The 144,179-nt window shown below is 38.2% G+C and overlaps 2 protein-coding genes across 2 annotated transcripts; one reads left to right on the forward strand and one right to left on the reverse strand.

Annotated features, from left to right (window-relative positions):
- Nucleotides 1-1,912: 1,912 nt before the first annotated feature.
- On the reverse strand, nt 1,913-58,027 carry ADGRA3 (adhesion G protein-coupled receptor A3; the record flags this gene model as incomplete). The annotated part of the gene is made up of 19 exons (XM_084266814.1): nt 1,913-3,485; nt 3,686-3,781; nt 5,830-5,975; nt 7,609-7,732; nt 8,268-8,392; nt 12,066-12,274; nt 12,405-12,618; nt 13,683-13,886; nt 14,140-14,301; nt 16,983-17,132; nt 19,900-20,101; nt 26,646-26,810; nt 27,772-27,985; nt 29,511-29,671; nt 31,248-31,319; nt 32,242-32,313; nt 33,496-33,567; nt 40,244-40,315; nt 57,759-58,027. 19 exons carry the CDS (start codon nt 58,025-58,027, stop codon nt 2,243-2,245), a joined length of 3,972 nt encoding a protein of 1,323 aa, XP_084122940.1. The 3' UTR covers nt 1,913-2,242.
- A 6,275-nt stretch (nt 58,028-64,302) lies between these two features.
- On the forward strand, nt 64,303-98,087 carry LOC311193814 (cytosolic beta-glucosidase-like; the record flags this gene model as incomplete). Its single annotated transcript, XM_084266755.1, is given in 6 exon segments — nt 64,303-64,404; nt 88,408-88,480; nt 92,619-92,846; nt 97,812-97,860; nt 97,862-97,979; nt 97,983-98,087. Coding segments are annotated over 6 exon segments (675 nt in total).
- Nucleotides 98,088-144,179: the final 46,092 nt, after the last annotated feature.

A 144,179-nucleotide genomic window follows, 5' to 3' on the forward strand; every position in this document is an offset into this window, starting at 1 on the left:
CTTATGCCTCCTGGCTGCAATTCAGTTTTCATTCAATCCATCACTAAATCACAGGTGACAGACCTGCAGCCTCTGGAAAGGAAGAGGAGCAAGTCGCCAGTTCCGACTTGGGGTCCAAAATGTATTTCTGCCACCAAGAGGAACCCCTGCCTTACACCACCCACCCACCCACAGTAGTGGGTATTGCAGTACCAAAGTAGTGAACTAAGATGCTTAAATACCTTGCAAAGTATCTTAAAATGTAAATAATTTATACATGTTTGGACATTTGGTTTAAATGCTTTCCTTCGGCAGTACCTGTGTATGCCAGATACATGTATTTTTGAGTGCCCACCCACACAGTAACTGTACAGTCAGTTATGAGCTAAAAGCTGCCAGTGGAATAGAAAAGCAATGAAAACCGAGTCTTGTATTTGTCAAAACGTTGCTTTAAGAATTTGTAAGTGACAACTACTCACAAGAAGCAAAACCACAACCCAAATCCTAACACCACTGTCCTACTGGAGAAGTTTGTGTGATGCACCCAAGATCAGGTCAGACTATCCAACCAAGTAACAGAGGGTACTGCAAGCCTAGCAAGCACCAATTAAACATACCTGAGCGATCCTCCCATCGTCAGTTATTTAACACAACTGTTGGAGTACTGAGAACATTAGGCTTGTATGTGTATTTAGATACACTTACCTGAAATACTCAACTGGGACAAGTGGGGTTCAGGTAACCGAGCAGCTGGGTATAGCCAGCCCAATTCTATTTGTTGCTTAAAAGCCATGGTGATGCCAGCACAAGAGCATGCACAACCAGATTTTGCTATTAAATACCCAGGGCTTTAGCACAACTGGTATCAGCACCAGAAACAGATAAAGCCCCAAGCATATACTCTACAGCTACAGCCTCAGATTTGTCACAGCAGCAGGATGACACAAAACCTGATCTTGTTTACATAGATGTGTTAACAAGTATAGAACACCATACTCATAATTGACAATCTATTCTATAATATTTCCTTTTACATAAAATATTTTGACCTTGGTTCTGATTTTTGTCATTACACCACAATTAAATTGGAGTTCAACTAAAATGTTAGTTGTTCAAGGTTTACATTATCATTAAAGATTCCATGTTTTAGCTACTTCTACCCCAGGAATTCACAGGCTTTTTAAAAGCAATAACCTTCTTAATATCCTTCTACTGCTGAAACCTTTTTCTTTTTGAACACAGACACTGTACAGGTTATTAGAGAAGATTATTCTGCAAATTCTCACACACAGGTAAGTAAAGTGAACTCAACAACTGAAAACACTCTCTCAAGAGGCAGTGTCCACAGTGACCCTGAGCCAAAAGATCCCCCCTGCAGGCTGATCTTGCTCTTAACTGATTATCCTGTTCCCACCTATCAAAACACCTGTGCTGTTGTTCTTCCACACTATTACAAATGAATGAGCTTTCACAGGTGACCTTTGCAAATCAGGAGCTATTGTCTGTGAACATTCAAAACCTTCCCAATTCTAATCATTAAAACAGATTTTAAAAGACCACCCTGAGTCAAGCAAAATAGAGTGTTACCCAGAAACATTACCAAGTAATCTAAAACTGTGCATTAAAATAAGCCACAGCCACCTGACGATGTAACTGTTACGCTGCAAGTACAAAATAATGACTTCAGAGCAAACAAGTTGCCTATGTGCTAAAAACCTCTTTAAAACATCGGTTCTTCATTTCAAACCAGTTCTAGGCCTTATGCAAATAGCTCAGTTATTTGCACTGTCTACTTCGGACACCAAGTATTTTCTGTATAACTGAAACTCACAGGTTTTAGATATTGAAGTAGGAAAATCAGGATGACGTTCAGTACAGTCATCTTTAAAGAAGAAAACCCAACAACAAAGCACTGCGACATCGGGCTGCTGGGGAAAATAGTATTTATTATACATTTAAATACAAATTTGAAATGTGCTGTGGACACATCTGCAGGGCTACAGGTAAAAAGTAAAAATGTACAAAGTTATGTTCTGCACCTCTCAAAACTGACACTTCAAAATTAATTCACAAGTTACCAAAAGTTCATCTGTGTAAGAACAGCAAAGATAAAAATGCGTACAATCTTTAGTTTGGCAGATTATCTTTGTTCCCTCCCTGCATAAAGTACCTAAAGTTTGTAAACAGTCTTTAGAAGTGTTAATAGCTTTAAGGAATGTGTAATCACAGTCCATATGGATTTGTCCCACAATGAATTATAATGCTACACAGTAGTTTCGTGTTTCCACAACCCAGTTCTAATATTACCAGTACTGTCAGCAGTGAGCAAAGGCCCTTCCTGTCCACTGCCTTTAAGTGGTCCGTTCTGAACAGCTAAATTTAAGCCATACGATTTTTGTTGGTTTTCCAGTTCCACCGCTATCGGCTTCCTTAGAATATCTTTTTTGTTGTTGGCAGCTATTGTTTTTTCTGTATTTCTGCTGCTTTTCGGCAGCGTGCTGCAAGCATCACTGCTGTCTTGCTGGGACTGGTTATACTGGCGCTCTCTATATGCCAAATAGGCTCTCCGGCTCCTGGAATGCCCTTCGCTGTTGCTTGGTCGGCTTTTCGGCAAGCCGTTCTGCACGCTCCCTTCCACGCTGGTGGGAACATCGTAGGCGTATTCCCTCAGCACCGCAAGCCTGCTGGCACGGTGTCCCTTGCTTCGGTTCTTATGGTGCCGACTTGGGTGTCCGTTTGTCCGAAACTGCACCTCTAAGGGAGCTACATGCATTTTGATATCATTATCCACCGAATGTTCCGTGAGGCTGTTGTCAAGCTGCGGACCTGTGTTCAGTGGCAGAGAAGTAGGGTGGCACTGCGCTGCTGCCGCTTGCAAGTTAGTCAGTTTACAGCCTTGAGAAGAATTTTTCAAGCTCGAGGCGCTTTTATTCGTGCACGAAGACTCTGCGCTGCTGTTGGTGCACTTAGGGGCCTCTCCGTTGGTTCCACTGGAACTGGAGGGCTGAACATTTACTTGCACGGAATACGTACTCCTTCCAGGGCAGCAAGTTGTTATCCAAGCATGCCGAACATCCTCCCTGTTAATGCAGTGGTGAACCATAAGAAAGGCGCTGAGGCTTAAACACGTTGCCCCAAAAAAGCAGCTGAAGATCAGGTCCATGGGATAATACAGGGAAACAGACAGAGCTCCAAAGATCCACAGCGCGACGTACAAAAGCAAGGTGAGGCCCACTCCCAGCAGCTGTGCTTGAAAACTGTGCTCGTTCTCCAAAGCAGACGTGGAAACTAGTGACACCGACAATGAATCTTGATGAGACAGTTCCCCGTGTTCGTTGGTGGCCAGACGCTGCTGCTCCTCAATGGGTTCCTTCAGTTCATACTTGCGTTCAGGGTGACGTTTTAGTTGTATGAATATGCTGAGAAAATACATACAGTTTATGAAAATTATAAAGCTGGCTGGTCCATAAAATGCTCCTAAGCTGGGTTCCCAACTCATCCAGCAACTGGAAAAAAACAAACAAACCAAAGAATCCAAATTAGTGTCTTCTCACAAGTCACTTATGCTCTATCAGTTCATAATGATACTCTAAAACAGTCTTGGCTGTGTTACATGTTCTGAAAACATCAGAACTAATTGCAAAGAAGCCTAGAAAAGCAAACCCATGGAATATTATAACACAGCTCTCAGTTGTATGGTACTTACTAAGGAGCATGAGGTCTGCTGCCATAGTTTCGGATGTTTGCTGCTGCTGTTATTCCACAAACTATGATAGGGATCCCTCCACCAATAAGGTAGAACCTAAAGAGTAAAGCCAGTGTATCAGTTAATGGCGATGGATTTTATTCAGTGACCATGAAGGAAACAACTGCTTTCCAGGGTTCTGGAAATATGCAAGTTCTTGAAGAAAACAATTAGGGTGAATCACATCTGGGCTTTGACAGTATCATTTTTTACCCTAAGATTTCCTCATTGCAACTTTCTTACTCCTGTTGAGCCACGTCTCTCTTACAGCTGCTCACCTCCCTCACAGGCACCAAACAAAGGAATAGGTGGTTAGAAGTAAGAAACAAAAGCTGGCAGTCAAAAGTTGTGAACTAATGGAAGAGAACATGGGAACTTAGGAGGAACATAGTAAATAGTATGTCTCATGTTCCAGAGCTGAGCTTGCCTAAGATTATGGACAGAATGTTCAGCAGATCAGCTGGAAGGACTCCTGTTGCTCGGCTTTTTGTGTGGGGAGGGGCCTAAGGGGGTGGTGTTATTTGTCTTTAAAGGGTCCTGTAATTTCATCGGTTGTACCTCCTGCTACCCTCTGGCAGTGTTAATAAAAACTATGCCTTCACAAGGATGAGACATATATTGAGGGCGTATATATATATATATAAAATTTCATTCCAATTTCTGTGAATTCACATTGAATTTAGTAGTGACAGATCAATAATTATTAAAAATCACACAAATTGATGGCATTCTGTCCTGTATCTTATATTAATCCGATCCAAATTCGGATCAGAATGTGCAGTGAAAACTACTACTGTGACATACATGTGGGTAGTTTGCTTTGTCAACAACAGACACCTATTCTGACAGTCCTGCACCTTTCCACCACATTTCACATTATCCACCAGAAGTTACTGCTGTCTCACTTGAGATATAAAATGACAGTCTAAAATAAATTAGGTCTTTCTTGGAAGTCTAGGCACACTAAATAAATCACTTAGTTGACAAATCCTACCAAGATCAAATTCTGTCATTGGTTTATTCTGTACCTCAAAGCAGCGTTCAGAAGCTGGCCAGATAAGACAGATCTTTGTGGCTGATTTTGTTCTACTCAACTTTCACTGCAGAGTTCATGAAAAATAAGCAATGGGGAAAATAAAACCCACGACATAACACATGTTGGAAGGCACACAGTTGGTGATGGGCATGATAGCTTCCAGTGAATACAACAGATTTGCTTTTTCTTAAAAGAAAAATAGTAAAAAAAAAAAAAGTGGTATAAATATTAAATTTCTACTTTCTAGCCTATTGGTTCAGCATTTATCTATGCTTGTGTATAGTACTGCACATTTTAGCTGATATTTCGAAAACTGTTTCTGATTTTCTGCAATATCTGTACTGTAAACTCAAGCTTTCTAAATATTTGCTTATAGCTAATCAAAGTTAATCAACTTCTGCCACCTTGTGGAGAATTCCAGCTTAGCAATTTTAATTAATATCCAGAGGCTCAGAAAGTGACATGAACAGAGTATGGTAACATTTTCTATTAAAAATATTCTGCATAGGGTGAATTTCACAGATTGTTAGATTGACCCATTTCAGAGATTTCAGAACTAAAAAAATCTAAGATTTATGTTTCACAAAACACTATTTCATTCAATAACGAGTGATATATTTTTCATATAATTTGTAAGCAATCTTTGGAAAATGCATTAACTTTATTTGTTTAAATTGCAATGTTTCTTAATTGTGTGATAACACAGTTCTCCATATTCTTTCTTCTGATAATTTAGTGGGACATGTGGGTTATCTACTGTCCTAATCAAAGCACCGGTGGTGATGCTGAAACATCTTAATTTACAAACCAGGAACACAGCATTGGAACAGTGTACATATGCTAACCAAAATCATCCTTCGCCTCATCCTCTTTAAAGTAATGCCGAGGCACAGGAATATTTTCAAGGGACTTTGTGGATCTAGTAAGAAAATCTTCTGTGAAAGACTCTTGAAAAAAAAACAAAACCAAATCAACCAAAAAACCCAGTAACAACCCATTTTATTTTCTGGTCAGAATATAAGTGCAGTAACCTGGGAAATAAAGAGTTGTGGAAAAACAACAGACTCACCTCAGCATTGGTCTGGGTGGAGGAGGTGGCTCATCAGGATCTTGACATCTTTTTGCTTTTTTAGTTACTTGCTTGTAAATGTTACGAGATGTCACTCCCAGCCACAGCACTGTCGCAAGAGTGGAATAATGGAGAATTATCCCAACCTTAAAAAAAAGAAATTAACCCACAAACACTTAATTTTTACCAAGTAAACAATTAATTAATTCTTTTAAACACAACTTGCATAAGGCCTGAATTTCCATAAAGCTCAAGAGAATAAAAACCCCTCTTATTTTACTAGGGCTGTTCTATCCAAGTCATCATGGTTTTCAGAACAGTAATACACGTTGTGCAAACCCATCTTCGTATCAGTTGAGTCTGGAAAGGCTACAGAGCTGCAGCTGCCTCTATGTAGAGGAAAAACTTTGCGGGTCAACATTTCAAAGATTACATATAAGTTGTAAACTTTAGGAAACTTTTAAGAAACACCTTAATTTGAATAATATCTGTAACATAAGACGTTTTGAAACAAGTTAGGGAACGTCAAGCTAATCATATTACAGTAACTACACAGCAGGCAGCAAAATACAGACAGCTAACATTCATCAGTGACTAACACAGTGTGAAAGCGAAAGGATCATACTTCAGATATTTAACCAGCCCAAATATTAATGCAAAGTCAGCCTCACAGACTGACTGGGAACTATTGTGAAGAAAATGGTTGGCTGTCAGATCCTTTTGCACATGCATTATTTTTATAAACTTAAGATCATTTTCTTTTAAGAAGTTCTGGGATTTCCCAAGTCCTCAGTGTTTTGTCAAGGAAAGGCACAATCTGTTTGTCCTGCATTTCCTTACTTCAAGCCAACACAGATAAAGTGACAGCAGGAGGCAGGTTAAATGACAGCACACGTGCATGGAAGAGATGACACTTCAGCTTCTGTTAACATGACTGGAGGTAAGGCTTTTTTTCAAGTTCCAATCACCAGGAAAAGCACAACTCTTTAAAACCCATCCATATCACAGAATTTCTCTAGATGGATTACTGTCTCCAAGGAGGCAAGAACAAAGATTACAATTTGTCATACTATTTCCTCATCTCCAAGATCAGGGACATATTTTATTGCAGCACATTGAACTACTGTAAATTCAAACAAAAAGCATTATGGACTATTATGGTGAGGGATAAGAAACTTTTGTGAGATCGAAGAAAGGAAGTGTTAAAAAAACTTCACTGATACCATTCCAAAGTGGCAACTGTTACTACACTGAAACAGACACAGCCAAATTGCAGAAGCAGAAATCACTATAAAGGAGTCTTAATAAAGCCAGTGATATTTGTTTACAGAAAGTATAAGTTTTTGACTCAAAACACTTCTCTCTCCTTTCCCTTTACGTTCTACTGAGCAAATGGAAATAAATATTTTAACACACATGGAAATCAGTTTTCACATGGTCTGTAAAGGCCCCATACAGGCCTATAAGCAATTTCATAAGTAGTCTCAAAAATAAACAGGTAAAACATTTTTTCCAATGGCATTTTCTGCTGCACTTTTGAAACACTTTTCCAGCTTTTCAGTAACAAACTCATTTTATCTTCATGGCTGAATGAAAATAGAAAAGAAATCTTTTAAGGTTAAAAAAAAAGAGATTGATTTTGTTTGGTCTAAATTTTGTGTTCTGATGAAAATGCCTGTAGAGTATTACTGTTCTGCAGGAGGCAAGGGGAGTGCAGACATATATAGGAGCATTAAATTGGTAATTTTTTTTTTCTCAAGTGTTTGCATGTTTACTTACTGCTTGGCAAATGCTGGCATTGCTGGTCTGAGTTACGCCTCCAATAAACATCGCACACGTCAGGAAAATATGAAAGCTCAGGTTAACTAGCATATGCCAGCTTTTTACACTGATCCTGATCACACTGTTAAAAGAAACAAATTAGACAACATAAAACACAGCTGCATTATTGTCTTTCAGAAACTAGCAAGATACACTTGTGATAAATGAGATATAATTACTGTTAATGATTGTTTGACTACCATGTACTTTGTAATCAAATATAATCTCTGGTCTTCATCACAAGAAATTAAAACACCCTCCTATTAACTAGCTTTATACAACTATTTGGGGCCTGATTCTAAAATTTTAGGCTTCAAGCTTTCACATCAACAGAACTGTAAAAGGCTGAACCGTTTATTAAATTCTACCATCATTCTTGAGTGGTCTCTCCTTTCATCATGTAGCAAAAGCAAAGAATTAAAGAGAGAGATGGCTATGAGAACTAAATTGTCATACTCAAGATGAGACTGAATAGGTACTTGCTTAACTGTTAGTTTGCATCAACAAATTTTATATAAAGAAAACCAAATGCAGATGTACTATACCATGTTCCTATCAAAAAGTGTTCCTAAGCACTATAAAAGTAAAGTTATTAGTCTAGTAATTTTGATTCCTACCTGTGATGGTATATGTAACTGACGATGATCATCAACAGGCACATTAGCAAAACCATGGCAGTGGCATAAATTACTGGATGCAAAAGATCAGCTGGCTGTGTATATAACTCAGCTCCTGTCAAGTCCTGAAAAGAACAACATTATTCCACCTTGTACCTTCATTTCATGAGGGTGGCAGAATGGCAGGGGAAACACAGATGAAACAGCAACTGGAACCTTCTAGATGAAATGGGTTACATCCATCACCTCCTGCTACAAAAACTCGACCCTCCAAGTATTTATTATTTGATGTTCCTGTTTTTCTTCCATAATTGCCTGGTATTCTGGCTGACATTTGTAAATGCAGACTCTCATCTTAAAGAACACTTAAACTTCATATACACTTGAACATACAGAGATGTTAGCAGCTTACAGACACACACCATTTTCTTCTTAGAATATTTATATGCACAACATTTAGAACAACTGTGAGTTCCAGTTACTAATAATTATCTTTTGCGACAACACAACATCACAGGCAGTGCCCTCAGCAAGTCTGCAGGTGATGCTGTAGACTGGGGCTGGACTCATCAACAGAATAGAGAACATTCAGAGGGATGCTGGTGAGATAGAGAAAAGGGCTGAAATTTTGCAGTGGAACAATGTTAAAAGATCTGCATCTGGGATGGAATAACCTCAGACAAGCAAAAATACTGGCTGTGCACTGGACTGGTTAGAAAGCAAACAAAGAACCACTTGAGGGTACTGGTAGGCAAAAGTTGTCCACAAGTCAGCAGTGTAACCTGCAGCCCAAGCCCTGTATTATTAGCAAAACCACAGCAAGAGGGTGAATTGGTTATTTCCTTCTGCTCAGCTCTGAAACCAGCTCTGCAAAACCATCTTCAATTTGAGTCTCCCCAGTACAAGAAAGGCACTGACGTACTGGATGGAGTGAGTCTCTAACAGATCACAGTCAGAGCTGACTAGCAGGCCAACGCACACAATGCCCGAGGCTGAAAAAGAGGCAATTGTTCATCTTTAAAAAGCAAAGGAATATGGCAGAAATCTCACTGTCATATTGAACTACCTACTGGGATGGTATAAAGAAGACTGAACGAAACTCTTCACAGAGCTGAACCATAAAATGATGAAAGGCAGCAGACATTATCAGTAACATTGAAAATTTTGGTTAGATATGAGAAAAAAATTCCGATGAAAGTGGTGACATACTGCCCAGAAGGGCAATGTAATCTCTGTCCTTGGAGATGCTCAAAGCTTGACTGAACATGACCTGAAGCAATACAATCTGACTTTGAAGCTGACTAAACTTCGAGCAGGCAACTGGACCAAATAACACCCACATGTTCCTACCAGACTGTCAATCTATGACTACTGTTTGGCCATAATAAATAGCTGACGACTCAAATAGAATTCAACAGTTCGTTAGGATTGTTCAAGTGTTCTGAATCACCTGTCAAAACATTACTCAAGGAATAAGTGTGAAATGGAACCTTGGACTGTTATAGCGTGGCAATATTTCAAATACCATGTAAGGTGTGACGTTTTCACTTACTAACAAGAATAGCCACAGGAAATAATTCTGTTTGGATGCAGTTAAAATTTACTTGAGCTCCATCTCCAATGGTAATGAACATTGAAAAATCCCTTCAGTCCCTTCCAGAACAAAATAAACCAAGCTTGCTTAACTAAAATCAGTGGGAAAATCTATTAAAAGGAATTTTTCAGATATGACAGACAGATGAAGTTCTTTCACCTATAATTCTGGGTTAATCGCTCTTAAACCTCTGGAGTTGGCAAAGTTAAACGTGCTGGTGGAGAAGAGAACAAATTTGCCATTCACAAAAAAAAGCAGAACATTATGAGGAAGCTTCAGTTCATTCTGAGAAAGTCACAGTGATATACAATCTGTTTTTAAGATTTAAGACAGGTAATCTGATTTCATGGACAGAAGCATTCTTGCATAGAGACTTACAATTAAATTAGAGTCAGCAGTCTCTTCACCACTCCTTCAATTGTTCTTTCATCAGAATGTAAATTTGTTATTCCTAACTAACTCACCAACCTCATCCCAAAATAATGGAATCAGACTGTCAGTTTGATTTTTATGTATTTTGTTTTCTTTGGCACCTGGAAAAAACAGGTTGGGAAAGACCGCAAGATATTATGCCTCAGCCAGCCAGTGTGTCATCTGATTTGAACACTACCCATGGCCTGGTTGATATCCAGCTGGAGATCCCTAGGAACTCACTGCTGTTACAAGCATGAGCAAAAGTACTGTCACACAAGACAGTGAGTATCGAAGAACAGAAACTGTAGGAGAATTCCGGTTGCTCCTTCCAGATTGGTGACAGGTAACAGTATGTCAAACACATTGGTGTGAGCTCCAAGAACAAAGGCTGCAAAAATCACAAGATTTACAATAATATTCTAACATACCTGAGGAAGCTCAGTGTGCCTGGCCTAGCTAGCAAAGGCCTGGACCCAACACTCAGTCAATGGAGTTCTTACTAAATTTTTGGTCAGACCTACTCAAAGGAGTGAGGGGAGCTAATGTTGTTTCTGAGATAAACTGATCCTAACTAATAATTTAGTAAAAAAAGAACAGTAAAATAACAGTAGAGATGACATTAAGAAAACACTGATGCATTTAGAGGCAACTAGCAGAACTATTTCCTCCTAACCACTAGTCATTTACCAGCAGATTGAATATGCTTTGCATTTTTCTTCCTCCAGATGGCAGAAATGTGACCAATTTAAAACATGATCTCTCCTTACATATATACTACACATACAAATGAAGTTTAATTCCATTTTAAAGAATGCTGTTATGTTTTAGGAAAGGATTATGTATTTTTAAAATATCAAAGAAGGGAACCATAGGATTCCAACAGTTTGAAGTGATTTAAACCAGTATCTTCAGCAGTGAAGTGAAACGTTGCTCTCTAAGCTCTTTTTAAAGAGCTCGGCAGGTAAATCTTTATTTTATTTATGTTTAGCTTTTTAGCATTATACTATTTAATTCTCTTAAGGGGGAGCTTTTTGAAAGTTTGGGTTGAAAAACAAAAAATGCAACTTCTCATGCACTGATGATCACAAACAAATCCTCTTTCTTCCAATTACATATATTAACGTACAATTAAATATATTTTTAATTCCATACAGAGCACATTAACTGCAACAAAACCCATATCAAATCTGCACTTAATATTTCTGAAACCTCTTCTTATTTCAGTCAGCTTCCTATTAGCCTACATACTACACATCACTTTTTACTATTTAGCATCTGTGGTGATGACTGACAAGCAGGGTAGCAGTCACCATCTGTAAGAAGGGAAGCTTCACAGGAGAAATTATGAAATGAAGAGCTATAGGAACAAAGAAGAATCCTACTTGATAACTGAAGAGCACTAAAAGAAGGTGTCTCCCTTCTTTAACTATCAATAACACAGAAGAGATTTTTTTTTCCAGTTACCTTTCTTTAAACTGTCCTTATTAGACCACAATTCGTTTAAGCCCATTTGATTAAGTAGCTCATTAAAACAGCTTCCTGTAATTAGTATTTCTCATATGTAAATACTTTTGTGTCTAGTGTAGTCAGCAATTAATTCCACTTTGACAGTTTTCCACACAAACCTCACCTTACATCAACATTTGGATCAACACAAAGCAAAAACTGAAGATGTATTTCTTATGCTTAGTTTCATGTCAAACTAATGTGGAATTGCTCGTTTTCTTTAATGCAAGGGGAAAAAACCCTTTTAAGTTCCAGAAAGAGACACAGATTTGTAGGTGTCATACCATTAAGACAGCGTAGTTGCTGAGGGAGTAGCACTGAATGGTAGTAATATTTTCATCGGACAGAAGAATGCGACAACCATCGGATTTCCATCCCCCTTGTCCATTCAGCAGATCAAAGTCCCACTGAGCTGCAACAGCATCTGCTCCATGCGCAATGCGCCGCAGTGTCACATTGATAGGAGCGTGGTGACTGGCTAGGTTTAAGCCATCTGTTACAAAAGAAATTTATTTGCACATAAATTCCTCAACACATTACATGCTAAAAAGCTTTTATGACAAGGGAGGCAAAAGTGTTTCTTGTTTTTAAAAGATCATTCAAAACGAGTAATAAAAACAAACCTATCTTGGTCAGAATAACTGGCGTTACAACTGTACGACGCTTCCCATCATCAGCCAGATTTGTTGAATTTCCTGTTGCTGGAAACAGCTTTCCATTGCGAAATGCAATAAGCTGAAGCTTGTAGACAGATTCATCTGCTGGTCTGATTTCTCTTTTTTGCTTTTGGGTGAAAAGGGAAGCTGGCAACTGGATAGAAGCCTCTACAATTGTGTTCTAGAAATAAACAGATTTTTATTGTCTTAATAAATTGAAATGCTTTACAGAGATCAAATTAGCAGCTCCTACAACTGGACAGTCTCACAGAGAAATAAATTTAACAAATTATGTACAGTGACAAACCTATTCAATGGTGGTTCTAAGTGATTCATGATATATTAGTTGAATCAGTTTATAAAAAGTGCTAACACTTTTTTTAAAAGAAGAAAAAAAGCTAAGATTCTGTAGTTACATTACTTGTTACAAGAGTAAAATTTAAGTCAGTATCATTAAAGTATCACAACAGCTTTCTGGTTGAGACCACTGGCAGCCAGAAGCAGTAACCAAGACAAGCAAAGAGAAAGGCTGTAATTGTGCATTAGTACCATGCAAAATGAAATGCTCTGTACAAGCAGGATTTGTTATCCTGTACACAAATTATACTCGGGAAAGGAAGCATGCGTGTCATTTCACAGAATTACATGTATATACTTTCAAATATACACTCTGAAGTGACGTGCAAGAAAATTAAATGATAGAAACAAGCAGGTGTGTTGAGGAATGTAACTGAAAGATATTTTTACAGAGCATGAAGCGTTTACATTCGTATATATAGGTGTGTGTGTACATGCACACACACACAAATTAAAGTAACCTTTCAGGTCCATTTTCTACTTCATGCTTTATTACAGCATCACTCTGAACAGAATATTTCAAACATTTATGAAGACTGGTACTATCTGATTTAATACATAATGAAAGTGAAAGTACAGCAAAACAAAGCCAAGTATAATTAGGAACTAGGGAGCATCTAAATTTCCATACTTATGAAAAGGTCTTAAATTGAAGGACACTTTTCAGAGGTTTTAATAAAGAAAACCACACCTACTCATTTAAAATTGTGTCAATTAAAAAAAATTATTCCATAATCAAACTTTATTAGACTTTGTAACTTTAATTAACTCTTGTGACAGTCATTCTGGATCATATGGAAATACTACCTTAACATTAGAAGTTAATAATATTACTTTCATATTTAAGATTCTACAACAAAGTCAGCAAGGAAACAAAAAGCATCCAACCTTTAAGGCCAGACTCGACAGCGTATTTGAAACGTTGCACTTAAAGCTTAATTGCTTGTCTAGGTTTCCATCTGGATCTCTTCTCCCATAATCACTGAGTCCTGTTCGGTCTGATGTAGCCACTTTCTGAAATACGGTGCAGGTCATCCCAGTGAAACCAGTAGCCTTTATTACATAAGCCTCAAGAGCAATATTTGGAGAATACTGTGACAACAAAGAGAAAAAAAAAATATTTATACCCCACAAGAACAACAGGATTCTCTGCTTTAACATAAAAAAACAAAACCCAAACAGAAGACTGTTTATCTGGCAGGGATAAATCTGTTCACAGTGCATCTCTTCTTCCTACAGAAATTGTAGGCATTTCAGATAATGCCAACATCTATTAAGAAAAATAAAAAGCTATTGAAATTCAAGAGCCAGCAAATGTCTTCCAAATAAGTAAATTTATACTTACAGTAGAATAAACTTGAGCTCCATTTGCAAGCCGATACATAGCAATTTTCTGTAGACATTGTACAATTCTAGTGCAAGCTTTGGCTTCCCTTTGTGCCATCCACAGAACACGCTCATCAGCTAACATGATATTACTTGCTATGTCCACCATCACGTCACCAAGCTAACGGGGAAGAGAAATCAGGCTATTTTATATCTTTGAAAGGTTCATCAAGTAGGATCATCATCAGAAAATACAAAGCAAACTGTCAGCACAAGCAGCAAAAGGAAATTGTTTGTTCCTATTTCAATCACAGCTTGTCACTTTGAGATACTGAAATACTTTGACTAAGACATTTATCTCCAATTCAAGAAAAACGTTATGCCAACATAATCTGACTGTTACATTATACTGAGGAAAAATCCCTGAGAAATACAGATATTTCATAAAAAGCAAAGAACGCAACGTTCCATGTTCTACTGTACTCTCATTTAAAAGTAGTGTTTATAATCAACTTTAAACTTAAAATAAATAAAATTAAAAAATAAACCAACAATAGCAGTTTGTTTGTATGGGGGAAGATCATAAGGAAAGAGTAGCACAGGCAATAATTAGCATGGAACCATTCTGCTTCTCTTGCTTTTGCTGTGTCTGCCTTTTCTTTGACTGCCTCCTTGCTTGCCTTCGATTCTGCATGAACTGTTTTAGGTCACAGGTTATACATGAGAGACAGCAAATACCCGTAGGTACCAGAGCTGCTTTCAAACCCCCAATTACATTGTTGTAAGTTTATGCTCACACTCCTTACCCTGTCTTCCGTATGACAGGCAAATACAAACTATAAAGAGAATTCATTTACTCAGGCCACAACTCTGCCAAAATTAATGGCCACCTACACTGACAACATTGACCTATGCTGGGTTTTCACAACAGTAAAAAAACAGTGGCAAATACTGAACTAGAAGTGAAAGAGCATGTATTTTCTAGTTGAATTGGCTGAAATGCAATGCACAGGGCCTAAAATTGTGGACTAGAACTTTCTACATAGAGACAGGGTAGGAAAAACATACAGCATACAGCTTTTCTATTTCTTTTTATAATACTATTAAAAAGTAGTTTGTTGCTCTTTTTTAAAATATTCAGAAATAGAGGCAAGAATGGGCATATAATAATAACTTCTGTTTTAAGAATCTTCTCCTTTAGGGACAGAAGCTACAATCAGAAAACATTCTCAACAGCTAGCACACAGCCTGCCTCAAGCAACATTTGCAGGCCATAGCCCTTTTCATTAAATTCCCAAGAACAAACCAAAGTTAAATTAATTGAAGATGCTTATCATGACTTACTACTACTTGAAAAATGGTAACATGTTTTAGACATCAACAAATACTGGTTTTACAATAAATTATCGGTACTGAGATCCAAAAGTCACAGGACTCAAGTTGTAGTATTTTTTAAAAGTCTGAAACGTGTTTTTCTTGCTTATCAAGGTACAAGCAAGTTTTTCCAACTACATTCTAACTTAAGACAATCTGCTAAGAGCTTTCTGAAGATTTGTCTTCTCATTGTTTCTTCTAACACAGAAAAGCTATTAAATGAAGCTTTTTCTAATTTATAGTATTTTTCAGAATAGCCACTGTAACACAAACTAAAGAACTGACAATAAGATGGTGTAAGTCAATACAGTGTCACAAACAAATTTATAGAGTAGCCTAAGAGAAATAACTCTTATTAATAGCTACTAAAAATTATTAAATGAAATTGCACCCATGTTCCCTGAACATTCCTGGAAATCAAAGTTTACCTTCAAATCCAACTAATTAAGATTAAAAAAAAACATCATCCAAGATAGAAACAACCTATGAATTAAGACTTTTTGTATCATTTATTAGCTTCAACGATGGCAAAGTAATGCCAGATTGTGCCACTCCACAGACAATAAATCACAGCTGAGAAGTGAATATGCTCAAATGTAACAAATCATGCAGCAATCTAAAATGTTTTTCTATTTTCAACTGGGTATAAAACCAGCCATTTAATGAACTGCTTGTATAATTCAAAATACACCAAAAAATAATCTAAGCTATGCTTACAAAAAAGGAGATTTAGTCTCAAAATTCTCCAGGGAATTCTACAAGTAATTTAGAACCAGCATTTATAATTTGGTGAGGGTGGACAGGGAAAATTTGGTTGTTTTTTTTTTTTTTTGCAAGCACATTGAAGCATTGTGGTCTCCAGCTTTCCCAACATGCACTGTACAGTGAGATCAATATAACCTCTGTTCAGCAGTGAAACAGAGAGTTTCTACCCACTGGTGGGACTACTCAACCATTCTCATTTTTCTCCCCAACAACGAGCGTTCTCTAAGATTTTATTTTAATGTCTTGTCTTATATCCTGCAAGATACAGGACTACTGAAAACCTTAGAGATACAGCTCAATACTGAATAAAGACAGCCTACCATAGTGGGAGGGGAGAAGATAAGTCTTGTTTTATTCATTATTGAGAGGATCTCTGAGGCTTTCATTATTTGTATTTTTAGATAAGAACATAGCAATGAAAACCTGTGTGACCCACTCTATATTAAATAAAAACAGACTTACTGTACCTATCTCCCTGCTCCAGTGCTGACCAGAGGTGTTACTCACATTACAGGTCCAGTGAATGCTGGATCATCTCAGCGCGAGTGCAAAGTCTGTGACCATGGGTCAGCAACTTCAGGGACCTACTAAACAAACAAAAACATGGAGTAGAATCTGATAATCCACTAACTCAGTGCCTGCATCTAATGTTCAGAAGGTTTCACTGCTCAGAACACTTAAGGACACACACTTTGATTATCTTTAAAGCGATTATCCAGTTACCTCTTTATACTTTTCAGCAAATCTTCCAAATTTCTCTATCATTTCAGCCACAAAAATAACATCCATCTTATCAGAAAAATTTGCTGCTTCAACAGTGTAAGCCAAGAGCTGTCTTGCTGTAGCCACTGCATTAGTAAGGTTGAGCGGCATCTACACAGAAAACAAAAACATAAGCATTTTGAAGAACTGAGAAATTAAATACAATACTGATGCACCACTTCAGCAACTGATAAATATGCCCTTTGCAAGGAGGACAGCAACTCCCACAGCAGTCACAGTGTTTTAAGTACCCAGGGACTACCACCTTATCTGCTAGCAAAAACATTTCCTACAAGCCAGAGAACCAACATTTGTACCTGCAGCCAGAAACCAGGACTTCTGTTGTCCTAGAGGGCAGTGGTGTTGCACCAAGGAGCAAAAAATGGAGACAGATAGATACTTATTTGCCTTTTAGAGCCTAGGCATGACATCACAAAGCTCCTAAAATATGGCATTTTATAGCAAGTAAAGCCAAAAGAAATTAAAATACATCACTGCTGTAGCACTCACTCTTGATTCTCTAGTTACAGAAGGCATTTGGAATGGAACACACACACAAAAGAGCATTTCTATGACAAAGCTCATACTTCATTTCTAAAATGAACACCATGATGGAAAAACTTTCACTAAACAGTAAACAACATAAACATGTTTGAGATAGTGGGGACCAAAAAAGGGATATTTCACACAGTACAGTGGAAAACTGTGCAAACGTTATCAGTTCATGTTCAGATGTTGTTTATCATTAAAATCCTAACTAGAGATGTTACAACTCTCCACTTTTTGGTGTACAGATATCTAGTCTGCCCTACTGAATTTACAGTGTGCCACATAAGCACAACGATGTCCTTGCCAGTCTTAGCACTTGTAGGTAGATTTGAATGCAACTAGTGGAAGATTATTTATGTTTAAAAACGCAGCAGTAAAATCATGTATTTTGCTACTGATTTTCTGAAGATACCAGTCTGATCCTCATACTTTAAAATTCCTAACTCGAAGTTAGCAACATTCTTCAACAACCTGATAATGGTTGGCTAAACAAAAGCGATTCTAACAGGCTGAAGTTATCTAGGCCTGTAGTACAACAGGCAGGAGTAGCATGGAGCTGTTTCCTTGCGGGAAATGTGAGTTCCAGGTGAGGAAAAAGGAAACTAACAGTATCAAAGCTCTCAGTAAGCAAACACTCTACCTTGCTGTGTCCCACAAAGGGACAACAAAGGGATCGCAGCATCACCTCTCACCTGCTGACCAGTCATTAAGCACCACCACTGCCTCTTTCAGCCACCAAATGTTTTTCTTGTGACCAAGCCATGGCATGCACTGCTAGTGTTAAGAGTGTAAAGCAGTAGAGCACAACCCCTAATTTAACTTGGGCCAGAAGAGGCCAGTCCATTCCCTCTGTCCTCACACCTGCACCCTCTCCATCTTTCTTACACCAGTGCTCATCGGTCATCAGGGTTCAGAGCACAAAGATAAAAAGGTATGTCTGCATTAAGAAGTAACTGAGCACAGAAGGAGCAAGTCAACAACAACCAAGCTACACAATATGCAGGTCCATGCTTTCACCTCAAACTGGATTTGGCCCAAGCCACTGGATGTCGAGCCTTCACCATGTGTATAAATCAGAGATAGACAAAGGGAAAATAGCAGTTTAGATCTCCCCAGTTAGGGGCTGCAGTGCTTCTGACACAGTGTAAGCTCACACACTGAAGTACTCCCAAGCACACTCAACTTATCCTACCCTAAGGTCAGACAAGCACTGTGGCCCAGAATCGCAAGGTTGGAAAAGACCTTCAAGATCAAATCCAACAGTTCCTGTGCTATGCTAAATCATATCCCTAAGTACCTCATCCACCCGTTTTTTTAAACACATCCAGGGAAGGTGACTCAACCCCCAAACTAGGCAGCCTGGTCCAGGTCCTGACAACTCTGTCAGTGAAAAAGTTTTTCCTAACACCTAATCTGAAGCTGTTAAACATAGACAGTGCTACCAACATCAACAACTCAAGGGGCACAGCTGTATAACTAAAAAAAAAAACCCCAAAATCCTAAACTAACACAACACAAACCTCCCCCAAAACATTCTCCTATCTCCATGGCTTTAGCTGTGGCATTGGCACTGGCAATCTGACAACACACGTTAAAGAACACCACGCCTAAAACAGAAGCTTAAAGCTTTATGGAGTGTTTTACAATAGGGCCCCTATGCATACAAGGTTTGCTACAGCACTTCATGGATACATCACTGCAGAACAGTGTTTGTGAAGTGTAGAGATAAGTCTCAAAATGAGTTTGGAGCAGAAAGATTTTGTTTCATAGTTACAGTTAAAGTCTAGAATACTCTCCTGTATCTTGGTGGGTATTATGAGATTGTAAAAGCCTAGTTAACATTCACTACTCTCATCAACCATACCAAGTTTAAGAAGTTTACAGCAAGAGAGGCAGAGTGACTAGTCTTATAGCTGTTCTTAATTAAAACTTCAGCCTGCCTTGTTTCTTTTTAGCATGTGGGCAAGACAGGGCATACAGCTGACAAAACCAATCATGACAAGTACCAGTCCTTTATGCTTTACACAAGCACACCAAAGAATAAAATTTTCCTTGCACTTTCAGTCTGGGAACACTCAAAGTAGATATTAAACCAAATTCTTAACACAGGTTTACAATTTCTAGTGTTGTACTCAGAGGCATGTGTTTATCATTCATTTTATTTCCAGAATATTAAAGCTCTTGGGATATATAGGTATGTATGCATATAGTTTTCCTACTCAATTTGACAGCTATAGGACCATCAGCTGAAAATAAAAAAGTGGAGAAACAGATTTGTGAGTTTTTATGCTCACTAAAGAATTTGATTTTATAGATGTGCACAACTTACCTGATTGAACATATAAAGAACTCGAGTCACATCATTTGCATACTGGCACCGGGAGTAGTCCTCCTCTGCCCAGTACCCTCCCCGGTCACACCTGCGCCAGGCTCTTCTCTCATCTTGTGAGTTGCCAGGATATATCCCACTGCCAGCAGAGTAACGTGTACACAGCAGGTATGCTGTGATGCCTGCCAATGTTCTAGGCCACCTGGGGAGTCAAAAGCAAAAAAAAAAATAAAAAATTTAGACAAATGTACACGACAAGTAAATAAAAGGATTAAGCACTACAACATGAAATAAAGAGACACTCAAAACTAAGCATCTCTAAACTATTTAGAGGGCCACCTTGGCTTGCCTTCAGTATTTTCAAGCTGTTCATATTTGTGTACTATTAACAAAACGAGTTCTAACACTAGCATGATTTTTTTCAATTCTTTCATGAGGTTGCAGGTGGAGAGAAAAAGGTGCTTACAAAATTACTAAAACTAGTTTGAAGTTTTTTAATGAAAGAAAAAACAACCTAAAACTCTGTATTAGCACTATAAAAAACACTTAAATACACAGCAGAAAGCCCAGCAAGCTTTCTACTTGTCCTGTTCATGTGCATCAGTGTAGCTTTCAAATGACTGCATTCACATTAACATTGAACTTCAGGCATTTAGTCATTAAGAAACAGCAGCACCAGTACAACCACTTGGACCGATTTTGCAACTGAACATAATGCTAAATAGAAAGTGGGAAAAGAAAGTATTCATGAAGTTAATAAAGTAGAAAACAATTCCTTTCACTCAAGGTATGTGGAGCTAAGCAGTTTTTAAGAAAACATTCTCTCAACTTCCTCTGTAATTTTACTGCATATTTTATCTATATAGACACATATAGAGATAAAAATGAAAAAAAACCACAGAAAACTAAACTGCAATATAACTTTAGCACACTGATCATTCATGAGATCAGAGCTGATTCAAAGGAAACACAAGAACAGAAGGAAACCATGCCTGAATTAAGCTGATGAGGACAGAAACAAGGAATGCAAGCCAGTGTGCCTACCCTGCTTCCAGCCCTCCTCTCTGTTAAAGATGTGCATATGCAGCATCTTCTCATTCAGAACACTGAAAGTTTAAAAGCAAAAAGCATATATACCTAAACCCAGAATGTGAGGTATCTCAAATCCAACAACTCAACATGTAAGGTTTAACTAAAACAGGGCAAAAGACAGCTTCCTTCATTTGACCATCCCAGGCTTTCTGCACCCTAATTTGAGCTCCTTAACAACTAACATACCTTTTCTCAGTTTTAAGCATTTCAAAGGGCTTGCACAAAGCAGTCACCTCCAAAATTTGAAATGGTCAAACAAAAAATTCTGTTAGATTACACTGTGATATAAAATCTTTACCTGGACTGCCTTGCAGTAAACAGCCACTTAGTCACAATTACAATCTAAATTAAGAGATACTCAGAATGCACCTATATTTGTAAAACAATAAATGTATTTCTGTGTTTGCAGGAGGGTGGAGTAACCATCTTGAAGATTGTTCTATGTCAGAAAGTTAACATATTAAGTAACATCGCCAAAGCAAAGAAACTGATTGAGTCAGATACATTTCCCATCCTTATTCAAAGTAACTTCTCTTACTGAAGACACTGGGATTTATCACAGTTCTTTCTCAAAGAGAGTAACTGTATGAATGGATTAAGACAAAAGGCTATACTTTTCAATTATACTAAATGATGCAAGAGATTAACCTTTTGGGGTATACTGAAAGTCTTCTCCATCTCAAATTCCTATTTATTCCTAATCAGCTACATCAGAACAATTTCATATGTTCAGTAATGGAATACAGATTTTTACTTGAGGCTATTTTGGCAAAGATGACTTAAGTTTGAGCAACAAGCAACTCAAAAGATATCTGCTGATGGTATCCCTTAAAATACACAGGTCATGGCAACAACCATGAAAGAATTCAGTCAGTAAGAAATCTAATGGAAAAGACTAGAAAATAATTACAACAAACCAAAACCAGGAAAAAAAAATTATAACTGTTTTGACATTACAAATCAATTCTCCATTTACTTAATTTACTTAAATCAGTTCATCATTTACTTAATTAAATGGAGACTTATTATGACCACCACCATAGTATATGAATACTAGAAAAGACAAGATTATTTGGGTATCATAGCAGAGGTTCATCTGGCCTAGCAAACTTGCACACACTTACATTCAGAGCCTCAGCAGCCACTTCAAGAAATTAACAGCAGTATCACCATTTGATCTTTATCAGAAAGGGAATGTTATACCAGAATTGGTGGAAACAGAGGTGGTTAAAAGAAAGAAGAAAAATTTTAAAAAGAATATGCAGATAAATGCCAGGATTTATATGTATTTTAGAAAATGTCATTTAATTCAAATAACAGGTACAAATTCTGCAATGGTAAATTATTTACCATCCTTTCTCCCGTATAGAATAGCCAACAAAAAGGACAAAAATCTTTCTTAGGGAAAAAACCCAACAGAAACATAACAGCTGTTGTGAATTGCTGCAATCCCAGCAGTGACCTTAGTGCAACATGACATGCACCCTAGCAAGCTAACAAAAACATTACCTTGGATCATTTCTACTAACTCTGATCACTGACAGAGCAAGTTATGGATCTGCTGGAAGGGAAGAAGGGATAAGGGGATACATGTTAACTTATCTAGTGTCTGAATTTTCTATATGGACAAATTAAAATAAAGTCCAATCAACACGGGATGGGGAAGAAGAACTACAAAGATGAGCTACTCCTGTGCTTCCATTTCTCAAGGATACATAATGAGACTTCAGAGAATGAAGCAAAAAAGTAAACAGGCAGATGAAGACAGCTAATAAATTGGCTGGCACAGCTGCGAGAAGACATGCAGACCCAGAAACACCTTGCATAGTACACTCAAACCTCACCTTCCAGAATGCAGGAATGGGTTTCCAGAAACACTGACTCTGAAGTGTCAAAACATAAATTTCCAAGACAACTGTACCAACATTGAAATTTCTGTATCAAGATCATCAAAGATGCAACTATAAGAGAGATATCTGTGTCTGTTTACAGGCAATTTTCTAGAAGTTGTATTTTTCCCCAAGAATTTGAAGTTAAAGTGTGGTTGGCTCAGTTTTGACTGAATGTGTTGTCTTACAGACTGAGTGTCCCATGGCCTGAGGGTAATTTAAACTCTGCGGTGCTGACAGATGTTGTAAAACACAACAAAGACAAATATTTTCCCTGAAAAATGGCATGTGGCATTCCTTCCTCACTATCCAAACCTAGTGCTCAAGAAGTACAAAAAGAGAAACGAGAGTGAAACACTGCGACTCAAATGAAAAAGCAAGTTTTTCAGGAAAGCTTTAGTTACTACACTTTTAAACAAATGTATTTTTATCTATCTTCTGGAAATTCTGTAGCCATCAAATGAAAAAAGTGACATTTTCAGTGTTTAGCACTACTTCAAAGGTTATCTGATTATTTGCCTTCTCTCTCTGTTCTTTCCACGTCATCTATTTCTTTATCCATATTTCTTTGTAACACTTCCTTTATTCCTTCTGCATTTACTTTTCATTCAACTGCCTACACAATATCTTATCTTTTACCATGTTCTTCAAAAATACACAGTCATATAGCCTGTGCTACCTTTACAACAAATTTAGGTATCTACAGAAGCTCTTTACTAACAAAACTAATCTATTATCTAATGATTTAGAAAGCTTTCCACTAAACTGGACATAAAAAGGTGGGCAATTTAAAACTCCAGCCATAATTTCACATACACAAGGACACCACAAACATGCAATGTCACTAAGAGAAGTGCTTTGTCCCTTAAACTCTTTCCTCCCCTGTTTATAACACCCCTTGTGCAAATTTCTTTGCAGCCCAGTTGTGAACAAGATGGGGAACCAATTGCAGCTGTAACTACACTTCCCTTATTCCCTGTTTTTGCTATGTGAATGTTAACCTAGACCATTCTCAGCCATAAACTGTCCTCCCAACACCTACATGAGATGAGCTGATGAGATGCTCTCCACTTTCCATGAAGCCAGAGAGGACATTCCTCCAGCAAGGCTTAAAAGGTGACTAACAACATGAAATTCTCATTATGCAAACAAAAGCTACTTATGTTTGGTTGCATTCTTAATTTCTTGTGAGCCTAAGCTTGAGTATCTTTCACAGTTTACCCAACTGCTAGCAGAAGTGCAAATTTGGACTGTACTAACACTTTTATTTCATCACTGTCTATAATTAGGCATTCAAAATTTATCACATATACATGAGAGCAGACAGCTGTGGGGGAAAAGATGGTTCATTTACATTTAAGAACTGTAATTTCATTTCAGGAAAAAAAAAGCCAGACCATGAGATTATGAAAGAATCCTCCCCTTCATCCATATTAATTCTGTTTTGAAAGCATTCCTTTCTTTAAACCAACAGTAACTTCCAGTTACAGTAAGTTTTGTTAATCATAATTTCATTATCGTACAGGTAGTCTAACATTTTTTATTACATCTTAGTAATTCTCTAAATTCAGCATGAAAATTAGAATTTTATGATTAATTACACCCAGTAACAGTTTTCAAAATGGTAATTCTTAAAGATTAAGGAATTGTATCAACTACCAGCAGAAAGTTATTTTAAACACAACAGTTGAAGGATTTACTCAGCTACATTTTAACACACAAACCATATTTTCTATTTAATCATGGATTGTAACATATTCAAGGATATTAAGACAAAATATTATCTAGATTTAAAAAAAATAAGCCATGTTGAAGACAGGCTTTGTCTAATCTTTATCAACTCACACTAGCTACTACTATTGAGCCAAAGCCACTGATGACAAACATCTTCCTTCACTACATTTTCCTATCCTATCTCTGAAGGGATAAAAATCTAGATGCCAGTTTTGAAACTGCTTCAAAGCTAAAATGACTAACCAGTTCCAACTAAAAAACTATAAAATCAAATTCACCTAGGATCATTTGCAGCCATCTGCTCAGAACCATTTTCTCACTAGTCGAAGCCTTATTTCCATATGGTCTCAAAGGTGAAAAATTACTCTTTATTATTACTCTACCTAAACTACAAATGGAAGTCTGTTATAGTAAACCCAGACATAGTGAACTTTTTGATAAGCTGAACATTTCCTGAAATCTTATTTCTTCCTACGGAATTCCAGAGGGGGTAAATCCTATTACACTGAACAGTCACTGAACAGCACAGGTTAATTTAATGGAAAACACTTTGAAATAAGCCTTTACCATCTGTTTTCACCTCTAATGGCAAATCAAAGGAGAACAGTTCACACTAGTATCATTAAAAAAAAAAAAGCATAAGTGATTTAAATAGTTGTGTTCTTTGATGAATACAGCATGCATCTGTGACTTTCTTCACCTTTTATCTTAAGCTGGAAGTTCTAATTTTCTAATGTAACATGCCTCCCTGCAGTTGAAACCGGCACGGTATAAAACCAGGATATGCACCAAGTTTCTTACATAAGTAATTCCTTACGACGTGAAAGCCAAGCTCTTCAGTGCTTCCAAGATGTGCAGCAAGTGACCTTAACACTACCTCGCTTACTAATAGTTCCTCATACTCAGACGCCAGCTACCCTTGTCTCAAATTGTCTAACTGATGAACATAAAGGTGATGAACTCAGAACAAATGCTCTCAGCCAGGACTTTAACTGAATTTTGGAGAAGGTATTTTGCACTTCAAAGCTGCTCTTCTCTCCCCTCAAAAATTCCATTGCAGCAACACGCTTTAGCTTACTTTTAATTTCTTAAAATACATGGTTTTCATCTTAGATTAGCTGTAGAGAGACACAATGACATTAAAGAACTCTGGCATACATGGGGAATGGAAGAAAAGTTCATAAATGTAAACAGAAGACCAAGCAGATCAACAAAGCCAAGCAGCATAAGTGAAAATAAACGAGTGGGTAAAAGTAGTTATTACAACATTAAGAAACCCTACAAGCCATACTGAAAACATATGCTATGACATACGCTAATTCTCAGCAGGAGCTACTGCAGGGAGGGTACAACACAGAGTAGTTATAAAGGGAATTACCTTACATACAGAGAATCTATACAGAAGCTAGCTGTTACAGCTGGCACCTCCAGGAGTAATGTGTTGTTAGAGTGACCAGCAGCAGAAAGATCAGAAAAGGGAAAACAGGTGAAGAGAGAAGAACAAAAGATAAAATAATCTGCAACAATGGAACACCAGAGCTACCACTACAGTCCCAACAATCATTAGAGGATGCATCATCCATATTATTTACTCTAACACACACGGGGTAGGAAAACCCAAACACCACCTGTATGACATGTTTCTTATATACTTGTTTTGTTGTACAGGAGTGGGACGAGTTTAAAAACAGAACTACTTGATAGAACCCACCCCTCACAGTATGTGGTCCAACTGTATCTTACAATCATCTAAAAATAGTTCCACTCTATTCCAATGATTTCATTTATATTTTTCAAATATCATAGCTTGCTTTTCATCTCTTCCAAAGATGTAAGTTAACAAGCTCAATGTTCAATTTTTCATGATACAGTTGTGTGTGCTTCTTCAACACAAACTAATTTAGAACAGTTAAAAGTCTATTACACACCATATAGAAAAGCATCCACACAGGTGCTTTTAAAGCTAAATACCTTAGTTAAAAATTAAGTGGACTTTTCTCCAAGAAAAAAAAAAAAATTAAGGTTACTAACCTGAAATCCCCTTTGTTGTTCACAACCCTCTCTGGAGGGCAGTACTGTGCAGAACTTTCTAACACCACAATGTCTACTGTCCTTGTGTTATTCCCACGTCTGGTTTGCACATGGCAACCCCAGTTTCCTGTGGAGCCAGCCTGAATGTTTGAGATTGTCAGTGCACTGGGAAGATAAAACAAACATATAAAAAACTACAGTCTTGCAATAAAAGTTATTTATCTTTTGGTAAAAGCTTACATAAAGTACAGAAAATCAATAGAAGAAACAACTGATTATATACAACTGTGAGTGATCTTACCAAAAACTACAGCTATTCACGAGTCAATGTACTGTAATAAACAGACAAAATATTTGCTATTCTTATAGCTCTCAATTTTCCCCAAGGTATGAAAGAAAAAGAACAGCCATGGGAAGAAGTTCCTTAACTTCAGAAAGAAGAGGTGAGAAGTCCAGATTCCCCAAATGTTATGACAGTTCTTCAGTGAAAAATTTTTGTAGTTGTTCTAGAAAGGCCAGACTAAACTAGCTTCCTAAATGCATGATGTGTAATAAAGTTTGAAGCCCTAATTTACTAATACAATTACAGGACATAGAACCACTCTGTAGATGCTGAGCCAATCAAAAAATCTGCTGCAGGCAAATTACACTCATAGATTTCTGCTGGAGAACTTCAATATTGAACTGTGGTGTACTCAAAAGGAAGAAAATAGAATCCATGAGTAGTTCACTTAAATGCCTCTTCTCATAATTTTAATGTTCCAAGAGAACAATTAGTATCCTACCACAACCATGTTTTATTTGAACTTCATTGGGTAATCCTTGGAGGTAATTAAAGCCCAACTTCAACACTCCTGGGCAACTTGCTCTAGCTAACCCTGTTTTATGCAGCTGGGTTTGACTAATCAAGCCTCTAGACCTCACTCCACAACTTGGTAATTAGCAACAGTGACCCAATACAGGTAATTACAGAGATGTGTGAGGTTGCAAACTACTTCCCTTCTTGGGATGTTTCTGTCTACGTATGTTCACATGAAAGGATATGAAAGGCCTTACTGGTTATGGAAATAGTAAATCAGAGCAGAAAATAAGGAATGAGAGATATATTTTCTCCCTATGGATTCACCTTGCAATCAGTGAGCAGTTATGAATCATGTTTTTTTCAACAAAAATACCCTGGGACTCATCAGTTTCCACTATCTTTCCATCCTGATACCACAAGACTTGCATGTCTTGATCAATATACGAAGCCATACATTGGAAGGGAAGACTGTCTCCTTCAAAGACAACCTGACGGTGAGATGGAGTCATATAGAAAGATGGTAATTCAAGTGGTGGTTCTAGAATTCAAGAAATAAAAGCTTAATTAATAGCAAGAATCTGTTATATACATAATTTTCAAAAGAGAAAGAAATACACTGAATGTCAATTACTAATATAGCCCCCTTGTAAAGCTGCATCTTGCAAGATTTATATAAAAACATTTGATGCTGAAAAATAAAAATACTCATTTTTGAAAATGTGTATTCCTTTAAGGCAATAAATTGCAAAAACCTTTTGCTAGCCTGCATCCAAGAGTGAAAATACAAACTTAAATGAAAAATATATTTATGAATTGTATTTCTCTACAATTTCTCACTATTAATACTACAACATACGTACACATATTTTATTATTTTGACAGAGAAAATAACCTTAATGCAACAGAGAAGTTAAGCAAGTTGGTCATGGTTTCATCAGAATAAGAAGGGTATCCAACAACAGAATCACCATGTACTCAAGTAAGTCATAATGAAGACATTTTAATTTCAGAGGTTTGGGCTTGGAATAATTTGCACAGTTGAAGTTACATAGCTAGACTTTGGAAAGAAATTACCAATTTCATATTTCTCTTGCATAATTTAGGTAAAAAAACCTGGTGCTACTCATCTGTAGTTTCTATGGACTAACATCTACAATCAACAATTTATTTATTATTTATTTCCAAAGCAAACAGCCTTGTATCCAGCTCTGGGCTCCAAGTTCAAGACAGGGAACTACTGGAGAGAGTCTGATGGAGGGCTACAAGGATCACACAGAATCACAAGGTTGGAAAAGACTTTTAAGATCATCGAGTCCAACCGTTCCTGTCCTATGCTAAACCATATCTTTAAGTACCTGATCTACCCTTTTTTTAAGCACATCCAGGGAAGGTGACTCAACCACATCCCTAACAGCCTGTTCCAGGTCCTGACAATGCTTTCAGTAAAAAAATTTTTTTCCTAACATCTAATCTGAACCTGCCCTGGATGACTGGGGGACTGGAGCATCTCTTGCATGAGGAAAGGCTGACAGAGCTGCATCTGTTTATCCTTGAGAACAGTGAGAGTGGCTTTTGCCAACACTTATAAATATTTAAAGGGCAGATGTCAAGAGGATGGGGCCAGACTCTCTTCACTGGTGCCCAGCAACAAGAAAAGGCGTAATAGGTGCAAACAAGAACACAGAAAGTTCCATCTCATTTTGAAGAGGATGATCTTTACCCTGAGGGTGACCGAGCACTGGAAAAGGCTGCCCAGAGAGGTTGTGGAGGCTCCTTCTCTTGTAATATTCAAGCTGCCTTGGATGCAATCCTGTACAACCTGCTCTATGTGATCCTACTTTACTGGGGGGGTAGACCATATGATCTCCAGAGGATCCTTGCAATTCTGCCATTCTGTAATTCTGTGCAGATTGCAACTAAGGACCAACCTTTGAAAAAGAATCACTGTTGCCACTGTAAGTGCCGAATTTCAGAGAAACAAATCAAAGCAAAAAAAAGAAATCTGTTCACTAATATTAATGGAGTATGTTAGAAAATAACCATCAGTTCCCAGGAGTGCTTACCACAGGTCAGAAGCTCCTGCTTAACACCAGTCACCGTCTGCGACTGCAGTGACTTGGGATAGGCACATTTAGTTTCACGTACAGTTATATTTCTTTCTTTTAACCACTGATGCATCCATAGTATGTTGCAATCACAAAGAAGATAATCAGTCTGAAATTCTCTGCAATGCAAAACAAGTACTCACAGTGACAAAACGCAACACTCAGAGGTCTGAAAGGTTGACATCAACAGCTGTGACATCTCACTGTCACAGACAGACAACAAGCAGTCAAACCCCAGAATACAGCAGAGTTGGCTACCACTACCTACTGAAAGATACCCTAAACATTTGCAAACTGCTGTCTGAGAATAAAAAGTTCACAATCCCTGGGAAAAGGAATTCTCTCCATAAATATGGGGAACATCTAATACCTGTGCTTGAAAAAAAATTCTAGTAATTTCTTTCACGTAGGGATTTTACATTATTTAAGCGAGCAATAACAAGGAATTTCTTGAATATGCATCACCATAACCAAAAAACACACTTCATCTCTTCATTCTAGCAATCAAATGCTTTAACAGTAAAATCAACAGAAATATAAAATTAGCCTCTCACCTGTTTCTCTTTTCAGAGCCAGTATTCACACAGTTTTAATGAAAGTTTTCTTATATTTTATACAAAAATTATATAAGGCTTTAATTTATTCACAAGGTCGCCTTTGTATGATTCAATGCTTTTTACTAAAAAGGCATATCAAATCCCCCCATAGGTGTCTGTTTTAGTCAGCTAAATTAAAAGAGAACGTAAATATTTTATCTGTTTAGGAACTGTTAAAAACATATCAAAACATATTGCTGTGTCTACAGTGGGGTTTTTTTTACCTCTAGTGAAAACACAATTTATTTTTATTTTTGCAAATGTCTAGAGGATAACACAACATCACAGGCAGAACACTTCAAACACCAAATCAACATTCCTGTGAAATTTTATTTGGTCTTTGTTCACAGGAATTCCTCCAGACACATGCATTTTTAATCACAATGGTTATATGCAGGTTCTTGTCGGACCAGTGATGTTCTTGACAGTGACCCTCATGTACACAATTAAAATACCAGAAACAACAACTTATGAACAATTAAAAGAAGTTTAAGGAGAGAAAAACATTTGCCTTTACAAACAAGAGATTAACTCTGTGTAAAAGTCAGAAATCAGAGATTTTGATAAAGTCGCAGTACAGTGAATCAGGGCAAAATGCAAGCTGAACATCAGCACTGATACTTTTTTCCATTTACTTTCTTCCCTACACAAGACTACAACTCTTAGGAAAGGGGAGAAAAAAATAACATGAGGTTGAGATGTAGCCACTGTTATGTGTGACAAAACAATACTATTCTTCAGTGACTGAGATCTTCATTAAAACTATTTGCTCCCCCTCCTAAAAGAGGTGTAAAACGTTCTCATTTAAGCAAAAAATGATGCATACAGCATGAAACTTTTAGAAGCCCAGTTGCCATTATAGCTTTGTTGTCTCAGAACTACTTAAATATGGAGCATCTTTAGAAAGAAGTTATATAAGCAATCAAGTGTCTGTACATACCATTTCCCATGCGCTTATCCAGAAAAAAAACCCAAACCAACCACTGCTAGGAAGTTTATAAATAGAAATACAAAGCTGTGGTACAAGTGTATACAAAATGTTTTTTCTTAAGAACATAAATGATCATGCAAACTGAGATTTGATGCAGTAAGTACTTACAGGGACTTTAGTGAACCGAGATGATCAAATGTTCCTGATGTAAGCGTAGAAAACAAATTTCCAGAAAGATTCCTAAGAAATACAAGTATCGTGATTTAAACTCATGCTCATATGAAAAACAAAACAAACAAAAAAACCCTTACCAACCCCAAACCCCCAAAAAACAACAACAAAAAAATCCCCCCAAAGATAACATTGTTTTAAAACCTGCAAGATATTATAACATTCTGTCCTAGTTCTCAAAACTCTAAGAATAATTATCAGGCCTGACAGCCTAGGAAAAAATCAGAATAAACTGTCCCCCAATACTTTTTTTGTAGCTGAAGAATTTTAAGATTGGGAACAAGGAGTGAAAGTAAACACTATTTAAAGCAACAACTACAACCTGTTGAGCATATATTTCTAGAAGTTCAAAATCACAGTGAACTGATGTGTTGTTACTGACACGCTATAAGAAGCAGGTTTGACCTAGCAGAACATTTTTTTAAGATGTTCTATGTCCCACTTTCTCTAATTCCATGAAAGCACTGCACATGAAGCCAACAACCAGGGCAAAGAAACATTCCATAATCTTAACATTTTTTTTTCTTCAAGTAAATGAAGAATTACAAAACATGCAAGACAGCCAGAAAGCACAACCATACCGATGCTGTGGTAGAAGGCATGGATATTAAAAGACTCCATAGTTCTGAAGTATTTTTCTAGGCAAAATATTCTGCACAGTCTGCTCCTCTGTCCCCACACAGCCTGCTAACCTTTTAAGAAACTCAAAAATGGCTGCAAAGCAGACAGAGCAACGAGTAGTAGGCTTTTGGTTGTCCCTGCTAGCCTCTGGGATTTTTAAGCTCATTACTGAGTAACAAACCACTATCTAGCATGCTGCTAGATTTTCAATCAGACCCTTAACAAATTACCCCCATTGAAAGACAAGACCTGAATTTGTATAAAACTAAAACTTAAAGAGTTAAATTATATACAACAAAATTATACTTACAATCTAATAAGATTTACAAGTCCTCTAAATACATCTGCATTCAGGCAGCCTATTCTGTTATTAGTTAAGTCTCTACAGACAGGAAAAAGCAAAAATCAGAATAAATGTTTTATTTCCAAATGATGTACAGTCTGCAAACAGAAGTATTTCAACCAAAATTTACCAGTAAATCCCCTTAGAACAGATTTGGCTTACATCACTACAAAGTAAACCTTTCTATTTGTACACTATATTCACCACATGAACTACATCGCTTAAGTTTTTGACATCCCAGTGACACCTATAGTACTACATTTATTGCACATAAATGGGACCACTTCTATATTTATACTTATGCAAATATTGAAATACTACATATTTTACAACGTAGATCTTAAATCGTCCAAAATTCTTAAAAGAAATAAAAATTAAGCTTGTAAGTTATGTAGTAACTTTAGTTATAAAGTAAGTAATGGTCCAAAATTCAGTCCTTCAGCTTCATTTTTAATGTGTTAAAAATGCAATTACCAATTTCCTTTAAGTGAGCTAGTTCACTTGATCAGTAACAAATGATCACATATGCTACAAAAATTTAAGGTATATGCTGACTAAAGATGGTGTGTGTGTTTGTGTGCAGTAAAATCAGAAAGACTTAAAAGCTGTCCCAGATATTCTGAAAATCTGAAAAGTGTTTTAAAAAAACAAAATGGAAAAAAAAAAGAAAAAAGGAAAAACCCACACCATCATGCTAAGGTCTTGTTTTTAAAGTTTCACCTGGGACATAATTTTTACAGCCAAGGTATAAATCCCCCAAAAATGTGTTAATGGGAATGTTGGCACAACCTTCAATAAAGCAGCATTAACAGAGCTATAACTTCAGTGCAGTATTAATAGCAAAGGACTCTGTGTTTCACTATGACCTTGGAGGGGGGGTGATAATGAAGAGTTTAACATTTAACAAAGCAAGACTTGAACATTCACCCAGTGGTGTTACAAGTCACTGAAATATGAAAAGGGAGGAGTAATACACAGACTGTCAGTAAGAACAAGTGAGACTGCCAAGCCACAAGGAGCGGATGTTCTTCAGTCATAAGACTGAACGCAGACTTTGTTTTATGCAAACACATGCGTGTGTGTGTGTAAATTTAGACAGCATATACATATTCAAGTTCTAATACATAACAGCTTTGCTGTCAAAATTTCCAGAACCTAAGACTTACACTACTCAGGGTTTTTTCATTTTGTTTAAACTGACTAGCTAGATATACTACTTACAGTCTTTTCAGAGATGAAAGCCCCAGAAATGCTCCTGGATCTATAGTACTAATAAGGTTGTTCTTAAGATCCCTGTGGAGAAAAATTAAGACATTTATCACAAACTACCCTTTAATACAAATATACATGCATGAAGATACGCTCATCTTACTTGAAAACTGCCCGAAATGCCCATAAAACACATTTTTACTTTCTCTAACATAGCATTTTTCAAATTTTGAAAATCTGTATTTAAACTAGAAAGGAGACTATAAGCAGCATGCACAGTCCTTTAAATAATCTACTGCATGAAAGGGTATACAATCAAAGATACTTTGCCACGCAGTGTCAGATTTTAACAGGGTGTAACATTTGTCCATTATACAGTAAAATAGTGCTGCCTTTTCCAGCCTATCCAATTTTAAATACTTTAGTAGTGACCAACATCTACCAAAAGAAGCAAAACAAGATCCTAAAACTACACCAAAGACAACACACAAAGTTTTCCACCAACATTACTGGCACAAAAGCAAAGCCCTGACTGAGAATGACAAAGTTAGTAAAAAACCTCAGAGTACAGATGTTTAAAATCCTTATGTTCAGACTAGGAGAAGTTTGAAGTAATTACCTCATTAATTATACAAGTAATATGAGAGTTTTAACTCCTAACTTGAGATATTTTGCAGACAAAGATTAATTTGAAAGCTCATAGAAACTATCTGCCAGCATCTACAGTTTTGAACAAAATCACTGCACAAATGCTAAAATTATTTCTACCTCCTTACTTATCCAAGTTATTATCTGAAACTTCACAGACACTTATTACAACATGAAAAAATTTTCATTCCGTGGTAATATATGGACATGTTGCATGTGAAAAGAAAATCAGCAATTTCAATTAAGGGCAATGTTTTAGTATGGAAAAGTAGGGAAAAAAAGTGTCCTAAACCTACCCCCACAACATTAATAACTCCTCCCAAAAGAGAATAGAAGATGGTTACATCTATCACCACACAGATTTGCATGAACAAAACCATAAATTCATCCTGAGATCTGCACTTCCTACAGACAGATTAACAAATTATGGTGCAACAGTGTCATGGCATTTGGATCATGCTTCAATGCTGTACCCAAGAAACGTTTTAAATACCTCAAATACTTTAAATTTATCTCACAGTAGCCTCAAGAACTGTAATGTTTTAAAGCCTATTTCAGCAGGCTTATAAACCCAGTACACCAAGATCATGACAAATCTGAGAATACTAAATGTTAATCGTCACTTATTTACTATCAGTCTTTGGGACAGGGAAGAAAAAATTATACTTACTGCTCATTTTAAATTTCAGTTTAAAATCTGTGGAAAACAGGGGAAAAAACCTTGACAAAATCCCTTGGAAATCCACTAGTCTAGATTATCAGTCATCTTTCATTTCATTACGTCAAGGCGTACTCCCCAGCACACCTCTTTCTTAAATCCACTGCTTCAGTGAAAAGAAACAGTATAGTTTTAAAATTCAGAGTTTTACTAGTTCCACAATCTGTTTATACATCTTGTCAGAGTAGTTGATAAAAAACTCACTAGTCTATTCGTTATGTAATTTTTGTTTTTTTTCCCCTCCCCTCAACAGGTGTTAATACCAGTTCCAGAAAGTACTTGCACTACAATTAGTAAAATCTGATTAGTAAGAAGTGCTGACAATTTTCATGAGACTCAATACAATGTGTATTACTCATTTTGTAAATAAGATAGAATCAGAACCCTACAATGGTTTGGGGGACCTCAAAGATCATCTAGTTCCAAACCCCCTGCCATGGTCAGGGACACCTTTCTCTAGAGCCCAGGTTGCCCAAAGGCCCATCTAACACGGCCTTGAACACTGCCAAAGAGGAGGCAGCCAAAACCTCTTGGAAAAAGCATTAAGAACCAACATACTAAGGTAATTTTTAAAACACACCCTGAATGCCCAGAGCATTAGCATTTTCTCAAACTACACCTACAATAATTGGGGAGTCTCTGTTTGGGTTTTTTTTCCCTCCCCAGTTGCAGTCATTAGCAAGCACGTATTCATCTATCAGCAAGTATTAGCAGATGAAAACTGTGAAATTTAAGAGACAATTAAAGATCTCAAAATTAACACAGTGCTGACATGTCTGGCAGCTCTTCAGAGACAGTAAAAGATGTTGATACACAGGCTGGTGCAACTGCCAGACTCATGGATCTGGGAGAGTTTCTAAATTAAGAAATTACAGTTGTGGTTAAACCAACAGATTGATAGGATTCGCACATAAAAAGGGAGCTGGGGAAGACACTCTCACGAGAAAACTCTGTTTGGCTTTTAAGTTTTTGTTGGTTTTAACACTTACAGATTTATACAAACTACTGGTTTTTAGCAAAAAGAATTTACTCATGTCAGCCACTGGCTTTTATTTATTTTTTTTGTTTGGCTAAGCTCAACCAACAGGATATAACCATAGATATTGTTCAAACAAAAGAAAATATGTCCAAAAGAAACCCATTAGAAGAGTGTTTCAGCAAGGGTAGCATTACAACTTCCCCAAGCTCTTATTGGTATACCATCTTTTACCTTACAGTAACTACAGCTTTCATCTACTAATTAAAAATACTGCTAACTACAAAAACCCCACAAGTCTGGCAATATAGCAATCTTACATTGAAAACCTCTTAAATTTAAGTAACAGTGCAGATGAGGATGCCTCTCTATTTATCAGGGAAGGTAGCTGAGATTAAAATCGGTTTTAAGGGACACACCTTGGAGTTGCATACAAAAAATACAAAAAATAGAAAGCAACTGGAGATACCAGGCACCACAGAAGAGACAACTGACAATTCTAGAACTTGGACATTTTCCAAATGGAAAGTAAAAGGTTGCTACTAAAAATCACCTCTTGAAAAGTTCTTATATATGCCTTTGACATCTCCTTAAATCTAAAGAAACCAACAGTAACTTGGATCACTTCCTTGTTTTGCTTACTCCATCACATCACTTGTGACATGCATTGCTGAACTACTAAAGTCAAAAAGTTTCTTGGAGATCTAATGCAAAAAAGTTAAAAAACCATGCTTGATACTACCCCACTTCCACAATCTAAACGAATTCTTCAATTTCTGTATTTTCAAGTGTTTTTCACTGCACAGGTTTTTCAGCAGAACCTAGAAGCTTCCCCACCACCACTCAGTCTTTCAGAAATTACCAGAAGAAGCATGTGAGAAGGGGGAAAGGGTAATTTCTTAGCCTGACACACTCAGTCTTCTGAAAGAGACACAACTAAGAGACCAGGACTACAGTTAGAGCAGAAAACAACTTACTAAATATTCATAAGCCCATTTCTCTGCTCAGCAATATACAAACAAGAACTACTGACACTTTGCAATCATTCCTAAAGACTTTTTTTAGAGTTCATATCCACTACTAGAACTCAGGTCCATCTTTTCACATACTCCTCTGCACTAACACAAGAAGAACTAAAATCAGAATTTGTTACTGTCTGAAAAAAGCTATTAGACACTCCTATTTTTAAGGCATCCATATATCTGCAGATTGGTGCTATAAAAAGAGGAGGAAAAAGACTACATATAACACTCCTTTCATGTTTCATATTTTCCCTTTTCAAAGGTATATTAGTATATCATAAGACGACATTGGTAAACCCTTATCATTATTTACAGGTCAATAAACGTCAAACCCTTCTTTTACGATCTAAATATTTTACTGAATTCCATGCCTGTCTTCCTTCTCTTTCCCTCATGTACAATGAAAATAGTACTTTACAAATACATAAAGTAGCCTGCCTTATCCTCACAAAAAATCATCAGGCAGCATTAGCTAGTCCCAGATGGAAGACAGCAGTTTGCTTCTAAGTTGCTGGACCTTGAATAATCCCATATAAAGTCAAGAATCTACTAGGTGAAAAATTATCTGTCACAGATTAGTTGTGCGAGAAGTTACTTCAACATTTAAACTACAGGAAATTCATAGCAAAACACAGCATTAACAAAGTCTGTGGAGATTAAAATATTAAACATCTTTTAGTACAGATACTTTAATCACCATTTATGGTAGCAAAAAGCCTTGACCCGCTTACTGTTACTCAGCTATTACATGCACGAGTCTTTTCCTGTATGACTAGGAGTAGCATCAGCAATTCTGTATTATAGCGAACATTTCACCCTCCAGTAAAACAAAGCTCTTATTTTGGTACTCTTATCAACCCTGTTTACAAAATAAGGCAATACCAAGTTTGATGTTTTCATAAATTAACATATGTGCACAAAATTATTAACAGATTTGAAATTCCTACTTGGGGCCAACATTTTTAATGTATTTCCCTATAGCTTTGGGGCACAAAACAATCTCTCCCTTTCAACAGTAAAAGTGAAGAACTGTCAGATGGGGACGAGGTCAAGAGATAAGATGTTTGATTAAAAGGATAAGAATAAAAGGCACTAATCTGTCAGCTGCAGATACCATACGTCCAAGTTTATTTCAAGAATTGAAAAAAAAATCTAGACATCATTTACAAATATGTAAAATTTTGTTAAGATGTCTAAGAACTAAACAGGACAAAACAAGTTTAGTGTGTTAAGAGACAGATTATGAAGTTGTGAATTTGTATTTCAGAATTCAAAATACTGATTAAAATTCAAAAAAAACCCACACAACTATTATGCAGGCACATGGTCCTGACATTTAGTTTGATTTATTTTAGTTTTTTTTAAGGCTTTGGTTAAATGTATCTATACATTTGAACTCTAGCAGAAAAACATTAAGGAGAAGTGGCAAAAATATTTGCTAGGAAGTATAACATTTCAAGGAGTAAGTAAACAAGCATTAAACACATACAGAATCTCTCCCCTGGTAAGCAGTAATGTTAAATGACAAAGCCACTGTCCGAATTAACAATTTAAATGCTGAATGAATTTATTTTTTTATCACCCTTTAAACTTTTAATTTAAAAGTGAGGAAAAAAGTTTATCTACAAAGAAAGAAAACACTCATAAGAAAACAAGGGGAAGTATGAGTAATAAGTAGTAGTAAAAATAAGTGCAATTTTAAAGGAATGCATGTTATCACAGGGAACATTAAGGAATATAATTCAAAACTGCTGAACATAATGTTAAAGTTTAAAATAGTTAACTGGGCTTTCAATTTTTTTTCCTTTTGCTGTTGACTATTCATTTAAGTTTTAAAAATGATTGTCATTAGCAGGGTTGCTTCTACCTGAGATTGCAAGAACATTTAAAGGAGAAAAGTTTATTTTTACTGCTTTTAAAATGTCTTACACACAAAAGAGAAATGCTCATTAATGCTGATTGCATCATACTTGTTTTTGGAAGGGATAACACCTGGCAATTAGTAATAATTTGTTAATATATTAATTCCTACACCAGTGGACAAAAATTGTGTTCTATCATCACATGAGACTGCCATACCATCTAAAATAGCACTATCCCAGATCACTTTAAATGCTCAAAACATAGTACCTCACCTACTACTTTCTTCTCCTTTTCATAAAGGAAGACACTAAAATAACCTAAGAAAAACCTTACAAGTGACAGGAGTTAAATGGAAGAAAGCTATGTTCTTATAGTTTTGAAGAAAATTAAGATTTGGATTCACAGAGCAATGTAAATTAGCATCTGAAACTAATTAGTTTCATGTATTTCCTGTCTGAAAATTGTAACGAGTTACAACAAATAACAACTGTCAGCAGATGCCTTTATTACCTAAGCAAAGATGCCAAAGCAATGTGTAAAGATCTAGAATGCCATCACTGCTGATAACCTTGCTTCTTTGGCACAATGGCATATTTCTACAATAAAGCTCATCTGCCAGTGCAGAAGACAAATCTTTCTTCTGGCATGTGGGAGAGAGAGTGATGGAAGTGTTGGAATTTATTTAGGCCAGGTGACCGGGATTGCAGCCTTCAAGTTTTAGAAGAAGAATAAAATACTTTTAATCCCCTGAAGCCAAAAGTCATTTGGAACTCTTCCTAGATGTTGTGAGATGATTATGAAACTGGCTGCCTTCCCAGTCAAATGGCCTAGAAAAATCCTTATCTCTAAAGTTTCTGCTTGCTCCCAGGTAGATCAACCTGCCAATCCTGACCTTCTACCAGATGGGAAAAAAGCTGACTATAACAGAAGCCACAGTGCTTCCTCTTACCTTGTAGGTGATATATCATCTGAAAGGGAAAGCAAAAACAGGAAGCAAAAGGTATCCAAGAAGTTACTCTCATCTGACTCACTCCCATTCCCCCCTTCCCACACACAGTTCAGTGTGTATCAAAGTTGCAAGGTACACAAGAAAAAACTGTTAAATATGTGTCAACAACAAATTTACAATGAATCTAGCCTTTTTAGAGGTTCTATAAATTTGCTTCCCCTATCAATACACTTCACCATTGTTTGATAAAGGGTTTGATACTTCATAAGAAATTAAGGAAATAATTTTCTTTACAACATAAATTCTCATATTATGTGACCTCCACCATCAAAGCAAGTCTAGTCCTTGTAACACACTAGTGAACTTTCCACTGAAACTGCCCTATCCCTTTATGCTGTTATGTTATATTCATTAAGAGAATGCTTAACTATGTTAATTCATCAATCACAAAAAGAAAGTTCCAAAACAAAGAACACCCCTCCCATGCAAGATATTTTGTTCTTGGCATTAATAATGAAACATAAACAGTATATAACAGTATATCACATTTTTATAATGAAAATAGCTTTTTAAGGAGTACTTACAATCTTTCAAGGAGGTGTAATCCAGAGAAGGAACCATTCTTCAACTCTGTTATCTTATTGTTACTCAGAATCCTGCAAACAAAAACAGACAAGAACAATTTAACTATAAATTTGCCCACCCCCCCAAAAAAAAAAAAATGCTGCAGCTTACACTTCTGAAGTAAATCTTTTTGTTTAACTGCCTTTATATTAAACTACAATACTTATCTCATTCTCCAAGGTGCATACAACAGCATTGGTTTAAGATTATGAAGGAAAAAGAGGATTTTCTATGTTATGTGCCTTAAGTATCATGCAAGGTTACATAATTAAGACATGAAAGCAAGTACACTCATACAGGATTATCATAACAGAACACCAGAATTGGCATAGTAGAAAATGATGTATTATTCAACATTCTGTTCTTCCATACTTATTTTGGTTTTCAAAACCACACAGCATATCACCGTTACCCATTTCCTTTGGTGCCAGCCTCCCATGTTTTGTCACATTTCACAGCCAGCCATCATTCACACATTTGTCCATCTCAACAGTCTTTTAAAGATATCTGCAAATAAACTCAGCAAGCACTCCTTTATATCTATCTTTTAATCCCTTAAAGGAACACACAACCACAAATTTCCCTTTTCACACAATAAACTGGGATCGCGGTACTTGGCTAGATGGGCCTATTTTCCAACCACAGCCAGCTGCAGATGCAAGTTACCCTCAGATTAGGAAATCTTTTGTATAGCTTTATGCTTCCTTATTTAGAAAGACCCACTTACTATACAGCTACATATTTCTGTGTCACAAAAAAGCCTATTTTCCTTTTGAAGTGTGTAAAGTTTTGTCACCTACCAGGCTCCTTATGAAAGGTTTTGCAGTGGAAAGCTCTATGAGTAACACCTCACCTGGCTCATTCTGAGCACAGCGCCTGCTAGCTTCATTTGATGCTCCCCACTTACAGTGCAACAAGCAGTGATCAATCCCTACTCACCACCTCTCTACCACGAGTAATTATGTAGAAACCTAGATGGTCTTTTGCCAGAGGGAAGATTCATATTTTACTTACTCTTTACTGTGAAGTCATCTTGTGCCACCTTAATTTCTGAGCTCTTTCCAGCTCTATTATACTAAAAAATTCTGAGGTAAGACCACAAGAACTGAAATAGTATTCAACACACAGACAAGTCATAAATTATGTAATAGGATAAGAATGATGTCCTGGTTTGTTTCCTGTTTTCCTAAGAATTCATAACATATGATCTGCCTTTACCACTTGTACTAAAAACTGAAGATTTCTGGTCAACTGGGCGCCCATCATCTTAAATATGAAGACAGAATTGTCTTTGTGACCAGTACAGTTCTCATTTTTCTACAACGTGCTGCTTTTGCCACTTCGTTGCCCAACTATTAGTTTCACAAACTTCTTCAAAGTGCTTCACTTTACCTTCATACTTACATCAAACAACTCACCAAACTATCATCCCGCTACTCAAGAGTTTCAGAGGTCATTAAGAAACACATTACATGTTACAGGTCGCAGACTCCACTCCATTGAGAAGGCTAACCATTTACTTCCACACCCATTTCTTACCCCTTGGCAAATTAGCTGTTCATACTATCATTTTCCATTTTGGGTTGACATTATTTTCATCAAACACCTTTGGCAAGGGACTAAGAGATGTTTTTTTGAAAAGTATCTACATCTCACTGTATCAATCTTTGTAAATATTTTGCTGATTCTGAAGAGCTCTACATGTTTGTGGGGAGGAGCTTCCCATTACAGGAGATGTAAATTTTCCTGAGTACTCAAGTATCCAGTAGATTATAAATTCTGCTGATTTGATCAATACAAACATCAGGCTTGGAAATACACAGCTCTTATGCACTCTTTCAAAACAAAACAATAATAAAATAAATAAATAAACTTCAGCATTTGCCACCCCTCCAGTCCTCATTCTAAGCAGGACTTCAGATATTCATCATATGACTTGCTCATCCCTGAGTTTTTAAAATTCTCCAGTGCACATCATCTTGTCCTGGAAATTGATTCCCTGTGTCAGTTTGTTCCATAACTTCTGCTACAGTCACTTCAATTTCAAACCAGTCCTCTATCAAATGCATCCTGCACATCCAACATGGCCTGTGCACTTCCTTGCTTACACCAGTTACAACTTCAGGGTGGATAACTACTTCTACACTTAACTGCCTTTAGGAGGTTTCTTTCCAGTCTACTACACCTTTCAGATATCCTTTACCACAGCCATAAACCAAACACGCATACACACAACCCTCTTTCCTCCAACGCATGGAATTTGTTATTGAATTACAAGGATTAGTACTTCAAAACACGTCATGAATAAGATAAAACTAAAATACAGAAATACCAACCTACAAAACCAGCATAATTTTGACACAACCACATTATTACGCTAAGTCGTTTTCTTCTCCAGGTTTCTCAAAGATTGCCTCAAGCCTCTGTGATTCAGACAAACACAGGGCAGGCAGTATTTTGTCTCAAAGTTCTGGCTGTGAGTCAATCTCACACACACAGAATCAAGACAGCTGAAGAAATTATTTGAAAACCTTTCAATTTCCAGTCTGACAGACAGAATATTTGAAAATTCTTGAAGACTAAATCACTCAACCAAGGTAAAAGTTCTGATGCTGAAAGGAGATCCCATTCCTTTTCATCCCCTTACAGTCAAACCGTGTATTTCTGCAGCTCACCTCAAGTCATCGCTGAAACCCACTGCTCCACGAGCAACAAGCATTAAACTACACATTTACACCAGGAACCTTCCAAGAGATTAATACATCCCGCACAAAAGCATGATCAACATTGTATGCTACAGAGTCATATAATCCCAGGTGAAGACTGATCACAGGAATGGTGAAAAGGATGAGGAAAAAAAAATATTTAAAAGTATACTGAGAATTTGCTGTTGTATATGCCTATAATTCCTGTAACAGCCATCAGACTGCCAGCTAAAAAGAAAATTTCTTCTTGTCAAAATAACATTCTAAAGTCAACTACATCAAGCTGACTTGTAGGAAGGAAAGAAAGAAAATTTTCCCCTTGGCTGGAGCTGCAGTAACCTAGGTGAGAGAACAATGAAATGCAGAGGTACAAATCAAGGAAGCCCAGATACTCTTCAGAAAGGTACAGGTATTTCAAAGAATCCTTGTATCAAGGAAAGCACATGTAAAAGGAAACCAAAATACACATTTGCAAGACTGCAAGTTTGGTAAATAGTATAATATTACTACTAATAAAAAGACAGCTTGGAATGCCAATAAAACTAGAAGAATTTAAAGGAAACGTCAGAAATCAGCCATCCTGAAGTCTTTGAAACTACTCGCACTTCTACTCAAAAAGAAAAAGGCTCCAACCTTAATAATAAGTGTTATTTTTAAAAATAGGTGGTACAGGACTCATTCTGCAAAGCAAATCTATTCAGAGCAATGTACACCTTTATTTCAACATCCTTCTTAGTTTCAGAAATGTATGCAGGAAAAAATCATAATATATAAAGAAATTAAGTAGCTTATAAAAAACCCCTCATTAATAGTTAATGCAATCTGAACCCAAGGCATAACAGCAGCAAGAAAAAACACAGACCCATTTCAGACTTAAAATAAGAAAAAACATGAGGTTCAGAAACCATCCAAGTCAACACAAGCAAGAAAACCACAATCTTCAGTAGTACAGAAATAATTTGTATTTTATTTATAATTGACTTCATCTAAAGATTTATTGATTTAACTGGTACTTCTTCCAGAAAAAGGATCTATTAAAAAAATGGAGCAGAAACCACTTCAAAAGTAGCTGTAACTGACCAAACTAAATTTAAACTAAATAAAAATTACAGTTCTGTAAAAAAATAAAAAGTTTTCTGACATTGCCTATAAAATAATAGGCCTAAAGTAGAAGCCTTTGAATATCTGCGCACTAGGTAAATTTCTCTCTGGAGTGTGATGTACAAATTATAGTCAGCCTGATTTAGTATTTTCTCTGCAGAGGCTGTTAGTTGCTCAACCATAAAGGTTTAGTATAATAAATGATAGATTTTACAACACTCTATATAACCTAAGATATTTCATCACACTTAAAAATGTTGTAAGTGTAATCTTCAAAAAAATGCAGTTTAAAACTTGCTGTTAATATATTTAGTCTATAGATTATCTGAAGTGTTAAGGGATGTGGCATAAGATGACAAAACACGATAAAGCGTTCACCTCAAATTATATCTTTTTATAGTCATTATCACAATTTCTGTGCATTAATGTAAAGTGAAATGATGGACTATTATGTATCACTTAGACACATCAAATTATTTGTGACCAATAATAATTTAAAGTTATTAGTTTAACATCATAATTTTCCCTAAGAGACAAGTAATTCTCAAAATACAGAAACTCTTCCTCATTAAGAAGTTTAAAGGGTAAATGGTTGGGAGCTACAGATCTCCGCTCATCCCCATCTTGTTCAACTCTTTTTTTAACAAGTGACTTTGCAATATAAATGACACACCTGGAAACTTCATGAAGGGGTTTCCATAGTCCAATGTCACTGTTGTTCCAAGTGTCTTACAAACTCCAGATCAGATTTAATATATATTTTTAAATGATCAACAACTCCTGCTTGGAACAAATTCATTTTGTTTGTCCAACCCTTACGTAACAGAAAATAAAACGTGGAACTACCACACACACACTCACAAAAGAATTAACACAAAAAAACTTGGAAGAAAAAGCAGCAGGAAAGAAGTTCTATTATGGACAAGAACATCAATACAGGCCATACACACACACATAGAAAAAAAAAAACCCTGAACCACCCCAGCTTTTCACCCATTCCAAGAACACTGCTGAAATGTTCTGTTGTAGAACACAGCTTGCATCTGAGAACAACTTCCATTTTGCTGCTCAAGGCAGCAGAAAAATTTGGCAAAACTATGCAAAGAAAGTAAACTATGGCTCAAGCTTATTGACAAGACCTTTCGCAGTAGATGTCCAGTTACTATCACCCAAAATGCATATGCAGTCAAACCCAAAGCCTGTCTTGTTCTTCAAAGAGTTTTATTAAAACTCTTTTTTTTTTTTAATACAGCATGAAAAAAAAAAACCAGAAAATCAAGGCTTGATTTGTTTTTAACATTCCCAGTTAAACATTCCATTGGAGTTGCTAAGCCCAAGTGAAGAGTGAGATGTGGGACCATGTGAAGCGCATCAAGTTCAGTAAGGCCAAATGCAAGCACAAGGACCTGCATGTGCATTAGGGCAACCCCAAGCACAAAGACAGGCTGGGTGAAGAATGGATTGAGAGCAGCCCTGAGGAGAAGGACTCGGGCGTGCTATAGGATAGGAAGCACAACATGACGCACCTGGAGCCCAGAAAGCCAAATGCATCCTGGGCTGCATCAAAAGTGGTGTGACCAGTAGGTCAAGGGAGGTGATTTTGCCTCTCTCTGAGACCCCACCTGAAGAACTGTGTCCAGCTCTAGGGTTCCCAGTACATGAAAGAGATGGACCTGTTGGAACAGGTCCAAAAGAGGGCCATGAAGATGCTCAGAAGGCTGGAGCACCTCTCCTATGAAGAAGACAGGCTAGGAGAGTTGGAGCTGTTTAACCAGCAGAAGAGAAGGCTCCAGGGAGACCTTATAGCATCCTTGCAGTACCTGAAGGGGCTGCAGGAAATCTGGAGAGGGTCTGTTTACAGGGAGAGGTAATAATAGGACAAGGGGTGATGGCTTTAAGCTGAAGGAGGGGCGATTTGTATTAGATATTTTAAGAAAGTCTTCACTGACAGAGTGGTGTTCAATGACAGGTTGGATAGGGCTTCAGGCAACCTTTTCTAGTGGAGGGTGTCCCTACCCAAGGCAGAGGAGTTTGAACTAGAGGTCCTTTAGGGACCCATCCACTCTGTTCTTTGTTCTCTGAAAACAATTTGGCTCGTGACGTACAGAACAACCATCACTGTGACAGCCAACTAGACAGAGATTTAGAATGTATCTCCAAACTTCACAAATTAATCCTTTCATGGGATACTATTAAAATGCACACACATCCCTTAACACTATTACAAAATAGTCAAAACAGCCTCCAAGAAGCCTGTAAGAAGACTAGGAGACAATATAACTTTTAGCTGAATGCTGAAGTAGCTTCCAGAACACATTTTAAGAGACACAAATGGAGAGCCAGGAAATAGAAAATAAATCAGATTATTCCATGATGACGGCTGTATACTCTAAGGACTGGGAAAGAGGCCACCAGCAAAAATTGAACTAAAATAACCATCTGTACAACTAAGAAAAATGTTTTCTGCTGAGAGCCATGAACATGCAAAAAGAAATACATTTTTTGAACTTTATCTTCTAGAAGCTGTGATTTAACAAGTATATAAAACCAGTATTTTTCAAGTTAGTATTTTGCTTTCTCGTGAGTTACTGGTGTCAGAGGGAAAGAAACCTAAGTAATGGACTGAGCAGAACATGAGCAGTATTTGCTTGAAAGTAACCCTGAAATGAAAACGCTCCACAAACTATATACAAAAAATTATTAATCTTTCCAAAGCCCCTAACAAAAGGAGATGGTATTTTCCAATTTAAGAAAAACATTATAATCGAGGAACCTTAGCAATGAAACATTTGCAAAATAGAAGTTTGCAACAGTTAAAAGGTTTCCTGTACCTCTTCATTATCATACACGTTAAACAATATTAAAATTATAAACTAAACCACTCAGAAGTAATGAAAATGCAGAATTAAAACTGTGTATTTATATCACTTCATTTTAACTGTGCTCACTTTACATGATGATGTAATGATGGACTTCTTTTTGTCTACACACACTCCCTGCATCATTCAAGTAATGATGCTCACTTTGTGCACTGCTATTCAAGATACTATTTTCTTGCGGCCACATGCTTTATTACCTTCCTTTAAGAACAAACCACTTCTCAAGGACGGAATTCTTTATTTCTAGTGAAAAATAGTGCCAACCATTGAAGTACCTCAGTGAACATTCTACATAACAGTACTACATAAAAACATCTTAGAAAAAGGACAGAACTGAGGGGCACAAGAGAATGAAAGAATGGTTAGCAATGTTAACAAAAATTATAATTTTACAAGAACTGATTTTGATAGTTGTATAATTTGTACTTATTTAAGGTTGAAAAGCCTTCCTAAGAGAAAATTAAGAGCACTCCGCAACATCCAATTTCCTCCAACCCTAACTGAGTTGCTGTTTCTGAAGCTAACCAAAAGCACTGATAACATAACCTTTGTGACCATGACATTCTGGGAAGCTCCCTCCAAGTTCTTTCTCCCCCCGCTCCTTACCTCTAGCATGTGTATTAGTTTGAGAGATGATGATCGACTTTTTCTGTAGTGACCATCCTGTCTTAGCCCCAGCACTTTCTGCTCCCCCAGAGTTTCCCACTTTTTTAATCCTGTGTAGTAACTCTACTGAGATCCAGCCCTTGGCTCCCCTAAAGAGGAAAATACTAATGTATTTATCTTCATGGGCAGGCTGTGTCCCATGCCTGTTTTTTAACAGATATTCAGGACAATCTTGGAGCAACAGGGATTTTTGCTCTTTGTTTTGATTATGGTATATCCCTTCTTACATAGAAGAGGAAGATTATCTGTTTCCTTGTGTGAACTAATCAAGTATTTATTAAATATGTGAGTTTGTAATGCAAGGCAGCATGACCTAATATGCCAGTCCTCCTGCCACGTAACCTCTATTTGTTATTTTCAGGATTCTCCCTGACTTGTAGGGTTAGTGCAAGTTTACTCTACCCCTCCAACCTCTATATAAACACTCACTTCACAGGAAATACTGCCACAGATGCCTAGCCTAACTAAAGCTGTTAATGACAATATATTTTGAATACACTATTAATTGCAGCACACGCTGTCACACCCAGTCTCACCCACATGTATTTACATTTCCTATCAGGTATATGTGCTCTCCAGAGAGTGCTTTGTCCAAACAAGTTAGCAAGCACTTCCTGCCAACTGCTGGCACACAAAGATACGTTCTCACAAAAATTTAAATCTTAATCCTACAGAAGTCAACAGGTTTAGGTAGTTTAGCTCCCTGAACTGACTAGACAAGGAGCAGAACAGCTAAGGGAGGGGGAAAAAAAGCAAAACAAACAAAAAAAAAACCCGCAAACCACCTGCACAATGAGAGACTGGGAGGTGAAGGTACAAACCTGCCAACTTCAGTTCAGGCTACAGTTTTACAAGCAGCTGGGTGCTGATGAAACTTTAAGCTGTCAGAGAAGGATATCCTTCCCCTATCCTTGCTCCTGATCATACCCTGTGTATGACACAGGCTGAGAGTGGAAGGAAACCTCCCTTCTCCAGCACAGAGCTGTCAGGGCGGCTCAGTGCAACCCACAGAAACTCTGAGACCATCAACACAATTCTTACAGTTGGTTTGAATTCCTGTTAAAACCAGAGGCTGTTATCCTAAAACAGTTTGAGGTATTGGAACCCATTGTTTGGTATTTCTTACAGGATGCTTTCAGAAATCTGAACATAACTTGAAAGGACTGCTTGATTCTAAATTTCAAGGTAAAACCTATTCTACAATGACATGGGCCAACTAACAATGAGTTATTGTATCTGACAGAAAAAAGCCTTTATCTTCACCTCCTCAGTTGGAACTAGCACACCATGTGGACAATACAATTTCTTCCTTATATCTGGTCTGAATCTACCCTCTGTTAACAGGCCCTACTAAAAAGTTTGTCTCCATCTTTCTTATAACACACTTTCATGTACTGGAAGGCTGCTATAGCATCTCTCCAATGCCTTCTGTTCTCCAGGCTGAACAAGCCCAACTCTTTCAGCCTGTCTTAATAGGATTGGTGCTCCAGCCCTCTGAGCATCTTTGTGGCCCTCGTCTTGACTCACTTCAACAGCACCATGACCTTATGTTGGGGATCCCACAGGTGGACAAAGTACTATACCCACTCTTCAGCACCTTCCCCACTCCACCTGCATTAACTCTGAAGCCCTCCTTAGTTCCCATCTTCAAAACACCCTATCCATTCAAAGAAACCTTTTCATCTCAACTCCCACAGCAGTTTCTGCCTTTTAATCCAATCTCCCTGCCTTTCTTCACTTGATACCTAGACCGTGGTCTCCCTCCCTCAACCTCAATGCATTCTTTTCCTCTAGATTGAACGGACCCAGCAGAGGACACAAATTGCACTCTTAGACAAAGCACACAAAGACAGCGCAGCTTACAGACACCTAGAGCTGTAATGCTGGAGACTTGCCTGGATGAATCCTAGAACAGGCAGAACTATGGGATTAAGATGCCTATTTCTTAACCGTGTTTAACCAATCTGCATTTATTGTGTTTGGTTTATTTGGGTGTGTGTCCCCCCACCCCAAAAAAGCTTGTAGTTGGTCTACCTTGACAAAAAGGTCAAGTTCCTAGTCTGAAAGTGACAACTTCCCAGCTCTCACTCACTAGTTTGGATTACACACACACACACACCACCAAAGCAACTACACTACTTAGGGACTGACCAGCACTGCATTGCAGTGCACTGGCATCCCAGTCACGCTAATACAGATTGGAGACCTGTAGGACAGTACTGTACTGCACCACTAGACATGGCTTGCCTCATTACCAAAGGAGGAGTCACAGAATCACAGAATGGTTTTGGTTGGAAAGGACCTTCAGGATCATCTAGTTCCAGCCCCCTGCCATGGACAGGGACACCCTCCACTGGACCAGGATGCCCAAAGCCCCATCCAACCAGGCCTTGAACACTGCCAGAGAGGGAGCAGCCACAGCGTTTCTGGGCAACACAGTATTGCTCTGAAATTCTGGAAATTCCTTATTCTAAAATAAAATTCTAAAAAAAAAAAAAATTCAAATTGTTTTTGGATAATGCAAATGTTAAAACACAACACAGTACACAGAATCCCAAAATCACAGAATGTTAAGGCTTGGAAGGGACCTTGAAAGATCATCTATTCCACAGATGATCTGCCACAGCAGATCACCTAGATTAGGTAGTGCACGTGAACAGCAATTAATGGATACGCTCTGTCCCACTACAGCAGTGTAAGGGCAGCAGATACTGCAATTTTCACTTCCAACAGCCAAACAATGAAATGCAAGGATGACAAAACCTTACCTATTTACTGTGCTAAAGACTAAACACATTTAACAGAATACTTAAGATTTTACAAATTAATATCTTAAATCCATTATCTCAACTCAGAAAGACTTTCAAAATATATAAATTTCTTATCTTCCCTGAAGTTCTTAAACTTCAAAGATTTTATTATTACTAATGAAGAGAAATGCTCAACTGTTTTTAATCTTCATGGATTCACTACTGGTACAAAGAAAGCATTTAAACTGTATAGGTTCAAAAGTTAGGGACCATTATGGTGAAGGTAGACTAAATAAAGAGTAATGACAAATCCATGAATCTGCAACATATCTGGCCCATGCAAAGTACATAAGTAACCACTGAATTCCAAAAAATCTAATCTTGCAGCTCCATACTTGTTTTCAATTACAAAAATAACCTTTGAAACGAGAACAAACTGCAAGCAAAAAAGAGTGAGTCACACAGTTATTCATTCTTTATCTATCACTGCAGTACAAATTCTAGTTTTATTTATTTAACTCTTGGCATTAACTTCTAAGTTTTAATATTTTGCATTTTTACCAAACAAACAAAAACAGAAGCACTATAGATCAATAAAAGAAAAAAGTATCAGTCCTAAAAATTAAAATTTCTCTTCCTGATGCTAGATAGGGAGGCAAAGGGACAGGCACTGATCTCTCTTTTGGTGACCAGCAATAGAACTCGAGGGTACGCAGCTGAGACAAGGGGGGTTTAGGCTGGCTGTTAGGAAGGGGTTCTTCACAGACAGGGTGGTTGGGCACTGGAACAGGCTCCCCAGGGAAGCGGTCACAGCACCAAGCTTGAATGAGTTCAAGAAGCATCTGGACAATGCACTCAGTCCCATGCCCTAACTTGTCTAGCCTTGTGTGGAGCCAGGAGTTGGACTTGATTGTCCTTATGGGTCCCTTCCAACACAGGATACTCTGTGATTCTAATGCAGTGAACATTTAATACTCACTGAAGGGCTAATGAACACATAAAAAGCATTGCTTACATGAGTATCTTCTTGCAAGAAAGGTATTTGGCTACTGTACACTAATATTGTGGCTCAGAAAACTTTAAAAAAATGCTTCTATAGAATAATCTTTTAAAAAATCACTATGCGTTGATACCGTTATCACTGTATCAAGACTATTACCAACTCCAGTCCACTATGTACGTTAAAGCCATTACTGCAACACTAAAAAAAGCAGGAGAACATCACACAAACTTGACTGGGTGTCCCAGTGGATATCCATTACCAGCGTAACATGATGTTTTCAGAAGTTGAATACTTTAGGCAGAACAAACCATTACATTTTAGAAGAAAACACTGTTCAAATTGTGACCTCAGAATTTTCCTGCAATACTCAAAAAATTACGTATGTAATCACAGATTATCTTGTGTGTTCAATATCCTATAATATCTGAACCACACAATAATGAAACAGTGTTGGAACAGGGCACACAGCAAAGCATGAATCTGCTTTAGAATGTGCACTGCTCTCTTTTCAACATGGTAAGATATACACAAAAGTCTGACAGATATATACTGAATAGGTCAACTAGAATACAAGCTGAACAGAAAATGGAGTGGCTCTATTATTTTTAGGAGACTGATATCACTCATAAAAATCCATGCTTGGCCACTAAAGGTGTGACTGACAAACTCAGTGGCCTTCTTCAACAGGGTTACAGCATTCGCAGATAAAGTATGACGGATCTGATGGACAGACCACTTGGTAGAAAAGGAATTGGCTGGATGGCTGCACTTAAAGTGTCTCAGTCAACAGCTTGATGTCCAAATGGAGATCATTTATGAGTGATGTTCCTCAGGGTTTGGTATTGGGACCAGCACTGTTTAACAACTTTGTCAGTGACACGGACAGTGGGATCAAGTGCACCCTTCACTGACAACAGCAAGTTGTGTGATGCAGTTGACAGACTGGATGGAAGGGATGCCATCCAGAACCTTCACTGGCTTGAGCCCATTCAAAGCACATGAAGTTTAACAAGACCAAGTTCAAGGTGCTGCACATGGGTCAGGGCAACCCCAAGCACAAAGACAGGCTGGGTAGAGAAAGGATTGAGAGCAGTCCTGAGGAGAACTTGGGGGTGTTATTGGATAGCACGACATGACATGGTATTGCATACCGGCAGCCCAGAAAGGCAACTGCATTCAGGGCTGCATCAAAAATGGAGGTGATTCTCTATTCTGCTCTCATAAGACCCCACCTGGAAGACTGTGTCCAGCTCTGAGATCCCCAACATAAGGAGGAGTTGGACCTCTTAGAACAAGTCCAGAGGAAGGCCAAAAAGATGATCAGAGGGCTGGAGGACCTCTCCTAAGGAGACAGACAGAGAGTTGGGCTTGTTCAAACAGCAGAAGAGAAGGCTCCAGAGAGACCTTACAGCAGCATTCCAGTACCTGAAGGAGCCCTACAGGACATATGGAGAGGGATTACTTATAAGAGTGTGAAGTGATAGGACAAGGGGTAATGGCTTTCAGCTGAAGGAGGGGCAACTTAGTTTCACTATTAGAAATTCTTCATAACGAGGGTGGTGACAGCCTGGACCATGTTGCCCAGAGAAGCTGTCGATGCACCCTCCCTTAGAAGTGTTCAAGGCCAGGCTGGATAGGGCTTTGGGCAACCTGGTCTAGTGGAGGGTGTCCCTGCACATGGCAGGGGGATCGGGACTAGGTGGTCTTTGAGGTCCCTTCCAACTAAAACCATGCTAGGGTTCTATGATTCTACACATAAGTACTTGCAAACTACAAAACTGTGGCTACAGTGGTTCTCAAGTGCTGTCTCTGTACTGCCATGCGTTCATGAATAAAATACATTTTGCATAGCCCATGTGTCCACTGACTGAAGAAAATTTTAAGATAAGTTTTAATGGGAGTTATTAGCCCTTTGTGTCTTCAAAAATGTTATCGCTGCCCAAGTTATTAGCATTCAGGACTTACAACAGTCTAAAATAGATCATTTTAATAAAAAAAGGGATTAGTTGTCAAGAGTACCTTCAAGTTAATAACGTAAATGTACTTGAAAAGAAGAGGCAAACTTCCATAGAACACATTTATTGTGCCTACACTTCCTGTTTATTCATGTTTCGGTACAGGATGCTTTTTTCCAAAACATAACAAAGACCCATCCATACAAAACAAAGGAAACAAAAACAGTTTAAAAAAGCATCAAATCACAAAAAAAAAAAAAGTTATCTTGTCACTAGATAGTTATCTCCTTGCTTTTCTTTTGAAAGATCGAATACTTTTTCTGTAGGAAGGAAAATGTTACTCAGGTAATTACATACAATTCATGTCGTTACAATGTAATCACAGACTGTGATACAAGTAACTGCAATACCAGCGACCTTTGGTTTGAAACTGGGAATTTAGTGATTTATGTTAGAAGTGCTGCACAGATAGCTAGAAAGCCAAATAAGCACACCTTTCAGCTGCTTAACAGATGCAGTTAGACATGATTACATCTACAAGCTGGACATAAACTGTGACATTTTAAGATGTTTCTCAACAGCAACCCAGTTAAGCATACCTTTGAACAGTTCAGAACACAAATCCAGGCTAGCACTCTGGCTTGTAAACTCTAATAGTTGTAAGTGCAAACACTGATACTCCTATGTTCCTATCAGGGTATGTGAGTAAGCAATGTTCACAGACCAGTCCAGCTTGCGATTGAGAAGCACAATTCCTCACTGGATACAAATGCTTTTCCCCTGTTTGTTTAGGTTAGTCTACAGGAATAGGAATCCATGTGTAACAAGTAACTAAGATTCTCAACAAATAGCAAGGATTACACTTTCATGTGCTTTTATTCAGTGGGATTGCACATTCTCTTCCAAAGAACAAAGTAATGGCTGATATCCAAGATGTTATGACATCATCACTGAGCTTGCAAAGAAACACAACAGCAATGGATATCTTATCTCAGACTTCTTTTACAAAAGTACATCACATTCCTTACTTAAATGTGAATCACAACAGCAGCTTCAGTATCTACTGAAATACAGAGCATGTCAGACAAAGTGCCAAGTTACATTTATCCAGTTAGGTTATCTTCACACCTAAATCACCTCATCAGGCTGGTTAAACTGCAACAGCCAAAGCATCTATGGAGTTCATAATGATACACAATTTGCATGCCATTCAGTTTTTATTATATAAGGCTAAGAAAGTGTCCCTTCCCTTAGTGATAACTAAACTTGAATTCACTTTGGAATCCGACCTAACTGCTCAGTAAAGTACCAGCTAATTCTGCCCGGATTCTAAAGGAATCTCAACTCTCACAACTACAAGAAATCCTAAACATTGCTTATTCTCCCATAGACATCTCTCTGTAAATACTCTTGTTCCAGTGTTTGCTTAGTGATTGAGGAAGGAAAGCAAAGCTAGTCTCTTGCCAATTGAAATCACGTTAGGGTATTTTTTCTGAATTGTAACTAAAGAGTCTGACCTAAATTACTAGGACAGTAAAATGTTTTATGGCACATGAATGCCAAGACATTTTGTAAATTAAGTGACCTTGCTCAACTTGTCAGTATCATTAACTGCTAGCTATAATGGTGTGCAAGAGTGAAAGAACTTGGCCACAACACCCTCAGGTCACAGCCATTTAGTCTAATTTCCACTATTTAACTTATTTCCTAGCTTTTTAGAGATTTTAAAGCTGCCAAATGTACAACAGAGTTTGATCAGCAATAAGGACTGAATCAGCATTTCCAAAATGAATAGAGTGATTTCATTTGAGTCATTCCTAGCTCACTCAAACTAAGAGTTTACAGTTTTTTAAAAGGTCCTCATACTTAAAACTGGTTTGTGCAAAGAAAGAGCCAACATAAAAGAAAATTAACTGAATTAAAATGCAGCTGATCTACACAACACTGATCTATTTTCAGCTACTTATCTCTGCGGTGATCCACTAATCCAAAAAGCTATAATAGAACTAGTACTTATCTTAATAGAAGAATCCCACAAGAATCAAGATTCAAGATAACTCAGGGTAGTTTGACTCAAATGAGACAACCTCTCACTATCCACCAAGAGCTGCAATTCTAAGTATCAGCTTGGAAAAAAAAAAGTAATTTTTGGCAAAAGATTCGATAACGATTAACCCAGCCACTACTAATCAACAACATGTTAGTGGAATGGCACTTGGCACCATACCCCAGAGATCACCAAAGCTTTCTAACCAGATGGGGAAAAAAAAATAAAAAGAATCTCTCTCAGAGATATGGAAAGTCACACCTCAAAAGTCAACAAACTTGAAAAATCCTGAACCATAACAGTTATTGTATCCACTCCCTTAAAAGAAGCAGAAGCATTAGTTTAATAATCTTTGCCTTATGTGTACGTAAAATTTCAAAGTGGGTGTTCTTATTAAATGTATAAACAGTTACGATACTTACTCCAAATAATGTTTTGAGAAAAAACACATTGTTTCTTGCTACATCTATTAAGTTTAAAAGGGAAAACCAAATGTTTCAGAAGTTGTCATGAACTTCAAAGGCCAGCTAAAACTGAAAGCAACTAATTAGTGCATGCAGATATGCTCTAGATACACTCTAGATAATGGAATACAAAAATCAAGATGAAAGATAAACCATTTTTCCAAATTCTTCTGTCACTGCAATTATGAACAAAGATACATCCACAACGGCGCTGCTGTGTTTGATATCTGATTTTCTGAACCAAAAGACCCCCACAGTCAACTTCTGTGTATCAGCCATATTAACATATTAACATTAATGGATAATACTACATTTTTAATCATTAATCATCAGAAAAGCATTTGAAGCTAAAGAAGACTAAAATGACTTTGTTAATCAAACAGCTGTCATATTTCACTTTTTGCTTCGTTTACTACTTCAGAAACTTTGCATGTAAGTAGTTCTAGTCACTTCTCACAAGTCATTTAGAAATATTCTCTGAACTCTTACAGATTGCCAAGCTACAACAATGACTTTAGTCTTAATCACCACTTTTTTTTTTTTTTGGCTTCCTCTTTTCTCATAGCTGCAGATCCACAGATCTGCACCTGACCAGATCCATGCCTCTGAGACTTCTTGAAGGAAGCCCCTTCCTTGGTATTCCAATGCTGTTAAAGCTCACAAAAACAACAGTCAGACTGTTGTTATCATGACAGAACTATACACATTTTGTGCTTATTAAATGCCAATTATTGAAAGATTTTTCAAACCTGTGATTTCCACTTAAGTAAATAAATATCTGAAACTAGGACTCAGTTTCTTTTCATCAGTTTTCTTGCATACCATTTGGTTGCACTTGAGTCTTCCCACAGAAGCACAGAGATTTTAAGGGTATGTGAAGAATGGAGAAGGTTCTACTTTTAGGGCCGTTCACCATCAAAATCCGGTGCTGCTGATGGAGGGAGTGGACTGGGCTTTGCCACCTTTAAAGATCCCTTCCGACCCGAACCATGCTGTGATTCCATGTACTTCATTAGAGTGATCGGTTAAAGTCTCAGGAAGAAAAACAACTCGCAAACGTTTTCTTTACATGTGCATGCTCACGTCTAACAGCAACTTATTTCTAAGTTCGGAGTAAGTCGTACATCCTGTTTGAAACTTGTTATTCAAATAGATGATCAAATAGATCGCCTCCACATAAGAAGAGCACGCCTACTGCTACGTGGAAGTAAATGGACTTTTTCCTTTTATTCCCCCCCCCCCCCCCCCCCCAAAGAAGAAACAGAATAAACCCCTTTGGCTGGTTTTATCACAAGCTGCAACACACAAGTCGCTGTGTGCTACCGCGAAGCTCCAGGCCCACCCAGCCGACCGCAGACGGAGCTCACGCTACTAGCGCTCGGCTGTTCAAAGCGCCGCCAAGCCCGGAACACCGAAACGGAGCTTCTCCTGAGATTTATTGGTGGTTTTAAAGTTCAGGGAAGTTGTTTTTTTTTTTTTAAAAAAGGTGGAATTTTAGTAAAGAACACTTCAGCTTTCTGAGCAGCCTGTTCGATTTGACAGAGCAGCCCCCCCCCCCCCCAAGGGGGAAGAGGAGCGAGCTGGGGGTGCGGGGATGCTGTTACTCATTGCGGGAGGGGGCGTGGGGGGGCTCCGCGCCGCCGGTGAGTAACGAGACGCCCCCAATCCTCCCCTCCCTCCCACCCTGGGAAGAATGAAACGCACAGCCCAAAAAAAACCCAACCCCACGCTCCCACGGGCTTTCCCCCGCAACGGGGGGAGCGGGTCAAACGCCTTCGCTCCCTCCTCCCTCCAAGACTGACCCCATCTTACCTCAGGCCCGAGCTCCCTGCTGCCCCTCACTCCCCTCCCCGCGCCGCCGCGCCACGGCTGCCCACCCACCTCCCACCTGGGGACGGTACTCACAGGGTGACCGTCCGGTTAGGCAGCGACTCGGGAGGCAGGACCTGAGCAAGCTCCAGGTTACTGCAAACTACTTTCACCTCCACCGGGCTGCCGGCCGCCGCTGCTTTGCCGGCACTCTTGGGTCGACCGTCGTACTTACAGCCCGGGGGCAGCGCGGCGCCGCCGCCCCCCAGCGCCATCAAGAGCAGGAGCGCGGGCAGGAGCCCCGCCGGGCGACGGCGGCGGCGGCGCGGTGGGCGGCAGGGAGAGCGGCGGCCCTGGGACAGCATGGCGGGGCTGCGCAGGGCCCCGCTCCGCTCCTCCCGCAGGCGATGCGGACGGCCGGAGTCGGGCGGGAGAGGAGAGAGCGGGGGGAGGAGGGAGGGAGGGAAGCGTGTTCCGCCCTGGCCTAGCTCCGCGGGGCCGGCGCCAGGCGCGACCGCAGCGCTGCCGCCATGTGGTGCCGTGGGCGCGGTGGGCTGCGGACGAGCAGGAGCCGCGGCCGCCACAGCCGCCCTCGCCTTTGTGTCGAGGCCGGGCGGGCTCCGCGCAGCGGCAGCAGCGCCGCCTTCCGCCGGTGCCGAAGCCCCGCGGCGGCGAGCGAGCGCGCCCGCCGGGCTTCGGACCCACTGCGCAAGCGCGCCCGTGGCGGCTACCGCCACCGCGCCTGCGCACCGCTGGGTGAGGGGGCCGCGGCGGGGAAGTGTAGCTCCCCGGCGCAGGGGGGCGAGGGCTTCCGAGGGGGAAAAGCGCCCTCCAGGGGCGGAGCTCCCGGCTGGCGCCGTTGGCGATGCTGGGACTGCCCTCGGTCCCGCCACTCCCCACAGCGACGGCGCTGCGACCTCTCGGCGGTTGCCTCTGCCGGCCTCCTCAGCGGGAGCCCTTTGCCCGGGCCGTTGCCTGATCCCGATGGCCGGCGATTTTGGGCCCCCCCGGCATCCTGTAGAGCCGTGGGTCCCTTTGACACTTTGTGGGCTCTGCCTCCCTCACAGTAACAGAGGGGAGCAGTTTGGTTTCCCTCTCCCTGCTTCCGTGCCTTGCCTCTTAAGGCCTCCAGCTCCAAAGCCTTGACTGTCGCTATTCATGCTTCATGGAGAAAGAATAATCTCCTGCCTAGGTGTAAAAAGGCTTGGTACTCAAACACCAAGGGTCTTGTGCTTGTAAGATGTCTGTCCTCAAGTCATCCCTGTAAAATGAGTTACCCTTGTTATTCCCACCTGACAGCCAAAGAGCCAAAGGGTGGAAAAAGTTACTTCAATACCATCAATCTCAAGAAAACCTCCAACCTCTCACCACCTACCTACAATGTGTCTTTTCATTGCACACTTGGGAATGCTTTTCTGGGTGTAGCTAGGTCGTGTTCTCACATTTCTCTGCAGCCGGGACAGCCAAGCACAAATGCCTTTGTGCCAATGACAGCTGAAATTCTCAATGCGTTCTTTGCCTCTGGTAGGTGTGATGATAATAAAATAACTGTTACCTAACTCGCAATCAAATTACAAGAACTGGCAGCACCTACTTTAAAAATTTTAAGAGAGAGAGACTTTGTAGAACTCCTAGGAAGCTCTGGTCCCTAACCAAGAACACACAGTGCCTTGTCCTTACAGAAGAGCTCTGTCAAATAAAACTCAAAAAAATACCTTTTATTACACAGGAAGGCAGCTTTGGAGTTGGCAGTAAGAGCTGCCAAAATGAGTCTTCCAAAGCCTCTAAACTCAGGTGCCCTTGGATAATGTTGAAGAGCCAGATTGGGACCCAGTTTTAAATGTAACCTAATGAAAGAGGTAACAATAGGAATTGTAGATGGGGGCAAGTGGAACAAGGTTACGGTAACGACATCACAATTTCCTGGGCATGTTGTAGATACTCTTTTTCCACCCTCATGTTTTCCCTCCTCAGTTGCATGGCCATTTAAAAACTGAAGATGAAACCTGTGCCAGGCACGGAAATTGTTCACCAGAGTACAAAGGAGACACAGGGTCTCGAACCTGAATATTAGTTTTGCGTCACTGAGTCACTCAGCAGGACCAACCTGATCTGCGTGAAATGCAAGGCCACTATTACATTAGAATTATATTAGGTCAGGACACAGAATACAAAGCTGACAATGCCTTTGTGCTCTTGCGCTGCTGTTGTGCCAATGGTAGGGATCTAATTAGCATAAAACTCAAAAACAGTGTAAAGTTGATTCTTCATTTATGGGCTTTGTCTGAAACAAATTCAAACTGCAGAGTGAGTTTGTGTTGCATCAGGGTGTTGTATCATAGAGCCACATCATGTTTGATGAGGCATCAGGAGTTTCAAAGCTGGGTTGACTGTATCAAACCACTGCCCAAAAAAACTTCTCCCCCCTCAGTAGTGCTGGGTTAAACAGTCCTTTCCTTTTGCTATGTTCTTGCCATAGCCCTCAGCTACCTCAACAACATCATCCCATTCCTTGCTTAGCTACATGAAAAGTTTGTGCTGGGTTAAGGACCAACATGGAGATAGGGCATACAGCAGCTTATGTCAGTTCAAACCAATGATATCAACAGACTTTTGACTTGATATCACCAAAGTTTCAGTGTAGCAAAGCAAGATTGCATTTCCATGCTACTGAAGGGAACATTCACATGTTTTTCAGAAGCTACTTGTTCCTGTCCTTTGTCTTGTACTTGTGACAATGCAGATTTTTTGACCTCAATCATCTCCATTTTTATCTAATAGATGATGCACATGGTCCCTTAATCAAAGATGATGATGGAAGTAAGAGACTTGCTTCTGGTGACGGTGATCATAGAGCATCCTAGCTCTCAATTTTCCCATAATCCTGAAGAGACAAATTTCTTGCCACTGCTTTTCATCTTAATGTCATGTCCAATTCTTTTCCTCCTAATTTATAGATTCAAGTATGTTACTTGCCCTTGATGTTTCTGATCTGCTCTGTTCTTTCCACTCCACTGAGACCACCCTGACTAACATCTCTAACTATGGATCTCAGTTGCAAAGCTCCTACAATTTTAAATGATGCCTCTGTTTAACCTGCTACTATTGAAACCTTGAAGTCTTGTTCTCTGTTGATTTATGTTCTCTTAGTTTGTCTGCTTCTGCAGTGAATCTAATTCCAGGGCATATTGTTTCTCACCCGGAAGGCTTCAAGGAAAAGGCTCTTCTTAAAGGTTTGTGTTCTGACCCTCATCTTAACTCTTTCATGGAAATGACTGCAACTTCCACTCTGTGCCAAAGATTTGAAACTGTTTTCTTACATTGACTCAGGAAAGCTCTTAATCCAAAACATATGTCCCACTGGAGTCACTTAACAAATTTCATGTGTGGGTTATGGTTGGGTTTTTTTGAACTGTCAAGTTTATTAGATGACTACTTTTATTTGAGTTGTAGTGGTCCAAGGATGTAAGGATAAAGTTACATTGCATGTCTGCTTCAAAAAACATAAGTCCTGTTCCTCCTAGCTTTCCTTCAACCCCTCTACCTTTAGGTTATATGCCCTCACTCTTGCTCCACCCTTTTTCTTTCTCTCTCTTTGTTAAGTTTATTTTTTTTGACAGATTATTGAGTTGAATCAACCTAGAGAAGGGTTCAAAGAGTGACAAAGCTGGAGAAAGGCAGGGCACAACATCCAACTTGGGCAGCAGAGTAAGCCTTCGCCATGACTTCTAGAAAGACAGCATGTGTAGGGAGGTGCAATATCTTTTGTTATACTAGCTGATACAGCTGCAGAAAAGGAACCAAGCTGTTCCCAAAACTTACTGGATATAGCTGGGGCAGCAGCTACTCTAAAACATTAACTCTTTCTGCAATTTTTGTTTATTTTTCTGAATTTCAAAAACCAAACAAACTTACTTTTTTCCCCTCAGCCCCCTCATTGTCCATCAGTGTTGGTAATCTTGTTGGTTCTGGCAATACTTTACTTAAGGTAAGGCACGTAGCTTAAACTTTTTTGAATGTGTTTTGCTTCCAGATTGCAAACAATTTCCCTTCCCTTCATAAAATTGGCCACTAGTACATTGAATTTAAAAAAAAAAAAATTCCTCTCTTTTTTACTAACTTCTTGTATCCAAGATATTAAGAAGAAGGGTGTGGGAAAAGGGAAGGCAAAGGAATTCTTATATAGTGTTTATGTGTAAGCAAAGGTAGCTTTGGCAGCACTTCAGATCCTTCATATGTCCTCAGGAGAGAGAGATAAATAGGAGCTTTTAAGTGTTTTTTGTTTCTGATTCTTTGCTTACCACTGTCCTTTGCTTTTATCAGTTCAGGTTTCACATCCCTGCACATTTTTCTGGGCTATTATCACCTTCCCTGAAATGATTGCTCCCTAATTCTCCTCTCAGGGGACTCCCATGCTGCCACTACCTTCATATCTTTTTTTTTTTTTCTCACTTCCACAAAGTCTTCTATCTACTACATTTCATCTTTTCCCTTAATGGATTGGAACATCATCAGTTATGTTTTGTTTGCTACAGCAATTGTCAAGGAAGAGGAAGCATTTGGTTGCCCTCAGCAGTGTCTGCAATACTGTGGTTATTTGCTATTCCAAGTACAGGGAGGTGATGATAACTGCTGGCACATGCTGGCTTGCTGTTGGTAACCACTAAATCCAAACAGGCAGAGTCACCTTTCTGCAAGTGTTTCTTACACAGCTGCAGGTTGTGGTATTATATCCCTGGCTTGGTCAGGCAGTTCACTAAGTTACGCCGAGCTCTGCTGTTGCTCGTGATGAATGCAGGTGTTCCCAGATGCTTGGCTGATGTTTGTCATGTCAGACATTCTCCATTTGTTCTCAGACACAAAGATGTTCTCTGTAAACTCCTCTCCCCAGTCTACTCCAGTCAAGGGTCAGAGAACTTCAGTGGCAGCAGTATAATGGGAAGGAATAGAGATTTTAGACTTGGTTGGGAGTCTGAGGAGAAACACTATTTCCTTTTTACCTGGTTGCCCCTTCAGACACATTTCACAAGTGCTTTGGCAGAATACCAAACATTAGTTGGCTTAGTTTGTATCCTTCTTATGGAAAACGTTTTGGAAATGCTTAAAAGGAGAGTGCTCTCAAAGCTGTTTATTTATAAGTCTCTAGGTTTGGTTATCAATAAATCCAAAATTAAGCCAGAATTAGACACTGAAATTTTGTGTATTAAAACTTGAAATATCAGCAGATGTGCTCTGCAGAAAGAACAGTCAGGCCCTGACGATTTTCATGCTCGATTTTCATTATTTTCTTTTGCCTTGAGTGAAGGAAAAAAAACCAACCCAAACATACTGTGTGGATTCAGCAGACTCTGACAGAGATCTCAGTCATCTTCTGCTGTTCTAGGCTATAATTGTGGATGCAACACTGACTTTGAAATACAGGACCATTGCTAAGTTTTGGAAAGAAAAATACACCACTCAAAGGTATATAAAATATATTGTGCAAGAGGTTTTTTGACATAAAATTCCTCAGTGTTTGGCCTCCAAATAATTATTTCATACAATTTTGAAACCTCTTGGCTTTCTATTTGTCCAATGTGAATTTTCAGTAAAATAAAAATAAAGCCATGGAAATACATATTTTCGTAGAAGAGAAAGAGATAAATATAGTTTTCATACAACCTTGATTAAAATTTTTGCTAAAGTGTGTAGCTGTCATTTCAGTCCCTTTTGAAAAGATTGTCATCAGTGAGGCGCATCACTCAGCATTAATAAGCTCAGAGGCTTCCAAGCAATAATCTGCTGATAAAAAAGGAAATAAAATAGTTTTCTTTCTACTCCTTTTTATAATTTGTTGAATATGCTCATAGATGTTATAAAGTAAGTAGGATCCGAACATAGAGAGCTGTGGGGAAAAATTAATAGGGAAAACAAAAGTTGAGGTACTGCATTGCTAACACATCAGTTCCTGTGTCTGAAAAGAAGGTGATGGTTTTCAGAGCTGTAGTGATTATGTCTCGCTAGATAGATGGGGATTTGCACTGTTGTGTGAACAATGCATATGAAAGAAAAGCTGTCTGATGCTTAAGCAATTCAAATGGTTCAGAAGTTAAACTTCCTTAACATGAATACTTTGAAGAGTTTCCTTCACTCCGGAATCTTATCACCTTAGATTTTACAGAACATTAACTCTAGAAAAGTCCCAATTTTATTGGCTGCGTAATGGCGCCTGAAGCAAGATACTCCCTTTCTCTTCCCGGCGCGGTACCTCGAACCCAGGCGGAAAAGTCGGAAGGAAAAACAGGAGGGAACAGGCTGATGCAGTAGCTACAGAAAATACAAAAGGCGACACTGGCCAGAGGCAAGCTGCCCTTGAGCCCCACTCAGTGGCACGGGGCTGTAGCTCAGGCAATACCCTACAAGGCTGAGCTGGGCCTGGGCGACAGTTAAAAAAGCACAAGGGAAAGATGATAAGAACCTCATCTGGGCTCAGAGCTGTACCCGCAGCCAGCTGGTGTTGCAGGAGTTACAGACACATTGATGACAACAAGCGACATGTTGCCCTTGAGACAGAGACTGGGGTCCTTGCTGTCGAATAACCAAGATGCATCTAGAGCCTTTATGCCATAAAGACACACGGCACAGCCAGTACCACGCAGAGATGCGCAAGAAAAGTCGTGAGTGGCTAGGAGCAGCGATGTGTCTTGCCGTGGTACTCCTTCCGAACTCAAACCCGTACCTTTCAGCAGGTGGAGCCACAGCAGTAGGTTATAGCATGCCGGTCTGGTTGCACAGCTACTGCTCCTGTCATTAGAGGAGGGATCTTCGTGGCACCCTCAATTCCTCCATAAAAACACGGTCCCAACAATCTGCAGTAAGACTCACACTGGTCTTTTCTCCCAGTACATTTTATGCACAGGATTACTTTTAGTTCTAGAAAGCAATAATAAGCCATAAAGAATGAAGCAATAGGAAGCATAACAATAAATAGCAATTAATACATCATTATAGGTTTGCTTCTTAAGGCGGAAGGAAATGAAGAAAGCAATGCATTTTGATGTCAACATCAGGGAAATTTCTGGATCCTGTTTTTCGGGTATTTAATCATCCTGACATCTATCTAGGCACTTTCATGGGAGTTTCAGCAGTGAAACTACCCAGGGAAAATTTTTTGTTCAAGCAGACCCCACAGACTACTCAGTTCTTTATTGTTTTCAAAACAACATGATTTTGTCTTGATAAACACAGCATGGTAAACATATTCCACACTGGGCTTTGTACTTCCCAGACATTTTTTCAATTGAGATGTTAGTATTTAATTTAGACTTAAACAGTTATTATATATTAAACAAATAGCAACTACATACTAAAACATATTTGCAGAGTATTATGGCTGTGCAATAGGTCCACAGCAATTTCACAGTTATGAATCTATTGCATAACTTTTAATCCTTGGTGAATGTTTAATAATCAGTATTCAAATAACATACATTAACTGTCCTGTTAAATCTAAATTAATTGTGGCTCAAGGAACATTAATTTAAAAGGTTACCTATTTTCCCAGCAGATCTGATCTTTGTTTCATATTTTTCCATTAAAATTAGTGTTAAAGACAGAGTAAATTTGTTTAATTTAGAATATAGTTACTAGGTGCTCTGAATACCTGTGAAATGTTCTGCCAAGCTTCTCTGCTAACAGCGATATTAAAGATCCTCTCCCGTTTTCTTCCAGTGTAATTAGTATTATCTGGAGATAATAAAATATTACATATTTGTTTAGGAAAAGTAATCCCTATTAACTGAAGGAACTGACATTTAGCAGTTCATTAAAATCCATAAGTCAAAATGTGGCTGTGGGATTTGTATATTTTGAGTTTACAAAATGACCAGTTCTCAGCAAGGGATGTAGGACTGAAAATTTTGTAAATACTTTTCTCCTTTAAATGATTCAGGATCACCACAGAATTGATCTAAAAGTGACGGTATCCCTTGCAGTCTTTTGCATAAGAAATGTGCAAAGCTGAAATAATGCTGGCATTAGACCTTGGATTCTGTTGCTTGATGAAGACTGCACAGCTGTGAGCAATAACCAGCATTAAAGTGTTTTTATCTGAGAACTGAGATGTTTCATTGGAGAAACAGCCAAGATTCCTTCAAATTAATGCCCGAGGAAACAAATCATATAGTGTAACACATGCTGTAAGAAGCCATCAAAAGATGGCATTGACTTCAGTAAGCCATATCTGGTTCAAGCTCTCTACAAAGATATTTTTGAGAACATCCTGAGCTGAAGGATAATAGAATCATAGAATATGTTAGGTTGGAAGGGACCTTTAAAGGTCATCTATTCCAACCCCCCTACAGTAAGCCAGGACACCTTTAACTAGATCAGTTTGCTCAGAGCTTCATCAAGCCTGACCTTGAATGTCTCCAGCGATGAGGCCTCCACCACCTGTCTGGGTAACCTGCTCCAGTGTTTAACCACCCTCACAGTGAAGAACTTCTTCCTAATGTCTAATCTAACCCACCCTGCTCTGGTTTTACACCATTGTCCCTTGTCCTATGGCTACATGCCCTTTTTCATTGCTTCTTTTAGTAATCTATTTGCAATGACTGTTCATCTCCAGTTTAAAAAATAAACACACCAAGTTGAACTCTTCTGCCTTTAGTTAAGCTATTTTTAAAAGCTAGTATAAAGACATTATTCAGCACCCTGTATCTAAGTTTCATGGTTTATATTCTACTCATCTTTTTAATGCCAAACAATCTCCATTGTACAGAAGTCTTCCCAGCCCTCCTGTGCCTCTTTACTTCACTCTGCCTAGTGTCTTACCAGCCCTAAAAACTGCAGTTACCAAAACTGTGTACAGTATTCAAATACTGGTCTCAAGGATGCCACACAACTTCTTTGTTCCTACCTATCGTTATTTACAATTATTATGTTTTGGTTTTCTGCCACTGCACATTGAGAATCAGCATTCAGGAGCCCACTGAACAGGCTGTTGTTCTGCAGATCTACCTTGAGTTCTTTGTCTTATCTAGTTAGCATCCCTAGGTATATCTGTGCATGTGACAATATAAAATTGCACATCAACTTTTAAATACAAACAGTACAGGCTGCTCCATGTATTGCATGTTAGTTTTGCTTGAAAGACTCCATGTTTCTGAAATAATTTTTTTTACGTTCTACTGATAGACCTATTGCCCTGATGCTAGAATAACATCCAACATCCAAACCACAAGCACAGCAGAACAGTGTTGTGTCTCCTTTTCCCAAAACCATTCCCACTGGAACCTGCCATTTTCGAATTAGCATTGTGGTATAATTTATATGTTAGCTGATTCAGCTCCAGGTCTCAGCAGGGCCAGCTTCTAGGTTGCATCATGTTGCTCGGGGCCTGACATAGTTCTGTATAAGTTGTTAACCAAGTTCCATGCAAGTTGCCATGCTACAGTCTGAAGGGATCAGTATTATTACCCCGTACATATTATCCATTACTGACATGCAGCATTATTTATTTCCAGAAATGAAATGAAAATGTTGGGTAGTGCCAGAATTGAGAATCTCATGAGACACACTAGAAACATATCAGTATAAGGAGTCTTTAAATGTATTGTTTATTGAAGACTTAACCTGAAGATCATGCATGCTATTGTTAGCATACAGCATTGATTTCTTTTAAACCAGAATGCTATTTGATTATAGCACTTGGAGAAGTCATATATATGAACTTACCTCAACCATACAAACTCTGTATCAAGAAAGAATGAGCTCAGAAATGTACAATACATGTACCTAAAACACCAACAGATGTTAATTTATAGTTTTTCTGCATTGATCAATTCAATGCTGTGTTGACTTTTGCTATGTTTTTGCAGATTAAAAGTTCACACAGGTGATTATGCTTTGAATACTGGCACAACAGTAGTCCTGCTTCTGTTTTCTGGAATTCATTCAGCTTCACAAGACACATTAAATTGAACATCTCTGAGTAACAGAGATGTTTAGCAGACTTTCTTTGGAGCCTCAGCCACAAGCTAATTGAGCACCGAAAAAACATAGTACCATTTATAGACATTGCTTGATATTCTCCATGGCCACAGAAAAGAAACAAAATGAAATGTGTTATTTTTACAAGACGTAAGACTTCCAAATATGAAATATGTAGTTTTCAGCTGTATTTCCTCTGCATCTGTGCAGACATATTAAATTTGCCCAGTAGCTGCTATTTTGCAGCATCTTGCCCTTGTAATGTGTTCTTTTAAATTGGCCATATTGGAACTTTCCTCCCATTCATTGGCACTGCATGCCAGATCTGTTGACTATCTACCTGTTGCTGGCAGGCAAAGTCCCAGAAGAGGATGGAGGCTGGTGTGATATGCCACATCAGGTCAGCATTCAAAGGATTGCTGTTAAGAAGCTCACTCCTGAAGTGCAGGCTGGCATTAAGCCTCTCCAGCTAGCTTTTTTGTTGCATAAACTCTTAGTAGAATTTGAATCTGTATTTGCTGCATAGGTAAAATGGTGTTGGTGAGGACTCTTCCACTGGTCTTTCTAGGGTCTTGATCATACCGTGCTCTCTCTCCCATGAAAGTTGAATATTGAGGGAGCTGATGGCAGCCACTGCCATGAAAGATTGCAGGCGTCATAATCTCGTCCAATATGACAAACTAGGGCATGTTTAAAAAGAGTTAAATTGTGTTAGCTAAAGAAATAATAAATAAAACAGATTTACTACCCTTTACATTATTTAGCTGTTTGTGGCTGATCACTGAGATCCAAAATGTTGATAAGATTTAAATAACAAATGCCTTCATGAATGTACTGGTTTGGGCTGGGTTAGAGTTAATTTTCTCCATAGTAGCTGATGTGGGGTTGTGTTTTGGGGTTATGTTGAAAAGTGTTGATAATACAGAGATGTTTATGTTATTGCTGAGCAGTGCTTACACAGAGCCAAGGCCTTCTTTGCTTCTCACTCCACTCCACCAGCAAAGTAAGCTGAGGGTGCAGAAGGGGTTGTGAGGGGACACAGCTGGGACAGCTGACCCCAACTGACCAAAGGGATATTCCATACCATATGATGTCATGCTCAGCATATAAATCTGGATGAAGAAGGAGGAAAGCAGGTAGGAACATTTAGAGTGATGGCACTTGTCTCTCCAAGGCACCGTTGTACCTGATGGGGCCCTGCTTTCCTGGAGATGGCTGAACACCTGCCTGCCCATGAGAAGTGGTGAGCGAATTCCTTGTTTTGCTTTGCTTGCACGAGTAGCTTCTGCTTTACTTATCAAACTGCCTTTATCTCAGCCCATGAGGTTTTTTTCACTTTTACCTTCAGATTCTGTCCCACATCCTTCTGGGGGTATGAGTGCACAGCTGTGTGGTACCTGGTTGCCAGTTGGGGTTAAACCACAGCAGTGGATTAGAGCTCAACTAGTTAAGAACTGGATATTTTGTGGTTCTCTGCACTTTTCAAACACTGCCCATTTTCTTTGTCTTGACAGAACTTCGTTTTTGTTTCTCATATAAAGCCAGAGATAACATCATTTCTGGCTCTTGCCATGGATTTCTTCCTGTACTGCCATAACATTGATGCTGTAGCCCTAGCTCTATGTTTGGCTGCAGCAGCAATCTTTAATCTTAGCTGATTCATGATCCAAAAATACTAAGCAAACAGTGCCAATGTTTTACTTTACTGTCCCTCTCACCCTTGGGAAATACACACTTACAGAAAACAAGAAGTACAGGCAACAAGAGAGGATATGGTCTTGTGAACCAAAGATGGAGTCCACTTCTGTAGTCCAGTTTAAGCAGACTTTCTCCTTTGCCCACTAAAATAATTTGTTGATTGAACCAGATTTTATTAGTCAGGTGTTACTGTTTACTGCTTGGTTTAATATCCATCTCCATTTCTTTGCCTTTGGAAACCAAGGGGAGGCTAAAGTTATATCACGATTTAAAAGAAGAGAATAAGTTAGGGTTGAGGAAAGATGAAGAAGAATTATAGGACACTAAATTTAACTTGAATACCTGACAAATAACTACAACAATTAGTAAAGCAAGACCAATCAGTATGTAAACAGTTTGAAGAAAATGCAGTGATAAATCGGTAGGACATTTGTAAAAAGCACAAATCAAGTGAAACAAAGCTAATTGGTTTCTTTGATGTCATGATGAATGTGTAAAGGAAAAATGACACAGAATTTCTTAATATTAGGAACACACTGATGTTGGTTGTAGATGGCATTCTCAGAAAGAAGCTAATAAAGTTGGATTAGATGGAACCAGCATAAGATGAATACAGAGGTAAATAAATCAAACACGGAAACTTTATGAACAGTTGAGCTGGAAGCTGGGAGGAGATCAAAACCACTTTAGATGATCAAACATCTTACATTGCTCAATTTCGATGTGAAAAGGTTTTGTTTGCTTTTTTAAAAAAGACAAAAAAACCCACCCCATAAACCAGCATCTAGTGTAAGAAACACCTAAATAAAGAAACTGAGCAGACTAGCAAAAAATGACAACCACTTTGGTCATATGCCAGCACCAGAATAGCTTACATCAGCATTGTTTTACTGCTACACAGCTGAGTTTCTTTATTTAGATGTATTAAGTACTCCAAAGCATATCTAAATAGAGCTTTGATTACTGCAGGGTTATCTGGAATTTATTTATTGACGTGGCTTCTGTTGACTGATATTTCTGTCCATTCATCTAAAAATCGCATGATTCATGAAATGTTTATGCGTTTTTGTTGTGACTGAGTGAGAAAAGATGTCTAGTGGCATCACATGTTTTCTTTATAAAAGCTAATGAAGATTCTTATAATTACTCATTTGTTTTTCACACAGCAAAGAGGTGTGTTGTTGGCAGCTATGGCCACCTATGCATTTTGAAAGCTACAGGAGGAAAACTTTTCTTGTCCCTAAAGCTGATGTGACAAGAGGCAAGCCGTGATAGAGACATGAGAGCCCAAGGTATCAAGGAGAGCATTTTTTCTAAGCCTTTACAGACAGCAACTGTAGCAAGAATATCAGCTGCCTCATCGTTGTCAAGATTTTTCATGGCTATTAGAGAGAAGAAATATTTTTTAGAAGTCATAACAGAGGATTATCAGGTTAGTATTGCAGATTCTTGTGAGACAGCACTCATCTGAACAGAAAGTGAGCTAATCAAATCCCACAATAAAGCACAACAGATGTATTTTAGATATTAGAATAAAAATAAAGTGTTGAAACGAGGCATCAGCTGGTGAAAAAGATTGAAATGCAGAGTGCGGAGAATAAGCAGATGCAATTAACGAAGTGTTTTACAAAAGAAAAAGTAAATATCATTAATTTTTAAGCAGTTGATTTTGCCTACCCATACAGTCTGCAGTAGTGTTTATTTTAAAGTATAATGAATAGAACCAGTAAGAAATAGGTGATAAATAAAATCTTAGTCAGTAAAACTTTTGCCACAGTAATTTCTGCACCTTAATATAGTCCAGATTGCATTAAATTTGAAATAAATGCTAAATTGCTTCTGACTTCACAAGGAATGGCTTTGCACTCATAAGCAGTGTGCCTTCTAATTTCAGCAAAGTACCACATGTCTTGAATAATTAATTTTAGAAAGGGCAAGGATAAAATATCATTAGATAGATTGGAGTTACAATATATGGGAGCATATATTTAAAATAATAGAAAAATACTACATTGACTTTTTTCAGTGGAAGCATCACATGTAAAGATGCAAAGAATAAGGCAACTGTTCACCTCTGCTACTAGTAGTAGTAGCATACTGGTCCAATCACAATATTATCTTAAGATAAATTTAAGAATTAAAAACATATAATAAAAATTAATGGATTTAGGTTTTTTCCCTCTTATAACTCAGTTTCTAAGTAGGCACGTTCACTTCATAGAAAAAAATTATTTATAGACTACAAATACAAATATATATGATTGCAGACACTGCTTGGTGAGAACACAATAAAGAATACAGGTGAGTTACAAAATTTTATTTATGATGGACAGACTAGACAGTAAACAAGAGTGACTGTGGAGCTGCTGTTACTGGAGACCCACATGGCTAGAGTTGATGTGCAGTGTCAGAAGACATTTCCTATGGCATACCTAAACAGATTTATTCATAACAGTACTTTCACTAAAACGAGCCCTACAGCATCTGATTCAGGGAGGTCTAGTCAGAGCTTATAGCTCAAGATACAGTTTTAGGAATGTTTCCTAGAAGATATAGAAGAGTCCATTTTTCCTTTTTAATTGAAAAGCTGTAGCATAAACATGTATGTACCAACAGACACAGATAAATAGTTCTCAAATAATTTTAAAGTGTTTTTCAGATCTACCCCATAGAAATGCATATAGGCACATAAACATAAGTAAGAACGTAAAACAAGATAACAAATTTTAAGATAATTATACTTATGTCCTTTCTGAATGCCTCCAGCAAAAAAAAACAGTAACTGCATGAGGCGGTGGGGGTTGTGTGATACCCTGAAGGAGAAGAAATTTGAATTACAGCAGTCTATGAAATTTGAGGCTCAGGTGCCTATTGCTCATAATTGCTGTTCTCCAAGTGCTAGTCAACAGTGAGAAACAGAAAGGCTCAAACTTGTAAGATTTTTACGTGAACTAGTAGCATAATTTGTTTTCAAAGATATATGTCCCACAGATCTCTACTAACAGCTCTTCCATAAAAGAGGTACAGCTGCTTCGGAGGGGTAGCGAAGAGTGCCAGATAGTGTTCCACTTCACAGTGGTCTAAACCAAGAATCAAAGACAATTTCTGAGTAGGACTAGGTGGCAGGAACAGGAAGATCTTGAAGAGACAGAATGGCATTACTGAATATTTAGCCAAGGGAAACAGCACAATATGTATTATCTCATTTTCATGTAGCATAGTCAATCTAATTGCCACTTGTAATCTGGAAGAAAGCATTTCAAACATAGCCGTGATTTGATCCTCTTGTGGGACATAGATCCAAGATGTGCAAGACTCTCAAAGCATCTATGCTGCATTCAGAAAAACCCCGAGAAAACTAGCTCTTGTAAAGACTAGCTGTAGCAGAGGCAACCCACAACACAGCTGTGGGCAGCTGTATGGCCATAGCAGCATCAACAAGTACAGACCTGCCATCCAAATATTTGTGTGAATCTTTAGTAGATTGCTGAGCACAACTGCTAGTACAGTAACACCACTTAACAGCATGTAGTTAGCTGGAACTAACCTCTCTAAACCCACAGAGCTAATCACAACCTTCATTGTAGCATAAATTTGCTGCCAGAAGGAAGAGCATCACTCCTGACTTGCTGATGAGATCTCTTGTTTCTTTAAAGTGGCTTTTTGTTCAGTTACTGATTTTGCTTAATTTTACATAGAGTGAACAGTCTCAATTACATGTAATTTTCAGCTTTGGTCAACAGGGCCTGAAGCCTCCCCTAAGCATTAGTTTAGCCTAAGAGAAAGTTCATTTGCTCACTGGAGATTTGTATGTCTTCTCAAGGATCTTGTGCTGGTCACTGCCACACATAGAATACTTACATAGGTGCATGCACTGCGTCCAATCCAGTATGTCACCCCTTATGATCCTAGCTCATAAATAGGTTCCAGTGAAAAAAGTAATAGTAGTGAGAACCCTGAGAGAATTGGGAAGTTGGGATGACCTTCTCAGGCCATGATAGCAGGCATAGGGAGGCAAAGCTGTACGCATTACAATTCATTTATTCACAACACAGTAAAAAAATAGTACTTAGGGTGCCTAAAAAAGCTTCAGCTTATAAAAAAATAAATTGTCTAATACTAGTTTGCTAGGACCTAGGCATACCTTTTAACATAGCATAACCTTGTTTGTATAAATACTAGCAGTGCACTAACACAGGTACACTCATCCAAGTTTCAATCAGGCCTCCAACTGCAATCATGTAATTGTAAATTAGTGGTCTAGTTGTACCAGGCTTATCCAGTTTTCCAAATAGAAAAAGCCTTTTGTCCTTCACTGTGGAATGAGGCCCATGGCCGTTAATTTCTGTAATATAAAGGTAGCTCTTCTCACAAGATTTTCACAATCTTGATAAAACTGAGTTCACCAAATGCCCACCCCCTTCCTTTCTCCACACCTTACCCTGCCAATCTGAGATGCAGTCAGTCTTTTTCCGACTCTTGCCAGGCAGGAAACTTGGTGTTCATATCTGTTGCCCTCCCTACCCCAACCTGACCTTTATTTCCTATGACCTGGCTCAGGCTGCAACCACCAGTGGTGATGGGAATGAATGTATCTGTTGGGGCTGGCTGCACCCAGCTCAAAGTGGATTCAGAGACAGATAATGACATAAAAGCCGAAGGCTGATTTGAGCAACATACCCACCTAACCACAGTGCCAGTCCTTTCTAACTCAAGCCACATTTGGAAGAAACTAACATCTGTGGTTAGTACGCAGCCATGACTATGAGCCAAACATCTTACCGCCATAAGTAGTGAGAAGTCCAAGACCCCTTTAAGCTCTCCTTCAGGGCATTAGGCTTCATGCCAGGCTCTCCTCTTGAGTAGGGACACCTCTCAAGGAGATTCCTCAAGGTTGAGAGATTCCTTGAAGTAACAGATTCTCACTAAGTGACTAATAGCATGCTAAACTTTGAAATCTTAGATAAGTGATATAAAGGATTGACTGTGCATATAAAATCCTTTAGACAGAAACCATTGACCAAGTCTGGGACTAGGATTGGATCCAACCACATCAGGAATCCTCTCTGAGACGGAGTTTAGAAAGTGATGGTATCCTTTCTGCGCCTCATGACTCAACAGGAGGTTCTCCCTGACAGTTTTGTCTCCCCCTGTCCTCTATGCAGTAAATAATCAAATATATTTTGCCATTGTATCTTTTTAAATGACTGTCGGATTCATGATTGACATTTTTTATCAATAAAGTGTATATTTGCTTCTCTCTTATGAGTGAGGTGTGCCACTCCATTTGTAACAGCGTAATTTTGTTTTAACTAAGAACATAACTGTATCTAATCCAGTTCATGTTGAACAATCTAATCCTTTGTGATTTTGGGGCTGGATAAAAGAGCTATAAGCATTAGCAAGTTTATATTTCTGGCTTAAAATGCCTGGTGTACTTGAGCTGACACTGTACATCTGCCTTGCTTAGGTAGCATTTGTCAGTAAAAGACCCTCATCCTCAGTGTTTGTGTCCCAGATAGTCTGCAAGTCATTGTATTCATATCTTCAGAGTATGCTCTGATTTTCCAGGGCTTTTTTCTGCATAGGATATGTAGTGTCAGGAGAACAATTCTTTCTTCATAAACAATGCCCGTGTTGATGACTCTATTGTTTAAAAAACCTCACCTATTTTATAGCCAAGCAGTATATTAGATAAATGTGAAAATAAAATGCTTATTTTAGGGTCTTAAAAATGCACAGCTGAAGACCTCCTTCCTCTCCTAAATGCAAATGCTATTAAAAACACTTTTTCAGCAATTAAAGAGCATTAGGTAGACTCTCAGTTAAGATAAATTTACCTCAAAAATGTATTCATCACCCTCTTCAAAAGTAAAGCCCCAAAGCAAAATGCACATAGTTGCCAGCAGCTTTAGTTAAAGCTAAAATTAGCTATGCTGATTAAGTGTATTTTGCATAACCTTAACTATTAATCCTTCATATTGGTCTTTCTTTCTTTGAAAAATCTGGAAGTACCAATAACCTAAAGGTTTATAGAGTCACTTTTTAATACTACTTAGTTAAGATTTAATCCTTCGTAACACTGGCACCATCATTTAATTGCCCAAGATTTCTAACATGTACTTGCTGAACAAAACAGACATTTTAAATTCCAGGGAAATAATGGCAACATGCATAGAGCAGAACTTTGATTTAAAGAATTTAAAAAGGTACTTACAAGAGATAAAATGGAACTAACCATAAATTAATCTCCAAGTTTTCACTTCTTCTTTAAATAGTTTTCTTTTCATGCTTAAATCTCTTCCCTTTCATTTTCTATAACTCGGGTCCTTATTTTCTAACAGTTAGATTGCCTCCCATCTTACCTGGCTAAGCAAGGCATAAATTACATTTTCCAGTGAGACCAATATAGAATTTGACTTCAAGTCTCTTTTTGAAAGTGTGCCCTGTTTTATAGATAGTTCTTTTGAAAAGGCAAGATAGTACTACCTCTTGAATGATTCTGTTGCTAAATTGCTGCCTTTAAAAGTTAAAATCTTTCCTATTCTCAGGTCAGGACAAGGAAGAAAGAAGTAGGTTGTTCTTCGTGAAGTGTCACGTCACTGCAAACTTGGCTTTTATTTAGGGCCAATCCTGCTAATAGAGGGTGCTCTCCCTGAAGGTTTATCTAACATATTTTGCTTCAGATTTGCTTGAGGCTAAGAGTGCAAATATTGTTAGCTACCCAAGCTCAGCAGACACCTGGAAGCTCATTAGTTTACCATAATTCCTTTGTGTGCCCCAGCCCTGCCTCAGTGTTTCATAGCATTTGCTCATCTGTCTTTTTTTTTAGCAAAAAGTAATCAACCTTCACGTTTCGTAATAATTGGCATTTTCTGATATTTATTTTTTTTAGCATGAATAATTTCAATAGTTTGGCAGTCTCACTGATCCTGCTTTCTTGACTTTAGAAACAATTAAACAGAAATCAAAAAAATGAGCTATTATAGGTAGCTGGTAATTATAGTTCACACCTCTGTTTAGCCAGTCAAACAATAAAAAAATAATTCAATTATAAGGCAAATTATTAATTAATTGAGCTCCAAACATTTTTAGTCTTTTCTATCAGTTAGGCTTTTTTCTTCTGTGTTCAAGCATTAATTCATTAATTGTTTTAAGCATCACTTCATCAGCAATAAGCTCAGAGCAGCTGACAGTTGTGTTTTGTTTGTATATTTGATCAATACAACTGGCTGAAAACTTTCAGATCATTGATCATGTCATGTTCTGCTGAGTAATTGTCCAGTAAAACTGAATATTTGGAAACTGATGACTTAGTGGTTCAAGGGTCAATCCAGTAAGAAACTGAAGCTGGTTAAAACAGGCTTTCTTCTCCTCTTTGTCTTTGTCTTTGTCTTCAATAGGTGGTCTTCTGGATGATCCATGACCCCATCTCCAGTCTTCGTCATGTTTTTCCTCTTTATTAATGACAGATTGTTGTTCCATAGATCACCTCATTCTGTTGTCTGCACTGCATTGTAAAAGTACTAGCAATGGTACTCCAGATGACGTGCATAGTGACATTTATAGTTTTCTTAATGTTTTCTTCCTGTCCTTTTCAGTTATTTATGACTTTGTCCAACTTTCACCTTCATAGCTGAAATTTCTCAGATATGATCATTGACCAAAGGTCATTTTTATCCTAGGTCAATTATTAGTTTTAGAGAAAGAACCCAGTTTATCCAGCTTTGTGATCTAAAGTCATGTAAGTTTGCTTTTTCTCACTTGAAGGATTGTGCATTTTTTCTTGCAGAGCTTTAAGAAACATTTGTATCTGAAGACTTTGAAATTTGTCTTGGAGAACACTCAGTATAGACATGTTCTTTTCAGTGCTTTATTACCAGTCTATTCCTATTTGGTAGAGTTATACAGATTATCCAAGCTTTGTTCCTTTTTCAACGACAAGGGCAGTGTGTGGAAAGAAACAGAACTTTAAGAAACAAATGAAATTATGAGATTGCCAGTGAAACTTGAATTATTTCTTCTTCTCTTGACGAGGTTCCTGCCTCAGAACAAATGCACGCAAACATTTATCTCACTAAATGGTGCAGTGACTTCTCATGGGAAACTAGCACCTGGGAGGGACTCCACAATGGTCGAAGAATCTGAAGAGACATTGTGCCTGAAGAACTGACTGGGGTGACTGAACTCATAGGGGAATGCAGGTATCAGACGCTGTAAGTGGGATAATGGCATTACTCCATAGGTTTCCCTGAATTCAGCTCAAATAGCCAAGCAACTTTGGCTATTTCCAGGTTTCAAAAATACTTTCCTTGAATTATCATAGTGATGAATATCTACACTATTTATATACAAACATAGTTTGGGAAGAGTTTGTGTTCAAGTTTCAATGATTGTTACAAGGATAAATATTGAAGTGCTTGGTGGGCAATGACAGAGATAAACCACAATGGAAAAGTGGAGGAGTCTTTTATGCTGTCCAATGAAAATGCTATTGTTTGCAGATAGATTTGCCACATCTGTTAAAATTCTAATCCTACAGTCAAAAACTTATCCACCTTCTTAGTAGATTGTAATCAGAACTCACTTGAAAAGCCGTTATAATTATGTCTTTTATAAAATCACTTCATTCCCTTACAGATTCATAGGAGAAATTTGAATGATAAAAAGGTAATCTCTAATGTCATTAAAATGTTCATGTTTGAATTGCTTGTATACTGAACACAATCCTTTAAGATTTCCTTCTCCATAGGAGCTGAGATTCTGTAGTATTGACTTTAATAGGCAATCATTCAACTTTTAAACTTTTAAAATACAAAGTAAATTTAGTACAAGAAACTTGCTATCGTGAAGTTATGGATGAAAAGATACATTTCAGTATCCACTCAGCAGTATGTGCAGGCTACTGCATACGAAATGTTCAGAAGGGCAGAGCTGGGATATGTGATTTTGAGTCATAAAGCTCTGTTAATGTCAGATTTTAAAGGAATGTACAAAGTTTCGTATTCTGTTGAGCGTTTCTACAGGCGTGCTTTCCACAACAAAGCAGCTCTCTAAACTTATTCTCAGTATGTACATAAATATGAGACAATTAAAGCTAACAAAAAACCCCTTCTACCTTTCCCTTTTTATAATTGTATATTGTAAAGCAAAACATCTATCTGCACATTTTCCTAACTCTTCAGAAATTTGCTCAGTGCCAGATAATTCTGCAGTAGATGTGAGAAGGTACAGATAGGTGTTGTCCCCTGAAACCGACATTTACCTGATGAAAGATCTAGAAGTTTTCCTAATCCCAATATTGATCTTTTGTATGGCTTTTGAGAGATTATTTCTCTTTTCTCTAGGGACTCTGTTCTTTATAGTGTCTTTTCAGGGACAGAGAAAGAAGATGTGTGCACAACAGCACTAGAATCTTTGCACTGAAATACTTTATTGTGGCAGGAAATAATCTGTAGCTGTTGATTTTTTAAGTATTGCTTGTCTTTTGACAGTGTTATTTCTTACTTATTGTGTGCTCTTTGCATTGTTCCATGAACCCTTCTCACTTAAAACCTTAGTACGTTCAAGTGAAAAAAAAAATTTAAAAGTTAAAAAAATCCCCAACTTTTTTTAAAAAATAGAGGAGAGAATAAACGAATGCCTAGAGAAATTAAAGTCTGTAAATTTTTCTATGCAAAGAATCAGATGTTGCCAGAAACAAAAGTTATACTAATCACAAAATCTTCTCTTAAGAAAATATTCCCAGGCTGCTTTGTCATGCTAACATTCCCATCGAATTTTCCTAGGATAACAAAGGTTTTGTTTTGTTTAAATCTTCTCCTTGAATGGCAAAGGTATGCTTAAGGCACTAATCCAGCTGTATAACAATTGCAAGCTTTATAACCAATAGCACATGACAGAGCATGCTGAGAGATACACATCTTGGGTCTGTTCTAGGCATCAATCCAAGACTCTGCTGTAATTGCAAAAGAAATACAGGACCTGCCGTCTTTAGGAAATCCTTAGAAATCTTACATATAGCATATGTTAATGAGCAGTTGGCTAATCTTGATTGTGAGAGGGACAGCAAAAGAAAAATAATCCCAATCCCTTTTGTTATTCCCATTTAATTTGCCATTGCCATAGTAGAGGTTCAGCCTTGTTGAAAGACCGAGAAAATAGCTTTTAAAATATCAGTTACAGTTACGTGAAAAAAGAGGTTTTGTTGGAGGAAAAAAATTTGGTTAACATTCATGTGTTATATTTTCTCCTTTTATTCAGGTTGATTAAATGGTTTATTTGGTGAAAGGTAAAACCTGATCCAACTTCCAATGACTTTAATGGAAAGCCTATATTGATTTTGTTCATAGAAGCTGTGTCAGTATAGAGTCCAAAAGGGGAGTCTTTTTGTGTTCTACTTGTTGGAATTGTTAGAGTTTGCATTTTTCCACTACACTCAGAAGAATTCCACACTAACACATTTAAAAAGAAGAGTGTGGAAAGAAGGGATTAAAAAAGCATTTTAAAGATTTTAAAAATCTTTTTTACTGTTGAAAACTGACATGTCTGCTAGAATCAAGTTATTTTGTCAAAAGACAACATTCTGATACACTTTTTATCAATAAGACATTGAGTGCCAAAAAAGGAGTGGCATTTTTAAGTTCAGTGCAGGACAGCCAGCACGTGCTGCTTAGGACACTCATCTGGTTGGCGAGAAACGCATGTTCTAACCTGACTCCAGCAAAGTAAGAACTGGAGTCTTGAAAGCACTTCTGCTAAGACCTCTGGTAACTATTTAATGCATTCCTCATTATTTTGGACCACAAGTCTGACTGCCTTTTAATTTCAGTCTCAAATTTGTCCTGGTATGAATCAGAGGTGACTGAAACCTGAGGTTTTTGCAGGAAGAAAACAAGGGAGCTTTAGCATCTCCAGACAGTGAAGGAGAGAATCAAAGTCAGGACACCAATGACATGCTTGTCAGCATATCTCTCTTGGTCTATCTGCTAAGATTAATTAAAATCTGGACCCAGTATAAGTCTTGGAAGAAATACACTTTACCTAAACTCAGTGGAGGACTTGTTAGAGTTTGGTCATGTAATCTGCCAAAGATTCAGCATACTTTGACAACGCTTCAGCCGCTCTCGGCTTCTTGGCATTAACTGCAGAAATTGAGCAGACTCCATGCTAGAGTTCAGTGGCCAAACAAAACTCTCCCTGCCATTTTTCTACTGCTGCCAAAGGTTGTTTTAAAAAAAACAAACCCAGGTGCTAAGATCAGGAATGCAGGCCAGAAGCAGAGTATAAAAATAATTTATAATCAGTAGAGCACACTCGGCTGCAGAACTTGGAACTCAACATAAAGTTACTCAATCTTTGGCAACGAAACAATAACTGAAACCAATGACAAGCTGTAGTAATAGTCCACATAAAAGGTAACGGCTTTCTATTGCTGCAACTTCTTGCCTTGGCTCAAACGGAGGGGAATGCCATGCAGGTAGCAGCACCACCACTGCACAGGTTTTAAATACATTAAATAAACTGTACTATGTATTCTGCTAAAATAATGGTAATTTACAAAATCTGATTTTCAAATACTAGAAGATACAAGATTGCCTTTGCTTCCCCCATCCCAATTCATGTCATAGATCATGATTTAGTCTTTTGATTATGTAAACACATGCTATTTTAATACTGCCCTCCATGAGACTGTAAGGAGCCAGAAACATTTCTGAGAGCTCAGTATGTATGTTCAGCCATCCGTCACCTCCTCATATCTTTAGCTATTGCCTCTTACTGGATATTGATCACTCAACAGCTTTAATACAACAACCAGTACAAGGTCTATTCACCAGGCTAGTTTGAAAGAGGCACTCAAGAGAGATACAAAGGAGCTGGGTACAAAAATAGACTTGCTTACCGATAAACTGCACTTTTTTTTTTGTTGCATGCTTATAAAATTCTAAGGTATTTCATCAGAAGGGGAAAAACATGTATAATTTCAGCTACACTGTGCAACTGTTCAGTTTTCTGTGCCAAACTAAAACATGAGGAAAGATCTAAAGAGCTTAAATTGAATGAGATACTGTATTCATCCATGTGACTTCTTTGTTAAGTAGACAACCTCTGTGATGATAAAAAAGGTCAGTGCTGCACCATTATACCCACCCTATCCTTTAATGTTTTTTTTTTTTATTTATGTGTTTAAATCAAGCAAGGGAGCACTATGTTAAACAGATGTATTGATTTTTTTTTTCTTTTGATTCTATTAGTTTAGCTTCAGGGTCGGGTACATGTTTTGTGATATTCCCAGAATAACATCAGCCTCAGTCATCACCTCACATCTCTCATACTGTTTGGAAGACCAAAAGAAAAAAAAAAATATATAAAAGACAAGTTGTTTGAAAAATAACCTGTATTTACTGAATTCCAAATAGGTATTTGGATTACTTTGTCAAATTAAAGTACTGCTGTGCTACTTATCTCCCTTTCCAGGTGCAAGCAGTAGTGTTCACTAATATTTTGCAGGATAAAAATGAAGAGTACAATGGATAGTATTTCTTGCAAAAGGAAAAAAATATTTACAGCATAATGGCATAGCACAAATCTTTTGAAAAGTAATATCAACTACTGTCTCTCACAGTGTGCTGCTGCTTAATAGTAGATAGTTCCATATTGCTGATATAGGGAAGTGAATTTTATGTAAATGCACTAATATAATGGGATTTCTTAATCCTGACTGGTAGAAGAAGCTTTTCAAGCACATTTGCTAAAGTCGTAGTCAATGCCATTAGCCATAGTCAGTGACATTAGAAACAGCATTTCTGTAAGAAAGGAAAATGAAAGATACAGTTTCAGGGCAATAAAAACTACTCACACTATTTCCAGCTAGTTCCGAAAACAAAATGTGGGGCTTTACAGAACTTAATACATATCATAAATGCTGAAATCATTTGATTTAGTTAATATATCCCCAACATAAAACTGGTCTGAGCAGAATTATTTCCCAGTATATTCTATGTATGTGTTAAACTAAATTATAAAAATAAACCTTGAAAAAAAAAAGTTAAGAAATTTTTAGTGTTAAGAATTTTTCTACATTATTAGTGTTTTGGTGAAAAAAGCTGCATAGAATCAGGAAAAAATCTTCTATGATCATTTGGTTTTAAAACCAGTTTTACCTGAGGGGTTTGACTTTTGCTTTCTTGTGGTTTTGTGCATCTTGCTTGAAGCATTTCCCATAGTATCAGTGTGTGTAAAAGTGCCGCCTCCGAGCATATTCTCTGGTGCCTCCAATTATAATTGCAGCTAATTTTCAGGCTTTCCACTGGTTGCAACGCCAGTATCAGCCAAATTTGGTTGGTGTTGGCTAGTGATTTCCACTGACATCAGTGGAAGGTTGATAGATTATGAGGACAAAGCTTCATCGTCCCTATAAGCATTCAATCTTCTCAGCAATGTTTTTACCCACTGTGTGTGATAGGAACACACATTTCCACCTCCCAGGAGTGCAACTGGAGCAGGGGCTGTGGGAGTAGGTGTTCCTGGGGTGAGGGCTACAGTTTCCGCAATCTCTGCCCTGTTTTGGCTTCCTCTTCTTGATGGCATGTGGGGTCAGAAGCAAGCAAAAAGAAATCAGTGCAGTGCTGGTAAATATGTAAGTCATGAATGTTGGAGTGAGAGAAAAATGCCAACATAATGTATATAATCTCCCAGGAAAAGAACCCGAGTGGTATGACAGGTTTATAAAGGTAAATATGATTTAGCTCTTAACAAGGGAGAAGTTTCAGAAGCATTAAAACAACCATACACTAGGCCAACACCTTCAAAAGAGCCAAATTTGTGCTCTATATTTGTATTCATACAGACACTTAAAGTGATCTTCTAGAATGAGGTAACCCTTGGATAAAATGCTGGGATTTCAAACTGTACACAATTTTTAAAAAAAGGGGGGGGGGGCATACAAGTTTGAAAGCAGAATTTGGTATGTGCAGCTAAAATTATATGTATATGATTTTGAAAATTCAGCTGGGTAGTGAAATAGCTTACAGATTTATGACATAAATAAGGAAACTATCTTGCCCTTACACACATGTGAGCGCTCCTTGCCTTCTATTTTAAAAATGTTAACAAATTCAGTTTAAAATTATTTAGATGTGTCATTCTAACCAGTTGCAGCCAATCTGATTATGTGGATATTTTCAGTTATTACAGTAGTTATTTTCCTGGCAAAAACATCTCAGGCAAGTTTGCCAGCAGGTAGCTCCCTCCACAAATGTCTTGAAACTCCCAATTCCTGCAAAACGTAGGCAGCTCTCCCTGAAATGTCAGTGAAGGGCCACTGTCTCAGCAAACAAGTTGCATTCACAAGGGACCAGGTGATCGCTCTCTGTTTCTGGTATTTTTATGGTGGTTTTCATACATATATATTTTCTCCTTTTTTTCTCCTTACATTTTAGTATGATGGTTCATTGTTTTTAAGCTTGTTCACTTAGAAGGCGAGCAATCCAGAAACATGGAACAGCAAGACAGGCCAAGATATAAATGAATAGAGCATGGTTTTACATGAAAGGGCTTTTGCCAGGTTTTCTACTGAAGTGTGCAAATTTAAAGCTGTGGATCAACGCCCTGCTCTCTGCACACTCAGTGTTGGGTCACAACATAGTGACAGTGACAAACTCCAGAGCACTCAGCAATAAAGGACGATGCCTTCAACAGCCAAGAGCTACCAAGGACTTTTGAAGACTGATGACCAATACGGAATATCACTTTACATATGTACTATACATCCTAATGCTGTGCTGCATAGACTTGCTGAAACTGTCTCTTGTACAGGGAGTGATGTAACACTAGTTTGGGTCTCAGATATTCCGAGCAAGATTAATTTGTTTGAGGTCCTCAACTGGAATTAACTCGCTCACAACTGGCTTTAGTTCTCCAACATATTGTGCACATATATCTGCTATTGGAAAGCTCATAGCAGCCAGTATTACACTAGCAGTTTCCTCAGCAATATGAAAAAATTCAGGCTGCATGATGCAATTATCAGAAGCAGTGGGAGAATATTTTATTTCTTTAGTCTCATACTCTTTTATGGACCTTTAGCCAGTGGCTCACTGTTATGTCATTCACTTCATCAAGGACACACTCTGGTTGTTAAATGGATGACTTACTTTTAAGTTTTTTCCTGGAGAAAAATTCCATAGCTGCAAAATTTCTAAACACCTGACTGTCTGTTTTCCCAGTGCCCAGAATAAATGTAGAAGGGAGCTGATGGTTGTAGAGCTGCTGTAAGATGAGTCATTACTTCTTTGCTGATTCTTTAATAGTTTTGCCCAAATGTCACTGTTTTCTTTGCTGCTCAGTTACAGATTCTTGCCTACTTTTCCTGAGGTTCTTAGTTTTAAATCTCTTCTAGTATTATAACTCTCCAGATTTTTACCTATTACTATCTGCTGATTTTTTTTCCTAAATATTATTCTTCTGTTTTCAAAACTGAATCTCGCTGCCATATTCTGCCCGTGATTCTAATCTCCCCGTGACCCCTTGCATTATTTCTCCATTTTCAGCAGTGTGCTCAGCTCCTCCTAGTTTAATAGATCTGCAGATTTCATTAATGTACCATTTACTCCCTCTTCTAGCTCATTATTGAAGCTATTAAATGAGATCAGAAGTAATACTAATCTTTGTATACTGCACTAAATGCCTCCCTTCAAAGTTATTGTTTATCATTACCCTTCATTGTTTGTCATCACCCTTCATTTCAGTCAACATGATAGTTCATTTCCAATTTGATTTAAGCTTGGGAATAGAATTTTGACACATTGGAGATGGGAGAAGAAAGGCTAATCAACAATCCAGCAGAGGTTTCTAATTAAGGCTCAATTTAGAGGATCAAAGTTAGGAGTCCTCTACTGCAGCCACAGTAGAAGGTGGAAACTGTCTCCATAGCTTAATTGAGAGCACCTGAAACTGACTGCAAAAATATCCTAAAAAAACAGTATACTGCTAAAATTCAGACATGTGACAGTATGGCTTCTGCTCTCTATTCATTAATTTTATATTACTATTAAAATATCAAGTTTGTCTGGCAGACTTCAAAGTGTTTTAGTAAATTTGTTTTCTCAATAGCTGTTCCATTATGTTGCCAGGGAGGGAAGCTAAATTTATGAGTAGCAATTTCAAAGACAACTCACAGAATATGTGAGCTTCTATCTTTGGCTGTTTCAAAGATGCACAGTCTTGTTTCCAAAGCAGTTATATCCTTCTGTTTCTGCACAGTATCAAATTTCAGGAAGGAAGTTTTAATTTTCACATTCCCTTCAAAGTTTAATTTATAAATTCCATAGTAAACACTAATAAACATTAGTAAATACTACTAAACATATTTATAGTATGTTGTTAGGAAACATTGATTCAGTCAGGAAAAACTCATTTTGACAGGATATAATTCCTCTGATAATAATTAATCCTACATGATTTAAGGGCCCAACACCAAAGCCTGTTCATCCTTCACCTTAATATAAAACTTCACCTTTAATATAAAACTTAGCATTTTATAAAGTTAGGTTGCCAACCCTTAGTATCAGGGCCAATTGCTCTCAGTCTTTATTGACTTGCCAAAAACATCTTTGTCCAAATACATTTGGTTACCAAGAACTTCTCAATTTTTCCCAGGAATACATGGCTTGAGCTCATTTAGTTATATATGGTCTGTGTCAATGCAAACGTAAAAGCCCTAATTCTAGTCTGGAAGAAGATTGCCTCTAGGTAGAACTGAGTCCTCTTACAGTGTTGTACTTGGACGCGCTGAACAAAACAATGGGTCAGTGGAAGGTTGACATGCAGGTTGGGGTCAGGTTGTTAGACATAGGGACGCAGTGGGTCTCATGGAAATATAATTGCAGGTCCTGCTACTGCAACAAGGAGTGGGTTTGTGAGTCCAGAAGTGGGGTCACACATCTAGGAACTGGGTTGCCGGAAGAGTTTGAGATCAGCTGCTATAAACTCAGCCTCTCTGAATTTTGAAGCTCTGCATCTTTCAGTATCTGCCTACTTATCTGACATAGCCTGCTATCTCATTACTGTGAATCTGCCTTCACCTCTGAGGCAAATTTTGTTCACTCTTCCCCAGACTGCTTATGGAATATTTTCCTCCCACTCAATCTCTCCTAAAACCCATCTCTGTCTCTGTTGATTCCTGCTAGGGAATCAGCAGTGACACTTTTTAGCCTTGTTTTTACGGTTAAGCATTTTTATAAAACTTTTTATTGGGTTTTTATTGCTACAATCTCCTGTCTGCCCCTCTCCCCCTATTATTGAGTTACATATTTATTATATCTCTTGTGAAATTGACTTGTACGATTTTCTGGGAAAAGATTTAATGTCACTTACATTTTCAAAGGTACCTACCAATAACATTTAACGATGTAAAAAATATGCATAATTACTCTGGTTCATTAATACCTATTAATCATGATTTAAGGTGTCCCTGATGAGTTTTACTGTTAACTGCCCAATGCTTACCTTCTTGCAAATGAAAGCCTGAGGAGGCTGCTTCAACCAGAGAAAGTTAACTAGTTTATCACATCACTTTTTAGTCATCTGTATAAAACACGTAAGTGGTATGTATGTTTGCCCAGACCATGTGTCAGCATGTGTTTTGGGAACAGGTTGGCATGTTGTGCCTCGCTTCCCCTTTTGTTCCTTTGTATTCAAGGGGCTTTTACCTTTCCTTTGAAAGACACTTGAGGAAATGCATGCCTGCTGTGAGACCCTGATTTATTTTGCATTGCATCTGCACTGTCTGATTCTGCAACGTGCACTTTAGAATTGAATCAGCTTCTCTGCATCTCTACGATGGATTTTTTTTTTTCTTCCTAAGAAGTTGACTTTTTCATTGTATTTCTGGAAAAAACGTGCATTAACTGTATTAGTGGCATTTCTGTGCATGTTAAGGTTTTGTTGTTATCAAGTAAAATATCACTTGCATAATGCTTTGCAGGAGTCAGTCCTCACCCTTACAAAATCAAAAAGGTGCAAAAAGAGTAAAGAAGAAGAAAAAGCAGAAGTATTCAAACATTATTGCTTAGTAGTCCAAGAAGTGCAGATACTGACCTTGGTACAAAAGCAGTGTGAATATAGTTTTACAATAAAAGGGGGGGGAAAGCTTTTCTAAAAAAAAATAATAAAATCACAGTAGTGCCATCTAGTGTGCCAGGGGCTGCGGTTTTCTGGGAAGGGACAGTGAACTACTTCCAGCCCATCCCACTTGTTACAGTCGTACCCTGACTCGTCCTCCTGCTGCTGTTCCCTTCTCAGCCTGCTGACAGGAGAGCAATAACAGCATTGACAGAAGGTAGAGGAAGAGACCTGAGGGCTCTTTTGCAGATGCTGATTCTGGCACACATGCCATAAGGTTGTCATTGCTGCCCTAGAAAAAATGAGCATCCATGGGATTTTAAAGAAGGAGAAAGATAGCTGTTCTCTCTGTACTCCCATACAAATCTTCCTCTTCTACTCATCGGTTTCCACTGCTAAGCATACAATGGCTAAGGCATCCTTTCTCACCTGCTGCATGGCTGTTGTTCTAGTGTCAGGAGAGAAAAAAAATATATAAATTTGATGCCAGAAAACAAGAGGTGCCGCTGGTTTGTGAAGTTTACTGAAAGGGGTGGAAATTATTTTTTGCCTGTGAGCTAAAGCTAAAGGATTTATGTTGAGTAGAGGGTCCACAACATCCTTTGGGTGGGAGGTGGAAGGAGGGAGGGAAGCGAAAGGGAGCAGGGATCTGTTCTGTGCATTGATGCTTTGTATTAGGTGGAGTCCTTTTGCTGTGATCACCCTAGGATTTTCCACTGCCGCCTTTTCCACTTTCACTGCCAGCTGACTGAACCCCTCTGCTTTAATCCTGCAATATGCAAAGTGTGTGGCTTGCCCTTCAGCATATGAAGCTGCACAGGGTTTATTTTTGTCTTTGGTATAGAATCTGCTTGTAACAAGTGGAAGAGTGATTGAGCCAGGAACCGTTGTCTGCAAATGAAGCCCACATCTCCATAGCATCGCATAATGCTGTGTATTCGCCTGTCCTCTGCAGCTGGTGCCAGAGGATATTGCTTTTCCAGTTGGATTTGCTTGGGGTGCAGCTACAGCGGCATATCAAATTGAAGGTGTCAATTTTTAGCTGCCAAAGTGTTAAACGAGTTTTAAGTGAATGAAAAATCCGGATCCAGGAAGGATGGTGTTTGATCTTTGCCTCATTACGTAGATGCTACATCTGATACAAATTCCTGTAGCACTTCTGTTTAGGCACTTCAGCCCTATGCAGTAAGAAAAAGGTAAAATATGTTTCAAATCTCAGAAATATGGTGAGGAAATGGGAATGGAGGAGGAAATTTTCACAAGCTATTAGGGATGTGTGGAGAGGAAAACAGAAATAAGTAATTTTCCAACTAGTGCTTGAGTATTTCCTTTCTCTAGAGCTAATTTAAGTAGCTTACTATTGACTATTCCAAAGCTGGATAGGAAAACTACCTCATCAGACATTGTTACTCACTGGGGTCCTCTGTTATCTCCAAGAGTGTGAAAAACAGTAAACAGAGAGGACCTGTGCAGGTCCTCCCCCAGGGACAGGTGTCATATTCCCAGCTGAATGGAGGTGCTGACAAAGCGATTTTCCCAGCATGATATGAAAATAAGTGATGGAGCAGGGAATGCAAAGCCATAAGAGACAGGGACACCTATAGCCACAACCCCCCTTACCTTTATCCCTTCATAAATGTGTGTTTAGAGACCTTTAAAATACATATAGATCTGATTTTCTCATATTATACCCTGCAGCATACAGGCACTTAGCTCCCATTGATTTCAGTACCTAAATGGGAGCTGTAGATCTAAAATTGTCTTTGAGGATGTAGCCTTTAGTTCTTGGTTATTGCTGAAAGCGAGAGTACTTGCCCATGCTTGGTACCTTTTAACGAGCTCAGTTAGCTTCACCTAATAGACTGAACAGCTCGCTGTTCCCAGGGAATCAATATTCTGGGCCAGATTCTAACGCAAGTCCTGCAATGTGCACAGCTCTGCTAACTAATTTTTAAAATGTGAATTGTGTGTGCATATAGAATGACATTATAATTTCCTGCCTTCTGAGTGGCTAGATGGGCAACTTTAATGTTCTCTTAATGTATTTTTAATGAGCTTTCCTAAGGCTTCTGAGTGGGAGAAAAGTAAAAAAAAATAAAAAATAAAGAAAAAATCTATAATGTGGTCTAGACACCACTCAAATGACCCTTTTCCCACAGAAGTAAGAAACTCAACAGGGAATTCCTCCTCCTGAAAGCTTTGGAAGCTGTGCAGCTTCTGACCTACAGGCAGCGTGATTGAAGCAATAGTTCTTGTAGAGTCCAAACTCAGTTGCTGCACGTAGCACAAGATACACAGATGAGGCAAAGGCTGACAGGCTACTTTATTTTTTTACTGTCAGCTATGTATTTATGCACAGCACAACCTTCTCCACTCTGTATATTTCAAAGTGCTAAAAAATCATACCAATTGTACTCTGCATGCTCAAAGTGCAGATTTCAAAGGTTCATGACTCAGTCAAATCAAAATCAATTTGCACCAGAACACTCAAAAGCACTTCTTCTTACTGAGGGCCATTTCTATGCTAAATTTCAACTCTGCTTGATTTTTTTTTTTTTTTTTCTGAGAGGGAAAAGTTGCAAAAAATTCTTGTAATGGTAAAAATGGTTTTCTTCACTTTTTTTCATATGCCAAATAGATGAACTGCATTAATTCAAACAAAATTTCACCTTTTGGGCAGAGAACAGGCCAAGAAAATTTCACTCCCAAAGGTGAAAGCACAGCCTGATTAGAAGAAAAGCTAACTTGGAAAAGTACATGGAATCTTAAGTGTTATGGTTAGTAATATACCTGCTGCACTTGCTTCACTAAAATGGAAAAAAATTACTGCACTGTAATAATTGCAGGGAATGGGGAACGTGCATCGTGTTTCGTGATAATTTCTATTAGCCATTTGATGACATGTTATGTGATGATTTGGTAGCTAAGTCTTACCAATGTGTTTTGAAATGTAAAAGCAGTTCCTCATCACTGTTCTTTCCTGACCCCTCAGCTCGTAAAAACCCAGGGTAGGTCTATGCCGCGAACTGCTGTGTAGCGTGGAGGCTTCTGAGCGAGCTTGGAGGTGCAAGCTCAGTTCATTGAAGCAGAGCAGAGCTCTGTGCGGAATAATTGTGGCTCAGCAGGATACGGTAGCGTATGGGGAGCTTTCTGTTGCCTTGGCTAGATTGCTTCCTAGACTTTATTTAGCTAGCTTGGATATTTTGCGCTGTACAGGGAGGCTTTTCAAACAGCGCGAGGGATGCTCCAAAGTGGGTCTGTTTGCTACAGCCCCAGTCAGGGCGTTATGGTGGCTAATGACCACTGGAGTAGCAATGACATACTCTGCTGAGAATCAAATGCTTCTCCCTCTCCCTCCCTTGTTAGGATCTCTCAGTATCTGCTCTAGCTGCTAGTCCTTAAATGGAGGTGTGCTAGCTGCTCATTATGGCAGCTTTTTTGCTTCCCTTTACTCCCACCGTAGCAAAAAAGGAGCTATAACTTATCGATATGGTGCAGGAAGCCTGCTCTTAAAGGCTTCTAAATTCTAGGTACCACCAAAGAATCACTGTTATTTGGTATTTCCTGCACTTTTCTAAAATGACTGTTTATTTCAGCAGGCAGATTTGAAATTGGAAGCAGGATATAGAAAAACTTCTAGTACTGAATTCTTCTGAGGAGCATACAGACAGAGCACCGAGCCTGAGATAAAATCTGAGATAAAGAGAAACTCAAGCTAAAATTTGACCTACTTTGAAGGTTGTCCCATATAAGAGTTTAATTTACTGACCAACCAAATGTAGATGTATCGGTGTTCATGTGCTGCAATAAAATCCTGTAAAGAACTTGAAATGTGACAATGATCTTTGAAAAGCTAGGTTATAGAAGTGATATTACAAATTTTAGTAATGTTTTAAATTAAGTGTCTTCAATATGCTTAACCTTGCATTAAACTTAGATTTAATAAGACAGATGTGTATTAAGTACTGAACATACTTAAGGGAGCAATCTTGCGTTGGCAGGGGATGGACTCAATGACCTCCTAATAGTTCTCCTCCATCTCTAATTTCTATGATACTAATTGATTATTAAAACACTTTTATTGAGGATTGATATGTAGCTATTATATTGTTATTAATCTTACAACCCAACTGATATTTAATTTATACATGATTTTAACACGCAATGTCATTTTAGTTTTTAAAGAGTAACCCTGGAACAGTGAATTCACTGGCACTCTGAAAAAAAACTTGCTGGCAAATGAGGTTGGCTCTTTTGGGGTTATTTGGAATGCTATGATCAAATCAAACTTTGAAGGGGGGGGGGGGGTAAGTTTACCGAGCTCTCCACATTAAAAATGAAATGTTTGCCTCAGTTAGAGTATTGCCCTGGAAAGACAAAGCAGCTTGTCGTGAAGAAAGGTGCATTTATTTAGCTGAAATGCGATGTGATGTTAGCACTGTGTAATCTCAAACAACAGCTACATTTCGAATATTTTAAAGGTAATCTGTCTATCTCAGTTTTGAAATTTCAGATAAATTTCCCAGAATTATGACAGTGAAGAAAATGGTGCTGGGATTCTGAGCATTCAGAATTCATTTCTGTGAACGTTTGGCTAAGCAAAAAGCAGAAGTTTTGCAGAGCTGTGTTATTAATTCAGCTTGTATATGCCTAAGGCCATGGCTCATAATGGCATTCCTTTCTTTTAACAGACTGTCAGGATTTTCAAAGGACATCCAGAAAGGCATAAGTGCCTATTTGTTGGATGTAGTTCTCATACCCTAAAGGCTTTCTTTGATATGGACTGATCTTTTACATTTATGGATGGAAGTTGCAGTAGAAAACGCCCTTTGTGGAAACCTGTAATATCTCAAGAGTTGCAAACATCTGATTTTTGGCTAAGGAAGTATGTGAGGAGTGTCAGAACTCTGAATGCATTTCGGAAAGGGATTTTCAAATAATTAGCAGCAAGCAAAAATATGAATATATGCAAAACCTAATGCAAATACATACTAATGCTTGAAAGTTCACAGTTACTTTAAATGGTATGAGGAAAGGGGAGGGAATGCTGCTTGATTTGCTCATAGGATTTTGAGGGGTTTGTGCCTACTTTGTGATAAAAATTTACATTCAACATATGTCTTTTGATGTCAAAAGTGTAACGACCACGTTTTGTTTTTCAAGCAGAAGGCTGGAATGCAGATGGAAAGGGCCCTAATGTCTGGGACACATTCACCCATCAGGGAGGAGATCGAGTTTTCAAGAACCAGACTGGTGATGTAGCTTGTGGCAGCTACACTCTGTGGGAGGAAGATTTGAAATGTATCAAACAGCTTGGATTGACTCATTATCGCTTTTCTCTTTCCTGGTCACGTCTGTTACCTGATGGGACGACAGGTTTCATCAACCAGAAAGGCAATTGTTTCTTAAAAATAGAAGGTTGCAGCTTTAATTCAAGGTTATTGCTGCAGTCTGGCATAATTAATCCAGTATGCTATTCTGCAGTGCAGCTTTGAAATTGCAACTTTTTTCAGAGTAATTATGGGATGATTTTTTATAGGTTTGCAACAACTTACTAATTAATATTCTAGATCCCCTTGGATAGCACAATCTTTTGGGATAGGATTAGTGTTATGTTTCCTATGTATCTTTTTGCTTACTCCAGTTTTTTAATTGTGACTCTAAATCATTTTGCTTCATCAGAATGTTTATACTTACAGGGATCGTAGCCACGAGGATATTTTTGGATGGCTTACAATAGACAAGTATCTTATTTGGCAATTGCATTTAGATAGTTTATCAGTATACTCTGATGTACTGAACTTCATATCGACTATTTTGCACTAAGAGGGACATAACTTTTCCCAGATATTTTCTTTAAGAAATTAGAGATGATTCTTCAGACTTAGCTAGGAGCTCTCTTTAGGTTTCTGACAAGCACAAGAGAGCCCTACTCCAAAGAGAAGAGTTTTCACAGTCTCGGCAGATGATGTAAAAGTGTAAAGGAAAACAGCACAGAAATAAACTGGTCAGATTGCTAGATGTCAAATGTTGCGCTTGTTGTGCTTCTGATCTGTTTATTTTAATTCCATAGGAAAGAACTGGGGGAAAGATGAAGGTGACTTACCAGGAAAAGGTAGGGAACAACAGATTTGTCTGCAGAAAGTAGAGAATGGAGTAAAGAAGAAATAAAGAGAATTGTGAAGGATAAAAACGACTGAAGCTGAACCAGAAAGGATGGGAAAATTAAAGTAGTTGGCTGAGGTCTCCTGTATGCTGGGAGGATAATGTTCCGAGGAGAAAAAAGCAAAGCAGATTTGGATGAGCCTCTGAATCTCAATTCTGCCTCCTACTCTTCTGAATCTCAGTTCTACCAAGATACATATCTTTATACTTCTAGGGCAGATTTTGCCTTGGCAAATCTTTTCTTCCCCTGGTTTGATGACTGCAAAGATGGAAGGTTACAAAGGGAAAGAATTTCTTAGAAAATGTTCTCCAGGTTATCCTGATCTGTATGAGGAAGATGCCAGCAAAAGCAATGTTTTTCTGCAGAATTTTGGTCATGTAGTTTGGCTGTTCAATAGGCCTGTCTTCTGCATCCTGCAGATTACGGTTTTCACCAGAGAGTGGAGGAGCCTTTGTTTCAAGAATTCAGAAAGCAGAGGCTGGTGAATCTGCTGCAAACAGACCAACCAGCCATTTTCCCCTGCAGAGCATGACTGCAAAAAACCTGCCAGCATCCTGGAGAGGCTTGAATGGAAGCCTTTCCTTTGCCACCAAAATTTACAATGCGAGGCCCACTTTTACTGGCACAGCTTGCCCTTCCCTAGGAATGCTTTTTGTGGCATGTTGAATTTAAATTTGGCTGAATCCTTGCAGTTTCTTTCCTGTAGTGACATTCCTTCGGTTGGGGCTGCAGGCGCTGTACAACCCCACAGAGCTGCCTATTGAACGGGCTCTGCTATTTAGACGTCAGAGTGGGAGATAGCAAGCAGACATTCTGCTTGGTAAGGAAAGCTAACATTTTGACAAAACTCAGCTGTAATTTCAGAAAATGTTCACTTGATCCCCAGTATAAGCAGTTGCCTGATTAATATTATGAACTTTACATTTAGCAAAAGGGCATTGGAGGAACTCCAAGTAGGCCAGCTTTCATTAGGCAGGAGTTCACTTCTCTTGTGCAGTGATCTGTTGAAGCAATTGTAACTGCATAGCATGGAAAGGCCATCATCTTCTATATAAACATTTTTACAAAGAGCATGTGAAGAATTAGAAAGCTTAAAGCAATGTCCTTTCAAATAAAATCATTCACACCAACTGATTCACTACCAATTTCACACCTAAGACGTAGGACATTTGAAAACCTTTAAAACCACTCCGTTTCTAACTCAGTGGGGGTAGGGTCTTTTAAACCAGTGATGTTGTGGGTGTATTGTTCCTAAAACATATCAGGTTTTAGGTTAAAACTTACACAAAGTTTGGTTTTAAAGTATTTTTGTACAATTATTTTTACCCTGAAAGGTGCCCTAAGCAGGACAAGATAGCTGCTAAACACTAAGAGTCAATGTGGAGGGAGACAGAGGTAGTAGAGGTGGGGATATTGAGCTTCAGCATGAAAGTAGGGAATCAGGATGGGGAGAGAAGATGACAGAAAGGAGAAAAAAAAATCCTTCACTTACCAGTGACAAAATGGTCCTTAATGACTGTAATCACAAAATTTTGGGGTGTCTCCACAAAGTTTATATATACACACTTTCTCAGAAGAACATTGTATTCTGTCTTTTTGCTTCCAGCTGGTCCAGCCATAGAGACTAAATCAGGCTATTCTGAAAGGTATGAGACAATCTGGAAATTTGATTTGACATTTCCATTTTTCAGGGATGTAGTTGTATTTCTCTTAATTTCCTAATACAAAGCATAAATCTTTTCCAATATTGGTGTTTAATTGAGATGTAAAAAATGAATGATAGCTGATTACACTTAAATGGTACAAATTGTACTAGGTAATTTATAATCTGAAAATTAGAATGAGAAATGCTAGTGCCTTCTGGGCAAGCATTACTCTTAGAACAGGATCCTATACCTGCAAAGGATTTCTTTTTTTCCCAGTTTAAGCTTATGTAGTAAACCTTGCAAACACCATCAAACAGTTAATACACCCACACTGCCACTGAAGTCAAATAGGTCCATGTTCAAGAATAACAGCAGGAAACTGTATTTAACGAACTGCTCCTAACTGATATTGGAAATTGCAAGAATGTGCTTTTCAGAGTTTAAAATTCTGATATATTCCTTGGACTTTTACATGGGTACATTCTCAGGTACCAGCACATCTCCTCAGAATTTAATGTGTTTTTCTTGTGCTGCATTTGAGAGGAGAAGCAAACTACCTGTGAGATTTATTGTGAATTACTTTGTAAACAAACTTATTGAGTCTTGCTGTGCTAAAGGATGTGTATGCACCTGTTTGTTTAGAAGAAGGCACTGTCTAAATCTGGGGTTCATAATCGATTGCCATAGTAAATGTTGTCTTAAAAAAGCCATTTGATGGAAATGCTTACAATCAGTCATTTGAAGTTAGGATAATTTGAAGTCTAATACTGTTCTTTTAAGAAGAAAGTAGTATGAGGGTCTATGTTGGCATTTTTAAATATCAACACACGGTAAGCTTAACCTGAAAATACCAAGGACTATGTAGTATAACATAATACAGACATACTAATTAACAAGTTTCCTTCTTTGGATTAAACAAAATCTCTGGTTCAGAAACTGTTAAGAAAAAGAATGTAAACCATATATAACCTCCTAAGCATATGCATTTTGTCAACCTTTGCAACTTCTTGTGCTTCTTCCTCCTTCCTTCTGCTGTGTTTTCAACTTCTTTAGACCTTTTCCAGTTCTGGGTTTCAATACATCTAGATATTTCATAAGCACCTATGGCTTGCTAGGATATGTAGTAGCCTGAAAGCCATAACATTTTTATTAATTTTAGGGGTTTTAAGGTTCTTAAACTCTTTAGTATATTTAGGCCAAATCTCTGAAGCAAAGACTGACTGATTTCTACATTCCACCAGCATGATGGAGACCTATTCCTGGCTGGAGCCTCTTAGCTTAACAAATAATAATTCAAGGCCACTGTTGGCATTTTCCAATTACCGCACTAAACCAGATAGTTCAAGTAAAAGAGCAAGCTAATTGATACTCTTTGAACCAGAGCTTATGATGTGTTTTGCAATATCTAGTGTTTTCAGAAGGCTTAGAAGCAATGTAGCTGTGTTTGGACGTAAGCAAAATTAAAAATGCCTGTACGAGAGCTTAAGGTATCCTAATATTTAAACTTACAGTGACCTCTTGGCAGCATAAAAATAGTCCTTTACGAAACATATTCATGTCAGCCACTGCTAAATCTGAACAGAAAGTGAATTCCTTTTAAGCCTCTAGAAATACATCCTCAGTACTGGCCAGCATTAACAACATATCCAGGAAATTAAAGTTGATCTCTGTCTTATCAAGGGGGGAGAAGAAAGGTTGAAAGTCATAAGCTCACCTCAGGAGAGGTGAGCTAATTTCTTCTTGTAGCTAAAGGGACTGAGCAGTCTGCAGCAGTGGCAATGGAAGAGAGTTGGTTTCTTAGATAAACTGTTGTCAAACCATTCCACTTTGGTGGCTAAAGACACCAGTGCCCTAAATGTCATCTAAAATCTAGTAGAGCCCAATGAAAACCCTTAAATGTTATAAAGATCTAAGGAGGAAACCACTGAATTCACACCATTGCAAAATACTGAATTTGTATATTGAATGCGTTGTCGGTATCTTCTTTGTCTTGATGTTGGGAAGACAGTGATGGAGAAGGGTCCAGCCTAGGGGAAACGGCTCACCCAGATAACCAAGTTCAGATGATAAAATATCATCTTAGTTACCTTGCGGAATGTGGCACTAAACTTTTTCAAAGAAACAGTTCTCAAGGAGAGCAATGCTTTCATTGGAACAAATCTACCTGTCAGGCTCTGAAGTGTCAGGATTTTTCCAACGCACTTGCATCTTGTACATGTAGCCAGGCTGCCATTCAGGCATTTAAATGAAAGGATTATATTTTCATGTGACCAGCACCCATCAGAGTTATGTTTCTCCTGAGGAGCTGCTGTCCACTGATCTATTTTGAAAATTTGCATCCTCATTTCATTTTATGTGCCTGGTTGGAAGATTTTGTGTGCAGAGCATTTTTACTAACTCTGGGGTCTTATAACAGTAGTCAGCATGCAGTTGAGAAGAAACATTTGCATCTCATATCACAGAAAATGTGCAGTGAGGTTTCTTCATGTGTTAAAATGTAATAAAGTTATTAAGTTAACCCTTTTCTGTTTCTTTTAATATTTTCAGGAGTCAGTTATTATAGCAAAATCATTAATGACCTGGGAAATGGCATACTGCTCCCTGTATCATTTTGGCTTACCTCAATACTTAGAAGATGAAAGTGGCTGGAGATCTGAAAAGATCATCAAGACCTTTGATATTCATGCTAAGTATTGCTTCAGAACATTTGGAGACTGAGTGATCACTATTCATGAGCCTTATGTCGCTGCTATAGGTGGTTGTGGAAAAGGTATAGCCCCAGCACTGGTACCAGAGCTTGCCAGGCGGCTTATAGTTTGGTAAAAGCTCATGATAAATAAAGCCTGACACAGTTGTGAGATTGGAATAAAACAATCTGGACTTTTGTTTATAGCTCAGAACTCATAGTGGTAGAACCTTCACAAATTCTGTAGCAGAATTACAATTTGTGGTAAACAGCAACAAAGGGGTACCTGTCTTTTACCTTAGAAGGGTTTCTCAGGACAATATTAACATCCAGCTATCACGGTATCCTGGATTTCTGCAATGCATTCCAAACAGTGTTATGTATCATCAAGATTTCTGGAATTTACTGAAGAGGAAAAAATAATGATCATGGGAACTGTTTGCTTCCTTGCTCTGAACTGTTAAACTTAAGACCAAGAAAATGCAGATGAGAGGCTACATGTTTCAATGGACTATGAAGCTGAGCAAATCAGATCCTTCTTGTCCTGTTGCAGCTGGGAGTTTATGGCTGTAGTACCATGGGGTTTACACTGACTTCTGTGTTGTATCAAGGAATGGCCTAATGGCTGCAGGACCATTTTACCACTATTAGCTGATCAATCAGGGTATCTGAAGATCCAATGAGTAATACTGGTGATTTGGGGTTTTTCTGAGGAGCCCATCTGGATGGCATAAGACATTGTATAAGATATAAATAAACAAGTCACTTTGGGATTCTTAATTTAATTTTTGCATGCTGGCCCTAAAGAGTAGAAGCCTTAGTGTTTTCCTATTGCCTTTGTACTTGATAGCTATTTTACAGTTTGAAATGACACACCAGTGTTATATCATCTTTTGAACTCCAGAAATGATCTTTCTGATGCCAGCAGTAAGACTTTCCTGGCATGCATCTTCTCCTGGCAAAGGGACATGTGGTGACTGCCAGTACCAAGGGGTTAAAGAGCAGTGACAATAAGCAGATGCTAATGCAGGAAAGATATTTTAGTCTTCTCATTAAAATAAGTCATTTCACTGTCTTCATGGATATTTGCACAGTTTTGCTTTTCCATTGTTAGTCATAAAAGGTCAGCTCATGGAAAATTAAGTTAATAGGGTCAGTGCAATTTGATGAAAACTAGTTTTACTTTGTAGCTTAGAAAAGATAGAGGGTAATGCATCTGATTTTATGGGCTTTCTTACATCTGTTCTGAATAAAACTTCTGCTCTCTTGTTCTAGGATACATATAATAACCCTATAATTTACATCACTGAGAATGGGTTTTCCTAAAGCGACTCTGCTCTACTTGATGACAGTCAACGATGGGAGTATTTCAGGATGATTTTACAGGAAATTTTAAAAGGTGCTATTTTAAAATGATGAAAGATCAATTGTGCAAACTTAATATAATTTTACTTGGTGCTTATTTGCATTCAGCAATGACCAGTGATTCTTGAAGCTAAAACTCATGTAAATCAGAGTAAAATAATGTGATTAGAAAAAAAGGCTGTTTAGCTGAAAGGAAAGCAAGTAGTTTTAATCTTGCTCCTCTGTCTTGGGGTGGAAACAGATTAAAAGGTGTTACATACATACATTATTTCTAAACTCACTTTTGTAGAGCCATCTTTCTTTGAGCAAAGCAACCACATTGATCTTCAAAAGTGCTCATCGTTCATACTTCTCATTGTGAAGGATGTAAAGCTGAGTTCACCTGAAAAGCTGACTGATACGTCTCATAATATCCTTACAGAATAAAGCTTCCCATACACAATGAGGTCCATGTAATAATTCATTCCTGTGCAAGGCTGTTAAGTCATTATAGCTCAGCTTCTGCCTTTATATCAGGATGACCAAAAGTGTTCAGCAGTAGTGAAGCCCTCTCTTTCAGAAGGTGCTATACTATTAGTTTTCATGGAAACAAAGTTGGGACAATTTCCAATCTTCTGGAAATTCCTTCCCTACCTACTTTCTGTTGGTAGTATTCTCTGAGGTAGTTTACAAGGAGCACTATATCTCAAATGGCCTGTATTTTAAATTACGTTTTATACAACATCTAGTATCCCTGTTATATTTGTCCAAAGTAATCACAATCATGAATGTCTTATCATAGTTAATAGGGGTTTTGTAGCCATTCTTCCACCTTCATGCTTCTTTTATAACTTTTGCTATGTTTATGATTTTCCTTTATCATTAGTTTCACTGGAATGTTCCTTTAGAAGCTACCTTTCTTTTTTCCTTTTCATTTAAAGTTACAATTCAGACTTGCTCTCCATGACAATTAGCTTTTTTCTTCAGCTAAATAGATGATACAAAAGACCATTTTCTGACACTGAAACCAAGTTGTGACGCCTGCTTCTATCTGAACCAAGCAGACATCTTTGAGCTGCCTTTGGAGAGTACTTACTGGAATACACCATATCTTGCCCCAAGCCATGTCTGGAGAGTAATAGTTGGCATCAGACAGCAGTTTTATCATGGAGTTTTGTTAAAATTTTGTAGCCAGGGTAGCTGTTTGAGATTTCCTCTGCAGATGTGAAGAAATGAATAAACATTTGATTCTTACAATTTGATGAAACGGTGTTAATTTGCAAATCTGGTTGTTTTCCAATGTAAAATTACTTATTCTGAAGTAAATGCACCTTCGAGCATTTACTGACACAGTTCTCTTCACACATAGTAAGGAAATTACAGAGACTCAGGTAAATGCCTATATGGGTTATTTCAGAAGTTGCATAAAAAGAACCTTTGCCATTTTTTTCAGTCCAGCAAAGCTTTTCAACATGTATGTGGTCTACCTGTAGTCAGTACAACCTTAAACAGCTTTAGTTCTATATGGAGTTTAGCATTAAGTTAGGGATTGAAGTTTATAATTTTATCCAGTAAAAAGCATAGAATCGAAGGATCCCGGAATGGTTTGTGTTGGAAGGGACCTCAAAGATCATCTAGTTCCAACCCCCTGCCATTGGCAGGGACAACCTCCACTAGACCAGGTTTCCCAAAGGTCCATCCAACCTGGCCCTGAACACTTCTAGGAAGGGGGGAATCCACAACTTCTCTGGTCAACGTGTTCCAGTGCCTCAACATAGTCATCATAAAAAAAAAATCTTCCTTATATATAATCTAAATCTACCCTCCTTCAACCTAAAGCCATTACCCCTTGTCCTATCACTCCATGTCCCTGTAAGCAGTCCCACTCCAGATTTCTTGTAGGCCCCTTCAGGTACTGGAAGGCTCCTATATGGTGTCCTAGAATCTTCTTTTCTCCAGGCTGAACAAGCCCAACTCCCTCAGCCTGTCTTCATAGGAGAGGTGCTCCACCCTTCTGAACATCTTCATGGCCCTCCTCTGTACTTGCTCCAACAGGTCCATGTCCTCTTATGTTGGGGGCCGCAGAACTGACCACAGTATATTGCCAAGTCATGTTGAGCTTCTCATCCAGTAACACTCCAAGTCTTTCCCCTGAGTTACTTTTAATCCATTCTCTACCCAACCTGTAGTTGTGTTTGGGATTGCCCTGACCCATGCACAGGACCTTGCACTGGGCCTTGTTGAACTTCACGTGGTTCACATGGGTCCACCTCTCAAGCCTGTCAAAGTCTCTGTATGGCATCTCTCCTCAGTGTGGGGGAACACTGGTTGAAACAGGTTCCCATATGCAAAGATAATATCAATATTAAAAGATAATATAAATATTAAATATATCAGCTGTAAGGGGTTCTACAAACAAATGCCATTAACAATATTCCCATGTAACTTCTTTCCTGCTACTCTGAATAAATAGCTCGTTAAGGCCACTCAGTATGTACTGACCCACGAATGAGCAACCCATTTCAAGTTTTCAGCTCAGATATACTGCAAAGGAGGATATTTGAAGATGCTCACTTTATTCACTGCTTAAATGCTTAACTATTTATTAAGTGTTATGTGAAGCAGAACAGTTTAATTGCTCTGCATACAGTATCTACTCTACAATAATTTCTTATCTTTTGAACTAACTTTTGAAATGATTAGTATGGGCTCATTCATGCAGTGAGCTCTGGGCCCTGACAGGAGTCCGTATGGATTCTGCTGTGGGATTTGGGCATGCCTACTTACTTTTTTGTCAAAGCAAGAAATAAATATGCTTGACTACAAAGGAAAGTAGATCTACAGCCTGTTACTGCACTTGTGAATAGGAATATTTTAATATGTTATGATTGGATTGATATTATCCTCATGTTATCTTTTTGCATTGAAAATCCTTCTAGCTTTTAGAATACATGCTTGCACTAGTTATGGTAATTTTTCTCAACCAAAATTTTAAAAACAATAAGGAGTTTCTTTTTTCAAGACCTTTTGTCTTGACTTCAATGACTCTTGAATTGGGTGTCTGGTGCCCAAAATTCCTAAAATTTTTACTGTCATCGGGTCTATTTAAATTACAGGATTTTGGAGGACAGGAGCACTCCTGAGCTCTTACAGCATCTACTAAGATTGTGATCATACAGTATGGAGAAGTCATAAAACCACCATGTGTTACCTGTTTGCTTTATTTTTAGAAAAAGATTTTGATGCTGTCAGAGAAAATTGAGATTTTTATTTTTTGGGCAGTGTTAGTTAATAAGACCAGAAAGAGCAACATAAATATGAACTAGGAAATGGAGGGTGAACAGCATGCAGCTACTATAAATATATCACATTGTAGCTATTATAGATGGAAAATAGTTTTTAAATGGGTACAACTGCTGCCATGTTACTTCTGCACTATATGAATAGATAAAAGCATCAATATTTTAATAAATGGGGATATACATATTTAGCATCTCCACAGAGCCATAAGCATGCATGGTGCTTTACAGATAAATGAAAATGATGTCTTCTTACCCCAAGGAACTGAAAATCTAATTTAGATACAATGCATGAAGAGATGATGAACAGGAAGCTGGACGAGAATTAAAAAGAGAACGTGGATCAGAGCTGTGAAAGGCTTTTAACTACAGTTACTCTTCCTTAATTTTATGTAATATATGTTAAGAATGACATGTAGACCAAAGATCAAGGCTGCCAATAAAAAGGTAATTGAAACTACTTAGTCTTGATAAGAGGAACCTTCTAAAAGAAGTCATAGAGTTTCATAAAGTCTATGGAGGAAAGCAGTGCAAATAGTGGGTAAACTATTGCCAAAGACACCTGATGGAGAAGAGCAAGGAATTTATTCAGTAATCTGGATGGCAGATGGTTACTAATACTTCTGAAGGGGAGGAAAGAACTAATGGAATGAATTTTAGTTTGCAGAGGGCTGCAAGAATTAGGCATTGGAAAGAGAGTTGAAGTTAGCAGGAATAGAAGTAAAGACGTTGAAGATGATGTGATGTGATACGGGTAGAGGCACATAAGAGGGAGATGAGCAAGAATAAATGTGAACAAGCGCGACTAGATTTGGGAGTAAATAGAAAACATATGAACATTGAATTTGGAGTCAGCTAGAAGGTCAAGAGTGAAAAATGCAGGGCAAATAGGAGAAATTATTGCAAGGAGAACGGGATGGGCAAAGCTTAACATTCAGATGGTGTTAATTTTCTCCTTAAATATGCTTGAATGAAGCAGAAGGGAAAATGAGATACAGAGAATGCTGACTGCAATGGGAAGTGCAGAGCAGAACTAAAGCTGACAGTAAGCAAGGTGGTGCAGTTAAGAGGATTTTTAAAAAATGCACCTTAACTTAAATGCAGTCCCTTCTGGACAGCTGTTTTTGTCCTTCTTTCCCTCAGACTTCTAAGAGTTATTATAAAACCTTTTATACATTGTCATCACTGCACACTTTGACCTTGCTTTCATGAACTAACCATTTACTCTGTATTGTAGATACGTATAAGCCTCCTTTTGCTGCATTCCCATGCACATAAAACAGTGAGGTTATAATGCAATACTGTAGTCCATGAAAATATGATTTATTGTTAAATTAAATATGGATGTCATAATGTGAGCCCCTCGGGTCAACTATAAGCTTGAATGTTATTGAAAGAGCTGCAGCAGCAGCTCTGTTTCTTCATTGCCGCTGACAAAAATGCCTCTACAAATAGACTACAACAATGCAGACGTCTTAAGGAGTCTGTGAGATGTGCTGTCCCTGGCACAACATTGCCATGTGACATTTTCAAGAACTATAAATACATTGACTGCATTATAGTGTAAAAATTAAGGAGCTTTGCAGTAGTCACTGCAGAACATGATGAGGGTTTCAAAGATTTGAAAAAACCCCACAACCCAAACAAAGCAAAAAACCCCCCAGAAACCCCTAAAATTACAATGATATAGTTAGCACAGAACCATGTCTTCATCAGATTTGCATACAATTCTAATAGGTCCAGAATACATAAGTTTGATTCCATAAAGTTCCAGGTAAATGCTGGTTTTATAACTTCACTTTATGACAAGAACAGAACAGCCACACATAATGTCTTAGGAAAGATGTCTGAGAACTCCTCTAGACAATAGAAATGATCACTTTGTAGCAGTATTTTCTTGCTATTGGAAGTTTATATATTTTTTCACATGAATCCTTCAATCTGAATGTTTTGATCTGCAAAAGTGAGGTCCCTCTTTTTTTTTTTTTTTTTTTTGTTTTCCCCCAACTCTTAACCAGCAGTTTTCAAATGCAAAATTAAATAGGAACATTTTCTTTTTCCAGCATATCATGAAATCTGCCTTGAAATTATCTTCAGTTAAGATAATAAAACACAGTTTTGTGCTTGTCTTGGGGAAGTTTCTGCTGGATCTATGGCATTAGGAGCCTGGTCAGTACACCAACAGAAGAGGATCACTTCTTTGAAACAAAGATATGTAAGTGTATTTCTTGCTTGCCAGTGCCTTGATTGTGATTGAAAAGATTAATTTAAAAGCAATATTAGACAATAGCTGCTAGCTGTGAATGGGGTGATCAGATGGTCCCTGTGGAAAGGGCTGCAGAAAGCACAGGATCTTTGTGTGCAGTGTCAGAGAGAGGGTAGCTTGACTGAATGTTGCAGCAGTTTGTTCAGGTTGTGGGGAATCTGGATGTAAGCAGCATGTGACATTCTCACACAGTACCTGGGATTCCAAAGTAAGTAGCCCCCAGCAAACTGTTGGGTTTTGTTCGTTTTCAAAAGCGCTAGTGACTGTGGCACAAGTTCCTGCTCCATAGATCAGAGATACTATGTGGGAGGTTTCGTGACTGCAGGTTACCTCAGAGACAAAAAGCTAAATAGTTAGGCACTGTGGATGTTGTTCTGCTGCTGGATAGCTCGTGATTAAGTCCCTGCTAGAACCTCCTTTGGGGTATAACTTCTCTTATAGGCAGAGGATTTGCTTTGCTTTGGTTGAAGTATTATTGCATTGCTGGAGCAACATTTGGGAGTCTTCAGTTTTGTTGCTGGTTGCTTCAGTGGTACATAAGAGATTGGGGCTAACCAGCTAGCTAGCCTCTAATACCCAAATCATACCTATGTGGCCAGAAAGTTAGAAGCAAATATTACTCAGCTGCACATTAGAGTTTTCCCTTAGGAAGTGATTTGTACATATAAAACATAATCCCCACATCAGAAGTAGCTAGTGTAGGGGTTTTTATTCTGTTCTTTTATTGTGCAAGATGAAAGATAATGGCTTCTCCACTGGAAAAAAAAAAAAGAAAAACAAAAAAAAAACCAACAAAGAACACCTCACAAATAAAAAGGAGGGATTTTGGCCTTTATGATGAATAAACAGACTTCTATGAAAATTGTGAGTTTAAATTCGTCAGATGTGGATTGCACATAACATCATTGGGTTTGATATCAGTTCTAAGCCACGTACTTCATTTGGAGTTACCTTTCAGGAGAAAATGTAGTGAATTCACAGAGGCACATCATAAAAAATAAACCGGTGTTAATGTTGTGTCTTTGAGACGGGCTTTAATTCAAATCTCTTTTTCAAGATATTTTGGTCTTAAATAACTGAGGCTCATTATGTGCATTCTAAATGCCTTCCCTAGAATTATATACAGGATCACTCATAGAAGAAACTAAGGTAATATATAATGCAGTTTGGCTAAGCTTTTCCATACGGGCATACATCTTTCCTGGAATTGAGAGATAGGTGCAGTTTATTAGAATAAACATCTCTATTTAGATACCTATCACGTCTTAGTCAAAGATTTCTATTTCAGAAAATGAGATTTTGCACTATAATATACAACAGGAAACATATTTCTTCATAGGCCAGAGCTCATTACCAAATATATTATTAAAATTGATTCAAAGGGTATTAGAGAATTAGTGAGAAAGCTATTAAATGTAGCAGCACTGGTACAACTTTTATCTCAAGATGTTCCTAAATGATTCCTGAATATTTTCCATAGGAAGTATTAATGTCCTGTTTCTCATCATTCTGTCTAGATATCTGCTGTTAAACATTTAAGTAGATGGACCTGTGATATGATTGTCCTTATGTTCATTTGAAAGATCCATTACTTAATAATGGATCTTTTCCAAGATGTTCAAATGGGAGAAGGAATGAGAGGAGAACCTTAGTTAGGGTCTACTTTATTAAAAAAAGGAAAGAAAGAAAAAATCTGTGTTGTGAAGTGTTTCAATAGCTAATATATTGCTACCCAGCTTTCAGACTAGTTATTTTTCATGATGTTTCTGTGATAATAATAGCTCATCATTTGATTTCATGGGAGTTATTGTCATTCTAAAGGGCTGAAAATGATGTAAATGCAGCTGTACAGGGAATATTACAATGTCAAATGAAGCAGTGTCATTGCAGTTCTACGTATATGCTGCTACAATGCCAAGATAAAGGGAAAGCAAGCATATTGATCAATACAGCAGAGTATCAGAAGTGATTGGATAAAATGCTAACAATGCATTATCTGTTATAAAGTCATATTAAATGAAAATGCAACTTTCAGGCTATAACAGTGCATTGAATTTGAACTCGCATGTGTCTTAGTGTTTAAAGCCACTGCAGTTTTTACTGAGCAAGTATATGTTCCTTCGATGCATTAACACATACATTCAATATGACCTACTTTATAATTGCTGTGGGAGTTTGCCTTTGCATTTTTTGATAGCTCTCTGTTCAGACTCTCAACCATAGCATTGCATTAGTTTATTTGCATTGAATCAATTTTGCTAAAGGATCTCCCACTTTTATATAAAGAAATACTTAGCTTCATTACACAGGGAGTGAAGTATCTCGATCTCAATTTTAAACTAGGGAAATTGAGGTAGCACAAGTTCAGTGTAATTTAGCTAAGGTCAAAAAGCAGATGAGGTAATAATAGGAATAGTACCTGGATTTTTCTGCTATCCTGTTTTCATTCTGCCTGTGCAATGTCACATTCCTGCTGCTAACAAATACATTTTGAAGTGAACATTCATATCAGATGATATGAAGATCTTCATGAACGCACGGTACACGCCTATCAAAAACACTAATGGGAAAGTCATCTACTGAACTCGTAAAGTTGCTGGAAATTAAATACAAAATTTCAAATATATTAAAGATGCTTATACTTAGTGAGGAAAGCGTGATGTTTGAACAGAAGATTTTTGAGTAGTTAATAATTCTATTATACAGTGGAATAATTTGCCCAGGAAAAAGTTGGACAATTAAATTTCTGGGAAATGAAAAATCAAACTATTAAATAGTAAAACAAGTACAATGTATTATTCCTCTGTAAGAATGCTCTATCTATCTGGATACAATACAATTTGGAATATATAAATTGGAAAAAAACCCTATGTCTTTTACTTCTTCATGTGAGGGAACAAAAGACCAGCTACACGAATTTTTTTAGACTACCCTAGCAATTTACCTTCAGAAAGAAGTAAAAGTAAGGAAATGCAGTTCTCAAAAGGGGAATTAATTTTATCATGTTCATGAATGCTTAAAAATAATTTACTTTTGCTTAAATTTTCTTACAATAGCATAACAGTTAAATGTATTTTCCTTGTTACTCCCTGAGAGGAGGAACACTGTATTGGTGTCACTATTTTATTTTGGAAAAGTAAAACCTCAAAGTAAAGACCTTCATTGCATGTATAGCCATTCTGTGTTCTACTCTGCCATTGTACATCCTGGCACATTTATACTGTATAAAAATAACCTGGAAGCATCACAATATAGACCTTTTTTTACCACCTTGCATGGGAGAAAAAAATTTGGGCTAAATTTGACTTGCATAACAAGTATTTGCTAGTGTTGGGCTCAAGGGGTTAATTGCCATTTCAAGAAGAAAATGCCCTGCAATGGCTGTTTGCAAAACAAGGGAAGGATGTCTGGAAAAATTCCTTGTCCTACTGTCATCCCTGTTTCAGCTGCTAAGTAGTCTTTAAGATACTTCCATGTTAATCTTCCTTTGTTCACATTCCCTTGGTGACACCAATAGTTTAGGCATAGCAGACTTTCGAATTCCTAGAAACTGACTGTCTCTCCTCAGTGTAAAGGGACCCAATAACAGTACTTGCACTCTCCTTTCTTGGAAATGTAAGAAATTATATGAGGCATAAGTTCACATGAAGTCTTGAAAATAGCAAATTTTTAAATACTGTGTGTCCTTTATTATGAATTCTTTTTGATTACTTGGGTGATTTAAAAAAAACCAACCCCCAAACCAATGTTTAGGGTCAGCACTCGGAGTGAAGAGCTCACAGAGTATATTTTCTGCCCAGGATAATACTTTAACAGTGGTAAGGAGCCTCCTGCTGTAACAACTGAAGCTGCTATGCACTTTTCAAGTTTATTTCTCAGTCACTGTGCATCCTAGAAATCCAATCTGAAGATCATAAAGGAATGAATAAGCATGGCTGAATGCAGAGCCAGAGACAAATGCTTTAGTCCTTGCAGAAAGCAGGGAGAGCTTTTGGATTCTGCAGCCTCTGAAAGTCATTTGAAAGCTCTCCTGGACTTGCATGTCTTTTGTATCTGCAACTCAGACTGCTGCCTCTGATCTCAGCAACCAGCTTTATGCTTGTCTGGCATTCTTTTTCTCATGAGCTACCCCAGCGGTTATGATCAGCTGGGTGCATAAGTAAACAGTTCCCAGGTTCTACATCCTTCCCTTTACTCAACATCTTTATACACTTCTAAAAAGGATCTTTCACTAAGACAAACAATTTGCAGAGCCAGAGTGGGACAAAATTATCAGTCTCCTCTCTCAGGTGTCAGGTCTGCAGGGAGGGGATTGGCTTGAATGCTGGACCTGCATCCTGAGACTTCAGTAATTCAGTGCTTTGTTGATGCAGGTTACAACTTCAATTAGAGTCATGAAACCCCATTTCTTTTTGTATTCTTTCAACTGTTGTGGATTTTTTCTGTTCTTATTTGACTACCATGGCATTTCTCTTCTTTCTTGTTCCCTGCTTGCCTTACCCCCGTTAGTCCTGTGTTTTCCAGCAGGCAGATGCTGATTCTCCTCATCCATGTGTAATCCCAATGAAATTTTCATTTTCCATATTTTATAGTCTGCTGCTATTCACCTTTCTAAACACAGGCAATAGGAGTCCAAGGGAGAAGAATTCACTAACCTCCTGGGGAAACTAAAAATGATCATAGTCTAGCAAGTCAGTCTTTAAATGTCCTTTGCCCATTCCACCCTCCCCTCTGCTACTCTTTAAGTATTTAAATCCGCCCCCTACCAGTCAGACTTCCTCACCAGATGGTGCCTTCTGGAGCTCTGCCTTTCTTCAGAGGATGAATAAGTACAGCAAAGAGCATAAGGAACTGGGGAGACAGCTACTGGAATATTTCATCAGTGCTAGTGTCCACTTTTTTAAAAGGACGGTGAAAAATGGGAGACAGTTCAGGAAGGTGCCTCAGAAATGATTTGAGGGCTGGAGAAAATGCCTTACTGTGGGACTCTAAAAGAGCTCAATCTGTCTAGCTTATCAAAAAGAAGATTGAGAGGTGACTTGATTACAGTGTACAGGTACCTTCATGGGGAAAATATACTGGGTACTAAAGGGCTCTTTAATCTGGTGGAGAAAAGCATAAAAGGAGCCAATGGCTGGCCGCCAGACAAATTCAAATGAGAAATCAGACACATTTTTTAACAGTGAAAGTGATTAAACATTGGCACAAATTATCAGATGGACTGGATTCTGCACCTCTCAGCTTCACATCAGTGCTGTGTATAGTTTGGAAGATACGCCTTAGTCAAACATAAGTTTCAGATACATTCCAGGGAAAGGAGTGAAATTAAGAGCCTGTGGTTCACTGAGGTTCAGACTGGGTGATCTTATGATCTTTTGGTTTTTAGTTCTTTAAATTTAAAAGTGCTGACTACAATGACTGTCCTTACATCATGAAAATCAAGCCAGTGTTATGTTTAATTTAGGAATATTAGACACTGATTTTGTGGAAGTAGATCTGTACAAATAATTATTTTATTGACCTAAAGACAAATTTAAAACCAAAGCCCAAACCAACCAACCAACTAAAGGAGTGGTCCAGAGTATATCATTTTAATATTTAGATTATAATAACTTCTGACCATTTCTGAAGTCAGGACAATTTGAGAATGTATACCTCACTTCATGAAGAAAAGCCAAGCTGTTTCTTTGGGGAGATTTTAATTTGAATATTTATACTTTCTCCAATCTTTTCACATAGCTTTTATACTGGCTTCAAGATTTCTACTGATCTCACACTGTAATTGCCTTTACAGTATGCCTATTTGCAATGAGAAAACCACCCAAGATTTGCCCAGAAAAACAAGGAAATATATTCCATACTAATGCTCATTGGATGTTCTCACTTGTTCTCCTCTCTAAGAATCATTATCATTTATGCAGGCAGCGTTAGGTTTTTAAATGATGTAATCATATATAGGTGTGAAGCAGTAATGGCTTTATCTTTAAAGATAAAGATTTTTTAAAAGGTTAATTATATTCTGAAAATGGTTTTAAAAGCAGAAGGTTAATATTATTGTAAGACTCAGACTTGGAAAGAAATTCCCCTGTCTAATATATGCCAGCTAATCCCAACATGCTTCCTTCTTTTATTCCCATTATTGCCACTGTTTCCAAGTCCTGCTCTAGATAATTCCTATCCTTCTTTTGTGGTTATTCATACAACTGTCGGTAACTGTGTTTCCTCCAGTCCTACAAGCCATGCATTATCTTTTCTCTTGGTCTTAACTCATAATTCATGTTTTCCATCTCTCAATCACTTTTGTTTTTCTTTCAACTTCATTCAATTTCTCACTGTCTCTCCAAACAAATCGTACCCAGGACATGAGACCATACTAATAACAAGTGTTGCACAGTTGTGATTGCTGATCTGACAGGCAACAAACAAACTCCAGTGCAGTTTCAGACAAGGAAAAGACAAGGAGCAGCCTCAGGTCTAGAGTCTGGGGAACGGACAGAGGAAAAAATACCATCCTGATGTGGGAAGCAGAGTTGTGTGTATCATGGTTTCGTAGCTGAAGCAGGAAGGTCTCCAGAGTGTGGGCAAGGCAGGTTAGAAGGAGAGGTAAGGAGGAGGAGAATGTGGCAGCGATAAACCTTGGCTACATAGCAGCTGGAAACTCTGCTCTGGCCATAATGAAATGTAAGGTACAGGAATTTTATGAGATTTTAGCCACGTGGATCTCAGGAGAAGAATTCTTCTGCTTCTCAGATGTTTTATTGGTATTGTTTCTTTTCACCACTGATTTTGTGGTAGCAGCAGCCATAGTCATCCTTTTTATCTTATCAGCTGCAACCTCCTCCTCTTGGTTTTTAGATGTGTTTGGATAATGATTCTCTCTTCACCCTGGCAAAAAAATAGCCCTGCATCAGTGCAGTCTTCAGTCCAAACCACCACCTCTATTTTCTGTGGGTCACAGATCCTGATGATTTGGCCTGGATGTTCCCCCCTCTGTGCATTTTCCCATGTCATGGGCTATTCCCAAGAATTTTAGAAGTGTTTATCCCAGACAGCAAGGATGTATGGAAAATGGGAAGATAGATTGCCTTTTTGTATGCCGAATGTTAGCTGAGTGGGGAAGTATTGAAGTTAGAGATTAGAGTCCTTAATTGAACAGTCCCTAGTCATAATAATGTCGTTAACATGGCAACATGCTGTTACTAGTGTGTGGAGAGTGATGGTTTATTTGTTTCTGTGGTATCAATTTTTGTTATTATTTTTTTTAAAGTCAGCTGTGATCAAAGGCTCAAATGTGTATGTGCCTCTTCGCTGGCAGTCAGTCTGAGCCTGCTGCCAGAGCTCGTGCCTGTTTTTCATTTATTCTGAGTAAGTGTCTGAATAATATAGACAGTATATTGTGTGCATGATCTGTAACTGGAGGTGGCAGTGTTCTGCTACATCCTCTCCACAGTCAGTTTTAGTCATGAAAAGTCCATTTTAATTCCCTCAGTCTTAATCTATTGCTTCTAAATAAGCAAAGCGTGTGCACCTGTTTGAAAGTTGTAATAGAGAAGATTAATATGATATGAAAAATGTCTTTACTTAAACAAAAAGGTTTTCCAGAACCTTAGTTTTATTAATTTATAAGCAATGTTTATAAATTACATACAAAACGTACTGTAGGATAGCATCAGTTCTGTGAGCAACAAAGGCAAACCGTGTTCTAACACAGGAGACATCCCTCTTTGTCACGGGTAGCTGGAAGCATGAATATGCTGCATGGTTGCTATAGTTATGTAAAAGATTTCAGGAAAAAAAAAAAAAAAAAGCAAGCTAGGAGCCCTGAAACCAAACCCTAGTTTTAGCTGCCTCCTAGTAATAACCACAGCCCTGCTCCAGAGGTGACCATTTCTCTTTCTAGGGGTGAGAAGTGGTTCACTTTTGGGGGCAATGAGCACTTTGCTAGTCCTGCAGAATTTGAAGAGATTTGAGAGGAGCAGAGGACTGGCTGGAGATGACCTGAAGGAGAAAGCCTGCTACAGCATCCTGCTCCCCTGCATTGGTCCCAGCTGCAAAAATCACACTGTATCTGTGTATCGATTTTCTTACCAGCCAAACCACTCAGTGTACCTGAATCTGTAAAACAATAGAATATTGATCTATTAAAGAAAATGATCTATTTAAAGTACAGCCAGACATCTATTTGCTAGCGTAGCCTGGCACATCTGCACTGCAACCACCAGTTTGCACCACCTGGGTGCAAATTTAGTCCACATCTCCTCTTTAAAAATACCTAAATACTGTTTAAATCTCCCACTGTCCCTTCCCAGATATGCCGAGTGGGTCGCATGGAGCCAGAAGAGCTATTAACAGGCAGAATTAGATTTTTTTTCCCAACTAGCAATTTGTTTAACAGGTTTCCACTGCAACTCCTAAATGATTTCACTTAAAAGGACACTGTGAATGTTAATTAAAAACATTCATTAGAGTTTTAATAATTCCTTAGAGGCTTTAAACACAAATCTGTTTCTGTACCAAAAATGTTTTTCTTCTTGTCTTCATCCATCTATTTGGGAGAGTTAATGTGTATTGTTGGACTGTCAATATTGCTTCACCTCCTGCCCCTTCCTTGCTTCAAGGAAAATAGTATACATCTGATTGGTGATGAGGAAAAGTCATGCTCAAATATAAACGGTTTGTTTTACAATGAGAAATTGGAAATCAGAACTGAAGCCCAGCCTTTATGTCCGTTTGGATGTATTTGATTAGAGTGTGGCTTGTGCAGTGCAGGTTAGGTATCCAAGTATGTTATGGTAAATCTGTCCTGTTACATCAGTACAACCTCCGAGTCTCCGTTAGAATGGTGTAAGTGTAGCTGGAACAACATTTTCTGATTTACCCAAGTGTGTATTGACCACTTTTTGAGTGGTGTTGCTAGGCATGAATTGTGGTTGGAAAAATATCTGAATATGTCACATCATAAGTGAAATTCAGGATTCCAGAGTGAGACATTTGCCATTAACTTCAGTGACCAAAGTGAATATACATGAATAAACACTGCATTTAGTAGGAGGTCCTAAGTCCCCTCATCATCCACAAAAGGGAATGGATGTCTTTTGAATCGCGGTGAGTATACAGGATTTGAAATCTTCTTTAGTACTTTTTGTCAGTATTTCCTGATTCTTTCTGCATATTTCCATACAGAAAAACATAATTCAAATATTTAGACTTTTGTAAAGTGTGACAATTGTGATGCTGTATGACTGTCTTTGTGTCATGCTTCTGTGTTAGCAAGCCAGATTGTCACTCATATTCTAGAATTTTGATTTCCTTTTTTGGCCTTTCTCTTGTGCTTTTTTTTTTAGTTTATGCTGTTGAAACCTAAGCCTCAGTCTAATCTCGTTCCATTGTTCAGGTCAATTCTTTCCCCTTTGTGTTTCTGTCAGATTTGCTAACTCTGTCCAGGTATGAGGCATAGTAATACACACGGTATTAAGTTAATGTTCTTTTTTATTCTCTTGATTATTAAATGCCTATTTAAATCCATATATATGATTTGCCTCCATATTTCATTTGCATGATTGAATGCTTTTTGGTAGCAAGACAGGTTCTGTATACTGCAGTATGGCAGTTACAGAAGTTTTCAGAGAGAAGTGCATTTCACAGTTTTCACTTTGTGGTCTACGAGGAATCTTATTTTTTGAATAAGTATTGATTGCATAGCACAAAGTACAAGTCTTCCTTTTATTCAGAAAGAATGAGCTTGGTTGATGATGAACAAGAGCATTCATGGCAATCCCATTGCAAAAAGTACCTCGACACCTGCAAGTTAGTAATTGTACTCACTGTGAAATTAGGTAAGTGCAAATGTTGATGTGCAAAGACTTCAGTAAAATCAGCATGAAAACCAAGATTTGACATTTTCATTTTAAGTATGGGGCACTGTCTATGGGTTTCCAGTTCACACAAATTTGGGTGAAAAAGTGCAGTATGTCTAGCTGTACTACTAAGGAATAGCCAACTCTTAAGGATTTTTAACCAAAGGGTTAAGAAGAGATTAGCAGTGAACAAGTATTCTCACATCAACCACTATATCTCACCATTTTTGTTAGTATACTAAAGACAGAGTAAGCAAGGGAGATATAACTGTCTCTCAGCTTAAATCCTTAATGCAGATCATCTCAGGGTGGGCTTGGTCCAATGTTTGTTAACAACAGTAATCTTAAAAAGCTGTAAGGATTTTTACAGATACTTGAAGACAGGTAGAGCAGAAAGTGCTTTACAGAGAAAAATGTCAGTCAGGTGGGACACAGCATACCTGAGCACAACCCATACCTTCCCCTGTAAATTAACTCTCCATGCTGGTACTCATTGGCAGAACTATCAAGCTGTTTTTGGCTTTGGGTGGCTTTTGGTTTTGGTTTGGTTTGGTTTAGGGTTTTCTTTCTGGTTTTTACACTTGTAAGGTTTAATACATATTCCTGCACAGATCCATGCCTGGATAAAGGGCTGCTACTCACCTGTTCTGAATATTCACAGCCCTGGCCATCAGTGGCCGTGCCTGGACCACTCTCCAGTTAAGACTCTACGCAGATAGAAGCTGCAGAGTTGTAATAAACACGTTTATAACATTACATCCAGGGTTGTTCTCCCCCCCCGCCCCCCCCCCGCCCCCCCGCCATTCTTTCCCTTATTAATATGCCAAGTGGTTCATTGACAATGTTTGCTTTGATACTTACAAATGTGCTTGTCCTGCAGACATTAGGTGCTATAAAGTTGTCACAACACCTCTTTGAAAATGCTGTTCTCAGGAAATTTTCCCTATTTCTCATTACCCTTCTTGACTGATCTTCGGTGTTTAACTTTGAAGGGCGGCTTGTAATATGAAATAAAAAATAGAGGAAAGTGAAAAAGTGAAAAGTACCTCTCTATAAAAATCTCTGAGCAGTCACCAGTAGACTTTCATTATCTGATATCTGCAAAGCAGGTCAGCTGGTTGGGGAATGAACTAAGATGATGATTCAAATCTGACTCAATGTGCTTAAAATGACCTAACATTTACTTGGCATCACCAATTAAAAAACTCCCTCTTACATGCTTCGATATCCCTGTTGTCTGTCAGATTAAGTCATTTAATCAACAGTTTCCATTCCTACGCAGCTATATGATTGTATGAGAGGATTAAAATAGTTTTCTTTGTCTCTCTGATAGCATAACTGTTGCCATTTACAAAATAAAATGTTCTCCTGTATCTACCGTTGCAGAAACTGGAAGACTATTCAGATGTGGCCTCAGAATATTTGCCCACAATACGCAACTTCAAAATTCATCTCTGTTCTCTCGTCAGACTTGGAGGACTAGATAGACATACCTGCTTTGTGGAACTTCAGGCTGGAAGACATTCCCAAAATACTGGTTACTAGATCTGTAAGTTCCAGATGAAAAGAATTACAAATTACTCTAAAACACATTGTAGTTGAAAAACATGTATCATGTTCATGAAGATACGAATGGTACTATCACAGAAACACTGTTTACCACCATGGCATAAAGACTTTTGATAGTGTTACAAGTACTGACTGTGTCAAATGGTTTGATGATAATGGCTTAAAAATATGTTACATTCTGGGCAAATAAACTCTTAGACATTTTTCACATTTAGTCTCAAAAGACTTTTTCATATATATATGCTAAATCTGCTGATTTAGACAGGAGGTAAGGAAGAGCCTTAATAAACAAGTTTTATACAAATAGAACAGGAGACAATGCCAAAGGACAGTAAAACAATATGGGAAATGGAAGAAGAGTGATGGAAGGTAACAATAATTTAGAAGGAAATGATTGCAAGGAGATAGCACCAAAGGAGCAGTGAAAATAACCATGAGACACTTGCCTAAGCTGGTGATAAGGAAAATAGCTGCCATGGATAAGTCTCCACATTCATCCTTAGACACAGAATATTTAGGAAGCCAAGGGGAATCCAGCACAAGATACCACAGAAACAAGGCTGGACAGGCAGAAGAGCAGATTTAAGAGTCATTAACACTGTGAAATAAGTGGGTCTAGGACAGCTGGCAAAGACGCCCAGTCACTGAAAAGAGAGAAGAGGGAATGATGACAGAGCCTTAAGAGATGCCAGCAGAGACAGGGGAGAAATAGAGGATCCATCAGCACTAACTCGTTAATGCTGTCAGCCAGATGAAGAAACAATAAGTTGGTGTCACATAAACCTAAGGGTGGGAGTTTCTTGTGGAGTAGTAAGTGGCCTGTGGTGTCAAAGGTAACAGAGCTATCAAGGAAGAATGAGCACAGAGAAATGACCCTACAAGAAATAGGCACTTAATGTGAAGGATGACAAGACAAATTAGATACTTGGCAGTATACCTAAAGCAACTCCTTCAGCTACTGCGACCACCTACATTGGCAGAGTAATTAGAAGATCTTCCAAACACAGTGATAAATGGCATGATGGGGGCAGAGAGATCTATGCCTATTTATAAAGTGCCTGTCATCATAGTATCCAGATATCACAGTAGCCAGTGAAAGAAAGATAGTTGCTATCTAGTAGTGGAATATTTTCTTCAGTTTTGGTTGGATGTGTTTGGTATAAAAGATACCCCAAATAAGCAAAAGTTTGTCAAGCATGTCAAAAGCACGGAAAGGCTCTCTACAGTGATTTACTGTGTACATTTTCAGGAATAGGAAGCTGAAATAAAACCATCTTTTATAGAATTTTGTAGTGAGACCCTCTTCCTGAAGAAAAAAAAAAAAAAGAAAAAAGTCTTGACTGCCCTATGCAGAGGAGAACTGTTGCACCGTGTTAGAAAATCGTGCTTAGGGCTTGGAAATAATGAGCTCCTAATGCGTTTTTCTAATCAAAGTATCAGCATGAAATTCACTGTATTTTGAGACCATCCTATTACCAAGGCAGCAGTGCATCAAAAGTTCACTGTGGATATTATTTTTAAGTCTCATCTTCGAGTTAGGTTTGCCTTTGCCCCTCCCTTTTAATAGTTTTAAGCCAAAAACAGTAGAAACAAGAGCAGAGCAGTGCTTATCACATCTGTTCCAGTTTCTTTGGACCGACAGACAACCCTGTCAGTCTTGGTTATCTCTCCATGCAATACTGTTTTGAACAGAGGTTTGATACGCAAAATTTTTTCCCCAAGATTTAGGCACATCATAAATCAAACAGACAAGTCACATGATGGCACTTCTTTCCCTATTTAGTCTATTGGATGCAGACAGGCATGTACTATATGTTCTTCAACAGCTTATTTTCTAACAAAAGCATAACATTGTGCAGTTCACATATTACAGCAGGCGTTCTGTGGGTTTTACCCAAGCAATATTTTCCTGTTGCAAAAACAGAGCCATATTTTCACTACTAAAATCCACATAATTGTAGCAACCATGGACCTGGTCGTGTTTTTAAGGATTAATTTTTTCTGTTTCTCCCTTTGCCTTATGGTAGGAACACCCTTTATTCTCAAGAGATTGATTTTCTGTGTAACATTTTGTTAAAAAATTATGCATATGTATAATTAGTGACATGCATGATTATGTTTCTAAGACTGTGGAAGAGAGAAGCAGATTAAGTTTATCTTCTTATTTAAACCAGTCAAAGCAATCTAGGTTTTATTCACTTAATATTTGCCTAGGTTTGATTATCCAGGTTATACAAGAATTGTAACGTTTAATGCAATTTCTCTTGGCAATTTTTTCAAGAAAAATCTCCAAACAGCTATCCAGGCAATTGTTACTCGGTCATTTTTTTAACCTTGTTTCACATTCACCCTCATATCTATGTAGAAAAATACAGATAGGAGATATGACCAAGCCTCTGACATATGATATGGGGGAGTGCAATACAGTCTGGTATTAATAAAAGAGCAAAGATCTTCAGGGTCACTGGAAGCTTTTTAAACCTTGCCTTAGTTATCTAACAACATCTGCATCAAAACATATGTAAGCAAAGAGAAGTCAGGCAATAACATGGATATTCTGATTTGCTTCATGGCATATGTGTATTACTTAAACAGCAATTTGATATTTAGAGGTTGTGCAGAGGCTAAATCATGTGTGCTGCTTGTATACAGTGTGCTGCAGAATGCAGCTAGGAATTGGTGTGCAGCCTTGTTCTTAATATATGAACAGTGCACGTCAGACGGGGGTTCCATAAAAGCTGTCATGTTGAGAGGAGGTTCCAAGGATCCCATTAAAAAAAATATTCGAAATTATGTGTTTTACTCGAGTTTCACAATACTAAACCATTACCCAAATCAGGCTCCCAGACAAACCCTTCCTTGAAAAAAGTGTAGCTGGGAAGAGAGAGCACTGTTGTGCTCATTAGCTTGCAGGATAGAAGTAGAAGGATGCCATATAGATTGGTTTTAATAGGCAAAGGTGAAGGAAAGGGAGAAAAGTTTAATACCTTACCAGGTTTAATGTCCTCCAACCCACTCTACGCCAGAGCATGTCTAAATGTACAGAAGGTTAAACAACCACCATGAGTAAAACAATGTTACAGTGAGGTCTGCCAACCTGAACTGCAAGAGATTCTTTATGAATAGCAGGGAAAGACTAATCCTCTGGATTACATTCACAAAAAGATGGGATGCAAATAGGAAGTGTTGCATTTGGGACATTGACTCATTTAAAATTGGAATATAAAACCATGAACTCACATTTGCACACTCCACACCTGCAATTATGTGTTGTATTTTAATTCCAGACATTTCTTTTGATGTTGTCCTCAGTGTATGTTTTGTGTGATTCCTCTGATAGCTTTGATAAGGTGCTTCTCCTTCGCCACTGCAATTCGGTGTGAGAGCAGCAGAAAACTAGAGCAAACCCCCACCTCTTTGAAATGCTGGTGTGGTACTGACATGGAGTCTCATAGCACCAGCAGCAAGTCATTGCCCTGACTCTTCACTTTCTTTGAAGAAAAGGGGAAAAAACAAGGAAAATGTCTCTCAGATGAGCATCTCAGGAGCATTTAATTTCATGGAGCACCAGCCTGGCTTAGGGCTGTCCAAATTAACCCCAATTTAGAAATGCGCAATCTAAGATGAAGTAGGCAAAATGTTTTCAGACAAAAGCAATCCAGAAAAAGTTGATGTTCCATCCCTGTAAAATATATTAACATAGATTCTAATTTTCTGTCACTGACCCCTTGCTTTAGCATACTCCTATGGTTCATTGCACAAGCTAAGCAGTTGCTGCCTTCTGACAATGGAGAGAAAAAAGTTGTACCTTGTTTTAATGAAAAGGTTTTATAATAAGAAAAAGTAATGTGAAAAGACTGTAACTTCCTAGGGGAAAAAATCACATAGCTCTAATGCTCAGATTAAAAACCTAGTTGTTTTACCCTTATACACAATGCTTGCAGTCTGCAGCTGTTCACAAAAGACCATAAGACTTAATATATAAGCAAGTAAAGTTGTTGGCTTTGTTCCCTTCTTTCCATATAAAGGACACGTGTACTTTACCTGCTCCAATATTATATCAAGGTGGTCTCCTTGAATCAAGACTTTCTTTTTTCTCCTTTTGGCATTTGGAAGGGAGGAGAAGAGGAAAAAGTAGTAACATTTTTCTTTTGCTTTGAGAGGAATCTTTCATGCTTCATCTTTAAAGTACTTTTCTAAGACTCGGAGTGCTAAGTATCTTACATTTTACAGATGGGGAAGAAACTAGATGAAAAATAAGTGCTTTACATTTTTACACTCATGGTTAATCTTAAAATTGCTCTTTCTTTTCCTGCAGCTGGCACATGTCACCTCTATGCAGTTCAGTTTCTCACAATCTAGCAATCAAATGAGCTACGAGCTGCAGCAATATTTCAATATTTGTCCAGCCACTGTCATAATGTTATTTTCCTGACCTTTGATACAACTGATGGCAGAGTTGATTTTACCACCTACAGCTTGAGGTTCTGTGGCAAGAATTACTTTAGAGTGGTGCTGGGATCAAGATTAGACTACAAAACCATGGTTTCCTCATCTCATTGTAAAATCTTCTCTCTTCTCCCTTATATTTTTGTCTTGTTCTTTGCTTCCCCACCTCCCACAGCCCTTTATAAGGCACACAACTTCCAAGAATGTAACTGACATTGTGCATTTTTCTGTTTAATATTATGCCAATGTTTAAGTTTGGTCCTTTTGGTGATCTCAGCATTAGGAGACCTAAAGTGGACCATGTAGCCCACACTGGCAATGGTATTGCTTCTGCATACAGGTGACTATCTCTCCTAATGTGCATATACCCAGTATCACTAATGGGCAACTAGATTTGATCCCTGAAGACCACTAACTCCCTGCACTTTGGAGAAGCTCCACTACTTTACTCTCTGGATACTTCAGCTTGAGTCAAAGAACCAGATCATAAACTTGCAGCCAACATCAGATTTTCACTGTGGTTATTTACACATACATTTGTCTGACACAAAGTTGGACAGGAGGGGATACTAGGAGCTACTATTCTCCAGGAACAGGACAGAAACAATTAAAATAAAAGTTACTTGAATAAACATGAATTAGTAACTGATCATTACCTTACCAGTCTTTAATCTCCCAGCTTCCTACTGCTTAAGCAATGAAATCCTGGTAAAGGTCTGAAAATCTACTGTCACATTTTTTTTCAAAAGAATGCCTGCGTTATTGGTAGTTTCCCATCCAGAGCCCTAAGTGTGTTGTATGTTTTGAATGAGGGGTGTCCCTATATGTATATTTTCTGCTTCTGGGGGATGACATCATTGGCAGGAAGTCAATCATACCAGTTATTTCTCCTGGTGGCAGTTTAAGACCCAACATAGTTTTCTACTGTAAGAGGAGTATTTGCATTTCTGGAAGGTCAGAGCTTCAATAACAACCCACGTATATCATACACAAACCCTCAGAGACAACACTTTACTGTAGTCACTTGCAACACATTAATCGTCTACCTTCACTTCACCTCTCATCTTACTATTTCAGTGACTTTTCTTACACACACCCCCCATTGCTATTGCCCAGTGTATATGCATAGTGTAATAGCATGTATTTTGCTTGCACCAATGATGACCTCCCCAGAAAATTCAATGAGATGTATTTCTCATCCCCTGTCACTAAAAACCTAAAAGTTCTTATAACATTTCCAAAACCCACAACAGTAATACATGGAAATAACATGAGAAATCAGCCTAAATGACTATGGAGGGAGCAAAATGTACTTTCATGTTTACATGTTATCATGATGTTATAATGGTACTTCAAAGTAGAGTCATGATCCTTACTTGGGTAGATTAAAGACTCCCAACATGCTCCTAAATCGGTCACCTTGAGTCTCTGGTAACCTTCTGGCAAAGAAACTACCCTAAGTGTCTTGGTTTAGACATTGAAGATGGCTATAGCAACATGTTAAAAACTGGATCTTCTGGAAAAATTGGTTAAAGCAGGTAGTTATATTTTTAAAGGGTTACTTCATAGTTATGGATATTACTTTCTGTTCTTTCAATTTTTTTAATTGCTCAGCATGAAGTTTTCAATTATACTTGTTTAAAAACAATCTGTGTTATATATTTTTACCCATGTTTCATAGATCGTCTGATTCAGTTTTAGAACATATTGTGCATGTACCTTTTCCTCCTGTATTTCATATGAGGCAGTTACACTCTTTCTTCCAATTAGGACAACTGGGCAGAATATCATCCTATAAAGGAAATTTGCATGTTTTACAGCAGGACAAATGGGCAAGGCATTTTTCTTTGCAGAAATTAATATTCTTCATTGTAAACAATATAATTCATCATGTTTGGTCTACGTGGTGAAGTGAATATCCTGATCGTTAGCATGAAAGCCTGCTAAAAGTACAGTGACCATCTGCATCTCTCTGTTGGGCTTTGAAGGCCAGTTCTCCCTTCTAAGGATTTATAATACAAAGGGCAATTCACTAATTAGTACTGTAAATTAGTGTTGCCATGAGGTTGAAAAAAAACCCTAACAGCCCCTGCAGTATTTCAATTAATGTTATTTTTAATTGCTTGTATTAGCATTTGAGAACAAGATTGATTAGCTTTTGACTGTCAAAGAAACAGAACTTGAAGCTCTTAAATACTGAAATGGAAGTTGTTAATTATACTTAAAAATCCATAGATACTGTACATGGAAATCTGGAAGGTCATCTGAGTACTAAAGAGGGTATGTTTCATTTCTGTTCTGTTTAAATAAAAATTAAAAATGTTTCCATAGAGCCACATGTATTTCTCATGCTCTCTACTAATTGTTCACGCAAATTAACATCTCCAAAATCACTCTAAAAACAAACTGGCTATAATAGTGCATCTGTTTATAGAAAGTAATTTTAGAAGTTGTTTAACTTTAAAGTGATTAGTTAATTCGCAATTTGTGATTAAAGTGTCAAGACCTGAAATTTCTCCTAAAGCTGTCATGAGTTTTCCTCTGTAGATCCTAACTGAACAAATACTGGCTGTTTGCTAGGACTTGGAGGCTGGCTCTGAGACAGGACTTGTGCTCCCTCATCCCCAAGGTCAAGGCCCTGCCTGAGGTAGATTTAGAGGGGATCACAGAAAAGCCAGCAAGCACAGCAAAGATCTTCCTGTAGCAGGCTAATAGGGATCCTGAGGTGAGCTGCGGTGTGTAACACCTTACAGAGCTGCTTGTGTCCAACAAGGTTGCCAGAGGCTAGTAATTTTTTCATCATGCACCTGTAGTCTTTTTTTTTTAAAGAAACAACTGGTATCAGTATTTTCTCCATTATTTAGTAGGCCCTGTTAGAGAAGTATTAACAGTCTTCTTGAGTTTGAAAGGATTTAAATCCATCACCCACCTCATAGACAGAAAAATAAGGGCAGGGAATGGAGGAAAAGACAAAAGTTTTTTCTCTAACCAGGTCACTGAGGCTGTGCTGTTTTGCATCAAAACATGAGTGGTCTACTAAACCTAACTATTTAGCCTTATTTAGTTCTGTAGCTCCTGAGTTTTGACTGGGTTTGGGAAGAAGAAGGGTATCTTCAAACTACATAATTTTTGTCTGTAGCCCTTAAGTACTTGTTTAAGTCCTCTGTAGTTAATGGGGCAGAATCACAGTTGATATACAATGTTAACTTTTCATCAAGTGCCACACTGGTCTGACTTTTGGCATGTGCTAAAATGTGCTGCTGAACTGGAGCCTTCAGCCCAGCTGATGAGTGGAGCCTGTAGTTTTGCACCTGTTTTGTTAGTGTCTGATCGGGTCTAAGCAGTTGCTCTGCCCTGATTTCCTTGTCCCCACCACTCACTTGACCACAACAACCATAGTTTGTTGAATAGGATTGTGGAACTAATGTGGCTAAGAAAATGTGTTGGGTTTTTTCATTTGCTCCAGCCCAAATATTTTTCCATCAGATTATCATGGGTGGAGGACTGTGGTCATCCAACTATGGTTATGGCAGGAATAGCACTTCAACTTCTGCTTTTAATGGCAGTGAAACTTGGTACTCAGACTTTGGTCCCTTTGCTGTATTAAGTCTCCAAGATAAGTTTTCTGGAAGAACATCTAACTGTAGATTCTCATTGGCTTTACACATAGGGCAGGTTCCAAAGAGAACTTGTGCACACTGGCTACACAGTGAAATACAGCAGTCAATGCATGAGAAATTTCAGTGACTATCAAAAATTGTGACACATAGGAAATTCATATTTCTAGCTCAGGTAGCAGCCAAGGGGAAAATGTGAAGGTAGTTCAGATCTTTCTAAGTCCCTTTTCTTTTTAAAAAATATATCTTAAATATAACAGATGGAGCACCTGGCTCCTACTACTACAGAAGCACAGAATATGGATATCACCTTGGTAGAAAAGAGCTGTACTAACTGACAACATTGCCCTGCCTTCCATGTTTTCACCCTCTCTTGCCATTTGATTCACATCCCTTTACCAATTTTATTCTTCATCTCATACACTTACAGAAAAAAATTACTGCAGATTGTAAGGAATCATATTCCAGGTATTCTACAGTAATTGTAATGTGAGGGAACTGCTGCCTGGCTTCTTACCGCTTTACATCTAACTAGATGACAGTATAAAGTGAGGGACACAAAAGAAAGGAGATTAAGATAAATGAAAATGAAATTCAAAAATGAGATAAGATAAACAAAAATTAAATTTATAATTGTCACTGTTAGGAAAGCAAAACAAAACCACATTTTAACTGACAATTTTCAGTTTCGAAAAGGATTTTTCAGCTGAAAAAGCTTTCATACAAAAAAAATTTCAGCTACATGTGTCAAAACAGTATGTCAACTCATCAGAGGACCAGGATTTTTTTAGAGGCAATTAGAAGGTATATTTTAGAGCTAATTTGACTATCTAATGAGAATATCGCAAATGAAGTGATTCAAGATAGCTCAAGTACTAGTGATCAGAGTTTGTCAAGGTCAAAAGTTTCAGTTATTAATATTTATACATATATATAAGTGGGCAAATAGTTTATTCACAGCTAATACCTTAAAAAATATCTGCAAGTTAGTGACCAACAAGATATTATCATACCAATCTCTTCTAACATGCTGTTGAATTACTAACTGCAGTACACATGTCAAATAGAACAGTATATTTAATTCCTGGAGAAACAGATGATAAATCAAACTAAATAGAATTAATAGTGCCTAATTACTAGTTATATACTTCACCTGGAGTATCATATTCAGTAGTGATCACCATACTTTAGGATATAATTGCCCTGCGTGGCTTATAATACTGAGCCTGAAGTACAATAAACCTCAGAGAAAAACATTAAAAGAGAGATAATGAAAACAGTACTTTATTTTTAATATTTAAATAAAAATCCTGAGGTTAAAGGAAATCATCATACATGGAATGTTTAGTAAATGATCAGACAATGAAATGTGTGTGACTTGTGCAAACACATACTCCTGATTTATGAAAAGCAGAACTAGCCTTAAAACGTTTTAATTTCTTTTTCTCCTCCTGGGAATATGGTACTAATTCTGCTTGAAGATTTGCTTTCTTTTTTAAAAAAAAAAAAACCTTCATACTATGGCATCTTTAACTTGACTTATCAGTGTTGTAACAGTGTTGTGGCATGATTTTGGCTGAAAAAGAAGAAATATATAAGCTTTCGTTTCATATCAAACCGCTCTAGGTGTACACAGTCTGTTTCTTCTTAACCTGTTACTTAAATCATCTTAGAACAATCTCATGTTGAGGAATTCTACAAATTTGCAAATGGACTTTGCTACATTGCTACATTTTACTTGGAAGTCTTAAAATAGTTGGAGACACCAGGAGCTGAAGACTTTTCAAGATGTATGTTACTTAGTTTTAAATATTTCTCTCAAAGAATGCCTCTTGAGGGTTTGACAAGCTATTTCCTAATTTATCGTGTCAATGAGGAGAGACAGTTAACATCTGTGCCTTATTTTATCTATTTGTATAGTGAGAAAATGTCTACCTACTTATATGTGTAATCAAGATCTATTTCTCTATGGCCTTCACTTAAAATATAAGTACCAAAGTATTGTTTTACAAGAGACAGAAGACATTAGCTATGATGTTAAACATTTTTCTGCTTTCTCCTCATTAAAATTAAGGATATAAAATTACTTCCTCAGGCTAGACTTAAAGATTAATTTCTAAAAGCATTGATATGTTAGGGAAAGATGGTCCAGCAGTTAAGGATCTGATTATCTCTGTGATCACTGAAATTTTCATATGTATTCAGCATTTATTTTTGTAGACATCTACTGTTGACATAGTCTACCTCAGTTTCAGCAAAGCCTTTGACACAGTCTCCCACAGTATTCTCCTGGGGAAACTGGCAGCCCATGGCTTAGTCAGGTACACTCTTTGCTGGACTACAAACTGGGTGGATGGTTGGACCCAGAGCATGGTGGTGAATGGAGTTAAATCCAACTGGCAACCGGTCACAAGTGGTTCTCCAGGGGGTGGTACTGGGACCCATCCTCTTTAATATCTTTATTGATTATTTGGATGAGGGAATTGAGTGCACCTCCATTATGTTTGCAAATAATGGCAAGTTGGGGGGAAATGTCAACCTGCCACAGGGTAGGGAGACCCCCAAAAGGGATCTGGACAGGTTGAAACAATGGGCAGAGGCCAATGGGATGATGTTCAACATGGTGAAGTGTTGGGTCCTGAACTTTGGTCATAACAATCCCAGGCAATGCTAAAGGCTGGGGGCAGGGTGGATGGAAAGCTGTACAGAGGAACAGGATCTGGGGGTGTTGGTTGACACCAGACTGAGCTGGCAGTGTGCCCAGGTAGCCAAAAAGGCCAATGGAATCCTGGGTTGCATCAGGAATAGCACAGTCAACAGAACCAGGGAGGTGATCATGTCCCTATACTCAGCTCTGGTGAGGCCACACCTCAAATACTGTGTTCAGTTTTGGGCCCCTCACTACAAGAAAGTCATGGAGGCCCTGGAATTTGTCCAGAGAAGGGCAACAAAGCTGGTGAAGGGTGTGGAACACAAGTCTTATGAGGAGATGCTGAGAGAACTAGGACTGTTTAGCCTGGAGAAGAGGAGGCTCATGGGAGACCTTATTGCTCTCTACAGCTACCTGAAAGCAGATTGTGGTGAGCTGGGGGTCAGCCTCTTCTCACAGACAAGTAGTGATAGGACAAGAGGGAATGGCTGAAAGTTGCACTGGGGGAGGTTCAAGTTAGAAATGAGGAGAAATTTCTTCTCTGAAAGAGTGGTTAGACATTGGAACGGGTTGTCCAGGCTGATGGTAGAGTCACCATCCCTCTGGGTGTTCAAGGAAAGATTGGATGAGGTACTTATGGACATGGTTTAGTTAGTAATATGGGTGGTAGGGGGACGGTTGGACTAGATGATCTTAGAGGTCTTTTCCAATGTTAATATTTCTGTGATTCTGTGATTGATTTGTGGCAGTAAGAGGTGACCTCTTTGCTGGCCGTCCCACTAAGTGCAATGATCCCAGTATGGCTACATGTTTTTCTTTTTTCCATTTCAGAAAGAATAACAACAACCCAAAGAGAGGAAAAGTTTAACTCATTCTCCATGAAACTAGAGAAGGAAGGTGACAAAGAGGGCACTCTCACTTCTTTTACAAATGACACAAAAATCAGACCTTCCCTGTTGGAGAATTTTGCTAATGTTTTTTCCCTACCAGCATTTGAACATGTTGTGCTTTAACCCTTCTGGCAGCTAAAACAAGCACACAGATGTTTTCTCACTCCCTCATCCCCGATAGCATGGAAGAGAGAGTCAAAAAGAATTAAAAACCACAAAACTTGCAGGTAGAGGTAAAGACAGTTTAACAGGATACAAAAAGAAGACGATAACAACAATGATGATGATAATGTACAAAACAAATGATGCACAGCATGGTCCCCAACCCAGGACAGCACTCAGTTCTCAAACTGAACTGCCTCCTAGCCTCTCTGGCTAGTTTGGGTCAGCTGTTCTGGTTGTGTCCCCTCCCAGCTTCTTGTGCATCCCTCCACCTTCTTGTCAGCCGGTCAGTACAAGACGATGAAAAGTCTTGGCAACAGCATCAACATCGGTGTGTGATCAACATGATTCTCACCCTAAATCCTAACCTGCTGTTAGGAAGAAAATTAACTCCATCCCTGCTGAAACCTGGACACAACCTTATGAGAATTTCTCTGCTGATAAGCTGTTAAATTCTAGGTTTTACCTTGCCAAGAGAGAGAAGGTGGAGGGTGGTTCTAAAGAATCACCATCTCACAAACTCTAGTGAACATACAGAACGTCAGGCATGAGGAAGATCTCTGCTGAATACTGCTAGAGAGTTAGGAGCTAGGAGCTCATTCTAGGAATTCTTCAGGTCTTTTCATGCACCAGGTTTTACATGACTTTGTATATTAAGCCAGTGTCAGACAGAACTGAAAACATTTTTTTTTTTAACACTACACTAGAAATAAATGGGTCTGTGATGGGAACTCTATATTATATTTTCAGTTTTCTTGTAAGTGTATTTTTATGATATACAGTTCTTATTACTTTAATGGAATGTGAATTGATTTGCTTGCACTACAGAAATAGTGAGAGTAGAGCTCTGAGAATGACATGTTTCTTGCAATTTCATTTTTTTACAATACAATAGGTTACTGAAGCACTCCACAATCATATAAGTTTTGATAAACCATTCTCCTATAATCCTTTCTAATGTCAATCTTTACCTTATTGTCCATAAATTTTGTTTAACCCTGTTAGGACTGTCTTTATTGAAAGACAAAGATGCACTTATCTGAAGACACTGAAAGCCTTCATGCAAGAAGATGTCACACTCAGCAAAATATGAATCCATTTTTAAACTTTTTCACACAAAAAGTTATCTACATTATCATGCTGTGTGGGACCTGGCTGGCAATACTGGTTTGTTCTACACAAGGAGTTCCTCTTGGACTGGAAGTGTGTTCTGTACCATGAAGGATGACTTAATAAGTCCAATGAGAACCTATCCATGAACCATTCTTCCAGAAATGGCATGATTCTGTTAGAAAGGATACCTTGTGGAGGGGGGAAAGACTGTTGGATCCAGAGCACATATTAAAATATGGCCAAGAGAAAAAAAAAAAGGAAAAAAAAAGAAAAAAAAACACCCCAAACTGTGTCAAGAATGCATGATAATAACCTTGTTTGGGCAATGAAGTTTACAGAGCTTCCCTAATAAACTTCTGTCTTAGCAGTAAATTTTGGTTTGGATAGTAATTTGATGCATTAGAAAACTATGCCAAAGCACACTTTTGTTCTTGTCATGAAAATATGGAGAATAAGGTCTACATATCACTGCTGTGGCAAGTTGACATCCAACAAGATTTATGCCATTTGAAAACCCTATTCTTTCTAAATGCATTGCATATGTAAGTTCAGTGTAATTTACTTGGAACTTTACTGCTACAAATAATGTTAATATCTCTGTTTTGATATGACATTAAATTTATTTAATCTGGTACCTCATTTTGAAATATATTCATTAAAAGTGTTGAACGGAGGAAAAAATCTGTCAGGGCAAATGGTGTTCATTTTCAATGTGACAGTATTCACAAGTCCCAAGAAATAGAACAGTTGAATAGATAATGTCACATATCATAGCATTATTCGGATGGTGTGATCTTCTTATTGATTGGACAGCAGTTGCAAATTTAGAGCTTATGCTACATTTCACTAATACCATGACAATGAAGAACATGAGCAATGGTCTGTCAAATGTGTGAAAATTGTGCCATGCAAGTAAATAAAGACACAGTTTATAATTCTCTGAAAGGAAGAGGATAATATTTGTTCTGGAATTAAGCAATAATGAAACAGAGGCTCCGCTTTGTGCTTTAAACATAAACTGGGGTCATAACGGAAGAGCAATTCTTTCATTACTGGTATTATGAAAGAGCTGCAATGCTTAGCTTCCCTATAGTGTGAAAAGGCTACTTCTCAAGCATACTGTTGAAACTGCAGTTTGTAATCTCCGTACCATTATCAGCCTTGAAGACAGCAGGCATTCTATCTTGGTTTTATTATTGTAAATAATACTGAAAACTATTTTAATGGAGTTTTTTCCTAATAAAAAAAATAAAATCAAGTTTGCTTTGTATGTGAGCTGCTCATTGTAGCTTGAGTCCAAAGAGCCAGATTAAAAATTCTACTAGAATTCTTAAATCATCTTTCATAAAATTGTCTGGAAAGTCCATAGATGTGGAACAATTAAGTGAGTAATATCTCATATTGTAGCATTATTTGGATGGTGTGAATAGTGATGCATCAAGCAACATAACTAGAATTTGTCGCACATGTTTGTACTCCATCCCTCCCACTAACAGAGATGGACAATGGAGCAATTCAGATGTATGAAGACTGATGCTCAGTGGCATTTTAAATGTTATACAGTATCCCACCAGGCCTCAAACTGGCACTCTAGAAAGACACAGGTCTTTCACAGATCCTCTGTAATTTTTGCTTGCCCCATGGAGGAGACTGGAACACTCTTGGTCATCTCAGTGACACCGCGTTAAGGCTGTTGAATCTCTCTGGGAGTCTTTCTGAACTTTATTGTGCATTTAAACAGTCAGGAGAAAGCAGTAATTGAGAAAGCAAAAAAATGTAGTCTGACCTGCAGCCAGAGAGTAGGGGCTTAGCACTTGGAAGAGGAGACAGAGCTAAAGGGTCTATGTCCCTTGGGTTTCTAGGAGCAGAGTGAGGGGTATGTCCTTGCCCACTTCAAGACTGTATTTTAAGAGCAGTTGCACAGTCACAATTTACCCTCCGGAGGGCACTCTGGAACAAAATTAGGGCAAATCAACTGAGGAAGGGGATAGAGTTACCTCTAAGTGTGCCTTTAGTTTAGGTTGTGTAACCACATGCTTACTGTGCATTGCACCCAACTTGGTGGTTCCCTTGTATTTCTTCTTCATTGTGTATATACTGCTTAACCAGAACTGTCTATATGGAAGAGCCTAGTGGCAGAGAAGAGCCTTAAAAGGATTTTTATGTTGCTTTCCACAAAACCAAATATTTACAGCCTGTAGGCTGTCTGTGAAGATAATGTACATATGAATAATGAGATCTCAGAAGAACCAGCACACTCACTACATACAGACTTCTTGATTCTTTTAGTCTAGTGCTCTATCCACTAGCCTGGATATGCATTGTTTAGGACATAGGTTTTGTTGATTTTCACCTACTGAATTATTTGCTGAACTGAATTTTTCACAGGAAGTGGCCAGAAATATCCATACACATATTTTGCATGCAGGACTGTGCACAAGACTTACCTGCTGTTTTGCTAGGTATCCTGAGTGTGACTGCCATCACTGTCAGCATCCTCATTGGAGCTGGCAGGGCAAAGGAAAAGAAATCATAGTAGTCTATGTTGGGTTTTCTTTCTCCTGAATATTGCTACTTTTAAATTTTCATTTTTTTGAACAATTCTGCTGAAAATATCCATGTCAGCCAGGTTTGCATTTCTTTTTGGCATGCTGCTAGTCTCTTGCCCATATTTTTCCTTATTGCTATGCACTTTGGAAAGCTGGGAGGGGAGGTGCCAATATGGATTGATTTCCTCCAAAGGTCAGCTTGGGGAAAGGGTAGGCCTACAGACCGGATCCCAGTCACACTGACAAATGTCAGGTATAGCCCTAGACCTTTTCAGCCTGGCAGGCTGCATACCCTTGTTTCAGCCCCAGGGGAAACCATGTCCTGGAATGTTCTCCATCACTTACTGTCCTGTTCCAAACATGTCCTGTGAATGACTTATCTGCACCAAAGTACTGTGCAACAGTCAGGCACTTCTGGCCTTACTTGCAATGAATTTCTACCTCCCAGGAAGCACTTTGTTCCTGTAAATGATAATGAACTTTCATAATTTATGTGTATTCATCCACTCATTCTTTGCACATAATTCACAGAATCACAGGATGGTTTAATTTGGAACAGACCTCCAGAGGTCATCTGATCCAATCCTCCCTCAAGCAAGGCCACCTAGAGCCTCTTGCCTGAGACCATGTCCAGATGGGTTTTGAACATCACCAAAGATGGAGACCTTAAAACCCCCCTGGGCAACCTGTGCCAGTGCTCCATCATCCTCACAGTGAAAAAGTTTCTTATTATGTTTAAATGGAATTTCCTGTGTTTGAGTTTGTGCCCACTGTCTTTTGTCCTGCACCACTGAAAAGAGTCTGGGTCTGTTGTCTTTGTACTGTCTCTTTAGGTATTTATGCATATTGATATGATCCTCCGCCCCCCCGCCCCCCATCAAGCCTTCGATTCTCCAGGCTGAACAGTCCAGCTTGTATATTGAGGAAAGAGCAATGTCCACTGGTCTCTCCTAATCTACTGGGACAAATGCAGGAGGCCTGGTGGATGCAATGTTCCTGTACAAACTTCTGTTAGTGCCAGACAATCTGTCTGGCCACAAAAGAGAGTTGCCTACAATGACCTCTGGGGGTAGACATTGGGTGAGCTGGTTGCCCTGAAAAAATAACTGTTGTCTACAGACCCCAGCTGCAGTGACCAATAATACAAAGTTAATGGATAGGCAGGATCAAGTTTCATCAGACACAGTCCTTTAGTGTCCCTAAGCCTTTGAAACTGTATCTCAGTCATTCCATCACAAGAAATAAGGCTGAAAAAAAGTATATATATATATGTATAGTTTCAGAGACTGTGCTTCTAGAATGACGAACTGCTGCACAAGGAAAACAGTTGAAATTATATGACATAAATTTGTGGTTTACAGAAAACCAAAATAAGCAATTTGAGTCAATTAGGTATGTGCTACAAGTCATTCCACTGTGTGTTTTACAAGTGAAATTTCCAGTCTCCTGACACAGTCTATATATTCTGCTACAACTGTTCAAATGGGTTATGACTTTCTTTTCTGAAGCAGTAAAATAAGAATCCCTCAGTCCCCGGCAGCAGTCCCATATTTCTGCTGCTGTCTGCCACTCCACGTGATCTGTCCTTAGCACAGGCAGTGATGCTGAGCAGGAGCTTCATGAGAAGCAGAAGACTTCAAACCTCAGCAAAATGTTCAGCTATGTGTGCCCTGGAGTCACAGCCGTGGAACATGTTGGGAGAGCAGCAAAATGTTGCAATTCCTCTACAGGATATCAAGGGATCCTTTATCTTGCTACAACCATTCATAGGCCCCTATCACTTTCAGATGATGGCAGAAAATCGTTGGCACTAAAGTCCCTACTGTCCAGCAATGACAAAGAAAACGTCGCCGTGTATCAATTGTCTTGTAGCAATTGTCACTGAGCCCTGACAGCATGCAAAGTGCACTGCCATTCCAATTATTAAAAGGTCTTTTAGTCCAACCTGGTTTCCCCAAAGGTAATTGATATCAATTTATTTATCTAGTTTTTCCTAATTACAAGAAGAAGAAAAAATAGCTGGGTGAGATGCATTGGCATTTCATAGTGTTTTCAGGGGAAAAAAATCCCCAGCAAAGTAGAAAAAATATATTTCTGTAGGAGAATGTGATAAGTCATTCTCTATTGATTTAAAAACTTCGCATGAGGAAAGTTTTGCAGTGTTGAAAATGAGATTGAAAAGTGAATGCATTGGATTTTTATATATTTTTTTAATCTGCATTATCAAAGTCTAAGGTTGGTTTTGATTCAGTCTTTTTTTTCCTGATGAAATGTTTCATGTTGTAATGTAATAGAATTAATAAGATCTGATACACTGACTTTTAATGAAATTTCATTTTTCAAAAATAGGCACATAAAAATGTCTCCATAATAAACTTAATTAGAGAAAATAGAAGATTGTATTATTTCATCATTAATACAAAGAGATGGATAATTAGGAGTATGCGATATGCATATTGAGCGAAATCAACCCTCCTGCAGGAGGTTGCAGTACACAGGCCCATTGTGGGTAGTTACTTAAACCAAGCAATGGGTCTTGAAGCTCCATCACTAGCAGGCTCACTAAGGGTGTTGTACACAACACTCTCCAAAAGTGCTTTTCAAACTCGGTGCTCGACTACCTCTCTCCTGTGGCTTTTTTTTTTGGTTTTTCTTGTGCACTTTCTCTGTAGTCTAAATATCTTTTTAATAGCTCTTTTGTTCCTGTTCTTACTGAAAAAAGCCCCAAACATGTGGCATTTTCCATATTCATTCAGTCTCCTTTCCCATTCCTTAGTCATTTACTAAAGCTCTGCTTTCTTGGTTTCAGTCATTTTGCTGACATTTTTCTTCATTTTCTTCTGTACTAGTGTATCTTCATGTGCCTCAACAATGTTATCGTCAAGGTCTTATTTCATTATATAACTCCTACTTACATCAGGTGATACACTGCACATGTCAATATTTTTATTAACCAGATTTTACCAAGGAAACAGCAAAAATCCTTAACCTAGCCTGAAACCAGATTATTTACTACTCTAGTATAAACTGTGCTATTCAAAATACTGAGCCAATGACTGAACCAGTGTTGTTTTTTCTGGAGTATGGAGTGAATTAATTTTCTGAAGCAATCAGAATGAAAGGTAGTTTTTCAGCTGTTTATGGTGAAATTCACTCCTATTCACAAGATCTGTACAAGGACTTCATTTAAGTTTAGCTGATGCATGAGACCTTGTATGGGTACTTTACATTGACGAAAATTTATGGATCTGATTTGTTCTGTCTGTTACATTAGTACTGTTCTGATTAGGCTAAAACTCTTGCTGGTGGATTTCCCCCTGTAATTCCATTCTTTTGACCCTGTTACTAATTTTACTGCTGGTATTAAAGTAGTGCTTTCAAGGATGGTAGCTTCTCAACCTGTTGTAAAATATTGCCAGCTTGTTTAAAATACTACAGCAAACATATTTTAAAATAAATGCTCTAAATTATGCTTATATTGAAAATTAATATTTATATATTTACAAGAAAGTATATAAATATTAAAGTAGTGTAACAAGATTTGGAAGAAAAGTAGCTAGTAAAACATTTGCATTTCAAGCCTACAAACAATAATGCTATTTTGAGAAGCATTACTCACTGTTCTTCCAAATTACGGTAGCTAAGGTGACTTCTAAAATCACCTGAAATAATTTTTTCTGATAAATGCACTGTAGTTTGGTCTCCCACTATGAAATAGGTCTGTCATATAGTGGGATTTTTTGTGTGTGAGGTGTTCTTTTTGCTTTAAGCAATAGTTTCCATTTCAGGAAGCTTCAATATAGCAGCATCCTGTACCTCCTTCTTACAAAGTCTGGACTAAATACTATTGTTCAAGAAAGCATAAAGAACTAAATATTACTTCAAACACCAGTGAAGCATGTTCCTGACTATGCATTCCTAGAGTTAAGATTTTTCAAATGAGCTTCTCAGTTTCATCCTGGCACCATGTTTTCTGTAGACATGTCCCTGCCCTTACTCTCCAAACATCCATAGCAGTGCAACTCCACCAACTGACTGCAGCCTTGCACAGGTGCAACAAAAGTGCATGAGTGTTTTAAGGTTAAATTAATATTGCCCATTTAAAATTCTGACACCATGCAAAGGGCATCTCAGCTAACCTCAGAGCAATCTGAATACCTTCTTGGGCCTTCCAGTAGCCTCTTTCCCCAAATAACATCCCCTTATGTAGATCTCTCTCTCAACCCAGGCATCTTACTCCAGGCTCCAAGTGCCACTGCAGAGTTCAAATATGTAGAAAGCAGCCATTGGGGCAAGTATTCAGATGTCAGGTAAGCACTTTAATTATCAGACAGCTCTTCAGTTGGTGATAATGATTGGTTTCCACCAGGAAAGACTGACATGAGATGGCTCCCAGGTTGCATCAGGGAACCTTGACTAATCGCTTGCCAGGGCAGAGCTGCGTCCAGCATGAGTGAGCTGCCAGCACTAGGGGCCTGAACCACAGTGGTAGCAATACCTTCTTCCTAATTTGAAAGCATGCCAGTCACTTGTTTAATGTGTTCCCTGGTTTCTCCACTGATGTGATGCTTGGTTTCTACTTCAACAATAATAGCAGCCTCCAGACAGTATCCATCCCGTGACAGAAGGGAAAGATGGAAAGGCTAAATAATGCTTTGGAAGTGGCCCTAGATCTCTCCTTTAACCTTAGAGGCAGTCTAGCTGAATAGCTTTGATTAGATGTTTGATTTTAGATTATGAGGTTTAGATGAGTCACACACTAAGAAAAGACAACATTTTATCTCTCCATGTGTGGTAGTTTTCTCACAGCTTCTGAGATACATTCCATATGATTTCCTACTCTGAACTTGGTGTAATTCCTCATCTTTTGAGAGACCCATTTGTAGCTCACTTGCATCTGAAGTAGAAAAAGTGGGCCCCAGTGTTGTCGTGGTTTAACCCCAGCTGGCACTGAAGCACCACACAGCTGCTCTCTCATTCTTTCCCTTCCATGTGCAGTGAAATGGAGGAGGAGAATTAAAAAAAAAAAATCATGCATTGAGAAGTGTAATAGGACAGCAAAGGAAGAGAAAATATCAAGAACAGTAATAATAGAATATACAAAACAAGTGATGCAGAATGCAATTGCTCACCACCAACTGACTGATGATCAGCCCCCAAGCAGCGATCATATCCCCAGGTAGCTTGCCTCAAATATATATACTGAGCATCATGTCATATGGTATGGAATATCCTTCTGGCCAGCTGGGGTCAGCTGTCTTGACTGTGTCCTCTCCCAGCTTGTGGAGTATGGGAAGCTGAAATGTTCTTGGCTGTGTAAACATTGCTTAACAACAAACAAAACATCACTGTGTTATCAACACCAGTTCCATCCTGGATCCAAAACACAGCACTATACCAGCTACTGGGAAGAAAATTAACTCTGTCCTAAATGAAACCAAGACAAGCAGCTAACAATCCATTTTGTTGATTTTGAACTCTGAAAAAGACTGGTTCAATGAAAGCTACCACTTCAGGCCTAGATGCTTCAGATTTTTTTTAGCAGTTAGCATCAGACTACCTGGATACAATGCATGACTCAATTAGCATTGTCCCTTAAATGCCTGTCTGCTGTTATCCTAACTTATTTCCTGTTTGTGCCTGTGATCCCCTTTATAGATGCATTTCCTATTCCCATCAGTCTCTATCTTTTTATGTCATTTTACTTTTCTGCTAGAAGCCATATAATTCTTATCAGCTCCCATAGTACATCATCCAATCCTCCTTTACTTTATATTGTCTGTTGCTATCAATATTCCATTCTTATATATTTTTTAATCTGGGACAAGAATATTGTATCATCTTTACCCTGATAAAAGAAATGTAACATTTTGGTATGGAAACTACTCTGTAATCCACATGAATATACAAGAGATTTGTTTTCTGTATTGAAAAGAGGTCTTTTTTTACAGTATCTTTAAATCAGAAAAGACATTACTTTTTTTTTTTTTACATGTTTTCTCCTTAAAGGATGACTTTAGTGCTCATGAAAGCTGCCACACTGACAGCTCTGAGAAAAGAAGCCTATTTAATTGGCCATGGAAAAGATAAGTAGCAGCAGTGTAAGCTTCCTAGACTGCTTATGCATTCACCTGGAAAAATCTGTGATCCTGCTCCCCTTCAAGCCAATGGTAAAATTCGCTCAAGCCTGGTCTGCCCATGGAAATAATCCTTCTGGTAATGGTAGTTGCACCATGTTCTTGAAACTCTTCTCCAACTGGAGATGCTGTAGATTTGCTCTGAGAACTGAGTGCCTTTCAGATGGCCACATCTCTGGCTGCTATCTCACTATGCCAGATTCACATCAGTGACAAAGAGAAGAGAGGGGGTATATCTCTTCATTGCTCTCTCAAGCTCCCTGATGATATTAAAACCATGATGGTATTAATTGTGCGTGATATATTACAAATCTCCTTCAAAGTCACATTTTAGGTCTAAAAGGAGTGAGAGACTTTGTCAATAAATAGGTGGTATGGTGTCTACCACTGTGGTTTGTAAATGTTATGCCCAGAAGAAATCTTGTTTAATGGACAGATGGAACCTTTTTTACTTCATTCACTAATGCTTTACAATTAACTAATTAACAGGTTTATTGCCAAAATTAGCAATAAAAAGTGTTCAGGAGTTTTGACCAAAGCAGTCGTTGGCAATTACATAGATACAAAACAATCTGCATGATAGTTTGAGGCTAAACATTCCTCAGATCAGAATTTAACCTGCTGTTTTCAAATAAAAGTTGACAAATAGGAAACCAAACCCTGCAGATTTTCTCAACCATTTAATATTTGAAAGCCTCAGCCTTAATTAATATTAATTACAGGTAACACAACAAAAGTTTTAAGGGCTGATTATGCATTTTCTAGATAAACAAACCAGTTTAATATGCTACACTTTGATGGACTAGCTTCTTTTAGGATCCTCTGATGATATAGTTCTGAGTCAGGAATTATTGTGCTTTCTGTGTGGTTAATAACATTTAGTTTTAAAGGGCACCATATCACATAGACAAAAGACATTTAAAATTTATTTATTTAGTATTACTGCAGATCAGCAAGAGAAGGGGGAATTCTCATAGTAATAGACCACTTATTTTTGAGTGATCAGCTGCACAACTACTATGTAAAAATCTGTCCCTTTAAACTTGACAACACAAAAATACAAATGGACAAAATCCATGTCTGGTTTGACCCTGGCTGGAGGCCAGATGCCCACCAAAGTCTTTCTATTGCTTCCTTTTTCAGTTGGACAGGGGAGAAAATACATATATTGAGAGGCTTAGGAGTCGAGATAAGGACAAAGAGATCATTCAGCAATTAGCATCATGGGCAAAACAGACTCAGCACAGAATAAAAAAAAGCATCTAATTTATTATGCTAATGCACACACACACACAGACACACACAGACACACACACTAAAACCAGAGTAGGATAATAAGAAGTAAAGCCAAATATTAAAACACCTCCCCCCCCCCCTCCCTTTTTCACTGACTTAACTGTATTCATGATTTCTCTTCCTTCCTCCCCCTCAAGGTGTCACAGGGGGAGACGGGGAATGGGGCTTTCGGTCAGTTCCTCATGAGTTGTTTCACTTCTTGGCCTGGGGCAGGGTGTGGGGCCAGGAGGGGCAGTATTCCTCACACCCTTCACCTGCTGCACTGTGGGGTCCCACCCCCAGGAGACAGTCCTCCACAAACTTCTCCAACGTGAACCCTTTCCCACAGGGCTTCAGGTCTTCACCAGCTGCCCCAGCGTGGGTCACTGCTATGGGATGCAGTCATAAAATCATAGAATGTTTCTCAGTCTCTCAGGCTCAGACTGCTCCAGCCTGGTCCCCCATGGAGTCACGAGTCCCTCCAGTAAACATGCTCCAGCAAGGGCTTCTCTCTCCATGGGCTGCAGGTCCTGCCAGGAGCTTGCTCCGAGGCAAGTCACAGCATTTTCCATATGTCTCCACCTTCTCCAGTGTGGGGCTTCTCCACAGGTTGCAGGTGGGGTCTCTGTCCCATGGGCTACAGAAGGACAACTGGCTCCACCATGGTCTTCTCCACGGGCTGCAGGGGAATCTTTCCCTCTGGAGCCTGGAGCATCTCCTCTCCCCCCTCCCCTTCTTCACTGGCCTTGGTGTCTGCATGATTTCTTACATCTTCTCACTCCCTTCTCCAGTGGCAAAAAGCAGCTGCTTGTGTTTTTTTTTCTGCTAAATGTGATTCCCAGAGGAGCTGTGACCATCGCTGATGTGGGTCCAGCCTTGGGGAAGCTTCTAGCTGCTTCTTGCAGAAGCGTCCCCTGCAGCCCCCCCCACTCCCCCCCGTCAACCCCCTTCACCAGAGCACTGCCACGCAAAACCACAAGAATCCATTGATCAAAGTTTTAAAAAAAATCTTACTTATTCATTTTATAGATTTATATCTATAACTGATTAACAGATGGGGAGCAGTGATTCACTCCTGCCCAGGAATGTTTCAAAGGAAAACATATGAAAACACCAGGTATACTCAAGGCAAGTCATAGGCACATCAGGAAGAGAGTTGTTTGTGAGTAGTCAATGTGCATGTGTCCATCCATATATACCAATTGAGTAATTATTTCTTATACTAGCCCATGTGACCTGTCATGCTTTCTTCTTGTCACTGACTCTTTCAAACTGTTAATATTTTTCTTTTTTGGACAAGATCTATCTGCTGAAGGTAACACTTAAACTGACATTGTATTTTACAGTGCACTCAGTTTTCAGTAGAATGCATAGAGAATTAAGTACATAACTCTATTACCAAGAAAGGAAGTTTTAGAATCACATTTTCTAAAGACTACAAGTATATATATATTATTATTTCCTCCCAGTTTCTACCTAAGATTTACTGGACTGTTTAAATTGCTCATAAGCAGAACAGTCCTATAAGGGACCAGAATAATAAAATACTTTTTTTTTTCTTTTTGAATAATGATATAAAGCTTGTGGAATATGGATTTAATAAGACACAACTAGATGTTTATTTGAATAAAAGTATTCCAGGACTGGGAAGTTTGTGAAACTTAGGTATTGTCTTAAATGAAAGCTAAGGTCATTTTTTTCTGATGACTGCTTTTAATTTCATTGTTATGCTAATTTCTATGCATTTCAAAAGGCCTGTTTCTTCTTCTCTGTCTCATAGTTATGGGAATGAAATATAGGCATATGATCAGATTGGTTTTGAAGATAGTCCATAATTCTATATTTAACAGTGTTAATGTATTTGTTTATCTTACTGTGTATGGTAGGTTGCACTTTTTAAAAAGTGTGTTGTATTAAGGATCCCTTTAATGAACTGCAGCATATTTGCAGTAATTTATTCACAATGAGCATCTTGTGTTTGTGTGCATTTGAGAAGGACTTTGCCTGAGAGGTCACAAAGATTGGGAAAGTTTGGAATTGCTTTAGTTTGCTTGAAGTTTGCTTCTTTAACGTTCCTAGCATATACACTGTCCAAAAATATTTTATGAAGAGCATATGTACCAAAAGGCAAAACTGCAATTTATATCAGTTTTCTTTTAACTGGTGGACGTTATCACTCCCTTGGAAAGGGGTGTTGTAACAATAGAGACGCCAAAAGATTTAAATATAGCAGAGCTAGTGGACAGTGCTATAATATGCAATTTATCCTATTTGATACTTGTTAACAAGGGCAGTGATCCATGAAGAAGATTCTTCTTTTAGTTTTTGTGTCGGAGTTTAAATTAATGGTTTGGGAGTAGAGTCTATTACTGTGTGCTGTATAGCTAGCAATCGTTTAAACCCAACAAAAAAGCTACACACAGACTGGGGTTCTCAAGGTGCCTAGTTATGGTCGTGATTGGCAACCAATCATTTCTTTCTCATTTTCATTACAATATGTCATCAGAAACACAAGTTTGTAAGATGCTTCTTCTGTTTACCATATGTTTGATATTCCTGTCCTCAACTGCAGGGAGGAGGGGAAGACTAACTTAGCAATATCACTACCTTCTTCAAATATGAAGTAAGAGTATACATTAATATTCAATCTATCTGACCTTTAAGAATTAGTGAATGAGAAACATCAGACATCAGCAAACAGCATCTGAACCATTAGGGATAGGTGATGTAATCATACGCCTGCATGGCCTACGTAATAGTATAGTGATTCCCAAGAATAGTAGAGGTATTATGTCAGTGAAACAGAAATCATAGAATGATGATCTGAGGATCAGCAAGAAGGAAGGTTTTGACCTTGAAGAGGTTTAAGAGTGTGTTCTGAACAGCTATCTGGGACATAATTAAAGGCATTTTGACATGATAAGCCCTGAAGAATGCAAACCATCATTCGTGCACATTGAAGAATAAAAGATATTGCTTTTATAGCTGTGGAGCTTATGGTCAGAAGTGATATGAAATATTAGAAATGTGACAGTTTTATAATAATTTTATACTCGTAATTTTCATTTGCAGTTTTTTGCCAGTGAATCTCTGGAATGGCATTAAAGATTTCTCACTCCAGTTTGCCCTGTAATATTGGAGTGTCTGTGTGGTCTTTCTTTTTTCACATAACTGTGTGCATACAAGTTGCAAGCAAACAGGCATTAAGATGATGTCTGTTATTCAAACTAACAAAGGAATAAGGAACGCAAGTTCCCAAATAGATTTTATTAAATTTCTGTGTGAAGAACACACTTCCAGATCTTCCACGTTCTCCTATAAAAATGCAAGTGGAGTATTTCAAGTGAGAAAATAAATAAGTCCTGTTGACTTCTGCAAACTAATTATTTCCAGAAAATGGGAAGATGAAAAGAAAGTATGTAGATGAGGGAACTGGGTACATTTCCTTTTTTTCTTCTTCTTCGAAATCTGGAATGGTCTAATCAATATCCTCTGGACCACATAGAGAGCAGAGAGTAATTTAGCTCTTCTGTAAAACACAGGATGGACTATGTAATCCACCCTGTGGGTTCATCACAATGAAATTGAAAACCAGTGATACATTACATGTGAATTTATCTTCTCCTGAGAAGTATGCAGGGGTCCAGAGCAAAGAGAAGTCCATGTAGTTGAAACAGAGTTAAGTGCTTTTATTATTACTGGGGAAGTGCCATAGTTTTCCTGCCTGTTTATAACTGATAGCTCTGGTTCTTAAAGTGATTCCCTGAATGCTTCTCTTCCTTTAGTTAGGAAAAAGTTTCTCACAAGCTATAGTAGTATCTGGTTTCTGTACTTAAATTTTTCCAGTCTGCTATCTGACTGACTGTGGGTCTAAACCTCAGGCAAAACACTGTACATTATGCAGTTAAAGCATTTCCATTGTGTCCTTAGATAGTGGCCTCTTTCTCTAAATACCTTAACTTGACAGAAAATTCATCCTCCACATACTTAAACTAACTCTGTCCTATACTCATTCTAATTTTTTGTCTTAATAATCATTATAACACGTTTAGCCCAGCTCTGTTTCTCAGTGAGGTTTGTCTGCTGAGAGAGATTACATTTATAAATGTCACATACCTTTCATGCTGGAGTACATATGGCAAAGCTGTCCTAAAGTCTGCCTACAGCACAATAAATATGTTCTCACCATTACTCTTAGGAACATCAGGTTTTGGGCTAAGAGCAAACAGTAAAGTTAATCTTGAAGGTTTCTTAGAGAGAGAAATAAGCAGATGGACTTCTATGTTTCAGCTGAACTATGGTGTTTGATAATCAACCCGGAGCAGTACATTTTGCTTTAAAAGGGCTTATTCTGGATTGGAGAATGAAAGTGATGGCAGCCCAGTGTAACATGAACTTGTCCGGTTCAGTTTAGAAACTTGCCAAGGGCCCTGACACGCAGCAGCCCAGTTCTGTTTGGAGCAGGAGAGCCTGGGTGTCTCAGCCTCTCAGGAGCAGCTGCCTCACCCTGACTCAATACAATCAGGGCAGCCATGGACTTCAAAGGCAATGGGACTACACCCCATCTGAGGTGCAAAGTGGTCTCCCTGTGCCCAGGTCTGTGGTGATAGAAGCCATTGTAAACAGCTTCCAGTAAAAAGAGATAAATTCTCAACAGAATCTCACCAAATGTGAAATTCAACCCTTTTATAGTTTTAGATTTTTTAAAATCAAAATAATATTGGATATTTATACAGCTGTTGCTGTCAAATATTTGTAAAAGCCTCACAATTGCACTACATCACTCAAGTGCTTACTGCGTGCAGGCTTCTCTGACATGAAAGCTACTGCCTTTGCTTACACCTACTAGGAATCTCCAAATTGAGTCACTTCCCCAAAAGATATAATGGATTTCTAAGGTCCTAAATTAAGCTGAAAGATACTGTAGAATCTTGCATATAGATAAACTGCAACTGTAATGTAACAACTATAGTAGTCCCTCTGAGATGAGACAGATTACTTCCCTCCATCAGTTTTTATTGTTCTCTGCTGATAAGGTCCTCTACTACCCTT

The sequence above is a fragment of the Gallinula chloropus genome (genome assembly GCF_964237585.1).
Source record: "Gallinula chloropus genome assembly, chromosome: 7".
NCBI lineage: Eukaryota > Metazoa > Chordata > Aves > Gruiformes > Rallidae > Gallinula > Gallinula chloropus.